Source organism: Trachinotus anak, unplaced genomic scaffold, assembly GCF_046630095.1.
Source record: "Trachinotus anak isolate AG129_WGS33_773 ecotype Australia unplaced genomic scaffold, CSIRO_AGI_Tana_v1 ptg000016l, whole genome shotgun sequence".
NCBI lineage: Eukaryota > Metazoa > Chordata > Actinopteri > Carangiformes > Carangidae > Trachinotus > Trachinotus anak.
In genome coordinates this window covers 7,847,644-7,973,979 of record NW_027273867.1, presented here as the reverse complement: position 1 = coordinate 7,973,979, position 126,336 = coordinate 7,847,644, and the positions used below count along the sequence as shown (strand labels likewise).

Here is a 126,336-nt window from a genome sequence, read left to right as displayed (position 1 = left end):
GTAAACAGAGAAAAAGAAAACAATCGAGACAAAGAAATATGTGAAACTGGAAGAAGTCAGCTTCTCATATTTGATCAAAAAAACACACTTCTTTGGCTGTGGCAAGTTCAGGAAACATCCTCATCCACCTTCTGCTCTGAATGCCATAGAAATGTTCCTGAAAATAAAAAGAGAATTTCTGGTTGAAATGTACACGATAACAGTCTATGTATGCTGCTTATACACACAAAAATAAATAAATAAACCACAAAGTAACCACCATCACTATTTCACACAATGGCTGCAATGCAAACTCACATATCCCTTTTTTGAATATGGGTCCTTCAAAGATGGGAAGAGTCACACAATCCTGAGGGAATGAGACTCCTCTGTTGCTTTACTTACAGCTCTCCTGCAAAAGAAGTATTGTTTGTGATAAGATTCTTCAACCCCATACAAATGAGAATCTTATGTTGTTAACATCAAGCCTCTTACCTTTTTCACACATGTGAGCTACAATGATGTTCACCATTAATCACCTGGTGGAATCTTTCAAACTCCCAGTATCTTCATATTCTTTAGTCACAGTCATCCTGCTGGCTAGGATGTGAGAATCTGCGCCACTGTCTACATTTGGTATAAAATAAAAAACATCAATGTACAACAAATACATCATTTTTTAACCCAAACAACTAGTCCAATCTATTGATCATACAAATGATAAATTACAATACTTTTTCAATTCCTTCATTTGTTGGGCCTGAGGTCTGGTAAACTAAAGAGCAAGATGTATAAGAATGAAAGTAATAAAATGACATTTCTTGCATGGGCGCTGTCCATGAAAGCTTGGATAGTCTGACATCCAGGATCACTTGTGTCACTGCTTAAAGTTGAGACGTAGAATGAATCTGTTAGACTGGGGAAGCAAGGCCCTTCACCGTCTTGCTGCTGCACAGTCAAATCTGAGGATCACAGATAACAAAATCAGGATACAGGGCACATACAATCAAAACCAACCACCACAAAAATACCATATATGCTAGGATGCCACTGAGGGCCAACAAATGTCACATTTTCATTCCAATCATTCACCTCAGCCGGTGATTTTACGAGCAAGTTCCTGCAAACTTCTGGAGGGACTGCTAATCAGTGAAATCATTTGATGCAGTCTTTAGTGAGAATGAAAGCCTGCAGACCCATCCAAGACACATGCTGTCTCATCACTTATGTATACTGACAACAATTCAACATTTTCTCCTGTCAAGCATTAGAAATTTTATGATAACTTATGATAACTATGTGCTTGATACTCTGACACTCTCATGGGGTCAGCTGTGATCACACAACAGTATACATTTGGTAACAGTGTAAATTCAGGTTGGGAAAATAACCTTTCTTCAGTCTGTGCTCTTCTAACATCTACAGTACTGCTATGGAGAAATAAAACTAACTTCAACTGTAGTTTGCATTTTAAAATATTTTATGTGTTGTTTGTGTTTAAGGGTCATTGACAAATAAAGCTTTTAAAAATGTTTTTTTTAAATGAATATTATGCATATTTTTGAAATTAGAATAATGTGTTTCAACAAGCCTTATTTGTGTTACAACATTTCAAAGTTTTAAATTCATTTTTTGACAGTATTTTTAACTTCACCACCTGAAAAATGTCAGGTGGCGCAACCAAATTTATATACTTTCCTTCTGTTTATTCTAAGTGAAATTTCTGGCAAGTATACCTGAGTGTGTCTATAGTGGCTAACACATTGTTATTTTGTGGTTAAGTTTTTTGTTAACTATAATTTAAGATTCTTGCATTTCAGTGGCCAGGTATTTAATATTTTTAATATCCAATTTTACATTTAAAGACAGAACAACCTGTATATAAATATACAAATGAATCTATTTAATACAATAGCTATATACCTCATAGTTTCCAACCATTTGTTCACTTTAACCTATTATTTATTGGTTTAAACAAATATTTTACCTGGTCGCACCACCTGACGATTCAGTTGTGTCACCTGACTTTTGCAGCTAATTTCGCCTTTAGCCTTTGATAGCAAGTCCATACATATAGTTTTTTAATAAAATGAAGAGTCTTATAATAAAATAACACCTGACATGAAAAGTGTACCAGCCCAACTATGAGTTGAAAGTATCAATAGTTATCAATATTTGAGAGAGCTCTACAAACCTTTTCACTCATCAATAAAGATCACTTGGGGACCTCTGGCTGATGGAATATCGTGTTTGATGTTGTAATTTTTCACGTCAGAATAAAAGATGCATGTATACAGTTGCACCACCCTGACATTTGACAATACACAAATTCCCAGACAAAAGTTTGTGAATTATCTTAACACCTTTAAAACTATTAATATTTGTGAATTGAGTTTATTTGAAAGGTCTCAAACATGAAATCATGCCACAGTATTTATTTTGAATTTATTATTATTAGAATATCATATTTAATACTTTTCTCAGGCTGTTCATTAACTTGGACGGTTGCGCCACCTGACATTTTGGTGGTTTGAGATGCCAAAATATAAAATATATACATTATTATAATGTACTGAAAACATGTTCAAACTACAGCAGTTTTATGGAATAAAATGATGCATGTCATGAATTAATTAAAATTTTTTTAAAGGAAAGTAATACACTCGGACACAAAAATATGCATGTCATGTCAATGACCCTTAAGCAGAAGCTCTACCTGGTGAAACTATATTTTATAAAATCACTCATGATGAAAGATTTTTATGCGTCAGCAGAATGTAGCAAAACTTTAATTTACCCCAAAATCACAACTTGCCTCCAAAAAAATCATATGGATATGTTATATTTCATTATACCATTTACTATAAACAGACTTACCAGGAGGTGTGAGTGTCACAAATCCTGTCAGGTCTGAGCAGCACAGCTGTGTTCTTGTGTAATTCTGCTAGTTGAGGGTCTGAAATTCACATGATACATACAATTTATTGTGGAGAGATTATTTTTAATCATATTTTTTAATATATTTTTTATTCTGGTAGCGCAGAATATCAGACAAATATTAGCACTGTTTCTTTCACAGTTAAGATACAAATCTCTCATAAACATCCACAAAACAACACACAGAACAAAACAGAAAGTTATTATCAACTTACCATCATCAGTGAGATGATACAACACACTTCTCTGGCTGTGGCAAGTTCAGGAAACACATCCTCATCCACCTCTACGCTCGTCATTCTCTGGCATGAGGAACTTGTGCTGCACTGAAGCATAAAAATCAAAACTTCATTCACAAGATTTTCATCACTTCCCCTTTAATGACTTCGTACTAAACATACTTAACTTACCTGCACTGATAAAATATGAGAAGCTGACTTCTTCCAGTTTCACATATTTCTTTGTCTCTCCATGTTTCACCTTCATCAACATCTTGACCACTGAAGGATAAACAACATTTACCAAGAATAAAAGCAGCACTTGAACTGTCAGTGTAACAAGTGTCTTTATGGGAGCTGTTCATAGCGTATTAATCCATTCACATGTTCACGCCTTGTGTTAGCATGACTTCATCCTCCACCTCCACTGTTTGCTTGTTAGCTAGGCTAGGTTTAGCGACTGAGGCAAGTGTCCCCAACACTTACTTGATGAACTGTCTCTCCAACACTGGAGACAATGTGGTGTTGCTGGCTGAGATGTTGTCTTCACCAGGACTGCAGGACAGTTTTTGTGGCGGGACCTTGTCGACCTCCCTCCTCTGCAGGTCCGCCTGAAAGCAAACAAGTGATGTTCAGTCAATGTGTGGACAGAAACAGAAACACTGTGAGCTAACGTCGACTCATTCAAAATACACACAAAAACAATCAATGATTACAGCGTTAATTCCACAAATCATGAAGTAAAATGTGCGAAGCCATCGAGTGACTTCTACAGTTTAGGTCCGAGCATTAAAATATACAAATATATGACAGTGAAAGATGAACCTCCACCCAAATATGACTCCGTCAAAGAGGATCTCTGAACACCAGCTGGAGGAGAAATGACAGAAGAAACTCCAAAATCTAACTCTCACACACATTTTTGTCTAACTCCAGAAATTTGCTGTGTATGTTGTGATCATATATGTTTTTTGGAGTTTTTTACGTATATGTTAACAATATAAAATTATCTGTGCAAGTAATTAAAACATTATATGTAAAAAGCTATATTTGTTAATATGTATATTTTCTTATTAATTTCTATTTAATTTTAATGTCTATATTCCCATTGTGGTGGTCTATTGGACCCATATAGACTAATATGAATCTATGGATACAGACTGTGTGTATATATACTACAGACATTCACTTTTAATACACGACAATGCACAATCATTGTATAATGGAGATAATTTGGCAAGAGCAGAAAAGTAAACAACGTACAGCCACTAACTTTTACCTTAGGAGATGTAGGTTTTATTTCATCTTGGTCCTGCCCTCTCTCTCTCAGTGAAATTACCACCCGGCCAGCCTCGGTGTGAGTCTCCGGTTGATCCCGTGCGTCCTGAGCGCACAGGTGGTCCGTGGACTCTCCTGACTCCATATGAAGAAAAAACTGTGCTGACTTCCCTTCATGTGGTGGGTGAATGAAAGACACATTTACCTCAGTTAACGAATGGAGGCATCTTTAGATACTGACGTGACAGCACCGCCCAACTGTTTCATCCATATCATCAACAACACAGGCTGTACCGTCGGCTTGTGAGGAGGCAGCGCTGATGTTTCCTACAGGTAACACCTTAATTCACACTTTATTTGGGGAAATTGATATGGATGATAATAATTCAATTCAATTCAATTCAATTTTATTTGTATAGCGCCAAATCATAATATACATTATCTCAAGGCACTTTACAGGGTAAGGTCAAGACCTTACTTTGTTACAGAGAAAAACCCAACAGTTCCCACAACGAGCAAGCGCTTGGCGACAGGGGGGAGGAAAAACTCCCTTTTAACAGGAAGAAACCTCCAACAGAACCGGGCTCAGGGTGGGCGGCCGTCTGCCTCGACCGGTTGGGTTTAGGGGAAGATAGAAAGAGGGGGAGGGGGAGGAGAGGGGAGAGAAGAGAGAGAGACCAGGAACAGCTGTGTCGGTAATGGCGTTATTAATAATAAAGACAGGTAATAGTAATAGTAAAGATGAGTAGTGGTGGATCTGGATCCTGCTGTTCCCGAGGCAGAGATACCTGCAGAATGAGGACAGAGAGAGGGAGAGAGAGGAGAAGCACAAAACTACGGGAGAGAAAAAAAAAAAAACAAAGTTAATGGCATGAAGTCATTGAGAGAGAGCGGGGGAGAGAGACAGAAATAGGGAGAGAGCGCCCAGTGAATCATGGGAATCCCCCAGCAGTTTAGCTCTATAGCAGCATAGCTAAGGGATGGGTCAGGACATACCCGAGCCAGCCCTAACTATAAGCTTTACTAAACAGGACAGTTTTAAGCCTGATCTTAAAGGTAGAGAGGGTGTCTGCCTCCCGAACCCACACTGGGAGCTGGTTCCACAGGAGAGGAGCCTGATAGCTGAAGGCTCTGCCCCCCATTCTACTCTTACTAACTCTGGGAACCACAAGTTGACCTGCATTTAGAGAGCGAAGTGTCCTATTGGGAAAATAGGGAACTATAAGCTCTCCAAGGTACGATGGTGCTTGACCATTAATGGCTTTGTAGGTGAGGAGGAGGATTTTAAATTCGATTCTGGATTTTACAGGGAGCCAATGCAGAGAGGCTAACACAGGAGAGACGTGATCTCGTTTCCTAGTTCCTGTCAGTACTCGTGCTGCCGCATTCTGGATCAATTGGAGGCTTTTTACTGAATTTTTGGGACATCCTGACAATAAAGAGTTACAGTAGTCCAGTCTTGAGGTAACAAATGCATGAACTAGTTTTTCAGCATCCTTTAGACATAGAATGGGTCTGATTTTAGCAATATTGCGCAGGTGGAAGAAGGCTGTCCTAGAGACTTGCTTTATATGTGAAGTAAAGGACAAGTCCTGGTCAAAAATGACACCAAGGTTTCTGACTGTAGCACTGGAGGCCAAGGTGATGTCATCCAGAGTCAGTATATTATCACATAGTGTATCTCTGAGGTGTTTTGGGCCAATTACAATAACTTCAGTTTTGTCTGAATTTAAGAGTAAGAAATTACTGGTCATCCAGATTTTTATGTCCTTAAGACACACCTGAAGCTTGGCTACCTGGTTTGTCTCACCTGGCTTCATGGATAAGTACAGCTGGGTGTCATCTGCGTAACAATGGAAATTCATCTGGTGCCTCCTAATAATGTTTCCCAGAGGAAGCATATATAGACTGAAGAGCATTGGTCCTAGCACAGAACCTTGTGGAACTCCATGACTGACTTCTGTGATGATAGAGGAGTCATTGTTAACATGAACAAACTGGAGTCTATCTGACAGATATGACTTAAACCAGCTTAGTGCGGTTCCTTTGATGCCGACCATATGTTCTAGTCTCTGTAATAAAATCTTATGATCGATGGTGTCAAATGCGGCACTAAGATCTAGTAGGACAAGTATAGAGACAAGTCCATTGTCTGAGGCTATGAGGAGATCATTGGTAACCTTAACCAGAGCTGTTTCTGTGCTATGATGGACTCTAAAACCTGACTGAAAGTCTTCAAACAAACCATTCCTGTGCAAGTAATCACATAACTGGCTTGCAACGACCCTCTCAAGGATTTTGGAGATAAAGGGGAGGTTGGATATAGGTCTATAATTGGCTAAAACGTCAGGATCAAGAGTAGGCTTTTTAAGTAGAGGTTTAATTACTGCAACTTTAAAAGCCTGCGGTACATAACCAGTTGATAAAGATAAGTTAATCAGACTTAATATAGAGGTGTCAAGTAAAGGAAAAACCTCTTTGAACAACCTTGTTGGAACGGGGTCTAGAAGACAGGATGATGGTTTAGATAAATAAACTGTTGAAGTGAGCTCAGGGAGATGTACAGGAGAGAAACAGTCAAAATATAAGCCAGTTACAGTTGACTCTGAGGCTGCTGAACTGGACAATACATCTGAACCAGCTGTGGGGAGGAGATGGTGAATTTTTTCTCTAACAGAGACAATTTTATCTGTAAAGAAGCTCATGAAGTCATTACAACTGAGGGCTAATAATACTATTAATAATAATAGTACATATAATAAAGATATAATTTCAATTTAATTAAAAAAATAATTCCACTTATTTAAAACAAAAAAAAAAACTAGATTTGTACTTGATTGTCGTGTTTAATTAATTAATGATGAGTTGTGGAGCGTCTGTGTGCGCATGCGCGCCTCTGTTTGTGCACGCATGCGTGAATGTGTGTGTGAGAGAGACGTAATTGCCTTTGTGACGTAGATATGGAAGGAAATGCCTTTGATCCACGTCATGACGTCATATAGTGGAAAGTCTCCATGGTAAACTGGCTTTTAAAATCTGCATTTTCATTTTCACTCCAGACAAGTGACTTCAAGCACACACTCTGAAAGAACAGTGAAAATTCAAACACTGCTGAACATTTACAGTAAGTTTGTAACAAAGCGAAGCTACAGCAGCGTAGTGACACAAGAATTGTCTGCGATGGACCGATCCGGATCCCAGATGGACAACCCAACCGTCATCACACCCGAGGCTCTTTTGCCCGTAGTCAACAAATATTTTGAACGATTCTCTGCAGTACAGTGGAACATGTTAGCTGAAGGGATTCCCGACTCAGCCACAACTGCTATGCTGGCTGACTTGTGTACAGAAGTGGTACAGACACTCTGTACAATCATTTTGAGAATGATCAAACCCATGATTGAGGAGTTTTCACAGGAAGGAAACTCAGGCTGATTTAACCACATCTCTGCAGAACCTCAACACAAAAGTGGGAGACTCTCTCTCTGGTAGCTTTGCTGTCGCTCTTCATGTCCCACAGGAGAAATGTGAGAGTGCTGAACAGCTGACAGCACTAGTGGAGAGGGAAGTTACAGAAAAAGTCAACTCCATTGTGTCTGTGGCCATCAGCAGCCCTGTCTGGCCTTCACAGCCTGCTGTTTTTGTCAGTGGCTCCATGTCCAACATTACGTCTCTTGCTCAAATGGTGTCTCATGCTGCCAAATGTCTGACAAGATATTTGAAGAACCTGAAATTCCAGTGCCTGGGAGAGTGCTGGCATCCAGAAATCATCGAGTCTGCCCCACACAAAAGCTCAGAGTCCACATCAGAGATCCTTGAAATAGAGGAACCAGAGAAATGTGAAACACCTCTGAGCATAAAGTCCAAGATCTCTGTCCCCTTAGCAACGAAAGCTGTGACTGACATTTTCATGAAATGGTCCAGCGAGACACCAGACGTGACAGAAGAAGATTCTTCCCTGTCTGTCATGTCTCTGGATGTTCTGGATGTTCAGGAGGCAGCATCTGATATCGTCAAAGTTATACTGGAGGATCTGCATTATGACAACTTTGAATATGTTGCTGGATGCAGCGAGAAAAGCAGCTCACCGACACCTCATTTTAATATGAGTTTAATTTTTAACAAGGTGAGAGAGTTCTTTGCTGCACAGGCCAGACCTTCAGACAGAACCACTGATGCCAACCAAAAATATCGCAAACACAGCTTTTCCAGGTTTGCCCAGGAACAGTTTGACAAAATGATGGCAGAGCTGAAGAGCAAGTTGAAGACACAAGACTCAGAGTTCCTGGTGAGTCTCAAGAAGAGCTCAGTGTCCCCTCAGCCGAGACTCACCGAAGACGAATACCTGCTACCAGGAGCTGTTCAAGAGTCTCCAGTGACTACACCTGAAGCTCCCAGTCCAACCAGCATGACGAGCGAGATCGGCCTGGAGACAAAGAAGTCCACAGTTAGTCTGGAGACCTTAAAAACTGATGTGGACAGCTTGTTTGACAAGCTTCTCCAGCCGGAGGATTCTACAGGACATGCCAGCAAAACACCAGAGAACATGGAGGCCAGTGACAAGATCAACAAGTTTTCAAAGGAACTGATCGACAAAGTGTACGGGCATCTGATGGCTGGTCGGACGTATCAGGTTCCCACATTTTCAATGGACAGATTATTTTCTAACTCTGTCATCTCTGAACTCAAGAGGAAGGTGGGCACCATTCGGTTAAAGTTTTCTCCTGAAGTTCTTTACGCCATGACAGAGGACGCTGTGGCAAAGTTCCTGCAGAAGTTGCAACTCTGGTTGGACAAAGAGCCTTCAGAGACAACTAGTTACAGTGAGGAAGTGTCTGGTGCACTCAGTGACATCCAAGAGGTTATCTCAAACATGCTGTCCACACCAGAAACAAATGACACCATCGCGCCAGAGTCCCCTGAAGTCAGCGACAAGCAGGCTACACCTTATTCAGGTCAGACACCACCTCCATGTGAAGCTGCAGTATCTGAATCCTTCAATGATGAAGGTGTGAATGTCAGGGACCATGTCGATAGTCGTGACTTGGCACCGCGAGAATCTCCTGAGAAATATTCTGAGCCTCCACCAGTTTCTCACCCCAGTCCTGAAGGATGTCAACCCAGTCAGGTGCCAACCCCTGAGGAGCCAGGTAAGGGGCTCTTAGCAGGGTCATCTGATAGCTCCTCTTCTATAACAGACGAGATGACCAACGACCTCATGACTGCTCTTCTCCTGAGGCTCATCACAAAAGTCCCGAGCACAACTGCAGGATCCCCACAGGCGGTAGACATCAACGCCATCACCAAGCGTCTGACAGATGTGGCGCACGATCAGATCAATATACGCAACTCTGATTTCAGAAAGACCAAGGACAAGATGAAGAAAATCAACAAGGCCATGACTAAGGATCTTCACAAGGAGTTTGTCTGCCCAGAGCAACTACTGGAGGCTGCAACAGCATCAGATGATCCATCTTTTGACGATGCTCTTGTGAAGTATCTTGAAATCCATGTGAATGCCCTCCCCAGTCCACCCAAGAAGAAGAAGTCCAAGGTCGCCAGGTTCTTCACAGCTATGGGGAAAGCTCTGACCAAGCCCTTCAGGTGGTGCATCAAGGGCAACCGTGATGACTAAATCATCACCATCACCCCACCCTCCTCCCCCTCCACACCTGCCCCCGCCCCCACCCCCGCCTCCACCCCTTCATCCCCGCCCCCTTCCCCAATACGGCATTCATCTTGAAGGAAACCACAATCAGGTTCTCAAATCCTCACACTCGCCCTCCACCTCACCTGACTTGTAGTAGGTCAGATGAGATGGAGGGTAGTCGAGAACCTAGAGAACTGCTTTCCTTCAAGATGAATGCCACCAACAGACCTTTCTCACAGCAGACATTTTGACACATGATGCAGTTGATACACCTTGATGGAGGCACTCTTGTGGTTTCCAAGTCAAAATGTCTGCTGTGAGAAACGTCCAGGCCAGCACGGTGGCTCAGTTAACCACTGAACCACCGTGCTGGTGTGGGTTTACTCCGGGTGCTCCGGTTCCTCCCACATTTTACATTCAAAAAAATAAAAATTATAACTACAATTTCATTTTAGTTGTGTTTTTCTCTTTAAAGGTAGACATATTAAAGTCAGTCTAAAAAAGACAGACTAAAAATGAATAATAAAAAAATTACTGTATCGATGCATGAAGTGCGTGTTTAATGTTCACATCATTACAATAAGATGAGCTTCACAGTTGAAGAGGTGTGGAATTACAAAGAAGACATGAAGTGCATTTGCTTCTGCTGAAACCTAAACACACAAGGGAAAAAAGTGCAGTAGGTCTCTCTTCTCTGTCTGTGCCTAAAAAGGCTTAAGTGTGACTGCACTGTTTGCTTTATTGTGTTGTGCAACTAAATGTTACACTACACAACAAAATGAATGTAAATCTGCTTGTCACAGACCCTGTGCTCTTAAATTTGCCTCCATCACCGTCTAAAACATTCACAAAGCTGGTTCATAAAATGTCAGCAAACTGAGAAGCTTCAGAGAATCGTTTCACACAGTTATAATTATAATGAAAAGATGATGTCGGCTAAACATCAGAGTTCCAGGTGGGATATTTTTATGAGAACATAATTAATAAGAGAAAGAAAAAAAAAAGCTACCAAAAGTGTTTTAGGTCAGCCTCTGTTTTAATATGTTAATTGTTCAGTAGAGAATAGTGTTGTGAAAATGTAACTGTTGTGCAGTCAATCATGAACTGCCATGACAGTTTAACAATTGGGAAGTCTTACAATACAAATGACAAAATAAATGTGTATATTTCAACATACTGTATCTCTATGTATTGCATAATCTGAGGAAAATGCATGAAGTGCAAACATAAAAACATTGTTCACTGTACATAAATCTGATCAGATTTAAAAAAAAATCTCTGTATACTGGATTGTATTATCATGAGGTAGACTGTTGACTTTAAACATCTAATTAACATGCACATGAGAGTCCAATACCAAACAAAAAACATCGACATATTAAATAATACAACTCTGACAACTCTCAACATAAAAACATAAATCACACCCGCAGGACATTTTGTCATCACACCATTTGAAATGGCTATGATATATTTGAATGTTTGGCTATAATGGAAGCACAAATATCTTTGATGTGAGTGGACACTGAAGGGCCCGCTTCAATATTTGACAGTGAGATTAAGCACTGAGAATTATTTTGCTTTTCAAAAAAATCACAAAATCAATGTATCTTGATGTGTGTAGAAGAAAACTGGCCTTTGTTTGTTTATTCACTTTTCACACTAACTTGTTGTCGTCCTGACGTCACGAGCAGTAACCTAGCAACCATGTACACAGTGGTGACGTCACTCAGAGAAAAAAAAACTTTTCTGAGCTTTGAAAAACTTTTATGTGGCCAGGTCACAAGAGAGGACCAGACACAAAGAAATACTTTTCGTGGGTTCTTTTATTCCCCGACTGTACTCAGCCAGAACACACACTGTAAAAAATGCCCGTAGAAATTACGGTAAAAAACTGTCAAATAGCAACATTAAAATACCGTAAAATCAAAAATAGTATATCACTGTAGTAAATACATTGAATTACCGTAAATCAAGAAACAGTAAATAACTTTAAATTTTACGGTCTTACTAAGTAGAAAATACGGAATTTTACTGTGAATGTTATAAAAAGTTTGCAAAATTCATGGTAAAATACCGTAATGTCACAAGCGTGTAATTACCGTAAAATTGACGGTATCATTCAGGCTGAATTACAGATTTTGCTGGTGTTTACATTTAAGTTTATGATACAAAACCATTAAATCATACCATCATTTCTATAGGAAGTAGAATGTTAAAAAGTATGGTATATTTAGCTCAGAGGGGAGGGGTAGTGTGTGGGGGGGCGCTTTTTTCAAAATGTTCTCCTCGTCTTTCAAATCGTAGACCCTAGCTTTAACGGAGGCTAGAAATGTTGTATTTCAGTTCACCACCGTTTCTTCGCGCCCACAGGAGCAGTGTTTGTTGTTGTTCCATGTCAATACAGCTTTATTGAATTGAGGAGAGAGACAGAGAGAGAAACAGACAGACAGACAGACAGACAGAGAGACAGAGAGAAGACCGCGGAGTTAACAGAAGCTACAATCAGTTCACCGCCATTTCTTCGCGCCCACAGGAGCAGAGTCTCTTCTTCAGGGGAGCACGTTCGATTACCGTTAGCTAGCTAACGTTGCTAATGCTAGAAAAATGTTTAGCTGTAACTTCTGTAGCAAGTCGGTTAAGACTTTGAGGGATTATGTACTTCATTGCAAACTCCATAGAAATGAACCACGTTGTTTATTTAAGTGCACTGGCGCCGGTTGCAAGCAGACATTTTGCAGATATGGAGCTTTAAGGCGCATTTTTACCGGAGGCATAGTGCATCTGCTCCTACTCCCATTACTGTGGGGACGGCTGTTCATGATTTTAAATGCGCAATGGCGATGTGTGAGCGCCAGTGTCACATCCTCATTTACCGCGCACATGTCACGGAAACACAGAGACCTTACAGATATCAGTATCAGTGACTTCAGAGAGTCTGCTTCACAATCATCTGTTTAAACTGAGTCAGATAACTTTGGCGCTCAAGTGAATGAGACAAGTACAGGAACAGGTAAAGATGAGGGTGATATGGATATATCAGAGGATTATAGTGATGTTTTTCTCAGAAATGTCTCTTTATTCTACTTGAAATTGCAGGGTGAGTTTCTACTACCTGCTTCGACCATACAGAACATTGTTGAGGAGATACAAAACATACATGAGTTGGGTCAGACATATAGTTTGAGTAAACTTACGGCCCTGCTAAAAAATGACACATCATTAACAGATGAGGATATCACCAGAGTTTGTGAGTCTGTCAGGGGATCTGATCTGTTCTCTGCATGTCACACAGGGCCAATGAGGACAGCATACTCAAGAACTCAGACTTTCAAAAAAAAGTTCAACTATGTGGAGCCAAAGAAAATGTTTTTAGGAAGAGATGAGAACAGAATAGATAGGTTTGCCTACTATGTGCCTGTGAGAGAGACTTTGAAATGCCTGTTAGAGTCTGACCTGTGGCAGAAATCAGGGGAGCATTCAGCTGAGTCTCCCACAGATCTTCTAAGTGACATTAGTGATGGTCAGATATTCAAATCCAATGCGTTTTTTGCTCAGAATCCATCATGTCTCAAGCTAGTACTGTACCAAGATGCCTTTGAAGTCGATAACCCTTTAGGTTCTGCAAAGACAAGACATAAGGTATTAGCTGTCTATGCATCTGTTGCTAACCTGCCACTTCATGTACAGTCAAACACAGACCACGTTACTTGTTCTACTGTGCAGAGAGAAAGATTTCAAAGCATTTGGGCATGCTAAAGTAGTAACTCTGAGTTACTAGCAGACTTGAAGGAGTTGGAGGAGAATGGGATTGTACTATCAGATGAAACAGTTAAAGGAACCTTGTATTGCATTGGTGGAGATAATTTGGGCTCGCATTGCATTGGTGGCTTTACTGAAAATTTCAGTCGCTCAAAGTATTTTTGTAGGTACTGCCTAATAACCCGATCTCAATTTCAAGGTGACGATCCTAATCTGTGTGGACCAGAGCGCACCGCTGAGAATTACAACGCAGCTGTCGAGCGCCTCCAGACTGAAGACACCCCAGATGTGGAAGGAGTGAAGTGCAAGTCAGTAGTTCACAGTTTGAAATACTTTAATGTCTGTCAGCCAGGTTTGCCACCTTGCCTTGGTCATGACATCTTTGAAGGTGTTTTGTCATATGATGTAGCACTGTATCTGAAGTATTTCATCAAGAAAAAGGCATGGTTCACCTACTCCTCTCTGAATCGGCGTATTAAACAGTTCAAATACGGTCAAATTTGGTCCCTTGATCAGAGTATGGACAATGCGCTTTGAAAGTAAGCACAGTTATTTCAAGAGATGTGCAAGAAATTTGAAGAATTTCAAAAACCTCTGCCTTACACTCTCTGAAAGACACCAGATTTTCCAGTCGTATCTTTCAGCAGGACCAATGGGTCAAGCTGTCTTACAAGTCAAAGATGGTACTCCATTTTATTCAGCACTCTATAGTAAAGCCATTCAAGATGCAGCGAGACCATTTGACTTCACAGAGACCAACACAAAGGTCACATTAGAAATGCTGTATAAAGGAACGTCATACAAGAAAGGACAATTCCTCGTCACAGGGAGCATGGACGCCGTGGAGTTTGGTGAACTCGTGCTTATTTTGATCAAAAATGACACTGTTCATTTTCTGGTCTCAGTGTACGAGGCTGAATTCATTCCTCAGTACCATATGTACTCTGTAAGGAAAAACAATGAAAAGATGCAGTGTGTGAACATCACTGACTTCATTGATTACTATCCATTGTCATCTTACATTAAGCATGGATGCCAAATAGTTCCATTTAAAACAGTGTGCTGTCACACTAATGGATGTATTGCAGGGATGCTCTGATCACATTTTTTTTTTTTGCTGCCAAGCACCGATTGTGAATGAGTAGAGCCGGACGATATGGCAAAACATTTATCACTATAATCTTTTTCATATCAATCGATAAATATACATTACATTATGAATCAAGTCAATATTTGAACATCAAAGTTTCCTTGAACGTTAAATTTCATCAGGACTTCCTTGGGCAAAAGAAAACACAGTATTTTTGACCAAAATACCTCTCAATGTTGTGACAATATTGTAGGGATGACTGGAGTTCCCCCTCACAAAAAATGTACATAATAAGATTATTGATAAATAATAATCAGTAATGTGGATGTAATGACCAAGTGGCAAGTGGGAAATTTTTGAATAGCTAGAACAGTCTGGTAAGTTCAGAATATTACATCACTTTACTGTAATACAGCCTTTAAAACCAGGAAAACGATATTACGATATCCAAAATCTAACGATATGATGATTTCTAGTCTCATATCATATATCTGTATTGTCTAGCTCTATTAATGACAAATATCGGCTGATCCAATTTTTTTACTGATCTTTTTTGAATAGTCTTTGGCCTTAGAAAGTGGTGCAAAATGCTGGTCACTGCAGGTTTACATGAGCAGCTAACATGTAGTTCAGCTTATGTTAGGAATAAACACATTTAACGCATGTGTTTGTGCTAACCTGGTCCGCCTGCTATAGCTGTCCAGGTGGAAACTCAGTGTTGCGCAGCATACAAACACCAACTCTGCTGAGAAATGGCTCAAGTGTTGAGCAGTCGATAACAATAAAGCTATAATATGGCTTTATTGTGATCCTGATATCATATCAGGATTTGCTGATCTGATATTGATTACTGAAGATCGGCTAATTTCAGTCGGAGCATCCCTAATGTCTTGGGCTGTCATTCTGGTGTTAAAACTTTATTATTATCTCTCTTTTATATTCAGAAATGGATGATGCACACCAAAGCAACATACGGAGCGCCATTACAAAGGTGATGCCAGACCTCCCAGCTTCAATGCTAGATATTTTAGAGGAGACACTACAATCTTTGGGGGTGGAGACCACAGAGGATTTCCAGTTCATCCAGGAAGCTGATCTGCTTTCAGTACTGAGACCAATCCAAGCAAGAAAACTGGTGGCTGCCTGGAAACAAACCAGTAAGTACATTTCAACAAAATTTATTTTCAAGTATTACCAAGGATAAAACAGCATTCCATACATTTTTATAATTTCATTTAGGGCTGTGCGATATGACCAAAATCTCATATCCCGATATATTATATCCAGATATTATATATTATATCCAGATTATATCTGCAGTATAGTGGAACATGTTAGCTGAAGGGATTCCCGACTCAGCCACAACTGCTATGCTGGCTGACTTGTGTACAGAAGTGGTACAGACACTCAATCTACTACAATCATTTTGAGAATGATCAAACCCATGATTGAGGAGAGTTTTCACAGGAAGGAAACTCAGGCTGATTTAACCACATCTCTGCAGAACCTCAACACAAAAGTGGGAGACTCTCTCTCTGATAGCTTTGCTGTCGCTCTTCATGTCCCACAGGAGAAATGTGAGAGTGCTGAACAGCTGACAGCACTAGTGGAGAGGGAAGTTTCACAAAAAGTCCACTCTATTGTGTCTGTGGCCATCAGCAGCCCTGTCTGGCCTTCACAGCCTGCTGTTTTTGTCAGTGGCTCCATGTCCAACATTACGTCTCTTGCTCAAATGGTGTCTCATGCTGCCAAATGTCTGACAAGATATTTGAAGAACCTGAAATTCCAGTGCCTGGGAGAGTGCTGGCATCCAGAAATCATCGAGTCTGCCCCACACAAAAGCTCAGAGTCCACATCAGAGATCCTTGAAATAGAGGAACCAGAGAAATGTGAAACACCTCTGAGCATAAAGTCCAAGATCTCTGTCCCCTTAGCAACGAAAGCTGTGACTGACATTTTCATGAAAGGGTCCAGCGAGACACCAGACGTGACAGAAGAAGATTCTTCCCTGTCTGTCATGTCTCTGGATGTTCTGGATGTTCAGGAGGCAGCATCTGATATCGTCAAAGTTATACTGGAGGATCTGCATTATGACAACTTTGAATATGTTGCTGGATGCAGCGAGAAAAGCAGCTCACCGACACCTCATTTTAATATGAGTTTAATTTTTAACAAGGTGAGAGAGTTCTTTGCCGCGTTCTTTGCCCCTAGTGGTCAGTGTGAAGCAGCCATTTTGGCTCTTTCACACATGCCATACTAATAAACTCCACCTAAGTGGCCATAACTCAAACATGAATTGCCCAATCAGTTCCAAATTTCACAGGATTGATTAGAGTCCCGTCCTGAATACATCTATACTCAATAGTTATATGGAAGTGGCAAAATAGCTCAATAGTGCCCCCTAGAAGATTTCAAACAAGCGGCCCCTGCCGTACATTTGACCTGGATTTAGGTGCTTCTAAATAAAATTTATTATTATTATTTAGATTTATGAAATTTAATCCACGTCTAACTCATTAAGACCTACAAAAAAGCCTCTTGGTGACATGTGCTGAATTCAAAAGGAAGTCGGCAAACACCCCCAACTGCTGCGCACTGTCTCACTCTCAAAATTTCCCGCGGGGGGAATTTCCTAGTTTAATTTAAAATATTGTGAACAGTGACTCATGCAGGCCACAAGGTGGCAAAAAACAAGTGAGCTGGAAGTAAGAAGTTGTTAGCAGAGTTAGCACAAGATGATGTATGAAAACAGTGCAATGTCATGCATTTTCCTCTGTTAGTTTGGTAAAGGATGTTGAGGTACCGATCAATGGGAAATTCTAATTGAACGTTTTGAATCTGAAGTATCTTAATTTCTGTATATCATGCAACACTTTTGAATGGTAATAACTAATGTGCTGTTAATTCTTTTCTGCTTTTACAGGAACCTCTTGCTATGCTTCAAGGCAGTTCATGCTTGCCGTACCGCAAAGTCGTGAATGACCACATCCCCACCTTCATTGCTGCCGTCTGCCTCATGCTCGGAAGCTATTACTGCTTCAACATTCATTATCCCGTGGATCTGGGCTCCACACTTGAGTTCCTTCAGAGGTAAAGAAATATTTTTTTTAATTTCCTCCTTTAGAACAAATCACTGTATATATTGGTTGATTATGAATTTTTGTGTTCACAAAGGTGTTTCCTCAACATCAACCCAGAGAAGGGCACCAAGGTGGAATCAAAAAAACACAAGAAGCAGTCAGTCAACCCGAGAGTCCTCACCCTCATCGCTGATCTCTCTGATCGTGAATGGAGAGAGACATGTTAGACAAGGACTTTTCAAAGCTAACTGACAGAGTTCTGAATGTCAGTGTTAAAGTTTAAGTACAGCAAAGCACTGTTCAATATAACAAGTGCTAAAGTGTAAGTACAGCAAAGCACTGTTCAGTATAACAAGTGCTGAGTGAGATTAGTTTTAAAAGGATCAGTGGGGTTGCATGGGGTAGAAATGCCCACTGAGTATATTAGTTAGTAGTATATTCTTTTAAATTTATGTGAACATTTTGTATTCATGCATTCAATTTAATAAAACTGAAGAACATTTGAGCTTGTGTTTCAGTGCATTTGTGACACTACAGAGTAGGTTGAAGGCTGGTGACATTGTTGCTAAGATTCTCCTTTACAGTAGGTAAACTGAAGACATCCAATACATCTTTTAACATGGTAAGAGCAAATTCTCTTAATTATCTGTACACTTGTATAAATTAGCTTGTCTCTTTCACAAGTGTTAATATTTAAATATTATGCTACTGTCACCTTTCAGGCATTGCATCCAAAGTTCTATGACTGGTTATGGACTTAGAGGGAACAACTTAATGGCTTTGTGTCAGCCAGGAAAATGGTGAGTCTCTAATCCATGTAAATGCCAAAAAACTGTTTTTGTTTTTAACTTTTAAAGATATTATTTCTGCTTTACTGGACAGTGGCACTAGAGATAGACAAGAAACACAGTGGAGAGAGAGGGGATGATATGTAGCGTGGCCCAAGCCACAATTGAACCTTGGCCGCTGTGATATTAAAAATATGTGTTACATGGTCTTTGGCTGGCCCAGCTGCTCATGTTTTTGAGTCATTTGATTGTAATTTGTAATCTGTGTGTTGGAAAGAGTGAAAGAGTTGATGATTTCATATTTCACTTGAGGGGATGTATATCCTGTCTTCTTATATCTCATTACACTTTCTTTCAGGTAGTCTACTAGTGGTTGTACTTGACTTGGATGTATTACGAAGGAAACATTTATTAACACTTGATCTAGGCGAATTCAAAGATAACACAACAAGTGAGAGTGATCCCTTTAACACCTTAGCCATACCATTTTTTAACAAATAATTTCACCTTCTCCACAGCACGGTGCAGCTGGATAATGCAAGGCAGTCAACTTTGCAGGAATGCGGTATGGCCAGTACTCTGATTCGTCGTCATCATTATCAGCACTCAGCTTCAGTGAGTACATTTAAATAGATAGGCTTCTGAACTGGTGCTGCCATTAAATGTTTTTGTTTCTTCATACCTGTCAAATATTTACATGGCCACATCAATAATTATGTCTCCCATATATGTCTACTACCCTGTTATCTGGAGTTCCTTCAGGGTAAATCCTCGGAACTATCCTTAAAAAAATTTAAATCACTGAGTCGATGTCAAATCAAAAGCATGGTGTGTTTTCAGCTGTAGCCTCCACAATTTCTCCCTCACTCTCTCTCAAACTATTAGATCTGCTAAATCTGTTAACTGTTTTAAGCGCCTCCTGAAATCATATTTAAACGTTGGCCTTTTTGTGAGATTTTTTAAACCTACTCTTCATTCACCATTGAATTTTTTTTCTGTTCCAACTTCTTTAATTAATGTTTTGTTTTTTGTTGTTGTTGTTGTTGTTGTTGTGGGAAGCACTTTGCAACAGTGTAAGTGCTATATAATAATAATTATCATTATTATCATTAACAATTTTTTCTTTGTTGTCTTTCTTTGTCTGGTTGCAGAGAGATTCATGCCAGTCCACAGTAAACACCTGATTGAAGACTGCTGGTGAATTTTCAAGCAGGAATGATGACAAAACCTGCCCAAAGTTCCAGTTTCCTTAACATTGTACCATGTCTGTATGAGACTCTGTCCCACCTGTCTTCAGTCAAGTCTGGACCCAATGAGTAGATGCAAGCACAACTCAAACTTCACTCAATCGATCTCCCTCAAGTGCACAGTGCCAACAGCTTCATACAAACATACAGTAGGAAAAAAAAAATCAGTATTACGGACAGGATTCAGGATTTAGGCTGCAATTCGACAAGGGTGAAACAAATACTGATGATCACTTAGTCCTCAAAAGTGACTGTTTCTACCTTTCACACTAATACAATAAAATAAATGAAATACTCCTGATGACCTGTGTAACCTGCCTCTGCTCTAACTGCTAGTGGTAAAGACTGGGAGATACAGTTTATTTTATCAGTGCATTAATTACCTCGTGGACCAGAAAAATCAGAAGTCCAGATCGCTACAGGAGAAAGGGGTATTAGCAATGTGCATTAAATGACAGAGTAAAGAATTCACACGACCAACAGGTAAGTTTTTTTAGTGTCTTACATTGTGTTGATTTAAATAAAATAAAAAAATAAAAAATATATATAAAATAAAAAAAATAAATTCAAATCTTAAGCACACACATGAGATATCAACAACTGTTTCAATAAACCCAGTCTCTAAATAAATCAGTCTCTGTTTTGGGTGGCTTGCCACAACCACTGAGGCTCCCTTCTACCTTTACAGAATGGGAGGGATCCAAGCAGAAGTAGAAGAAGAAGTCTTCATGCAGATCTCAATCCAGGAATTCATACAAAGAAAAGAAACCCGGCCTATAAGGGCCAAAAAGAGGGTTACTGTAATATTCATGTGAACAAAATATACTTTTAAATGTAAATAAATGCATATAAACACACATATTTATAGATGTATATTGTAACATTGTTTCTTAATATTCATTTTAACTAGTCTTCACTGTCATTAAATTAACTGAACACATTTCTCAGGGTTGACATGAGACAAAATGCAAAATGGCTGAACATTTCTCTCCGTTCATCTCTTCTTTTTTTCCCCGCCACTCACTCTCAGGAAAAAAAACAAAACACGGAGTGAGAGTAATGTAGATAAAACACCGTAATATAAAACAATTTTTTAAACACAACACACATGAATTCACTGCCTGTTCATCTATATTAACATCAGCAGATGCACATTTCAACTCCGTTTACCGGACTTTTATCAATAAAGTTTACTCACCAGAGGCTCAAGCATCATATATATATATATATATATATATATATATATATATATACACATACACATATATACATACATATATATACACACACACACACTCCGGGCACAAAGCAGAGTACACGGCTCTCATCAGTCCAGGTTCCGCTTTTTAAGAGACAGGAACACAGGAGTTCAGTAATGTGTAACCTCACAAATATAATTTAGCGAAGGACATGTGGCTAATGGCTTGAGCTAGCGCCACGGATGCTAATAAACACAACTTACGTTATCCTTCGCTCTCTGCGCCGGTGATAAAAGTCACACAGACGTTGGAATATCTGGCTCTCTCACACAAAACTGTAATATCTGCAGCGAAGGGTTAGCATGCAGCCACCTCGACGAAGGCCCGGCAGAGACAGAAGCAAAAACAACAGGACTGCACGTACGCCCTGACGGTTAAGCTACGTGACTATCCCGCCAACTCCTCATGCCGCTGAATCTTGTACACTTTGAGAAAGGCACATTCGCCACACTTGAAATAAAACAAAATACTCTTTTTCAAACAGATAAATGACTTATGTATATTAATGTTTTTAATCTATTTATTGACATATTTATGATTTTAATCATAAATCCTTTTTATTCATTTTATGTAAGATAATTTTAAATCAAACTCTATTTATTTGTCACAAAAAGTATGAATTTATTTATTTATTGATCTAATCAATTAACTGGTGAACTGGACTACTAATAAGGGCCTAGTAACCTGGGTTACACCTGCAAAACTATATTCCAGAGTGATGGTTTCCTTCTATGTATAGCTCATTGGAGCTCAGTTTGACAACAGAAGGCTGAATTTATCTCTGTAGGCATCATGCTCAGGCACTGCATCAATCTAACCTTTGCTTTGTTTCTGTTTTCTGGCTGCAGAGAGGATCATGCCAGTCTACAGTGGACACCAGATGGACAACATACGAGTCTTCAAGCAGAACTGGTGACCGCTGAATGCTTTAAGTTCCAGTTTCTTGAACACCATGTCCATGTTAAGAGCCCTCGTCAGCCAAGTCTGGACTCAGTGACTCATTGGTGTTGATCAACACAGGGCAAGTGGCTCCTTTTTTCATGATGTTTATTTCTTCTATGGACTATCCTTCATATGTATGGACACACACTGTCTTTTCAAGATGTCAAAACTGCCTTGTGAGTATACTGGACAAGTTCTGTTTTTCACAGAGAATGTGTATATGCAAAGAGAGGTTCTTAAAGTTTATCAATTATAGTCTGTACTTTGGTTTACAATGGGCTTAATTGTTTATTTCCTTTATAATTTACCATTTGCATTTGCTGACTGTAAAATCAATTCCATATGTGTTGTACCATATTTTTTACGGTGAAATTCTGGCAACCACAGCTGCCAGTATTTTACCGTAAATTCTACGGATTTTTTTTTTTTACAGCATTAATTTTATAATTTTGAGGGTGGTATGAAACACATTCAAATAAAAAAAAAATAAACCAAAACACTGCTTTCCCTCTCAGCAAAGTTGATTTTGTGAACTTTAACCTTCACTAAACACAGACAAACAACAGTAGTGTCTGCTTTCCTACATAAACAGAAAATAAGACACTCAGCCACATCACTACCACCATCATTTACAGTGAAATAACGTAAATAAGCAGAAAGATATATTTTCAGCATTCAAACATGTTATTACAACGGATCCTGCATGAACTTAAATAACTTCTTTTTAACATGTAAATCATAAACTCACTCACGTCCAGTGGATAGTCTACAGCCTCGATTCACACCTGGACACAGCATACAAACACTCCTCTTTCTCCCCTCTGTAATGTGCATCAATATACAAAATCACACTTTTTCGTAAAATAAACAATATATGACGCCATAACAAGGACTTTTATCATTCATTGTGTCACTTACGCCGATCCGCCGCTCAGCTCCGTCCTCAGCAGAGTGGAGACAGCCTCACACGCACCTGACGATATGCTCCCACTGACAAAGTGCGTTTACTCGTCACACACCAGCTTGTTAGCTCTGTAACACTCATCTACTGACTCTGCTAACTGTTCACTCTGTGATTTACCGTTCTTCAGTATGTTTATATCCTCACAGTTGACAATTACACACCATAGCAGTCGCTAGCTTCACGGTCGGCAATATTTCGCGGGTCTGTCAGGTATCATGGGACTTCCGAGTTCTCGCGAGATTTGCAGTCGCTGGTGTTAAAGTGACAGTAACCTATTTTACTCCCTTATCACCCAACAAATACACAAAAAGCACTGTAACCCCAGTTCACCCGGCTACATTTACAAAGATTAAAACCCCATGGCTTAAAAATATATATTAGAAAGATTGATATTTGGCTGTGTGCACAGCTGGAGGTGTCCTCTTAAAAGTTTTACAGGCCTCTCTTTTACTATTGTGGTCTATGGGAAAAATGCTTTTTGGGCCGCAGGGGGATTTTTCGCTGCAATACCACGAGTGGCCACTGGAAAAAAATTGGCTGCAAGGCCGCTCAGTTCGCTGAGTGTTCCCCCGGGAACCTTAGTGGAACGTTTCCGGGGGAACGTTTCCGGGTGGGAACCTTCAGAGTATAGATGCCACAGAAAAAAAAACCTCATGACTATAAATTGTGAACCATTCTGATTTATCCCAGGGCACAGTTACAAATTTGGTCACACTTGCATTTGCCTTTTATTTCTAAAAATAAAAGTAAAAGTCTGTTTTGGGCTTCTCCAACAGGGGATAAAATGTACAATATGACCAAATCAACATGGATCATTTAAAAACTCTTGATTGAAAACATGCTTTGTCAGCTGAGGCCTCACTCAAGATCAAATTTATATTTTCCCCTCCCTGTTCAGCAAGACAAATAGAAATTCTTTGTTAAAAAAAAAAACAAAAAAACAAAACAAAACATGCATTTCATTTATTTATTTATTTATTTAAACAAATTGAACTATTTTAAAAACACTGGCAGAGACGTCAACCTGAAGTTAGCATAACATCCGGTAACAAGATGGGTTGAGGTGCTTTTTACATCGCAGAACCTTCGGAGGATCCCAACCATAGACTGTATATAAATCCCAACCATAGATGTATTATAAGATTATAAGAAGGTCTGATAATACATCCATGGTCCATCCATCATCCAAAAACTGTCCTGCAGTCCTGGTGAAGACAACATCTTAGCCAGCAACACCACATTGTCTCCAGTGTTGGAGAGACAGTTCATCAAGTAAGTGTTGGGGACACTTGCCTCAGTGGCTAAACCTAGCCTAGCTAACAAGCAAACAGTGGAGGTGGAGGATGAAGTCATGCTAACACAAGGCGTGAACATGTGAATGGATTAATACGCTATGAACAGCTCCCATAAAGACACTTGTTACACTGACAGTTCAAGTGCTGCTTTTATTCTTGGTAAATGTTGTCTTGTTTATCCTTCAGTGGTCAAGATGTTGATGAAGGTGAAACATGGAGAGACAAAGAAATATGTGAAACTGGAAGAAGTCAGCTTCTCATATTTTATCAGTGCAGGTAAGTTAAGTATGTTTAGTACGAAGTCATTAAAGGGGAAGTGATGAAAATCTTGTGAATGAAGTTTTGATTTTTATGCTTCAGTGCAGCACAAGTTCCTCATGCCAGAAAATGACGAGCAGGGCATAGAGGTGGATGAGGACGTGTTTCCTGAACTTGCCACAGCCAGAGAAGTGTGTTGTATCATCTCACTGATGATGGTAAGTTGATAATAACTTTCTGTTTTGTTCTGTGTGTTGTTTTGTGGATGTTTATGAGAGATTTGTATCTTAACTGTGAAAGAAACAGTGCTAATATTTGTCTGATATTCTGCGCTACCACAATAAAAAATATATTAAAAAATATGATTAAAAATAATCTCTCCACAATAAATTGTATGTATCATGTGAATTTCAGACCCTCAACTAGCAGAATTACACAAGAACACAGCTGTGCTGCTCAGACCTGACAGGATTTGTGACACTCACACCTCCTGGTAAGTCTGTTTATAGTAAATGTTATAATGAAATATAACATGTCCATGTGATTTTTTTGGAGGCAAGTTGTGATTTTGGGGTAAATTAAAGTTTTGCTACATTGTGGTAACACATAAAAATCTTTCATCATGAGTGATTTTATAAAATATAAACACATAAAATATTCTAAAATGCAAACTACAGTTGAAGTTAGTTTTATTTTATTTCTCCATAGCAGTACTGTAGATGTTAGACGAGCACAGATTGAAGAAAGGTTATTTTCCCCAACCAGAATTTACACTGTTACCAAATGTATACTGTTGTGTGATCACAGCTGACCCCATGAGAGTGTCAGAGTATCAAGCACATAGTTATCATTAGTTATCATAAAATTTCTAATGCTTAACAGGAGAAAATGTTGAATTGTTGTCAGTATACATAAGTGATGAGACAGCATGTGTCTTGGATGGGTCTGCAGGCTTTCATTCTCACTAAAGACTGCATCAAATGATTTCACTGATTAGCAGTCCCTCCAGAAGTTTGCAGGAACTTGCTCGTAAAATCACCGGCTGAGGTGAATGATTGGAATGAAAATGTGACATTTGTTGGCACTCAGTGGCATCCTAGCATATATGGTATTTTTGTGGTGGTTGGTTTTGATTGTATGTGCCCTGTATCCTGATTTTGTTATCTGTGATCCTCAGAGTTGACTGTGCAGCAGCAAGACGGTGAAGGGCCTTGCTTCCCCAATCTAACAGATTCGTTCTACGTCTCAACTTTAAGCAGTGACACAAGTGATCCTGGATGTCAGACTATCCAAGCTTTCATGGACAGCGCCCATGCAAGAAATGTCATTGTATTACTTTCATTCTTATACATCTTGCTCTTTAGTTTACCAGACCTCAGGCCCAACAAATGAAGGAATTGAAAAAATATTGTAATTTATCATTTGTATGATCAATAGATTGGACTAGTTGTTTGGGTTAAAAAATGATGTATTTGTTGTACATTGATGTTTTTTATTTTATACCAAATGTAGACAGTGGCGCAGATTCTCACGTCCTAGCCAGCAGGATGACTGTGACTAAAGAATATGAAGATACTGGGAGTTTGAAAGATTCCACCAGGTGATTAATGGTGAACATCATTGTAGCTCACATGTGTGAAAAGGTAAGAGGCTTGATGTTAACAACATAAGATTCTCATTTGTATGGGGTTGAAGAATCTTATCACAAACAATACTGCTTTTGCAGGAGAGCTGTAAGTAAAGCAACAGAGGAGTCTCATTCCCTCAGGATTGTGTGACTCTTCCCATCTTTGAAGAACCCAGATTCAAAAAAGGGATATGTGAGTTAAGCTAGAAAGGAAGTGGCATTCTACTAACCTGGAAGAATCTCTAAAGGCTTGGAAAGACAGCCTATTGGCGTATAAAAAAAGTCTCAGTAAAGCCAGAGCATCCGATTATTCATCATTGATAGAAGAAAACAAGAATAATCCCAGGTTTCTGTTCAGCACTGTAGCCAGGCTGACAGACAGCCACAGCTCTGTTGACCCATCTATACCTTTAGCCCTCAGTTGTAATGACTTTATGAGCTTCTTTACAAATAAAATTGTCTCTGTTAGAGAAAAAATTCACCATCTCCTCCCCACAGCTGGCTCAGATGTACTGTCCAGTTCAGCAGCCTCAGAGTCCACTGTAACTGGTTTATATTTTGACTGTTTCTCTCCTGTAGATCTCTCTGAGCTCGCTTCAACAGTTTCTTCATCTAAACCATCGACTTGTCTTCTAGACCCCGTTCCAACAAGGCTGTTCAAATAAGTTTTTCCTTTAATCGACACCTCTATATCAAGTCTGATTAACTTATCTTTATCAACAGGTTATGTACCGCAGGCTTTTAAAGTTGCAGTAATTAAACCTCTACTTAAAAAGCCTACTCTTGATCCAGATGTTTAAGCCAATTATAGACCTATATCCAACCTCCCCTTTATCTCCAAAATCCTTGAGAAGGTCATTGCAAACCAGTTATGTGATTATTTGCACAGGAATGGTTTGTTAGAAGATATTCAGTCAGGTTTTGGAGTCCATCACAGTACAGAAACAGCTCTGGTTAAGGTTACCAATGATCTCCTCATAGCCTCAGACAATGGACTTGTTTCTATACTTGTCCTTCTAGATTTAGTGCTGCATTTGACACCATCGATCATAAGATTTTATCACAGAGACTAGAGCATATGGTCGGCATTAAAGGAACCGCACTAAGCTGGTTTAAGTCATATTTGTCAGACAGACTCCAGTTTGTTCATGTTAATAATGACTCTTCTGTCATTACTAAAGTCAGTCATGGAGTTCCACAAGGTTCTGTGCTAGGACCAATATTTTTCAGTCTAGATATGCTTCCTCTGGGAAACATTATCAGGAGGCATCAGATACATTTCCATTGTTACGCAGATGACACCCAGCTGTACTTATCCTTGAAGCCAGGTGAGACTAACCAGGTAGTCAAGCTTCAGGTGTGTCTTAAGGACATAAAAACCTGGATAATTTCTTACTCTTAAATTCAGACAAGACTGAAGTTATTGTAATTGGCCCAAAACACCTCAGAGATACACTATGTGATTATATACTGACTGTGGATGACATCACCTTGGCCTCCAGTGCTACAGTCAGAAACCTTGGTGTCATTTTTGACCAGGACTTGTCCTTTACTTCACATATAAAGCAAGTCTCTAGGACAGCCTTCTTCCACCTGCGCAATATTGCAAAAATCAGATCCATTCTGTGTCTAAAGGATGCTGAAAAACTAGTTCATGCATTTGTTACCTCAAGACTGGACTACTGTAACTCTTTATTGTCAGGATGTCCCAGAAATTCAGTAAAAAGCCTCCAATTGATCCAAAATGCGGCAGCACGAGTACTGACAGGAACTAGGAAACGAGATCACATCTCTCCTGTGTTAGCTTCTCTGCATTGGCTCCCTGTAAAATCCAGGATAGAATTTAAAATCCTCCTCCTCACCTACAAAGCCATTAATGGTCAGGCACCATCGTATCTTAAAGAGCTCATAGTTCCCTATTCCCCCAATAGGACACTTCGCTCTCTAAATGCAGGTCTACTTGTGGTTCCCAGAGTTTGTAAGAGTAGAATGGGGGGCAGAGCCTTCAGCTATCAGGCTCCTCTCCTGTGGAACCAGCTCCCAGTGTGGGTTCGGGAGGCAGACACCCTCTCTACCTTTAAGATCAGGCTTAAAACTGTCCTGTTTAGTAAAGCTTAGCACAGCTTAGCACAGCTGTTCCTGGTCTCTCTCTCTCTATTCTCCTCTCTCCTCCCCCCACCCCCCCTTTTTCTCCTCCTAAACCCCCAACCGGTCGAGGCAGACGGCCGCCCACCCTGAGCCCGGTTCTGTTGGAGGTTTCTTCCTGTTAAAAGGGAGATTTTCCTCCCCCCTGTCGCCAAGCGCTTGCTCTTTGTGGGAACTGTTGGGTTTTTCTCTGTAACAAAGTAAGGTCTTGATCTTACCCTGTAAAGTGCCTCGAGATAATGTATATTATGATTTGGCGCTATACAAATAAAATTGAATTGAGTTTGCATTGTAGCCATTGTGTGAAATAGTGATGGTGGTTACTTTGTGGTTTATTGATTTTTTTTTTTGTGTGTGTGTGTATAAGCAGCACATATAGACTGTTACTGTGTACATTTCAAACAGAAATTCCCTTTTTATTTTCAGGAACATTTCTATGACATTCAGAGCAACACAGGCTTTCTTGAGTGGTGTGTCAAGACTCTGCAACGTCAATCCAGAACCACATCTACATCCCATAACAGAGCAGTGCTCAGAGGAGGTCCCACATCATCGAGAATATTTGGTTCCATAGATGACCAGAAAATCCAAGATGAATGCATGGAGGCCAGGTCTCTTCTTCACCACACCACTGACCGTGACTTTGTCTTCCAAAAGACGAGAGAAACCTTTCACTATTGTCAGCAGATGCTCCGTGATCCACAGCGATCAGTAGACATACTTCAAATGTTTTCCCGTTTCTTGGACACCAAGGGATTGGTAGGTAACAAATTTTAAGTGAATCTGAAAAACATTTGAAAAAAATACTCAGTTTATATTCAGTGATTCGAATGGTAGTCCTTCCCTTTATTAGATTTAGCAAGATTTCATACTGATGTTTGGAGCAGAGACCTCTTCCCGGTTCCTGGAAAAATGCAACATCAGTTTTAAAGATGAGATCTTCCAAGAGGCTCGGGCCCTCAGAGAGACGCCTCTCTTGAAGAAACAGCTGAAATCTGCCCTGAATGAAGAATCTGACACTGCTGATGAGCCAGGTAGTACTACAACAGTCATACTTCATTAGGGCAGTAATGAGTTGTCAAAAAATCTTGACTGCTTGCAGAAGAAAGGAGAATTTGATGTTTACTAAAAAACAATACATTTAAATAACATGTTGACATTATTTTTGACTACAGAAAGGGATGACGAAAATGATTTCAGCTGGACTTTAGTCTATAGTTTGACAGTCTTGTCTGACAGTATCATCTACATCCTGTATGCTGTTTATCAGTGAAGCTCTATGATGTTTCTACTCTGAAATATTCAAACTCAAGACTCCGTGTTTTTATGGCTCCACAATTCCCCACCTTGATCAAACCTGAATCTGTCTATTAAGATAAAGTTTGTGGAATTGACCAATGCACAGCACAAGTTTGTAATGACTTGCCCACTCAGAGTAGTGAGGTTTAAAATGTTAGATGAATAAGAGAAGACAGAAGTAACCTTGTCCTCCTCAAGGTAGAAATGTGAAGACAGATATTCTTAAGTAAATTGTGTTATTTACACTGTGTGCAGAGTGGGACAGCGACATGGCGTCTCTTCTTGTTTTGCTGCACTTTCTCACTTCACAAGCAGCTGGGAGGAAGCGGCCAAAGAAGATCAGAGGCAGAGAGGCAGCTGATCATCTGCTGAGATTTCACAAGGTTTGTCAAGACAATACAATCCAGTTCCAAATATTGTGGTTCATGCATAATTTTTAAACTAATGGCTTTTATTTAAATGTTTTTCTTTGTGTTTCAGTCCTGCCAGAGCCTGGAGGATCACCTCATTATAATTGAAGGAAACCCCCAGCCCTATTTTCTGGCCATAGGGACTTTGAAAGCAGAGGTTTTCAGTTTCTCCATAGTCTTCAGTAGAAAGCTTCTCCCATGTCAGTCATGTACATCCTTGGGAACATTTGATGAGTTGTTCAAGTCACATTTTGTTTTCTTTGTGAAATATGACGATGCTCTGTCCAGCCTGTACACATTTTTGTAGACTCCTCTGTACAACATTGATATGGACACAACAGAAGAAACTCCAAAAGTAAAAGAGTTGAGAGCAAGGCTGTTGAACAAATAGTAACAAGCAGCAGAAATGTTGAAATGTTTCCTTTGTGCTTCATCCTTTGGTACAGTTTTACTGTTGTTCAGGCACCTTAGACTAATTCATGGTGTGTATCCTGGGAAAAGACTGAGACTAAAATATGTTCAAAAAGGATGTTGCTTGCAATTCTCTAGTTATTCAGGATTTAGAAGACATCTGATTAAGATACATGCTCATACTGACATCATTGCCTCATTAGACCCCTTCTGACCATGACACTGAAAAGCACAATAAAGCCAAAATATTGAAGCAGGCCCTTCAGTGTCCACTCACATCAAAGATATGTGTGCTTCCATTATAGCCAAACTTTTGGGAGGCAGTGTACCAAATACTATACTTCTTTTCACAATTGAGAATTTAGAGGAGTTTATGGGAGGTGTGCAGCCTAATAATAAGGACCAAGTATTGAACTTTATGCCAGCCGATAGTGCCTCCAGAACTCCTATAGAAGAGTTATTCAGAAGTATGGACAAGCCTCGGAAGATACTGGTTCTAGAAAGAGTGAGACTAAGGCATTTCAAATGGTGTGATGCCAAAATGTCCTGTGGGTGTGATTCATGTTTTTATATTGTCAGAGTTGTATTATTTAATATGTCGATGTTTTTTGTTTGGTATTGGACTCTCATGTGCATGTTAATTAGATGTTTAAAGTCAACAGTCTAACTCATGATAACACAATCCAGTATACAGAGATTTAAAAAAAAAAAATCTTATCAGACTTATGTACAGTGAACAATGTTTTTATGGTTGCACTTCATGCATTTTCCTCAGATTATGCAATACATAGAGATACAGTATGTTGAAATATACACATTTATTTTGTCATTTGTATTGTAAGACTTCCCAATTGTTAAACTGTCATGGCAGTTTGTTTTAAATGTGATTTTATGTATGCTTTAATGTGTTAGCACTGTTAAGAAAATAACTTGTAACCTCCAAAATGTAACCTGTGACACATGTGTCCATACAGCATAGACTCTTGAACACTGTATGGATTTGTTAAATAAATGGAAGGCAGGTACTAATCAATATGGTGTTTTTTGTTGTCATTTTCATCAAAAACATTTAAGTGTTTTGGAATATTAACTCCATTAAGTGTAAAATTAAATATATTTTAAGTGTTGACTTTAACACTATGAAAGAGTTCACATTGAAATTAACTCACGAGTTCAGTTTTAACTCCTGAAAAGGTTTAAATACTTTAACTCTGCCCTAGAGTGTTTTTGATGGTCTCACATATACACTCACACTGAGTTGATTTTAACTCTCAGAGAGTTTATTCCAAAGGCCAGAATTTGCTGTGTACCACACAAAAAATTCAGCATCTGCATTTTTTACTCAGTTCATTTCAGGAAAAAAATTGCCTTAAACCTTTTTAGTTGCAGGGAAACAAACCATCAAACATGTCTGAAACCACTTGTACAGTTTCTTTAGTTGAATGATGAACAGGCTCATAATTGACTGCACAACAGTTACATTACAACACTATTCTCAACTTAACAACATATTAAAACAAAGGCTGACCTAAAACACCTTTGCTAACTTCCTTTTTTTCCTTTTTATTAAAGATGTTTTAATAAAATAATCCCACTTTGACCTCTGATGTTTAGCCAACATCATCTTTTCATTATAATTATAACTGTGTGAAACGATTCTCTGAAGCGTCTCAGTTTGCTAACATTTTATGAACCAGCTTTGTGAATGTTTTAGACGGTGATGGAGGCAAATTTAAGAGCACAGGGTCTGTGACAAGCAGATTTACATTCATTTTGTTGTGTAGTGTAACATTTACTTGCACAACACAATAAAGCAAACAGCACAGTCACACTTAAGCCTTTTTAGGCACAGACAGAGACGAGAGACCTACTGCACTTTTTTCCCTTGTGTGTTTAGGTTTCAGCAGAAGCAAATGCAATTCCACACCTCTTCAACTGTGAAGCTCATCTTATTGTAATGATGTGAACATTAAACATGCACTTGATGCATAGACACTGTAATTTTATTATTATTCATTTTTAGTCTGTCTTTTTTAGACTGAATTTAATATTTCTACCTTTAAAGAGAAAAACACAACTAAAATGAAATTGTAGTTATAATTTTTATTTTTTTTGAATGTAAAATGTGGGAGGAACCGGAGCACCCGGAGTAAACCCACACCAGCACGGTGGTTCAGTGGTTAACTGAGCCACCGTGCTGGCCTGGACGTTTCTCACAGCAGACATTTTGACTTGGAAACCACAAGAGTGCCTCCATCAAGGTGTATCAACTGCATCATGTGTCAAAATGTCTGCTGTGAGAAAGGTCTGTTGGTGGCATTCATCTTGAAGGAAAGCAGTTCTCTAGGTTCTCCACTACCCTCCATCTCATCTGACCTACTACAAGTCAGGTGAGGTGGAGGGTGAGTGTGAGGATTTGAGAACCTGATTGTGGTTTCCTTCAAGATGAATGCCGTATTGGGGAAGGGGACGGGGGTGGGGGTGGGGGCGGGGGCGGGGGCAGGTGTGGAGGGGGAGGGGGGTGGGGTGATGGTGATGATTTAGTCATCACGGTTGCCCTTGATGCACCACCTGAAGGGCTTGGTCAGAGCTTTCCCCATAGCTGTGAAAAACCTGGCGACCTTGGACTTCTTCTTCTTCTTGGGTGGACTGGGGAGGGCATTCACATGGATTTCAAGATACTTCACAAGAGCATCGTCAAAAGATGGATCATCTGATGCTGTTGCAGCCTCCAGTAGTTGCTCTGGGCAGACAAACTCCTTGTGAAGATCCTTAGTCATGGCCTTGTTGATTTTCTTCATCTTGTCCTTGGTCTTTCTGAAATCAGAGTTGCGTATATTGATCTGATCGTGCGCCACATCTGTCAGACGCTTGGTGATGGCGTTGATGTCTACCGCCTGTGGGGATCCTGCAGTTGTGCTCGGGACTTTTGTGATGAGCCTCAGGAGAAGAGCAGTCATGAGGTCGTTGGTCATCTCGTCTGTTATAGAAGAGGAGCTATCAGATGACCCTGCTAAGAGCCCCTTACCTGGCTCCTCAGGGGTTGGCACCTGACTGGGTTGACATCCTTCAGGACTGGGGTGAGAAACTGGTGGAGGCTCAGAATATTTCTCAGGAGATTCTCGCGGTGCCAAGTCACGACTATCGACATGGTCCCTGACATTCACACCTTCATCATTGAAGGATTCAGATGCTGCAGCTTCACATGGAGGTGGTGTCTGACCTGAATAAGGTGTAGCCTGCTTGTCGCTGACTTCAGGGGACTCTGGCGTGATGGTGTCATTGGTTTCTGGTGTGGACAGCATGTTTGAGATAACCTCTTGGATGTCACTGAGTGCACCAGACACTTCCTCACTGTAACTAGTTGTCTCTGAAGGCTCTTTGTTCAACCAGAGTTGCAACTTCTGCAGGAACTTTCCCACAGCGTCCTCTGTCATGGCGTAAAGAACTTCAGGAGAAAACTTTAACCGAATGGTGCCCACCTTCCTCTTGAGTTCAGAGATGACAGAGTTAGAAAGAAATCTGTCCATTGAAAATGTGGGAACCTGATACGTCCGACCAGCCATCAGATGCCCGTACACTTTGTCGATCAGTTCCTTTGAAAACTTCTTGATCTTGTCACTGGCCTCCATGTTCTCTGGTGTTTTGCTGGCATGTCCTGTAGAATCCTCCGGCTGGAGAAGCTTGTCAAACAAGCTGTCCACATCAGTTTTTAAGGTCTCCAGACTAACTGTGGATTTCTTTGTCTCCAGGCTGATCTCGCTCGTCATGCTGGTTGGACTGGGAGCTTCAGGTGTAGTCACTGGAGACTCTTGAACAGCTCCTGGTAGCAGGTATTCGTCTTCGGTGAGTCTCGGCTGAGGGGACACTGAGCTCTTCTTGAGACTCACCAGGAACTCTGAGTCTTGTGTCTTCAACTTGCTCTTCAGCTCTGCCATCATTTTGTCAAACTGTTCCTGGGCAAACCTGGAAAAGCTGTGTTTGCGATATTTTTGGTTGGCATCAGTGGTTCTGTCTGAAGGTCTGGCCTGTGCAGCAAAGAACTCTCTCACCTTGTTAAAAATTAAACTCATATTAAAATGAGGTGTCGGTGAGCTGCTTTTCTCACTGCATCCAGCAACATATTCAAAGTTGTCATAATGCAGATCCTCCAGTATAACTTTGATGATATCAGATGCTGCCTCCTGAACATCCAGAACATCCAGAGACATGACAGACAGGGAAGAATCTTCTTCTGTCACGTCTGGTGTCTCGCTGGACCATTTCATGAAAATGTCAGTCACAGCTTTCGTTGCTAAGGGGACAGAAATCTTGGACTTTACGCTCAGAGGTGTTTCACATTTCTCTGGTTCCTCTATTTCAAGGATCTCTGATGTGGACTCTGAGCTTTCGTGTGGGGCAGACTCGATGATTTCTGGATGCCAGCACTCTCCCAGGCACTGGAATTTCAGGTTCTTCAAATATCTTGTCAGACATTTGGCAGCATGAGACACCATTTGAGCAAGAGACGTAATGTTGGACATGGAGCCACTGACAAAAACAGCAGGCTGTGAAGGCCAGACAGGGCTGCTGCTGGCCACAGACACAATGGAGTTGACTTTTTCTGTAACTTCCCTCTCCACTAGTGCTGTCAGCTGTTCAGCACTCTCACATTTCTCCTGTGGGACATGAAGAGCGACAGCAAAGCTACCAGAGAGAGAGTCTCCCACTTTTGTGTTGAGGTTCTGCAGAGATGTGGTTAAATCAGCCTGAGATTCCCTCCTGTGAAAACTCTCCTCAATCATGGGTTTGATCATTCTCAAAATGATTGTACAGAGTGTCTGTACCACTTCTGTACACAAGTCAGCCAGCATAGCAGTTGTGGCTGAGTCGGGAATCCCTTCAGCTAACATGTTCCACTGTACTGCAGAGAATCGTTCAAAATATTTGTTGACTACGGGCAAAAGAGCCTCGGGTGTGATGACGGTTGGGTTGTCCATCTGGGATCCGGATCGGTCCATCGCAGACAATTCTTGTGTCACTACGCTGCTGTAGCTTCGCTTTGTTACAAACTTACTGTAAATGTTCAGCAGTGTTTGAATTTTCACTGTTCTTTCAGAGTGTGTGCTTGAAGTCACTTGTCTGGAGTGAAAATGAAAATGCAGATTTTAAAAGCCAGTTTACCATGGAGACTTTCCACTATATGACGTCATGACGTGGATCAAAGGCATTTCCTTCCATATCCACGTCACAAAGGCAATTACGTCTCTCTCTCACACACATTCACGCATGCGCGCACAAACAGAGGCGCGCATGCGCACACAGACGCTCCACAACTCATCATTTATTATTGAATGAAACACGACAATCAAGTACAAATCTAGTTTGTTTTTTTTAATAAGTGGAATTTTTTTTAATTAAATTGAAATTGTATCATTATTATATGTACTATTATTATTATCATCCATATCAATCTCCCCAAATAAAGAGTGAATGAAGGTGTTACCTGTAGGAAACATCAGCGCTGCCTCCTCACAAGCCGACGGTACAGCCTGTGTTGTTGATGATATGGATGAAACAGTTGGGCGGTGCTGTCACGTCAGGATCTAAAGATGCCTTCATTCATGAACTGAGGTAAATGTGTCTTTCATTCACCCCCCACATGAAGGGAAGTCAGCACAGTTTTTTCTTCACATGGAGTCAGGAGAGTCCACGGACCACCTGTGCGCTCAGGACGCACGCCAAATCATTCCCATTATACCGTTATTGTGCATTGTAGTGTATTAAAAATGTGTTTTTTAAGGGGAAAAGTTCAAAATCTTTTAATATTTCAAAAAATCGTTCAGTCTTTCAAAAGCGGTACAGTGTGCAATGTCCTGTAAGCCTCCTTCAGTCGCCTGCGTACTAGTTCAGCACAGAAAGCGGAAGCGGTCAAAACGTCGTCAGGGAGCGGGCGTGAAAACAGTCCTCCTCTCTGAGGTCGTCAGGCAGCTCTGTGTCAGAGAGCACACCCTGGTTTCACCTTAGTTTCACTTTGACTTCTGTGAAGAAACTGAAGGCGGCAGATCCTCAGCAATGGTAAATACCTTTTTTAAACTTGTATATGTTTGATAAACATTAATGATCGTGGATTGTTTTAAATCACACTTTCGATTGATTTATTTCAGATTTAAATTTAGTAACATTAACAGCGACCATGGAAAACATGGGTTATGTGCATAGTTCGCCTTTTATGTTGTTTACTGTGTAGGAAAACATCGTTGTCAAGTGTGTGAATATAGTTTTCACATTTGAGATGATCAGCCTCACGAAAGAACAATGGCTGAAGCCTGAAGCCTCGACTCTGGTTGTGTGCGGGGGAACACATGAGGAAGTATCATCCTGCTGACTGTTGTACCACCTATGAGTAATGAAGCTGAAAAGCTCATTTTTAAACTGTAATTTGAAAAGGATTCAGATTTATGAAACTTAATTCTATACATGACTATTTATATATTGTGTGTATGTATGTGTGTGTTTGTGTGTGTACATATGATATTTTATGTACCTCATTTAACTCAGTGTACAATTTGTTATTCATATAAAAGAGGTACAATTTATCTATGTCATTGCTTGTGATGAAAAAAAATGGCAAATATGTTATCAGACCATGAGAGGCTATTGAAAAACAAAATATCAATGATAAAAAAATTTAAAAATGAAAATGAACAATTATGATTACAATTGTTGTGTTATGGGTCAAAATTAACCACATATACTTTCCTATGAAAAAAGTATAGGTCTCCCTGTATATTTTTGTATATTCTATGCAAAGCTGTTCCATGCATCACAAGCTGCCCAGACACTGATGCCATATCTTACAAGTTTATTGGCAATGTATTGCAAAAATGGACAGCATCCTTTGAACAGGACCAGCCATTCATCTACCGTGAAGGCCTGTGGCAAGCATCCCACCCATTTGTTCCTAACATCTTATATGAGAGAGACTGAGAGTGAAATAAATTCTAAAACGTGTAATACAATTATTAGTGGTTGGTTTTTGTTTTTGTTATATTGCAAATGTGTTCCAACCTCTCCCTCAAATAAATAATTTGAATACTATGAATTTTTCTTTTTGTCTTTTTTTTGTTTGTTTTGTTTTTACCAAAGCCTCGGTCTCAAATGTTTTATGTTTTGTCTCATAATCTTTTTCTATAATTATCTCTTGAGCTAATCATCAAGGTGAGGTGTCACGAATAGTTGCATGATTGCAACGTCCCATGGGTGTCTTGCATTGTTTCCCAAATTGAAAACACTATTTGTGATTGTTCAAATTTCAGAGTAAGATCCAGGGACTGGTGGAACAATGTTGCTTCCATCCTTTGAAAGACACGGTGGCACAGGATTTTTATACTCATATATCGTCATCATTCCACACAGTTTGAGGCTCTTATAACAGTTTCCTGAGTTGCTGCAGAAGTTAGGGTTGCAGAAGTTATTGCTTTAAATCATTTACTCCTTATACTGTCAGATCAAGAATGTTCATTCTTGGCTTAATATCGAGCTTTTTTAGTATGAGGTGTAGACTTATACAATGCACATATACAATGGATGTAGCCCCTGTAATGTCACCCAAGAAGTCTAATCCAAAAATGGGCAAAGAGGTGTGTGGAGCCGAGACACTGGTGAATGTCGGTTTTATCAACTGTGGCAAGCATATGATCCCGTTAGCATCCTTAGCACAGCTCGGCGTCTGGGCCTCTTGCTGGAAGGCTAACCCAAGGCTAATTCATTTGCTGACTAATTAGCTAGTTTACCAGCTAAGCTAATAAGCTAGGTATGGTGAGCACAGACACCAATACCTGCTAATTAGTCCTTATATATTTAATACTAGAATTTCACTCACCTCAAAAAGCAGGAGTTCCTCACATGCTGTTAGTCAATTAACCACACAACAAGCCATATTATTTGTCCAATATTTGCATGAAAAATCCACAAAAAGGCACCAACACTACAGACACAGCTGATTTGAATTAGCTGCGGTGACACCTAGGAAAAAGCAAGGTACCCACTCATTTAGAGCAGCCACATCCTCAATTATGCATACATTTAAGCCAAAATAAAATTTAAATGGGTGAGATGTATAAAGATTCACCCTCCACACAGTTTTCATGAAGGGACAAGTTAGCTATAGAGACCAAAACCGTTTTTTGTACCGGGCTGTAAACATGTTTATTTCTGCTGTAGCTAAAGCAGAAAGTAAAGGATGTGGGGTGGCTGTAATAACTGCATCAAACACCACAAGTTCATTGAGACTTAAGGAGAAAACTAGGAAGCAATGAAACATAAAGTATAAAGATGAAGAGATGAGGTGATGAGGAGAGGAGATGCTAGAGACTTGGTTTGGGACACAGACTTAACCAGACTTGGAAAATAATCCATAAATAAGATAAATAAATAAATAAAACAAACTGAGCACACAAAATAATTTTTGAAAACATTTGTCTCTTTCAGCTTTGTCTGTTGATGTCAGGTTTCTTATTATACAGACCAGATCTATAAATAGGCTGAATCCTTTTTTTTATTTTGAATTTTGTTTTATTTACATTTATTTACATTTACATTACATTTACATTTACTCATGTGGCAGGCACTTTTATCCAAAGTGAGTTACAAGTGAAGAAACGACTTACAAGTGAACGCCGTTGTGGTGTGAGGATCCTCGGTGGAGGGTTTGATGTTTATATAATATTGTGTGAAACATTCAGAAAACATACTGTGAAATGTATTACAGAGTGAGGACTCATGTTTGATAAGTCCTGTCGAATAGCGCATTTTAACCCTTGTGACTTGTGACGTCACTGTACTTGTAACAAACACACGTCGAAAGCGAAAACACTGTCACCTCCCTCCGTGAAGAAGCGTGTGGGCGAAAGGCACCTGAATCAGCTCGGTCCTTTATTTGTCTTCATCAAAACAAGATGAAAAAGTTATTTTTGTTGCTTCTTTTCTGTCACGTCTCATCAGCAGGTTGGATCACATTTCTTTTTTTTATTTAACTCCATGTCATTACTCGGCTCTGCATTTTGCTCCTGCGTCATACATTTAGTTTCGCTTTTACTTGATAAGACAAAAGGTTTAAACTTCTACTGAATACTTAATATTTAGCTATAATGAATGTATATTAATTATGAAAACCTTGTTTGTCCCACAGTGAAACACTCCCTGAAGTATTTCTTCACTACATCTTCTGGAGTCCCAAACTTCTCAGAGGTTGTGGGTGTTGGACAGGTTAATGACATTGAGACAGGTTACTGTGACAGCGACAAAAAGATAATTGAACCAAAACAGCCCTGGACACAAAAAATGTTCGATGACAACCCTGAGCACCTGGAGTGGTACGCTGGAGAGTGTTTCGAGTTTCAGCCTAACTTCTTAAAAGCCAGTATCTATAGTTTGAAGCAGCGCTTCAACCAAAGTGGAGGTAGGTAAAGTTTGTGATGTCACATTTCACCTTTTACTGCTAAACTATTCTGGAGCAAAGCAATGTGACTCTCTACAGGGCAGCAATATAATAATTAGTAAACATTAAAGTAGGAGAAGGCAGAGATAATTGGTAAGGGTTAGGTTCAGGTTGAGGTTATCATAACCAATTGAATCCATGTCAACAGTCATCAAAATCAAACACAATTTAAAATAGAGCTTAGTCTTTATTATTTGTGTCATTTGGTGTCATGCTTTATTTTTGCATTTTCCCAGACCCACATTAAATGTGTGACAGTTCTTGGTTAATAGCTGGTAGCAGGGCTGGAGACATATTGTTTTGGTTTGTTTAAAGGTTGAAAGGCAAAATCAGTGTGATAAACAGGGATATAATCTCTATCTATCTATCTATCTATCACACTTTTCATGCGAGAAACCCATAGTAAACCAAATATTAATCATAGCAGAGTATTTTTACATAGTTTAAAATGTGTCTGGAGGGGAACTTGAATGTATTAATTATGGGCCCAGGATACAAACTCTACTCGAGATGCATCATAGACTCTGCTCCCCTCCTCCTTCCTTCAGCTTCTTACACCAAACTGCAATGAGTACAAGGTCACAGCTCTTCTCTGAATATCTCTGATTAACACATAACAACTTAAACACAGTTTACAGTAAGCCTCTGAGAGACTACAGTGTTCATGACTGGACAGTCTGGTGTCAAAGGTTCACACGAGTTATTACAAAAGTCAGTTTTAAAAGTGATTCAGCAATTTACAAATAAATACTACCACAGCTGCCATTGTTACTGTTAAACTGTGGAAATATAAACTGGGTTTCATCACTCATATAAAGAAGTAAGTTCACAGATTATCTTCTCTTTAATTATGAGTGCCACAAGACTGTGAGAATAACCTACAACTGTGTATAATACAATTAAAAATATTTTTAGGGTCATTTTTGAGATATCATCTGAACATTGTTGTTTATTGTTAATTGTCTATGTTGTATCTCTGTCTCAGGTATCCACATTTTACAGAGGATGAGTGGCTGCGTATGGGACAATGAGACTGGAGAGGTTATTGGTTTTCATCAGTTTGGTTATGATGGAGAAGATTTCCTATCATTGGACATGAAGACACACACATGGACGGCTCCGAAACCACAGGCCGTCATGATCAAACTGAAGTGGGATGCTGAGAAAGAGAGAATAAAAGGCAATGTGAACTTCTTCACTCAGAATTGTCATGCATTGCTGAAGGACTATTTGAACTATGCGAAGAGCACTCTGCTGAGAACAGGTACAAACAAAGGACCTGATCTAGTTACATGAACACAACAATTCATATAGACTACTCAGACTAAATTACCATTGCATCATCACTCCTCAGTCTGACATTACCTTCTTTTTGGTTATTTTCTGTCAGATTTGAGCCCTAACTATGGTGGCCCTGAGAGCTCAATGCACTGCAACTTAAGAAAACATATGCAACAAAACACAGGCAAATTCAGAAAATACTTTCATCAATTTGTGATGCTCACAACACAACCAAGTACTGACAACATTACAAAAGTGTTTCCAGGTGACACTAAAAAGTGATGAACCCAGCTGGGACACACTTGCATGGATGTCTATTGTTTATATCCTTCTCTTTCCCACCTTCTCTCTCTCTCTCTCTCTCTCTCTCTCTCTCTCTCCAGAGCTTCCCTCAGTGTCTCTCCTCCAGAAGTCTCCCTCCTCTCCAGTCAGCTGCCACGCTACAGGTTTCTACCCTGACAGAGCGCTGATGTTCTGGAGGAAAGATGGAGAGGATCTTCATGAGGATGTGGACCAAGGAGAGATCCTCCCCAACCATGATGGCACCTTCCAGATGAGTGTAGACCTGAAAATTTCATCAGTCAAACCTGAAGACTGGGGGAGGTACGACTGTGTGTTTCATCTCTCTGGTGTTGAGGACGACATTGTCACCAAACTAGACGAAGCAGAGATCAGAACCAACTGCGGTAAGAGTGAGATCATCAGTTGCTGAATGTGGCTGCATTTCTGTGGTTTGTTTGGTAGTATTAGCTTTTGTTCTCCACTTAAGGTTTTAATATATTTTCACAGACTCACCATTTTAGGATAATAGTCAAATAGGATGTATTCATTTGTCTATACAGGTCTTTTTTATATTACTTTATTTTTTTCCACCAGGGAAGCCCACTGCACCTATCATCGCTGCAGTGGTTGTTGCTGCTCTCGTCCTCTTTGCTGTCACTGGATTCATGGTTTACAAGAAGAAGAAAGGTGAGACAGAAAAATAGAAAGATTACCTGCTTTAAAGACTGTTAAAATACTTTGATTTTAGTCTTTGAGTTGGTGCTTTTATTCAGATTGTAAAATTGAAAAAAAAAAAAAAATCACCACACAATTTGAAGCAACCAGCAGTGTAAGGCTTAGAGGCTCCTGTCATTTACAACTGTAACTGAAATGATTTTTTTGACTTTTTTTTAATTTTAGCCAAACGCCCCCCCTCTCGTAAGTAAAACTTATTTTATTGTATTTCAAATGATTTAACACACTATTTGTGCTTTAGATTAAAATGTTTTTTTATTATTGTGTAGATGAACTTTTTAAAGACAGTTTCCTGCATTTACTATTCATAAAAGTTCACAGTTGTATGAGTGGACTTTACACAGTTTCACACAAACCATGTGTTTATGATCTTACAGGTCCTGAGAACGGCTCTGACCTCTCTGAGACATTGAATCCAGAAACCTGACTGACAAACACACTTATTGAGTGCCCTTGTATGGGATGAAAAAGAGTCTCAAGGATAGCCTCCTGTAACAAAAGTTAAGTAGTTTTATAATCACACGCGTGGGATTTTGGAAACCAAATTTGTGTGATTTGTAAATGCTAAATATTATAGATCCCTTTCTGTCAATTACCTAAGTAGTTACATCACATAAAGTATGGGATATCACACCCCTACGTAGATCAACTTCAAAGACCTTTATTCACGCCTTTAAGGCAGATGACCCCTGACTGTGTATGTGAGGCTCCATCTGCACATATGTACACTGGTCAACACAGTTATCCTTCAGTTCTTACGTTCTTCACCTCACTAAGAACCTCCACCAATTTGGACTAGCTAGCCACTGCTAGTTAGGTCTGTTTTCTTGAGGCTGCTGCCAGGTCAAAGTTAGCTTAACTGCCCCTGTTGGTGTTAGCCTTCACTGCCTTAATTTGTGAGTGTGGCTCCTGCAGAGTGCAAATTTTTCAACCACGAGTTTTGTGTGATGGAATGAGCAGCCAGGAGCAAAGCTGTGTCTAGACAGTGGCTTTCTTATAGGATTGTCAAGGCTCTCTCCTGGCTTACAACAGCAGAGGTTGAAGGAGTGTGAGCGCATTCAACAAGGGGCATGGTAACGTCATGGGGGTTCATTAAACGGGTATTTGTGAGCAATATTTTGCTGCAGGTAGTTGGTCATCACCATACATTTTTGTTTGGTGTAACATTTGACAGCCCCTTCGGTTGCTCACACTGGCCTTTTTCTTTCTGCTGGGTCAAAAATTCACTAGAGTGCTGGAGGTTTGACCCAACTTTGGTGGCTGCTCCGCAGGGCTTGTATACATGTCCCATACTTTGTGGTGTACCTTGTTCCTCTCCTTAAGGGATCAGAAGTGATTGTCATAACATTGTGTTTTATTTACAAAATAATAATAATAATAATAATAATAATAATAGTATTTCAAAATGTATAATTTACATTTTGAAATATGTTTTAATTAAAACATTCTTGTCAGATGTTTTTTTTCCAAGTTTTGAAGCATATTTTATGATTTTAGAATAACGCCATAAATCACGTTTCACATGTAGTTGTTAAATACAGTGTTAAAAAATAAAACACCCGTCAAGATCATTGAAACTATGTTCTTGTTAAGGCAGACACCAACTGCAGAGTCTAATGATTTTTTCTTAAGTCCACATGTTGACTGCAGTTGCATTCATTATTCTCACAGAGGAGTTGGATGAGAGGGTCAATATTAGTGTAAACACAGGAAGCTGTGGGTGCTTCCGGGCCCGAGCACCAATGTGCAGGAGCATGCAGTCAGGACCAAATGTATATTGGTTTGATAACAAACTCCAAGTTGGTGCTCGGTTAGATCAGCTGTACATACTAAGCTGCTGCATTTGTTTAACTCTCAGGCCCCTGCCCCCAGCTGTAACCACCATTATTGAACACCTCTCACACTGATCCAATCTAGCACTTACCCCACTCCACCTGGCATGAGGAAGAAAACAGCAAAAATGTTAAAGCCATTAAAGGTATGTTTTTTTGCACTAAGCACATGATCACACAGGTTTCTTTTGACTGATTATGTTAATACAGATGATTTTTCCAACAATGCACCGCTACGTGCAGCAACTGCTTTTTCCTGTCAGTACAAGCTCGTAGATATTTCATCTTAAAGCTGATAGGTCAGTTGATGTGAACTCTGTGGCTCCTCCTTAACCATGAAGAAATAGCCTGTGTTTTCCTTATGTGATGTGATGTGTGGTCAAAGTGGTGAAGATATTTACTTAACCTACAGTGTGTTCAGCTCCCTGAGGTTCCATACAAATGGGCCCAAGTGGATTGTGATCTGGAGCTCAGGCTTGGGACAATTACGGTTTAAATCAGGTTTGCTCCTAATCCCAGGGTCTTTTCCAAGGATTCCAAGAAGGGGTCCAGGTGAGCAGAGATAAGCTGTAAATGCAGTAGGTTTGGAAGGAAGTTCATTTTCAATGATCTTGAACTCTGCAGTGGCAAAGACTGACAGTGAAATTCATGGTAAACTTGCTTATTCGTTTACACAGTACTTGTTTTTGTCATACTGCACATGTGTTCTAAGCTTAAGCCCAAATAAACAATTTGAATGCCATGAATTTTTCTTCTTGTGTTTTTGTTTTAATCACAGTCTCTTTCTCACATGTTTGGCTCATAATCTTTTGAACTAATTATCAGGGTGAAGAGTCATGAATGGATGAAATTATCTGAAGTATGTGAGTTTTTCCATATTGGATTTTATGGTTGCATGCATCTTCGACATCCCATGGGTGTGCTTGATCAGTATGGAGACATGGGGCAGGGGCCACACACTGGCCCCTGATGTTCACTGGAGCATTTTTATGGTGAGTCTGATACAGCCAGGACAAAGATCAGCTCCTCCTTTAAACATCTTCTCACTGCACTTGATATAAACTCACTCATTCATTCGATTGGCCAATAATGTGAAAGTCAGAACATCAGTGCCTCTCTTCTTCTATGATTACAATGTAAATACAAGTACATTAAAGGATGTACGGTAGCTGTAACTGAATTAAACACGTGATGGTCATCTTAAGGAGAACAATAGTAGGTGAAAACCTAGTATGTAGCTGGACCGCCTATGGTCAAATCCTGATCTTATAACCACAGCATCATCTGACAAAATCACCTAACACAAATTAAAGACAAAGACTGTGTATTGATTTCAGCTGTATTCACTTAAATAATCACTCAGAGAGAAATTATTAGTGACGTTTTGGCTGGACTGCAGTAGTGGAGCCAGTCCTTTAACCTCCCTGACTGACTGAGTGAGTGATCATATTTCCACCACTAGCCACCTAAGTGCCTTGTCACTGAGTTGGAGTTTCTTGTGCAAACAGGTTCTATCGAGGGGTGTTTACTCTCTGCAGCTTTGCCTACTTAGCACATTGTCACTAGATTTAGAGATTTTTTTTTCAAACAAACTGGTATAAATCTGGTATATGACTGGACTGTGCATTGATACTGACCGGGGGCTCAGAGCTACACCTTTTGTTACAGGCAGTCTACAGAGCCACTCTGGTTTCCTGGCTGCTTGGGAACTGCAGGAAAGTGGAGGAGCACTTTCACTTCACTGCTCCCTGCCTCCATTACAGCAAATGAACTACTTTTATTACATGTATCATTATTACTAAAGGAGGATAACTAAACCTCTGACACACCGAGCAGAGAGAGCAGAGAGAGACGTCATTGGTCACGAGGCTTTGTTCTAACTGCTTTGACCAATTCTACATATAAAACTCAACTCCAGAACGTAACAGACTTTTATTAGACACCAGTCTATTTCTGGCTCCCTCTGTTTGATATGTAGAATTGGTCCTAGTTGTATCTTAGTATTTAGCCTGAATATCAGTCTTTCCCCTTTGCAGTGTTTGAGTTACTGCATTATGTGTTAATACAAACTCAACACTTCCTGTAAGTGTTTCAAAATCAATGCCCTGTAGCGTTTTAGAGGACAGATACCCTCTATTTCTTAACAAGGCTTTTATTGCTGTGCTACAACAAGTGCATTGTGTCATTTCTGGTTTCTGGCAATTCTGTTGTTCACATACTGTTCAGATCTGCTACTTCTTTTAGCTCAGCAGCTACCGATGGCTTCTCTCTCTCTCTCTCCCTCCCTCTCTCTCTCCTGCTCTCTCTGCATGGTGTGTCTTATGTTTAGTTATTCCTCTGCCTCCTTTAGTAATAACGATGCATGGGTGGCGTGCAGTGACTTTTATAGATAGGCAAGCAAAAAAAACCTAACACCAATGATTCTAACCACAAAAATATGGACCATAGAAAAACAAAAATACGGACCAGACTAAAACATACCTTTTCATGACAGTAGGAAATAAAATATCCCACAAATTCATTGCCTGTCCAGTCTCATGATTTTGTGCTGCCTGTCTTCCCTTTGCAGAACGTCTCTCTCCTACGTCTTCCTGCTCTCCATCTGGACATCTTCACCATTGTCCTTCCTGTCTGAAGAAGGTTTAGGATCATTCTTCTGAACTGGCAGTAAACATATAAGAGGAAAAATGTCTAGAAATCACTTGTATGGTAATCAACATATTTACTATTAAATGACAATGACATACTCCACTGACAATGTAGAATCCTGTAGCCTATTTTCCAGCCTCAGTGTTAATTTTCCTGTGCTGTGATGTCTCAAGGACATCACCAGTCAAACAACCCAGGATTATCCTCACTGTGCATGTCCAAACCTCCAAATTAAGCTGCTGTCTTCTCTGTTTGCCAAGCTCCAGTCTTTGTTAACAGGACATGGTCACACCGTGGTTGTATTATCCATGGGTCACACTCACAAAAATGACGGCAACAATGGGACCAACGGCTGGAAGGCAACCTAGCTTGCAGGAACAGTACCCTGCTGCCAACACAAGTGGGCAGTAACTTACATGATGAATGCAAACAGGCATTGGATCCTTTATGGGACAGAGAACTGTTCTGAGATCAGATGTAAGGAGAGATATCGCTTCCACTTCAGTATCGTTCTCATTGATGTGTATTTTTAGCTTTAATCGGGCAGCCGGGAAACCAGAGTGGCTCAGCAGACTGCCTGTAACAGAAGGTGTAGCTCTAAGTTCCTGGTTGGCCTCCATATGGTCCAGCCATGTATCAGGTTTATACCCAGTCTTGTTTTAAACAAAACTGGGTATAGACATCCCCCTCCCCCTCAACATGTTTGCGTCAGAAATTCCAACTCAGGAATGAGGCACTCGGCTGACCAGTTGGTCAGTCAGGGACATTCCAGATTATAGGGCTGGTCCCACTGTTGTGGTCCATCCAAAAATTCAAAAGTGAACATCAATCATAGAACACTGAGCATCAAACAGGTTTTAAAAAAAATACATATATTAGAAATCTGTTAATTACTATTTGAGACCAGATTACACATAGAAAATGTGAGTTTTTTTAGGTGAGGGTGAAGGTCCAAAATCACATGCTTACTGCATGTATACATTCTTAGTCACAATCAAACTGAATTTAATATTTATACCTCTGAACTTCTGAGCAGAGGAAAACACTTTACATGGAGCTCCAAAACACCTACATACAACCTTTCACATTGGAAAAAAAAATCCTGTTTGTCTGTGGAGTTATCCTACAGAACAAAAGTTTTTTTCATTGGGTGTTTTGTATTTTATGGAGAATATTGTGCTTACACAATGGTAATGTATGATGGTGACATAACATTGCACCACAAAGAAAGAGTTGGTTCTCCTGAATCAAATGATGTTCAACATTGGCTGTCAGAATACACTGAGTACTAGCAGAAATATGATAATGTGCCCAAGAGTTTCTTTGCTGTAGTCTTTTAAAGGGAAAAAAAGACATGTAAATGAGAAATCTGGTTAAAATTACAGTTTGAAACCAGATTAAACAGAGATAAGGTGTTTTTTTGGGGTGTGCAGCCAGTATCTGGGCAGGCCCCTTCTGGTGGCACCAGGAGACAGGTGAGGTCACCAGGAGACCTCACCTGAGTTCTAGTTCAGCACATCTTCTACTGTCAAGCTCATGTTGTTGTAATGCTGTAAAAATTAAATATGCACTTAAAGTGTACACGCAGTAGCATTTTTAGTCATAATCAACCTGAGTTAAATATTAAATGTATTTCAGACATGTTATGAACTTATATCTTAATATATCCAGAGGTTGTATCTATATGATAATAATATTTCCTTATAGGTGACATATATGTCATACCTCACTCTTGATGTTGGGACATATATGTCACTTGAGTCAGAATAAAAAACAAGGGCCATCATGTTGCCAGAGGGTGAAAAGAAAACAAATCTGAAGGATTACTGAAGAATGAACTATAAGAGCATGCCTTCTTTTAAATAACCATCTCCTGAACTAAACTGCTTTACAGCTTTCTTGCAGGGAATGAAAACTACAGTGTTGGTGCCCATATGTAACAATGAGCTGCCAGAGGGAGGAGCACTGCATAAAGTCGAAAACGCATCTTTTTACTGTTGAACAGATGAGTGTTTACTGCCACCATTTGGTCACAGTGAGGAGCTGCAACTAAACGACATGATGATATGAAAACAATTAAGTAAAATAACATCTAAAATAGCATCTTCATTACACAAATTCTATCTTAAGTTTTATTTACTGTTTTATTTATCACTAAATCCAGGTTGTGACAACTTTGAACTTGACCACATTGTAATGTGGGCAAAGTCAATTCTTAAACTTAACTTAGTTGTGTTTACGCAGTTCATTTCAGGAAACTAATTGCCTTAAACCTTTTTAGTTGCAGGGACACAAACAAACAAACATGTCTGAAACTACTTGAACAGTTTATTTAGTTGAATGGTGAACAGGCTCATAACTGACTGCACAACAGTTACATTTTTCACAACACTATTTTCCACTTAACAATTAACATATTAAAACAAAGGCTGACCTAAAACACTTTTGGTAGCTTTTTTTTCTTTCTCTTATTGATGATATTTTCATAAAATGATCCCACTTGGACCTCTGATGTTTAGTCGACATCATCTTTTCATTATAATTACAACTGTGTGAAGCGATTCTCTCAGAGTTGCAACTTCTGCAGGAACTTTCCCACAGCGTCCTCCGTCATGGCGTAAAGAACTTCAGGAGAAAACTTTAACCGAATGGTGCCCACCTTCCTCTTGAGTTCAGAGATGACAGAGTTAGAAAGAAATCTGTTCATTGAAAATGTGGGAATCTGATACGTCCGACCAGCCATCAGACGCTCGTACACTTTGTCGATCAGTTCCTTTGAAAACTTCTTGATCTTGTCACTGGCCTCCATGTTCTCTGGTGTTTTGCTGGCATGTCCTGTAGAATCCTCCGGCTGGAGAAGCTTGTCAAACAAGCTGTCCACATCAGTTTTTATGGTCTCCAGACTAACTGTGGATTTCTTTGTCTCCAGGCCGATCTCGCTCGTCATGCTGGTTGGACTGGGAGCTTCAGGTGTAGTCACTGGAGACTCTTGAACAGCTCCTGGTAGCAGGTATTCGTCTTCGGTGAGTCTCGGCTGAGGGGACACTGAGCTCTTCTTGAGACTCACCAGGAACTCTGAGTCTTGTGTCTTCAACTTGCTCTTCAGCTCTGCCATCATTTTGTCAAACTGTTCCTGGGCAAACCTGGAAAAGCTGTGTTTGCGATATTTTTGGTTGGCATCAGTGGTTCTGTCTGAAGGTCTGGCCTGTGCAGCAAAGAACTCTCTCACCTTGTTAAAAATTAAACTCATATTAAAATGAGGTGTCGGTGAGCTGCTTTTCTCGCTGCATCCAGCAACATATTCAAAGTTGTCATAATGCAGATCCTCTAGTATAACTTTGATGATATCAGATGCTGCCTCCTGAACATCCAGAACATCCAGAGACATGACAGACAGGGAAGAATCTTCGTCCTCTTCTGTCACGTCTGGTGTCTCGCTGGACCATTTCATGAAAATGTCAGTCACAGCTTTCGTTGCTAAGGGGACAGAGATCTTGGACTTTACGCTCAGAGGTGTTTCACATTTCTCTGGTTCCTCTATTTCAAGGATCTCTGATGTGGACTCTGAGCTTTTGTGTGGGGCAGACTCGATGATTTCTGGATGCCAGCACTCTCCCAGGCACTGGAATTTCAGGTTCTTCAAATATCTTGTCAGACATTTGGCAGCATGAGACACCATTTGAGCAAGAGACGTAATGTTGGACATGGAGCCACTGACAAAAACAGCAGGCTGTGAAGGCCAGACAGGGCTGCTGATGGCCACAGACACAATGGAGTTGACTTTTTCTGTAACTTCCCTCTCCACTAGTGCTGTCAGCTGTTCAGCACTCTCACATTTCTCCTGTGGGACATGAAGAGCGACAGCAAAGCTACCAGAGAGAGATTCTCCCACTTTTGTGTTGAGGTTCTGCAGAGATGTGGTTAAATCAGCCTGAGTTTCCTTCCTGTGAAAACTCTCCTCAATCATTGGTTTGATCATTCTCAAAATGATTGTACAGAGTGTCTGTACCACTTCTGTACACAAGTCAGCCAGCATAGCAGTTGTGGCTGAGTCGGGAATCCCTTCAGCTAACATGTTCCACTGTACTGCAGAGAATCGTTCAAAATATTTGTTGACTACGGGCAAAAGAGCCTCGGGTGTGATGACGGTTGGGTTGTCCATCTGGGATCCGGATCGGTCCATCGCAGACAATTCTTGTGTCACTACGCTGCTGTAGCTTCGCTTTGTTACAAACTTACTGTAAATGTTCAGCAGTGTTTGAATTTTCACTGTTCTTTCAGAGTGTGTGCTTGAAGTCACTTGTCTGGAGTGAAAATGAAAATGCAGATTTTAAAAGCCAGTTTACCATGGCTCACAGAGGCGCGCATGCGCACACAGACGCTCCACAACTCATCATTTATTATTGAAACACGACAATCAAGTACAAATCTGTTTTTTTGTTTTGTTTTTAATAAGTGGAATTCTTTTTTTTAATTAAATTGAAATTATATCTTTATTATATGTACTATTATTATTATCATCCATATCAATCTCCCCAAATAAAGAGTGAATGAAGGTGTTACCTGTAGGAAACATCAGCGCTGCCTCCTCACAAGCCGACGGTACAGCCTGTGTTGTTGATGATATGGATGAAACAGTTGGGCGGTGCTGTCACGTCAGGATCTAAAGATGCCTTCATTCATGAACTGAGGTAAATGTGTCTTTCATTCACCCCCCACATGAAGGGAAGTCAGCACAGTTTTTTCTTCATATGGAGTCAGGAGAGTCCACGGACCACCTGTGCGCTCAGGACGCACGGGATCAACCGGAGACTCACACCGAGGCTGGCCGGGTGGTAGTTTCACTGAGAGAGAGAGGGCAGGACCAAGATGAAATAAAAACCTACACCTAAGATGAAATAAAACCTACATCTCCTAAGGTAAAAGTTAGCGGCTGTACGTTGTTTACTTTTCTGCCCTGCTGCGCGTTCATGAGTGCTCTGCCCCGGACTTGATGATGTGTAATCAGATTTCTACAGGACTGTCCCGGGGCTTTAAACCACGGATTTAAGACACAACAACATTCAGTTTGAAGCTTTAGAGCCTAAAGTCACATTGGAATCAACATTTTAAAAAATCATAACCAGGCAAAAATATGGTCTTTTAGGCATTTTCAAGATATGGATGCTGAATGTGAAAGATAACTATAACTCATTACATTTATTAAAGTTATTACATTTAGTTTCTCTCACTGAGTAGCATATTTATATGGCATGTCTTCTTTAAAAAAAACAACCAAAACTGTGCAGGGCTGTAGTTAAGCTTTATGTCCCGTCATTGCTCTTTCTATTTTTCACTGTTCTGTTTCACAGATAATTGATTTGAAAAAGAAAAATATATCAAAATTATTTTTTATAAAGATTTAATTTAAATGAAGAATGCCACTGAACATTTAGCTACTGTATACTGAGCACACACTGAGGACGTGGGGAGTTAGAGACGATGATGAGGGCGGCCAGGACCAGGGGCGTGTCTACAGGTGGGCTGGGGTGCCCAGCCAGAGGAATCATCTGCCCATCCAATGAAAACTCTGAAAAAAATCTATTTTTTGAGTGTTAATAGTTAATTTTGTCATTGTTCATCATTGTCTGTGTGCACAGCTGGAGGTGTCCTGTTAAAAGTTTTACAGGCCTCTCTTTTACTATTGCGGTCTATGGAAAAATGCTTTTTGGGCCGCAGGGGGATTTTTAAGATAAGATAAGATTATATTACTTTATTTAGAACGATAAATAATAACAATATAATAATGTACTAAATATATAGATACAACAACAACAACAGTAGCTGATGCATGAGGTTGTCATGGTGGTGAGTTGTCTGTTTCTGGTGTGTGTGTGGTTACTGAGCACAGTGTTTGTTGTAAAGTCTGACAGCAGCTGGAAGGAAAGACCTGCGGTATCTCTCCTTCACACACCGTGGGTGCAGCAGCCTGTCACTGAAGGAGCTGCTCAGTGCTGTCAGTGTCCTGCATGGGGTGGGAGGTGTTCTCCAACAGGGATGATAGCTTCGCCGCCATTCTCCTGTCGCCCACTACCTCCACTGAGTCCAAGGGGCATCCCAGGACAGAGCTGGCCTTCCTGATCAGCCTGTTCAGTCTCCTCCTGGCAGCAGTGGAGATGCTGCTGCCCCAGCAGACCACACCGTAAAAGATGGCTGATGCCACCACAGAGTCGTAAAAGGTCTTCAGGAGTGCCCCCTGCAGTGCCATGAGCTGTTCCCTGGTGTAAACAATGGAGCCATGGCTGCACGCCGGGTCTCCAGACACAGACGTAAACAGAGAAAAAGAAAACAATCGAGACAAAGAAATATGTGAAACTGGAAGAAGTCAGCTTCTCATATTTGATCAAAAAAACACACTTCTTTGGCTGTGGCAAGTTCAGGAAACATCCTCATCCACCTTCTGCTCTGAATGCCATAGAAATGTTCCTGAAAATAAAAAGAGAATTTCTGGTTGAAATGTACACGATAACAGTCTATGTATGCTGCTTATACACACAAAAATAAATAAATAAACCACAAAGTAACCACCATCACTATTTCACACAATGGCTGCAATGCAAACTCACATATCCCTTTTTTGAATATGGGTCCTTCAAAGATGGGAAGAGTCACACAATCCTGAGGGAATGAGACTCCTCTGTTGCTTTACTTACAGCTCTCCTGCAAAAGAAGTATTGTTTGTGATAAGATTCTTCAACCCCATACAAATGAGAATCTTATGTTGTTAACATCAAGCCTCTTACCTTTTTCACACATGTGAGCTACAATGATGTTCACCATTAATCACCTGGTGGAATCTTTCAAACTCCCAGTATCTTCATATTCTTTAGTCACAGTCATCCTGCTGGCTAGGATGTGAGAATCTGCGCCACTGTCTACATTTGGTATAAAATAAAAAACATCAATGTACAACAAATACATCATTTTTTAACCCAAACAACTAGTCCAATCTATTGATCATACAAATGATAAATTACAATACTTTTTCAATTCCTTCATTTGTTGGGCCTGAGGTCTGGTAAACTAAAGAGCAAGATGTATAAGAATGAAAGTAATAAAATGACATTTCTTGCATGGGCGCTGTCCATGAAAGCTTGGATAGTCTGACATCCAGGATCACTTGTGTCACTGCTTAAAGTTGAGACGTAGAATGAATCTGTTAGACTGGGGAAGCAAGGCCCTTCACCGTCTTGCTGCTGCACAGTCAAATCTGAGGATCACAGATAACAAAATCAGGATACAGGGCACATACAATCAAAACCAACCACCACAAAAATACCATATATGCTAGGATGCCACTGAGGGCCAACAAATGTCACATTTTCATTCCAATCATTCACCTCAGCCGGTGATTTTACGAGCAAGTTCCTGCAAACTTCTGGAGGGACTGCTAATCAGTGAAATCATTTGATGCAGTCTTTAGTGAGAATGAAAGCCTGCAGACCCATCCAAGACACATGCTGTCTCATCACTTATGTATACTGACAACAATTCAACATTTTCTCCTGTCAAGCATTAGAAATTTTATGATAACTTATGATAACTATGTGCTTGATACTCTGACACTCTCATGGGGTCAGCTGTGATCACACAACAGTATACATTTGGTAACAGTGTAAATTCAGGTTGGGAAAATAACCTTTCTTCAGTCTGTGCTCTTCTAACATCTACAGTACTGCTATGGAGAAATAAAACTAACTTCAACTGTAGTTTGCATTTTAAAATATTTTATGTGTTGTTTGTGTTTAAGGGTCATTGACAAATAAAGCTTTTAAAAATGTTTTTTTTAAATGAATATTATGCATATTTTTGAAATTAGAATAATGTGTTTCAACAAGCCTTATTTGTGTTACAACATTTCAAAGTTTTAAATTCATTTTTTGACAGTATTTTTAACTTCACCACCTGAAAAATGTCAGGTGGCGCAACCAAATTTATATACTTTCCTTCTGTTTATTCTAAGTGAAATTTCTGGCAAGTATACCTGAGTGTGTCTATAGTGGCTAACACATTGTTATTTTGTGGTTAAGTTTTTTGTTAACTATAATTTAAGATTCTTGCATTTCAGTGGCCAGGTATTTAATATTTTTAATATCCAATTTTACATTTAAAGACAGAACAACCTGTATATAAATATACAAATGAATCTATTTAATACAATAGCTATATACCTCATAGTTTCCAACCATTTGTTCACTTTAACCTATTATTTATTGGTTTAAACAAATATTTTACCTGGTCGCACCACCTGACGATTCAGTTGTGTCACCTGACTTTTGCAGCTAATTTCGCCTTTAGCCTTTGATAGCAAGTCCATACATATAGTTTTTTAATAAAATGAAGAGTCTTATAATAAAATAACACCTGACATGAAAAGTGTACCAGCCCAACTATGAGTTGAAAGTATCAATAGTTATCAATATTTGAGAGAGCTCTACAAACCTTTTCACTCATCAATAAAGATCACTTGGGGACCTCTGGCTGATGGAATATCGTGTTTGATGTTGTAATTTTTCACGTCAGAATAAAAGATGCATGTATACAGTTGCACCACCCTGACATTTGACAATACACAAATTCCCAGACAAAAGTTTGTGAATTATCTTAACACCTTTAAAACTATTAATATTTGTGAATTGAGTTTATTTGAAAGGTCTCAAACATGAAATCATGCCACAGTATTTATTTTGAATTTATTATTATTAGAATATCATATTTAATACTTTTCTCAGGCTGTTCATTAACTTGGACGGTTGCGCCACCTGACATTTTGGTGGTTTGAGATGCCAAAATATAAAATATATACATTATTATAATGTACTGAAAACATGTTCAAACTACAGCAGTTTTATGGAATAAAATGATGCATGTCATGAATTAATTAAAATTTTTTTAAAGGAAAGTAATACACTCGGACACAAAAATATGCATGTCATGTCAATGACCCTTAAGCAGAAGCTCTACCTGGTGAAACTATATTTTATAAAATCACTCATGATGAAAGATTTTTATGCGTCAGCAGAATGTAGCAAAACTTTAATTTACCCCAAAATCACAACTTGCCTCCAAAAAAATCATATGGATATGTTATATTTCATTATACCATTTACTATAAACAGACTTACCAGGAGGTGTGAGTGTCACAAATCCTGTCAGGTCTGAGCAGCACAGCTGTGTTCTTGTGTAATTCTGCTAGTTGAGGGTCTGAAATTCACATGATACATACAATTTATTGTGGAGAGATTATTTTTAATCATATTTTTTAATATATTTTTTATTCTGGTAGCGCAGAATATCAGACAAATATTAGCACTGTTTCTTTCACAGTTAAGATACAAATCTCTCATAAACATCCACAAAACAACACACAGAACAAAACAGAAAGTTATTATCAACTTACCATCATCAGTGAGATGATACAACACACTTCTCTGGCTGTGGCAAGTTCAGGAAACACATCCTCATCCACCTCTACGCTCGTCATTCTCTGGCATGAGGAACTTGTGCTGCACTGAAGCATAAAAATCAAAACTTCATTCACAAGATTTTCATCACTTCCCCTTTAATGACTTCGTACTAAACATACTTAACTTACCTGCACTGATAAAATATGAGAAGCTGACTTCTTCCAGTTTCACATATTTCTTTGTCTCTCCATGTTTCACCTTCATCAACATCTTGACCACTGAAGGATAAACAACATTTACCAAGAATAAAAGCAGCACTTGAACTGTCAGTGTAACAAGTGTCTTTATGGGAGCTGTTCATAGCGTATTAATCCATTCACATGTTCACGCCTTGTGTTAGCATGACTTCATCCTCCACCTCCACTGTTTGCTTGTTAGCTAGGCTAGGTTTAGCGACTGAGGCAAGTGTCCCCAACACTTACTTGATGAACTGTCTCTCCAACACTGGAGACAATGTGGTGTTGCTGGCTGAGATGTTGTCTTCACCAGGACTGCAGGACAGTTTTTGTGGCGGGACCTTGTCGACCTCCCTCCTCTGCAGGTCCGCCTGAAAGCAAACAAGTGATGTTCAGTCAATGTGTGGACAGAAACAGAAACACTGTGAGCTAACGTCGACTCATTCAAAATACACACAAAAACAATCAATGATTACAGCGTTAATTCCACAAATCATGAAGTAAAATGTGCGAAGCCATCGAGTGACTTCTACAGTTTAGGTCCGAGCATTAAAATATACAAATATATGACAGTGAAAGATGAACCTCCACCCAAATATGACTCCGTCAAAGAGGATCTCTGAACACCAGCTGGAGGAGAAATGACAGAAGAAACTCCAAAATCTAACTCTCACACACATTTTTGTCTAACTCCAGAAATTTGCTGTGTATGTTGTGATCATATATGTTTTTTGGAGTTTTTTACGTATATGTTAACAATATAAAATTATCTGTGCAAGTAATTAAAACATTATATGTAAAAAGCTATATTTGTTAATATGTATATTTTCTTATTAATTTCTATTTAATTTTAATGTCTATATTCCCATTGTGGTGGTCTATTGGACCCATATAGACTAATATGAATCTATGGATACAGACTGTGTGTATATATACTACAGACATTCACTTTTAATACACGACAATGCACAATCATTGTATAATGGAGATAATTTGGCAAGAGCAGAAAAGTAAACAACGTACAGCCACTAACTTTTACCTTAGGAGATGTAGGTTTTATTTCATCTTGGTCCTGCCCTCTCTCTCTCAGTGAAATTACCACCCGGCCAGCCTCGGTGTGAGTCTCCGGTTGATCCCGTGCGTCCTGAGCGCACAGGTGGTCCGTGGACTCTCCTGACTCCATATGAAGAAAAAACTGTGCTGACTTCCCTTCATGTGGTGGGTGAATGAAAGACACATTTACCTCAGTTAACGAATGGAGGCATCTTTAGATACTGACGTGACAGCACCGCCCAACTGTTTCATCCATATCATCAACAACACAGGCTGTACCGTCGGCTTGTGAGGAGGCAGCGCTGATGTTTCCTACAGGTAACACCTTAATTCACACTTTATTTGGGGAAATTGATATGGATGATAATAATTCAATTCAATTCAATTCAATTTTATTTGTATAGCGCCAAATCATAATATACATTATCTCAAGGCACTTTACAGGGTAAGGTCAAGACCTTACTTTGTTACAGAGAAAAACCCAACAGTTCCCACAACGAGCAAGCGCTTGGCGACAGGGGGGAGGAAAAACTCCCTTTTAACAGGAAGAAACCTCCAACAGAACCGGGCTCAGGGTGGGCGGCCGTCTGCCTCGACCGGTTGGGTTTAGGGGAAGATAGAAAGAGGGGGAGGGGGAGGAGAGGGGAGAGAAGAGAGAGAGACCAGGAACAGCTGTGTCGGTAATGGCGTTATTAATAATAAAGACAGGTAATAGTAATAGTAAAGATGAGTAGTGGTGGATCTGGATCCTGCTGTTCCCGAGGCAGAGATACCTGCAGAATGAGGACAGAGAGAGGGAGAGAGAGGAGAAGCACAAAACTACGGGAGAGAAAAAAAAAAAAACAAAGTTAATGGCATGAAGTCATTGAGAGAGAGCGGGGGAGAGAGACAGAAATAGGGAGAGAGCGCCCAGTGAATCATGGGAATCCCCCAGCAGTTTAGCTCTATAGCAGCATAGCTAAGGGATGGGTCAGGACATACCCGAGCCAGCCCTAACTATAAGCTTTACTAAACAGGACAGTTTTAAGCCTGATCTTAAAGGTAGAGAGGGTGTCTGCCTCCCGAACCCACACTGGGAGCTGGTTCCACAGGAGAGGAGCCTGATAGCTGAAGGCTCTGCCCCCCATTCTACTCTTACTAACTCTGGGAACCACAAGTTGACCTGCATTTAGAGAGCGAAGTGTCCTATTGGGAAAATAGGGAACTATAAGCTCTCCAAGGTACGATGGTGCTTGACCATTAATGGCTTTGTAGGTGAGGAGGAGGATTTTAAATTCGATTCTGGATTTTACAGGGAGCCAATGCAGAGAGGCTAACACAGGAGAGACGTGATCTCGTTTCCTAGTTCCTGTCAGTACTCGTGCTGCCGCATTCTGGATCAATTGGAGGCTTTTTACTGAATTTTTGGGACATCCTGACAATAAAGAGTTACAGTAGTCCAGTCTTGAGGTAACAAATGCATGAACTAGTTTTTCAGCATCCTTTAGACATAGAATGGGTCTGATTTTAGCAATATTGCGCAGGTGGAAGAAGGCTGTCCTAGAGACTTGCTTTATATGTGAAGTAAAGGACAAGTCCTGGTCAAAAATGACACCAAGGTTTCTGACTGTAGCACTGGAGGCCAAGGTGATGTCATCCAGAGTCAGTATATTATCACATAGTGTATCTCTGAGGTGTTTTGGGCCAATTACAATAACTTCAGTTTTGTCTGAATTTAAGAGTAAGAAATTACTGGTCATCCAGATTTTTATGTCCTTAAGACACACCTGAAGCTTGGCTACCTGGTTTGTCTCACCTGGCTTCATGGATAAGTACAGCTGGGTGTCATCTGCGTAACAATGGAAATTCATCTGGTGCCTCCTAATAATGTTTCCCAGAGGAAGCATATATAGACTGAAGAGCATTGGTCCTAGCACAGAACCTTGTGGAACTCCATGACTGACTTCTGTGATGATAGAGGAGTCATTGTTAACATGAACAAACTGGAGTCTATCTGACAGATATGACTTAAACCAGCTTAGTGCGGTTCCTTTGATGCCGACCATATGTTCTAGTCTCTGTAATAAAATCTTATGATCGATGGTGTCAAATGCGGCACTAAGATCTAGTAGGACAAGTATAGAGACAAGTCCATTGTCTGAGGCTATGAGGAGATCATTGGTAACCTTAACCAGAGCTGTTTCTGTGCTATGATGGACTCTAAAACCTGACTGAAAGTCTTCAAACAAACCATTCCTGTGCAAGTAATCACATAACTGGCTTGCAACGACCCTCTCAAGGATTTTGGAGATAAAGGGGAGGTTGGATATAGGTCTATAATTGGCTAAAACGTCAGGATCAAGAGTAGGCTTTTTAAGTAGAGGTTTAATTACTGCAACTTTAAAAGCCTGCGGTACATAACCAGTTGATAAAGATAAGTTAATCAGACTTAATATAGAGGTGTCAAGTAAAGGAAAAACCTCTTTGAACAACCTTGTTGGAACGGGGTCTAGAAGACAGGATGATGGTTTAGATAAATAAACTGTTGAAGTGAGCTCAGGGAGATGTACAGGAGAGAAACAGTCAAAATATAAGCCAGTTACAGTTGACTCTGAGGCTGCTGAACTGGACAATACATCTGAACCAGCTGTGGGGAGGAGATGGTGAATTTTTTCTCTAACAGAGACAATTTTATCTGTAAAGAAGCTCATGAAGTCATTACAACTGAGGGCTAATAATACTATTAATAATAATAGTACATATAATAAAGATATAATTTCAATTTAATTAAAAAAATAATTCCACTTATTTAAAACAAAAAAAAAAACTAGATTTGTACTTGATTGTCGTGTTTAATTAATTAATGATGAGTTGTGGAGCGTCTGTGTGCGCATGCGCGCCTCTGTTTGTGCACGCATGCGTGAATGTGTGTGTGAGAGAGACGTAATTGCCTTTGTGACGTAGATATGGAAGGAAATGCCTTTGATCCACGTCATGACGTCATATAGTGGAAAGTCTCCATGGTAAACTGGCTTTTAAAATCTGCATTTTCATTTTCACTCCAGACAAGTGACTTCAAGCACACACTCTGAAAGAACAGTGAAAATTCAAACACTGCTGAACATTTACAGTAAGTTTGTAACAAAGCGAAGCTACAGCAGCGTAGTGACACAAGAATTGTCTGCGATGGACCGATCCGGATCCCAGATGGACAACCCAACCGTCATCACACCCGAGGCTCTTTTGCCCGTAGTCAACAAATATTTTGAACGATTCTCTGCAGTACAGTGGAACATGTTAGCTGAAGGGATTCCCGACTCAGCCACAACTGCTATGCTGGCTGACTTGTGTACAGAAGTGGTACAGACACTCTGTACAATCATTTTGAGAATGATCAAACCCATGATTGAGGAGTTTTCACAGGAAGGAAACTCAGGCTGATTTAACCACATCTCTGCAGAACCTCAACACAAAAGTGGGAGACTCTCTCTCTGGTAGCTTTGCTGTCGCTCTTCATGTCCCACAGGAGAAATGTGAGAGTGCTGAACAGCTGACAGCACTAGTGGAGAGGGAAGTTACAGAAAAAGTCAACTCCATTGTGTCTGTGGCCATCAGCAGCCCTGTCTGGCCTTCACAGCCTGCTGTTTTTGTCAGTGGCTCCATGTCCAACATTACGTCTCTTGCTCAAATGGTGTCTCATGCTGCCAAATGTCTGACAAGATATTTGAAGAACCTGAAATTCCAGTGCCTGGGAGAGTGCTGGCATCCAGAAATCATCGAGTCTGCCCCACACAAAAGCTCAGAGTCCACATCAGAGATCCTTGAAATAGAGGAACCAGAGAAATGTGAAACACCTCTGAGCATAAAGTCCAAGATCTCTGTCCCCTTAGCAACGAAAGCTGTGACTGACATTTTCATGAAATGGTCCAGCGAGACACCAGACGTGACAGAAGAAGATTCTTCCCTGTCTGTCATGTCTCTGGATGTTCTGGATGTTCAGGAGGCAGCATCTGATATCGTCAAAGTTATACTGGAGGATCTGCATTATGACAACTTTGAATATGTTGCTGGATGCAGCGAGAAAAGCAGCTCACCGACACCTCATTTTAATATGAGTTTAATTTTTAACAAGGTGAGAGAGTTCTTTGCTGCACAGGCCAGACCTTCAGACAGAACCACTGATGCCAACCAAAAATATCGCAAACACAGCTTTTCCAGGTTTGCCCAGGAACAGTTTGACAAAATGATGGCAGAGCTGAAGAGCAAGTTGAAGACACAAGACTCAGAGTTCCTGGTGAGTCTCAAGAAGAGCTCAGTGTCCCCTCAGCCGAGACTCACCGAAGACGAATACCTGCTACCAGGAGCTGTTCAAGAGTCTCCAGTGACTACACCTGAAGCTCCCAGTCCAACCAGCATGACGAGCGAGATCGGCCTGGAGACAAAGAAGTCCACAGTTAGTCTGGAGACCTTAAAAACTGATGTGGACAGCTTGTTTGACAAGCTTCTCCAGCCGGAGGATTCTACAGGACATGCCAGCAAAACACCAGAGAACATGGAGGCCAGTGACAAGATCAACAAGTTTTCAAAGGAACTGATCGACAAAGTGTACGGGCATCTGATGGCTGGTCGGACGTATCAGGTTCCCACATTTTCAATGGACAGATTATTTTCTAACTCTGTCATCTCTGAACTCAAGAGGAAGGTGGGCACCATTCGGTTAAAGTTTTCTCCTGAAGTTCTTTACGCCATGACAGAGGACGCTGTGGCAAAGTTCCTGCAGAAGTTGCAACTCTGGTTGGACAAAGAGCCTTCAGAGACAACTAGTTACAGTGAGGAAGTGTCTGGTGCACTCAGTGACATCCAAGAGGTTATCTCAAACATGCTGTCCACACCAGAAACAAATGACACCATCGCGCCAGAGTCCCCTGAAGTCAGCGACAAGCAGGCTACACCTTATTCAGGTCAGACACCACCTCCATGTGAAGCTGCAGTATCTGAATCCTTCAATGATGAAGGTGTGAATGTCAGGGACCATGTCGATAGTCGTGACTTGGCACCGCGAGAATCTCCTGAGAAATATTCTGAGCCTCCACCAGTTTCTCACCCCAGTCCTGAAGGATGTCAACCCAGTCAGGTGCCAACCCCTGAGGAGCCAGGTAAGGGGCTCTTAGCAGGGTCATCTGATAGCTCCTCTTCTATAACAGACGAGATGACCAACGACCTCATGACTGCTCTTCTCCTGAGGCTCATCACAAAAGTCCCGAGCACAACTGCAGGATCCCCACAGGCGGTAGACATCAACGCCATCACCAAGCGTCTGACAGATGTGGCGCACGATCAGATCAATATACGCAACTCTGATTTCAGAAAGACCAAGGACAAGATGAAGAAAATCAACAAGGCCATGACTAAGGATCTTCACAAGGAGTTTGTCTGCCCAGAGCAACTACTGGAGGCTGCAACAGCATCAGATGATCCATCTTTTGACGATGCTCTTGTGAAGTATCTTGAAATCCATGTGAATGCCCTCCCCAGTCCACCCAAGAAGAAGAAGTCCAAGGTCGCCAGGTTCTTCACAGCTATGGGGAAAGCTCTGACCAAGCCCTTCAGGTGGTGCATCAAGGGCAACCGTGATGACTAAATCATCACCATCACCCCACCCTCCTCCCCCTCCACACCTGCCCCCGCCCCCACCCCCGCCTCCACCCCTTCATCCCCGCCCCCTTCCCCAATACGGCATTCATCTTGAAGGAAACCACAATCAGGTTCTCAAATCCTCACACTCGCCCTCCACCTCACCTGACTTGTAGTAGGTCAGATGAGATGGAGGGTAGTCGAGAACCTAGAGAACTGCTTTCCTTCAAGATGAATGCCACCAACAGACCTTTCTCACAGCAGACATTTTGACACATGATGCAGTTGATACACCTTGATGGAGGCACTCTTGTGGTTTCCAAGTCAAAATGTCTGCTGTGAGAAACGTCCAGGCCAGCACGGTGGCTCAGTTAACCACTGAACCACCGTGCTGGTGTGGGTTTACTCCGGGTGCTCCGGTTCCTCCCACATTTTACATTCAAAAAAATAAAAATTATAACTACAATTTCATTTTAGTTGTGTTTTTCTCTTTAAAGGTAGACATATTAAAGTCAGTCTAAAAAAGACAGACTAAAAATGAATAATAAAAAAATTACTGTATCGATGCATGAAGTGCGTGTTTAATGTTCACATCATTACAATAAGATGAGCTTCACAGTTGAAGAGGTGTGGAATTACAAAGAAGACATGAAGTGCATTTGCTTCTGCTGAAACCTAAACACACAAGGGAAAAAAGTGCAGTAGGTCTCTCTTCTCTGTCTGTGCCTAAAAAGGCTTAAGTGTGACTGCACTGTTTGCTTTATTGTGTTGTGCAACTAAATGTTACACTACACAACAAAATGAATGTAAATCTGCTTGTCACAGACCCTGTGCTCTTAAATTTGCCTCCATCACCGTCTAAAACATTCACAAAGCTGGTTCATAAAATGTCAGCAAACTGAGAAGCTTCAGAGAATCGTTTCACACAGTTATAATTATAATGAAAAGATGATGTCGGCTAAACATCAGAGTTCCAGGTGGGATATTTTTATGAGAACATAATTAATGAGAGAAAGAAAAAAAAAGGCTACCAAAAGTGTTTTAGGTCAGCCTCTGTTTTAATATGTTAATTGTTCAGTAGAGAATAGTGTTGTGAAAATGTAACTGTTGTGCAGTCAATCATGAACTGCCATGACAGTTTAACAATTGGGAAGTCTTACAATACAAATGACAAAATAAATGTGTATATTTCAACATACTGTATCTCTATGTATTGCATAATCTGAGGAAAATGCATGAAGTGCAAACATAAAAACATTGTTCACTGTACATAAATCTGATCAGATTTAAAAAAAAATCTCTGTATACTGGATTGTATTATCATGAGGTAGACTGTTGACTTTAAACATCTAATTAACATGCACATGAGAGTCCAATACCAAACAAAAAACATCGACATATTAAATAATACAACTCTGACAACTCTCAACATAAAAACATAAATCACACCCGCAGGACATTTTGTCATCACACCATTTGAAATGGCTATGATATATTTGAATGTTTGGCTATAATGGAAGCACAAATATCTTTGATGTGAGTGGACACTGAAGGGCCCGCTTCAATATTTGACAGTGAGATTAAGCACTGAGAATTATTTTGCTTTTCAAAAAAATCACAAAATCAATGTATCTTGATGTGTGTAGAAGAAAACTGGCCTTTGTTTGTTTATTCACTTTTCACACTAACTTGTTGTCGTCCTGACGTCACGAGCAGTAACCTAGCAACCATGTACACAGTGGTGACGTCACTCAGAGAAAAAAAAACTTTTCTGAGCTTTGAAAAACTTTTATGTGGCCAGGTCACAAGAGAGGACCAGACACAAAGAAATACTTTTCGTGGGTTCTTTTATTCCCCGACTGTACTCAGCCAGAACACACACTGTAAAAAATGCCCGTAGAAATTACGGTAAAAAACTGTCAAATAGCAACATTAAAATACCGTAAAATCAAAAATAGTATATCACTGTAGTAAATACATTGAATTACCGTAAATCAAGAAACAGTAAATAACTTTAAATTTTACGGTCTTACTAAGTAGAAAATACGGAATTTTACTGTGAATGTTATAAAAAGTTTGCAAAATTCATGGTAAAATACCGTAATGTCACAAGCGTGTAATTACCGTAAAATTGACGGTATCATTCAGGCTGAATTACAGATTTTGCTGGTGTTTACATTTAAGTTTATGATACAAAACCATTAAATCATACCATCATTTCTATAGGAAGTAGAATGTTAAAAAGTATGGTATATTTAGCTCAGAGGGGAGGGGTAGTGTGTGGGGGGGCGCTTTTTTCAAAATGTTCTCCTCGTCTTTCAAATCGTAGACCCTAGCTTTAACGGAGGCTAGAAATGTTGTATTTCAGTTCACCACCGTTTCTTCGCGCCCACAGGAGCAGTGTTTGTTGTTGTTCCATGTCAATACAGCTTTATTGAATTGAGGAGAGAGACAGAGAGAGAAACAGACAGACAGACAGACAGACAGAGAGACAGAGAGAAGACCGCGGAGTTAACAGAAGCTACAATCAGTTCACCGCCATTTCTTCGCGCCCACAGGAGCAGAGTCTCTTCTTCAGGGGAGCACGTTCGATTACCGTTAGCTAGCTAACGTTGCTAATGCTAGAAAAATGTTTAGCTGTAACTTCTGTAGCAAGTCGGTTAAGACTTTGAGGGATTATGTACTTCATTGCAAACTCCATAGAAATGAACCACGTTGTTTATTTAAGTGCACTGGCGCCGGTTGCAAGCAGACATTTTGCAGATATGGAGCTTTAAGGCGCATTTTTACCGGAGGCATAGTGCATCTGCTCCTACTCCCATTACTGTGGGGACGGCTGTTCATGATTTTAAATGCGCAATGGCGATGTGTGAGCGCCAGTGTCACATCCTCATTTACCGCGCACATGTCACGGAAACACAGAGACCTTACAGATATCAGTATCAGTGACTTCAGAGAGTCTGCTTCACAATCATCTGTTTAAACTGAGTCAGATAACTTTGGCGCTCAAGTGAATGAGACAAGTACAGGAACAGGTAAAGATGAGGGTGATATGGATATATCAGAGGATTATAGTGATGTTTTTCTCAGAAATGTCTCTTTATTCTACTTGAAATTGCAGGGTGAGTTTTTACTACCTGCTTCGACCATACAGAACATTGTTGAGGAGATACAAAACATACATGAGTTGGGTCAGACATATAGTTTGAGTAAACTTACGGCCCTGCTAAAAAATGACACATCATTAACAGATGAGGATATCACCAGAGTTTGTGAGTCTGTCAGGGGATCTGATCTGTTCTCTGCATGTCACACAGGGCCAATGAGGACAGCATACTCAAGAACTCAGACTTTCAAAAAAAAGTTCAACTATGTGGAGCCAAAGAAAATGTTTTTAGGAAGAGATGAGAACAGAATAGATAGGTTTGCCTACTATGTGCCTGTGAGAGAGACTTTGAAATGCCTGTTAGAGTCTGACCTGTGGCAGAAATCAGGGGAGCATTCAGCTGAGTCTCCCACAGATCTTCTAAGTGACATTAGTGATGGTCAGATATTCAAATCCAATGCGTTTTTTGCTCAGAATCCATCATGTCTCAAGCTAGTACTGTACCAAGATGCCTTTGAAGTCGATAACCCTTTAGGTTCTGCAAAGACAAGACATAAGGTATTAGCTGTCTATGCATCTGTTGCTAACCTGCCACTTCATGTACAGTCAAACACAGACCACGTTACTTGTTCTACTGTGCAGAGAGAAAGATTTCAAAGCATTTGGGCATGCTAAAGTAGTAACTCTGAGTTACTAGCAGACTTGAAGGAGTTGGAGGAGAATGGGATTGTACTATCAGATGAAACAGTTAAAGGAACCTTGTATTGCATTGGTGGAGATAATTTGGGCTCGCATTGCATTGGTGGCTTTACTGAAAATTTCAGTCGCTCAAAGTATTTTTGTAGGTACTGCCTAATAACCCGATCTCAATTTCAAGGTGACGATCCTAATCTGTGTGGACCAGAGCGCACCGCTGAGAATTACAACGCAGCTGTCGAGCGCCTCCAGACTGAAGACACCCCAGATGTGGAAGGAGTGAAGTGCAAGTCAGTAGTTCACAGTTTGAAATACTTTAATGTCTGTCAGCCAGGTTTGCCACCTTGCCTTGGTCATGACATCTTTGAAGGTGTTTTGTCATATGATGTAGCACTGTATCTGAAGTATTTCATCAAGAAAAAGGCATGGTTCACCTACTCCTCTCTGAATCGGCGTATTAAACAGTTCAAATACGGTCAAATTTGGTCCCTTGATCAGAGTATGGACAATGCGCTTTGAAAGTAAGCACAGTTATTTCAAGAGATGTGCAAGAAATTTGAAGAATTTCAAAAACCTCTGCCTTACACTCTCTGAAAGACACCAGATTTTCCAGTCGTATCTTTCAGCAGGACCAATGGGTCAAGCTGTCTTACAAGTCAAAGATGGTACTCCATTTTATTCAGCACTCTATAGTAAAGCCATTCAAGATGCAGCGAGACCATTTGACTTCACAGAGACCAACACAAAGGTCACATTAGAAATGCTGTATAAAGGAACGTCATACAAGAAAGGACAATTCCTCGTCACAGGGAGCATGGACGCCGTGGAGTTTGGTGAACTCGTGCTTATTTTGATCAAAAATGACACTGTTCATTTTCTGGTCTCAGTGTACGAGGCTGAATTCATTCCTCAGTACCATATGTACTCTGTAAGGAAAAACAATGAAAAGATGCAGTGTGTGAACATCACTGACTTCATTGATTACTATCCATTGTCATCTTACATTAAGCATGGATGCCAAATAGTTCCATTTAAAACAGTGTGCTGTCACACTAATGGATGTATTGCAGGGATGCTCTGATCACATTTTTTTTTTTTGCTGCCAAGCACCGATTGTGAATGAGTAGAGCCGGACGATATGGCAAAACATTTATCACTATAATCTTTTTCATATCAATCGATAAATATACATTACATTATGAATCAAGTCAATATTTGAACATCAAAGTTTCCTTGAACGTTAAATTTCATCAGGACTTCCTTGGGCAAAAGAAAACACAGTATTTTTGACCAAAATACCTCTCAATGTTGTGACAATATTGTAGGGATGACTGGAGTTCCCCCTCACAAAAAATGTACATAATAAGATTATTGATAAATAATAATCAGTAATGTGGATGTAATGACCAAGTGGCAAGTGGGAAATTTTTGAATAGCTAGAACAGTCTGGTAAGTTCAGAATATTACATCACTTTACTGTAATACAGCCTTTAAAACCAGGAAAACGATATTACGATATCCAAAATCTAACGATATGATGATTTCTAGTCTCATATCATATATCTGTATTGTCTAGCTCTATTAATGACAAATATCGGCTGATCCAATTTTTTTACTGATCTTTTTTGAATAGTCTTTGGCCTTAGAAAGTGGTGCAAAATGCTGGTCACTGCAGGTTTACATGAGCAGCTAACATGTAGTTCAGCTTATGTTAGGAATAAACACATTTAACGCATGTGTTTGTGCTAACCTGGTCCGCCTGCTATAGCTGTCCAGGTGGAAACTCAGTGTTGCGCAGCATACAAACACCAACTCTGCTGAGAAATGGCTCAAGTGTTGAGCAGTCGATAACAATAAAGCTATAATATGGCTTTATTGTGATCCTGATATCATATCAGGATTTGCTGATCTGATATTGATTACTGAAGATCGGCTAATTTCAGTCGGAGCATCCCTAATGTCTTGGGCTGTCATTCTGGTGTTAAAACTTTATTATTATCTCTCTTTTATATTCAGAAATGGATGATGCACACCAAAGCAACATACGGAGCGCCATTACAAAGGTGATGCCAGACCTCCCAGCTTCAATGCTAGATATTTTAGAGGAGACACTACAATCTTTGGGGGTGGAGACCACAGAGGATTTCCAGTTCATCCAGGAAGCTGATCTGCTTTCAGTACTGAGACCAATCCAAGCAAGAAAACTGGTGGCTGCCTGGAAACAAACCAGTAAGTACATTTCAACAAAATTTATTTTCAAGTATTACCAAGGATAAAACAGCATTCCATACATTTTTATAATTTCATTTAGGGCTGTGCGATATGACCAAAATCTCATATCCCGATATATTATATCCAGATATTATATATTATATCCAGATTATATCTGCAGTATAGTGGAACATGTTAGCTGAAGGGATTCCCGACTCAGCCACAACTGCTATGCTGGCTGACTTGTGTACAGAAGTGGTACAGACACTCAATCTACTACAATCATTTTGAGAATGATCAAACCCATGATTGAGGAGAGTTTTCACAGGAAGGAAACTCAGGCTGATTTAACCACATCTCTGCAGAACCTCAACACAAAAGTGGGAGACTCTCTCTCTGATAGCTTTGCTGTCGCTCTTCATGTCCCACAGGAGAAATGTGAGAGTGCTGAACAGCTGACAGCACTAGTGGAGAGGGAAGTTTCACAAAAAGTCCACTCTATTGTGTCTGTGGCCATCAGCAGCCCTGTCTGGCCTTCACAGCCTGCTGTTTTTGTCAGTGGCTCCATGTCCAACATTACGTCTCTTGCTCAAATGGTGTCTCATGCTGCCAAATGTCTGACAAGATATTTGAAGAACCTGAAATTCCAGTGCCTGGGAGAGTGCTGGCATCCAGAAATCATCGAGTCTGCCCCACACAAAAGCTCAGAGTCCACATCAGAGATCCTTGAAATAGAGGAACCAGAGAAATGTGAAACACCTCTGAGCATAAAGTCCAAGATCTCTGTCCCCTTAGCAACGAAAGCTGTGACTGACATTTTCATGAAAGGGTCCAGCGAGACACCAGACGTGACAGAAGAAGATTCTTCCCTGTCTGTCATGTCTCTGGATGTTCTGGATGTTCAGGAGGCAGCATCTGATATCGTCAAAGTTATACTGGAGGATCTGCATTATGACAACTTTGAATATGTTGCTGGATGCAGCGAGAAAAGCAGCTCACCGACACCTCATTTTAATATGAGTTTAATTTTTAACAAGGTGAGAGAGTTCTTTGCCGCGTTCTTTGCCCCTAGTGGTCAGTGTGAAGCAGCCATTTTGGCTCTTTCACACATGCCATACTAATAAACTCCACCTAAGTGGCCATAACTCAAACATGAATTGCCCAATCAGTTCCAAATTTCACAGGATTGATTAGAGTCCCGTCCTGAATACATCTATACTCAATAGTTATATGGAAGTGGCAAAATAGCTCAATAGTGCCCCCTAGAAGATTTCAAACAAGCGGCCCCTGCCGTACATTTGACCTGGATTTAGGTGCTTCTAAATAAAATTTATTATTATTATTTAGATTTATGAAATTTAATCCACGTCTAACTCATTAAGACCTACAAAAAAGCCTCTTGGTGACATGTGCTGAATTCAAAAGGAAGTCGGCAAACACCCCCAACTGCTGCGCACTGTCTCACTCTCAAAATTTCCCGCGGGGGGAATTTCCTAGTTTAATTTAAAATATTGTGAACAGTGACTCATGCAGGCCACAAGGTGGCAAAAAACAAGTGAGCTGGAAGTAAGAAGTTGTTAGCAGAGTTAGCACAAGATGATGTATGAAAACAGTGCAATGTCATGCATTTTCCTCTGTTAGTTTGGTAAAGGATGTTGAGGTACCGATCAATGGGAAATTCTAATTGAACGTTTTGAATCTGAAGTATCTTAATTTCTGTATATCATGCAACACTTTTGAATGGTAATAACTAATGTGCTGTTAATTCTTTTCTGCTTTTACAGGAACCTCTTGCTATGCTTCAAGGCAGTTCATGCTTGCCGTACCGCAAAGTCGTGAATGACCACATCCCCACCTTCATTGCTGCCGTCTGCCTCATGCTCGGAAGCTATTACTGCTTCAACATTCATTATCCCGTGGATCTGGGCTCCACACTTGAGTTCCTTCAGAGGTAAAGAAATATTTTTTTTAATTTCCTCCTTTAGAACAAATCACTGTATATATTGGTTGATTATGAATTTTTGTGTTCACAAAGGTGTTTCCTCAACATCAACCCAGAGAAGGGCACCAAGGTGGAATCAAAAAAACACAAGAAGCAGTCAGTCAACCCGAGAGTCCTCACCCTCATCGCTGATCTCTCTGATCGTGAATGGAGAGAGACATGTTAGACAAGGACTTTTCAAAGCTAACTGACAGAGTTCTGAATGTCAGTGTTAAAGTTTAAGTACAGCAAAGCACTGTTCAATATAACAAGTGCTAAAGTGTAAGTACAGCAAAGCACTGTTCAGTATAACAAGTGCTGAGTGAGATTAGTTTTAAAAGGATCAGTGGGGTTGCATGGGGTAGAAATGCCCACTGAGTATATTAGTTAGTAGTATATTCTTTTAAATTTATGTGAACATTTTGTATTCATGCATTCAATTTAATAAAACTGAAGAACATTTGAGCTTGTGTTTCAGTGCATTTGTGACACTACAGAGTAGGTTGAAGGCTGGTGACATTGTTGCTAAGATTCTCCTTTACAGTAGGTAAACTGAAGACATCCAATACATCTTTTAACATGGTAAGAGCAAATTCTCTTAATTATCTGTACACTTGTATAAATTAGCTTGTCTCTTTCACAAGTGTTAATATTTAAATATTATGCTACTGTCACCTTTCAGGCATTGCATCCAAAGTTCTATGACTGGTTATGGACTTAGAGGGAACAACTTAATGGCTTTGTGTCAGCCAGGAAAATGGTGAGTCTCTAATCCATGTAAATGCCAAAAAACTGTTTTTGTTTTTAACTTTTAAAGATATTATTTCTGCTTTACTGGACAGTGGCACTAGAGATAGACAAGAAACACAGTGGAGAGAGAGGGGATGATATGTAGCGTGGCCCAAGCCACAATTGAACCTTGGCCGCTGTGATATTAAAAATATGTGTTACATGGTCTTTGGCTGGCCCAGCTGCTCATGTTTTTGAGTCATTTGATTGTAATTTGTAATCTGTGTGTTGGAAAGAGTGAAAGAGTTGATGATTTCATATTTCACTTGAGGGGATGTATATCCTGTCTTCTTATATCTCATTACACTTTCTTTCAGGTAGTCTACTAGTGGTTGTACTTGACTTGGATGTATTACGAAGGAAACATTTATTAACACTTGATCTAGGCGAATTCAAAGATAACACAACAAGTGAGAGTGATCCCTTTAACACCTTAGCCATACCATTTTTTAACAAATAATTTCACCTTCTCCACAGCACGGTGCAGCTGGATAATGCAAGGCAGTCAACTTTGCAGGAATGCGGTATGGCCAGTACTCTGATTCGTCGTCATCATTATCAGCACTCAGCTTCAGTGAGTACATTTAAATAGATAGGCTTCTGAACTGGTGCTGCCATTAAATGTTTTTGTTTCTTCATACCTGTCAAATATTTACATGGCCACATCAATAATTATGTCTCCCATATATGTCTACTACCCTGTTATCTGGAGTTCCTTCAGGGTAAATCCTCGGAACTATCCTTAAAAAAATTTAAATCACTGAGTCGATGTCAAATCAAAAGCATGGTGTGTTTTCAGCTGTAGCCTCCACAATTTCTCCCTCACTCTCTCTCAAACTATTAGATCTGCTAAATCTGTTAACTGTTTTAAGCGCCTCCTGAAATCATATTTAAACGTTGGCCTTTTTGTGAGATTTTTTAAACCTACTCTTCATTCACCATTGAATTTTTTTTCTGTTCCAACTTCTTTAATTAATGTTTTGTTTTTTGTTGTTGTTGTTGTTGTTGTTGTGGGAAGCACTTTGCAACAGTGTAAGTGCTATATAATAATAATTATCATTATTATCATTAACAATTTTTTCTTTGTTGTCTTTCTTTGTCTGGTTGCAGAGAGATTCATGCCAGTCCACAGTAAACACCTGATTGAAGACTGCTGGTGAATTTTCAAGCAGGAATGATGACAAAACCTGCCCAAAGTTCCAGTTTCCTTAACATTGTACCATGTCTGTATGAGACTCTGTCCCACCTGTCTTCAGTCAAGTCTGGACCCAATGAGTAGATGCAAGCACAACTCAAACTTCACTCAATCGATCTCCCTCAAGTGCACAGTGCCAACAGCTTCATACAAACATACAGTAGGAAAAAAAAAATCAGTATTACGGACAGGATTCAGGATTTAGGCTGCAATTCGACAAGGGTGAAACAAATACTGATGATCACTTAGTCCTCAAAAGTGACTGTTTCTACCTTTCACACTAATACAATAAAATAAATGAAATACTCCTGATGACCTGTGTAACCTGCCTCTGCTCTAACTGCTAGTGGTAAAGACTGGGAGATACAGTTTATTTTATCAGTGCATTAATTACCTCGTGGACCAGAAAAATCAGAAGTCCAGATCGCTACAGGAGAAAGGGGTATTAGCAATGTGCATTAAATGACAGAGTAAAGAATTCACACGACCAACAGGTAAGTTTTTTTAGTGTCTTACATTGTGTTGATTTAAATAAAATAAAAAAATAAAAAATATATATAAAATAAAAAAAATAAATTCAAATCTTAAGCACACACATGAGATATCAACAACTGTTTCAATAAACCCAGTCTCTAAATAAATCAGTCTCTGTTTTGGGTGGCTTGCCACAACCACTGAGGCTCCCTTCTACCTTTACAGAATGGGAGGGATCCAAGCAGAAGTAGAAGAAGAAGTCTTCATGCAGATCTCAATCCAGGAATTCATACAAAGAAAAGAAACCCGGCCTATAAGGGCCAAAAAGAGGGTTACTGTAATATTCATGTGAACAAAATATACTTTTAAATGTAAATAAATGCATATAAACACACATATTTATAGATGTATATTGTAACATTGTTTCTTAATATTCATTTTAACTAGTCTTCACTGTCATTAAATTAACTGAACACATTTCTCAGGGTTGACATGAGACAAAATGCAAAATGGCTGAACATTTCTCTCCGTTCATCTCTTCTTTTTTTCCCCGCCACTCACTCTCAGGAAAAAAAACAAAACACGGAGTGAGAGTAATGTAGATAAAACACCGTAATATAAAACAATTTTTTAAACACAACACACATGAATTCACTGCCTGTTCATCTATATTAACATCAGCAGATGCACATTTCAACTCCGTTTACCGGACTTTTATCAATAAAGTTTACTCACCAGAGGCTCAAGCATCATATATATATATATATATATATATATATATATATATATATATACACATACACATATATACATACATATATATACACACACACACACTCCGGGCACAAAGCAGAGTACACGGCTCTCATCAGTCCAGGTTCCGCTTTTTAAGAGACAGGAACACAGGAGTTCAGTAATGTGTAACCTCACAAATATAATTTAGCGAAGGACATGTGGCTAATGGCTTGAGCTAGCGCCACGGATGCTAATAAACACAACTTACGTTATCCTTCGCTCTCTGCGCCGGTGATAAAAGTCACACAGACGTTGGAATATCTGGCTCTCTCACACAAAACTGTAATATCTGCAGCGAAGGGTTAGCATGCAGCCACCTCGACGAAGGCCCGGCAGAGACAGAAGCAAAAACAACAGGACTGCACGTACGCCCTGACGGTTAAGCTACGTGACTATCCCGCCAACTCCTCATGCCGCTGAATCTTGTACACTTTGAGAAAGGCACATTCGCCACACTTGAAATAAAACAAAATACTCTTTTTCAAACAGATAAATGACTTATGTATATTAATGTTTTTAATCTATTTATTGACATATTTATGATTTTAATCATAAATCCTTTTTATTCATTTTATGTAAGATAATTTTAAATCAAACTCTATTTATTTGTCACAAAAAGTATGAATTTATTTATTTATTGATCTAATCAATTAACTGGTGAACTGGACTACTAATAAGGGCCTAGTAACCTGGGTTACACCTGCAAAACTATATTCCAGAGTGATGGTTTCCTTCTATGTATAGCTCATTGGAGCTCAGTTTGACAACAGAAGGCTGAATTTATCTCTGTAGGCATCATGCTCAGGCACTGCATCAATCTAACCTTTGCTTTGTTTCTGTTTTCTGGCTGCAGAGAGGATCATGCCAGTCTACAGTGGACACCAGATGGACAACATACGAGTCTTCAAGCAGAACTGGTGACCGCTGAATGCTTTAAGTTCCAGTTTCTTGAACACCATGTCCATGTTAAGAGCCCTCGTCAGCCAAGTCTGGACTCAGTGACTCATTGGTGTTGATCAACACAGGGCAAGTGGCTCCTTTTTTCATGATGTTTATTTCTTCTATGGACTATCCTTCATATGTATGGACACACACTGTCTTTTCAAGATGTCAAAACTGCCTTGTGAGTATACTGGACAAGTTCTGTTTTTCACAGAGAATGTGTATATGCAAAGAGAGGTTCTTAAAGTTTATCAATTATAGTCTGTACTTTGGTTTACAATGGGCTTAATTGTTTATTTCCTTTATAATTTACCATTTGCATTTGCTGACTGTAAAATCAATTCCATATGTGTTGTACCATATTTTTTACGGTGAAATTCTGGCAACCACAGCTGCCAGTATTTTACCGTAAATTCTACGGATTTTTTTTTTTTACAGCATTAATTTTATAATTTTGAGGGTGGTATGAAACACATTCAAATAAAAAAAAAATAAACCAAAACACTGCTTTCCCTCTCAGCAAAGTTGATTTTGTGAACTTTAACCTTCACTAAACACAGACAAACAACAGTAGTGTCTGCTTTCCTACATAAACAGAAAATAAGACACTCAGCCACATCACTACCACCATCATTTACAGTGAAATAACGTAAATAAGCAGAAAGATATATTTTCAGCATTCAAACATGTTATTACAACGGATCCTGCATGAACTTAAATAACTTCTTTTTAACATGTAAATCATAAACTCACTCACGTCCAGTGGATAGTCTACAGCCTCGATTCACACCTGGACACAGCATACAAACACTCCTCTTTCTCCCCTCTGTAATGTGCATCAATATACAAAATCACACTTTTTCGTAAAATAAACAATATATGACGCCATAACAAGGACTTTTATCATTCATTGTGTCACTTACGCCGATCCGCCGCTCAGCTCCGTCCTCAGCAGAGTGGAGACAGCCTCACACGCACCTGACGATATGCTCCCACTGACAAAGTGCGTTTACTCGTCACACACCAGCTTGTTAGCTCTGTAACACTCATCTACTGACTCTGCTAACTGTTCACTCTGTGATTTACCGTTCTTCAGTATGTTTATATCCTCACAGTTGACAATTACACACCATAGCAGTCGCTAGCTTCACGGTCGGCAATATTTCGCGGGTCTGTCAGGTATCATGGGACTTCCGAGTTCTCGCGAGATTTGCAGTCGCTGGTGTTAAAGTGACAGTAACCTATTTTACTCCCTTATCACCCAACAAATACACAAAAAGCACTGTAACCCCAGTTCACCCGGCTACATTTACAAAGATTAAAACCCCATGGCTTAAAAATATATATTAGAAAGATTGATATTTGGCTGTGTGCACAGCTGGAGGTGTCCTGTTAAAAGTTTTACAGGCCTCTCTTTTACTATTGTGGTCTATGGGAAAAATGCTTTTTGGGCCGCAGGGGGATTTTTCGCTGCAATACCACGAGTGGCCACTGGAAAAAAATTGGCTGCAAGGCCGCTCAGTTCGCTGAGTGTTCCCCCGGGAACCTTAGTGGAACGTTTCCGGGGGAACGTTTCCGGGTGGGAACCTTCAGAGTATAGATGCCACAGAAAAAAAAACCTCATGACTATAAATTGTGAACCATTCTGATTTATCCCAGGGCACAGTTACAAATTTGGTCACACTTGCATTTGCCTTTTATTTCTAAAAATAAAAGTAAAAGTCTGTTTTGGGCTTCTCCAACAGGGGATAAAATGTACAATATGACCAAATCAACATGGATCATTTAAAAACTCTTGATTGAAAACATGCTTTGTCAGCTGAGGCCTCACTCAAGATCAAATTTATATTTTCCCCTCCCTGTTCAGCAAGACAAATAGAAATTCTTTGTTAAAAAAAAAAACAAAAAAACAAAACAAAACATGCATTTCATTTATTTATTTATTTATTTAAACAAATTGAACTATTTTAAAAACACTGGCAGAGACGTCAACCTGAAGTTAGCATAACATCCGGTAACAAGATGGGTTGAGGTGCTTTTTACATCGCAGAACCTTCGGAGGATCCCAACCATAGACTGTATATAAATCCCAACCATAGATGTATTATAAGATTATAAGAAGGTCTGATAATACATCCATGGTCCATCCATCATCCAAAAACTGTCCTGCAGTCCTGGTGAAGACAACATCTTAGCCAGCAACACCACATTGTCTCCAGTGTTGGAGAGACAGTTCATCAAGTAAGTGTTGGGGACACTTGCCTCAGTGGCTAAACCTAGCCTAGCTAACAAGCAAACAGTGGAGGTGGAGGATGAAGTCATGCTAACACAAGGCGTGAACATGTGAATGGATTAATACGCTATGAACAGCTCCCATAAAGACACTTGTTACACTGACAGTTCAAGTGCTGCTTTTATTCTTGGTAAATGTTGTCTTGTTTATCCTTCAGTGGTCAAGATGTTGATGAAGGTGAAACATGGAGAGACAAAGAAATATGTGAAACTGGAAGAAGTCAGCTTCTCATATTTTATCAGTGCAGGTAAGTTAAGTATGTTTAGTACGAAGTCATTAAAGGGGAAGTGATGAAAATCTTGTGAATGAAGTTTTGATTTTTATGCTTCAGTGCAGCACAAGTTCCTCATGCCAGAAAATGACGAGCAGGGCATAGAGGTGGATGAGGACGTGTTTCCTGAACTTGCCACAGCCAGAGAAGTGTGTTGTATCATCTCACTGATGACGGTAAGTTGATAATAACTTTCTGTTTTGTTCTGTGTGTTGTTTTGTGGATGTTTATGAGAGATTTGTATCTTAACTGTGAAAGAAACAGTGCTAATATTTGTCTGATATTCTGCGCTACCACAATAAAAAATATATTAAAAAATATGATTAAAAATAATCTCTCCACAATAAATTGTATGTATCATGTGAATTTCAGACCCTCAACTAGCAGAATTACACAAGAACACAGCTGTGCTGCTCAGACCTGACAGGATTTGTGACACTCACACCTCCTGGTAAGTCTGTTTATAGTAAATGTTATAATGAAATATAACATGTCCATGTGATTTTTTTGGAGGCAAGTTGTGATTTTGGGGTAAATTAAAGTTTTGCTACATTGTGGTAACACATAAAAATCTTTCATCATGAGTGATTTTATAAAATATAAACACATAAAATATTCTAAAATGCAAACTACAGTTGAAGTTAGTTTTATTTTATTTCTCCATAGCAGTACTGTAGATGTTAGACGAGCACAGATTGAAGAAAGGTTATTTTCCCCAACCAGAATTTACACTGTTACCAAATGTATACTGTTGTGTGATCACAGCTGACCCCATGAGAGTGTCAGAGTATCAAGCACATAGTTATCATTAGTTATCATAAAATTTCTAATGCTTAACAGGAGAAAATGTTGAATTGTTGTCAGTATACATAAGTGATGAGACAGCATGTGTCTTGGATGGGTCTGCAGGCTTTCATTCTCACTAAAGACTGCATCAAATGATTTCACTGATTAGCAGTCCCTCCAGAAGTTTGCAGGAACTTGCTCGTAAAATCACCGGCTGAGGTGAATGATTGGAATGAAAATGTGACATTTGTTGGCACTCAGTGGCATCCTAGCATATATGGTATTTTTGTGGTGGTTGGTTTTGATTGTATGTGCCCTGTATCCTGATTTTGTTATCTGTGATCCTCAGAGTTGACTGTGCAGCAGCAAGACGGTGAAGGGCCTTGCTTCCCCAATCTAACAGATTCGTTCTACGTCTCAACTTTAAGCAGTGACACAAGTGATCCTGGATGTCAGACTATCCAAGCTTTCATGGACAGCGCCCATGCAAGAAATGTCATTGTATTACTTTCATTCTTATACATCTTGCTCTTTAGTTTACCAGACCTCAGGCCCAACAAATGAAGGAATTGAAAAAATATTGTAATTTATCATTTGTATGATCAATAGATTGGACTAGTTGTTTGGGTTAAAAAATGATGTATTTGTTGTACATTGATGTTTTTTATTTTATACCAAATGTAGACAGTGGCGCAGATTCTCACGTCCTAGCCAGCAGGATGACTGTGACTAAAGAATATGAAGATACTGGGAGTTTGAAAGATTCCACCAGGTGATTAATGGTGAACATCATTGTAGCTCACATGTGTGAAAAGGTAAGAGGCTTGATGTTAACAACATAAGATTCTCATTTGTATGGGGTTGAAGAATCTTATCACAAACAATACTGCTTTTGCAGGAGAGCTGTAAGTAAAGCAACAGAGGAGTCTCATTCCCTCAGGATTGTGTGACTCTTCCCATCTTTGAAGAACCCAGATTCAAAAAAGGGATATGTGAGTTAAGCTAGAAAGGAAGTGGCATTCTACTAACCTGGAAGAATCTCTAAAGGCTTGGAAAGACAGCCTATTGGCGTATAAAAAAAGTCTCAGTAAAGCCAGAGCATCCGATTATTCATCATTGATAGAAGAAAACAAGAATAATCCCAGGTTTCTGTTCAGCACTGTAGCCAGGCTGACAGACAGCCACAGCTCTGTTGACCCATCTATACCTTTAGCCCTCAGTTGTAATGACTTTATGAGCTTCTTTACAAATAAAATTGTCTCTGTTAGAGAAAAAATTCACCATCTCCTCCCCACAGCTGGCTCAGATGTACTGTCCAGTTCAGCAGCCTCAGAGTCAACTGTAACTGGCTTATATTTTGACTGTTTCTCTCCTGTAGATCTCTCTGAGCTCGCTTCAACAGTTTCTTCATCTAAACCATCGACTTGTCTTCTAGACCCCGTTCCAACAAGGCTGTTCAAATAAGTTTTTCCTTTAATCGACACCTCTATATCAAGTCTGATTAACTTATCTTTATCAACAGGTTATGTACCGCAGGCTTTTAAAGTTGCAGTAATTAAACCTCTACTTAAAAAGCCTACTCTTGATCCAGATGTTTAAGCCAATTATAGACCTATATCCAACCTCCCCTTTATCTCCAAAATCCTTGAGAAGGTCATTGCAAACCAGTTATGTGATTATTTGCACAGGAATGGTTTGTTAGAAGATATTCAGTCAGGTTTTAGAGTCCATCACAGTACAGAAACAGCTCTGGTTAAGGTTACCAATGATCTCCTCATAGCCTCAGACAATGGACTTGTTTCTATACTTGTCCTTCTAGATTTAGTGCTGCATTTGACACCATCGATCATAAGATTTTATCACAGAGACTAGAGCATATGGTCGGCATTAAAGGAACCGCACTAAGCTGGTTTAAGTCATATTTGTCAGATAGACTCCAGTTTGTTCATGTTAATAATGACTCTTCTGTCATTACTAAAGTCAGTCATGGAGTTCCACAAGGTTCTGTGCTAGGACCAATATTTTTCAGTCTAGATATGCTTCCTCTGGGAAACATTATCAGGAGGCATCAGATACATTTCCATTGTTACGCAGATGACACCCAGCTGTACTTATCCTTGAAGCCAGGTGAGACTAACCAGGTAGTCAAGCTTCAGGTGTGTCTTAAGGACATAAAAACCTGGATAATTTCTTACTCTTAAATTCAGACAAGACTGAAGTTATTGTAATTGGCCCAAAACACCTCAGAGATACACTATGTGATTATATACTGACTGTGGATGACATCACCTTGGCCTCCAGTGCTACAGTCAGAAACCTTGGTGTCATTTTTGACCAGGACTTGTCCTTTACTTCACATATAAAGCAAGTCTCTAGGACAGCCTTCTTCCACCTGCGCAATATTGCAAAAATCAGATCCATTCTGTGTCTAAAGGATGCTGAAAAACTAGTTCATGCATTTGTTACCTCAAGACTGGACGACTGTAACTCTTTATTGTCAGGATGTCCCAGAAATTCAGTAAAAAGCCTCCAACTGATCCAGAATGCGGCAGCACGAGTACTGACAGGAACTAGGAAACGAGATCACATCTCTCCTGTGTTAGCCTCTCTGCATTGGCTCCCTGTAAAATCCAGGATAGAATTTAAAATCCTCCTCCTCACCTACAAAGCCATTAATGGTCAGGCACCATCGTATCTTAAAGAGCTCATAGTTCCCTATTTTCCCAATAGGACACTTCGCTCTCTAAATGCAGGTCTACTTGTGGTTCCCAGAGTTTGTGAGAGCAGAAGGGGGGGCAGAGCCTTCAGCTATCAGGCTCCTCTCCTGTGGAACCAGCTCCCAGTGTGGGTTCGGGAGGCAGACACCCTCTCTACCTTTAAGATCAGGCTTAAAACTGTCCTGTTTAGTAAAGCTTAGCACAGCTTAGCACAGCTGTTCCTGGTCTCTCTCTCTCTATTCTCCTCTCTCCTCCCCCCACCCCCCCTTTTTCTCCTCCTAAACCCCCAACCGGTCGAGGCAGACGGCCGCCCACCCTGAGCCCGGTTCTGTTGGAGGTTTCTTCCTGTTAAAAGGGAGATTTTCCTCCCCCCTGTCGCCAAGCGCTTGCTCTTTGTGGGAACTGTTGGGTTTTTCTCTGTAACAAAGTAAGGTCTTGATCTTACCCTGTAAAGTGCCTCGAGATAATGTATATTATGATTTGGCGCTATACAAATAAAATTGAATTGAGTTTGCATTGTAGCCATTGTGTGAAATAGTGATGGTGGTTACTTTGTGGTTTATTGATTTTTTTTTTTGTGTGTGTGTGTATAAGCAGCACATATAGACTGTTACTGTGTACATTTCAAACAGAAATTCCCTTTTTATTTTCAGGAACATTTCTATGACATTCAGAGCAACACAGGCTTTCTTGAGTGGTGTGTCAAGACTCTGCAACGTCAATCCAGAACCACATCTACATCCCATAACAGAGCAGTGCTCAGAGGAGGTCCCACATCATCGAGAATATTTGGTTCCATAGATGACCAGAAAATCCAAGATGAATGCATGGAGGCCAGGTCTCTTCTTCACCACACCACTGACCGTGACTTTGTCTTCCAAAAGACGAGAGAAACCTTTCACTATTGTCAGCAGATGCTCCGTGATCCACAGCGATCAGTAGACATACTTCAAATGTTTTCCCGTTTCTTGGACACCAAGGGATTGGTAGGTAACAAATTTTAAGTGAATCTGAAAAACATTTGAAAAAAATACTCAGTTTATATTCAGTGATTCGAATGGTAGTCCTTCCCTTTATTAGATTTAGCAAGATTTCATACTGATGTTTGGAGCAGAGACCTCTTCCCGGTTCCTGGAAAAATGCAACATCAGTTTTAAAGATGAGATCTTCCAAGAGGCTCGGGCCCTCAGAGAGACGCCTCTCTTGAAGAAACAGCTGAAATCTGCCCTGAATGAAGAATCTGACACTGCTGATGAGCCAGGTAGTACTACAACAGTCATACTTCATTAGGGCAGTAATGAGTTGTCAAAAAATCTTGACTGCTTGCAGAAGAAAGGAGAATTTGATGTTTACTAAAAAACAATACATTTAAATAACATGTTGACATTATTTTTGACTACAGAAAGGGATGACGAAAATGATTTCAGCTGGACTTTAGTCTATAGTTTGACAGTCTTGTCTGACAGTATCATCTACATCCTGTATGCTGTTTATCAGTGAAGCTCTATGATGTTTCTACTCTGAAATATTCAAACTCAAGACTCCGTGTTTTTATGGCTCCACAATTCCCCACCTTGATCAAACCTGAATCTGTCTATTAAGATAAAGTTTGTGGAATTGACCAATGCACAGCACAAGTTTGTAATGACTTGCCCACTCAGAGTAGTGAGGTTTAAAATGTTAGATGAATAAGAGAAGACAGAAGTAACCTTGTCCTCCTCAAGGTAGAAATGTGAAGACAGATATTCTTAAGTAAATTGTGTTATTTACACTGTGTGCAGAGTGGGACAGCGACATGGCGTCTCTTCTTGTTTTGCTGCACTTTCTCACTTCACAAGCAGCTGGGAGGAAGCGGCCAAAGAAGATCAGAGGCAGAGAGGCAGCTGATCATCTGCTGAGATTTCACAAGGTTTGTCAAGACAATACAATCCAGTTCCAAATATTGTGGTTCATGCATAATTTTTAAACTAATGGCTTTTATTTAAATGTTTTTCTTTGTGTTTCAGTCCTGCCAGAGCCTGGAGGATCACCTCATTATAATTGAAGGAAACCCCCAGCCCTATTTTCTGGCCATAGGGACTTTGAAAGCAGAGGTTTTCAGTTTCTCCATAGTCTTCAGTAGAAAGCTTCTCCCATGTCAGTCATGTACATCCTTGGGAACATTTGATGAGTTGTTCAAGTCACATTTTGTTTTCTTTGTGAAATATGACGATGCTCTGTCCAGCCTGTACACATTTTTGTAGACTCCTCTGTACAACATTGATATGGACACAACAGAAGAAACTCCAAAAGTAAAAGAGTTGAGAGCAAGGCTGTTGAACAAATAGTAACAAGCAGCAGAAATGTTGAAATGTTTCCTTTGTGCTTCATCCTTTGGTACAGTTTTACTGTTGTTCAGGCACCTTAGACTAATTCATGGTGTGTATCCTGGGAAAAGACTGAGACTAAAATATGTTCAAAAAGGATGTTGCTTGCAATTCTCTAGTTATTCAGGATTTAGAAGACATCTGATTAAGATACATGCTCATACTGACATCATTGCCTCATTAGACCCCTTCTGACCATGACACTGAAAAGCACAATAAAGCCAAAATATTGAAGCAGGCCCTTCAGTGTCCACTCACATCAAAGATATGTGTGCTTCCATTATAGCCAAACTTTTGGGAGGCAGTGTACCAAATACTATACTTCTTTTCACAATTGAGAATTTAGAGGAGTTTATGGGAGGTGTGCAGCCTAATAATAAGGACCAAGTATTGAACTTTATGCCAGCCGATAGTGCCTCCAGAACTCCTATAGAAGAGTTATTCAGAAGTATGGACAAGCCTCGGAAGATACTGGTTCTAGAAAGAGTGAGACTAAGGCATTTCAAATGGTGTGATGACAAAATGTCCTGTGGGTGTGATTCATGTTTTTATATTGTCAGAGTTGTATTATTTAATATGTCGATGTTTTTTGTTTGGTATTGGACTCTCATGTGCATGTTAATTAGATGTTTAAAGTCAACAGTCTAACTCATGATAACACAATCCAGTATACAGAGATTTAAAAAAAAAAAATCTTATCAGACTTATGTACAGTGAACAATGTTTTTATGTTTGCACTTCATGCATTTTCCTCAGATTATGCAATACATAGAGATACAGTATGTTGAAATATACACATTTATTTGTCATTTGTATTGTAAGACTTCCCAATTGTTAAACTGTCATGGCAGTTTGTTTTAAATGTGATTTTATGTATGCTTTAATGTGTTAGCACTGTTAAGAAAATAACTTGTAACCTCCAAAATGTAACCTGTGACACATGTGTCCATACAGCATAGACTCTTGAACACTGTATGGATTTGTTAAATAAATGGAAGGCAGGTACTAATCAATATGGTGTTTTTGGTTTTCATTTTCATCAAAAACATTTAAGTGTTTTGGAATATTAACTCCATTAAGTGTAAAATTAAATATATTTTAAGTGTTGACTTTAACAGTATGAAAGAGTTCACATTTAAATTAACTAATGAGTTCAGTTTTAACTCCTGAAAAGGTTTAAATACTTTAACTCTGCCCTAGAGTGTTTTCGATGGTCTCACATATACACTCACACTGAGTTGATTTTAACTCTCAGAGAGTTTATTCCAAAGGCCAGAATTTGCTGTGTACCACACAAAAAATTCAGCACCTGCATTTTTTACTCAGTTCATTTCAGCAAACTAATTGCCTTAAACCTTTTTAGTTGCAGGGAAACAAACCATCAAACATGTCTGAAACTACTTGTACAGTTTCTTTAGTTGAATGATGAACAGGCTCATAATTGACTGCACAACAGTTACATCACAACACTATTCTCAACTTAACAACATATTAAAACAAAGGCTGACCTAAAACACCTTTGCTAACTTCCTTTTTTTTCCTTTTATTAAAGATGTTTTAATAAAATACTCCCACTTTGACCTCTGATGTTTAGCCAACATCATCTTTTCATTATAATTATAACTGTGTGAAGCGATTCTCTGAAGCTTCTCAGTTTGCTAACATTTTATGAACCAGCTTTGTGAATGTTTTAGACGGTGATGGAGGCAAATTTGCACAACACAAAAAGCAAATAGCACAGTCACACTTAAGCCTTTTTAGGCACAGACAGAGACAAGAGACCTACTGCACTTTTTTCCCTTGTGTGTTTAGGTTTCAGCAGAAGCAAATGCACTTCATGTCTTCTTTGTAATTCCACACCTCTTCAACTGTGAAGCTCATCTTATTGTAATGATGTGAACATTAAACACGCACTTCATGCATCGATACAGTAATTTTTTTGTCTGTCTTTTTTAGACTGAATTTAATATTTCTACCTTTAAAGAGAAAAACACAACTAAAATGAAATTGTAGTTATAATTTTTATTTTTTTGAATGTAAAATGTGGGAGGAACCGGAGCACCCGGAGTAAACCCACACCAGCACGGTGGTTCAGTGGTTAACTGAGCCACCGTGCTGGCCTGGACGTTTCTCACAGCAGACATTTTGACTTGGAAACCACAAGAGTGCCTCCATCAAGGTGTATCAACTGCATCATGTGTCAAAATGTCTACTGTGAGAAAGGTCTATTGGTGGCATTCATCTTGAAGGAAAGCAGTTCTCTAGGTTCTCGACTACCCTCCATCTCATCTGACCTACTACAAGTCAGGTGAGGTGGAGGGCGAGTGTGAGGATTTGAGAACCTGATTGTGGTTTCCTTCAAGATGAATGCCGTATTGGGGAAGGGGGTGGGGGTAAGGGGGTGGGGGCGGGGGCGGGGGCAGGTGTGGAGGGGGAGGGGGGTGGGGTGATGGTGATGATTTAGTCATCACGGTTGCCCTTGATGCACCACCTGAAGGGCTTGGTCAGAGCTTTCCCCATAGCTGTGAAAAACCTGGCGACCTTGGACTTCTTCTTCTTCTTGGGTGGACTGGGGAGGGCATTCACATGGATTTCAAGATACTTCACAAGAGCATCGTCAAAAGATGGATCATCTGATGCTGTTGCAGCCTCCAGTAGTTCCTCTGGGCAGACAAACTCCTTGTGAAGATCCTTAGTCATGGCCTTGTTGATTTTCTTCATCTTGTCCTTGGTCTTTCTGAAATCAGAGTTGCGTATATTGATCTGATCGTGCGCCACATCTGTCAGACGCTTGGTGATGGCGTTGATGTCTACCGCCTGTGGGGATCCTGCAGTTGTGCTCGGGACTTTTGTGATGAGCCTCAGGAGAAGAGCAGTCATGAGGTCGTTGGTCATCTCGTCTGTTATAGAAGAGGAGCTATCAGATGACCCTGCTAAGAGCCCCTTACCTGGCTCCTCAGGGGTTGGCACCTGACTGGGTTGACATCCTTCAGGACTGGGGTGAGAAACTGGTGGAGGCTCAGAATATTTCTCAGGAGATTCTCGCGGTGCCAAGTCACGACTATCGACAAGGTCCCTGACATTCACACCTTCATCATTGAAGGATTCAGATACTGCAGCTTCACATGGAGGTGGTGTCTGACCTGAATAAGGTGTAGCCTGCTTGTCGCTGACTTCAGGGGACTCTGGCGCGATGGTGTCATTTGTTTCTGGTGTGGACAGCATGTTTGAGATAACCTCTTGGATGTCACTGAGTGCACCAGACACTTCCTCACTGTAACTAGTTGTCTCTGAAGGCTCTTTGTTCAACCAGAGTTGCAACTTCTGCAGGAACTTTGCCACAGCGTCCTCCGTCATGGCGTAAAGAACTTCAGGAGAAAACTTTAACCGAATGGTGCCCACCTTCCTCTTGAGTTCAGAGATGACAGAGTTAGAAAGAAATCTGTCCATTGAAAATGTGGGAACCTGATACGTCCGACCAGCCATCAGATGCCCGTACACTTTGTCGATCAGTTCCTTTGAAAACTTCTTGATCTTGTCACTGGCCTCCATGTTCTCTGGTGTTTTGCTGGCATGTCCTGTAGAATCCTCCGGCTGGAGAAGCTTGTCAAACAAGCTGTCCACATCAGTTTTTAAGGTCTCCAGACTAACTGTGGACTTCTTTGTCTCCAGGCCGATCTCGCTCATCATGCTGGTTGGACTGGGAGCTTCAGGTGTAGTCACTGGAGACTCTTGAACAGCTCCTGGTAGCAGGTATTCGTCTTCGGTGAGTCTCGGCTGAGGGGACACTGAGCTCTTCTTGAGACTCACCAGGAACTCTGAGTCTTGTGTCTTCAACTTGCTCTTCAGCTCTGCCATCATTTTGTCAAACTGTTCCTGGGCAAACCTGGAAAAGCTGTGTTTGCGATATTTTTGGTTGGCATCAGTGGTTCTGTCTGAAGGTCTGGCCTGTGCAGCAAAGAACTCTCTCACCTTGTTAAAAATTAAACTCATATTAAAATGAGGTGTCGGTGAGCTGCTTTTCTCGCTGCATCCAGCAACATATTCAAAATTGTCATAATGCAGATCCTCTAGTATAACTTTGATGATATCAGATGCTGCCTCCTGAACATCCAGAACATCCAGAGACATGACAGACAGGGAAGAATCTTCTTCTGTCACGTCTGGTGTCTCGCTGGACCATTTCATGAAAATGTCAGTCACAGCTTTCGTTGCTAAGGGGACAGAGATCTTGGACTTTATGCTCAGAGGTGTTTCACATTTCTCTGGTTCCTCTATTTCAAGGATCTCTGATGTGGACTCTGAGCTTTCGTGTGGGGCAGACTCGATGATTTCTGGATGCCAGCACTCTCCCAGGCACTGGAATTTCAGGTTCTTCAAATATCTTGTCAGACATTTGGCAGCATGAGACACCATTTGAGCAAGAGACGTAATGTTGGACATGGAGCCACTGACAAAAACAGCAGGCTGTGAAGGCCAGACAGGGCTGCTGATGGCCACAGACACAATGGAGTTGACTTTTTCTGTAACTTCCCTCTCCACTAGTGCTGTCAGCTGTTCAGCACTCTCACATTTCTCCTGTGGGACATGAAGAGCGACAGCAAAGCTACCAGAGAGAGAGTCTCCCACTTTTGTGTTGAGGTTCTGCAGAGATGTGGTTAAATCAGCCTGAGATTCCCTCCTGTGAAAACTCTCCTCAATCATTGGTTTGATCATTCTCAAAATGATTGTACAGAGTGTCTGTACCACTTCTGTACACAAGTCAGCCAGCATAGCAGTTGTGGCCGAGTCGGGAATCCCTTCAGCTAACATGTTCCACTGTACTGCAGAGAATCGTTCAAAATATTTGTTGACTACGGGCAAAAGAGCCTCGGGTGTGATGACGGTTGGGTTGTCCATCTGGGATCCGGATCGGTCCATCGCAGACAATTCTTGTGTCACTACGCTGCTGTAGCTTCGCTTTGTTACAAACTTACTGTAAATGTTCAGCAGTGTTTGAATTTTCACTGTTCTTTCAGAGTGTGTGCTTGAAGTCACTTGTCTGGAGTGAAAATGAAAATGCAGATTTTAAAAGCCAGTTTACCATGGAGACTTTCCACTATATGACGTCATGACGTGGATCAAAGGCATTTCCTTCCATATCTACGTCACAAAGGCAATTACGTCTCTCTCACACACACAATCACGCATGCGCGCACAAACAGAGGCGCGCATGCGCACACAGACGCTCCACAACTCATTCATTATTGAATGAAACACGACAATCAAGTACAAATCTAGTTTTTTTTTAAATAAGCAGAATTATTTTTTAAATTAAATTGAAATTATATTTTTATTATATGTACTATTATTATTATCATCCATATCAATTTCCCCAAATAAAGTGTGAATTAAGGTGTTACCTGTGGGAAACATCAGCGCTGCCTCCTCACAAGCCGACGGTACAGCCTGTGTTGTTGATGATATGGATGAAACAGTTGGGCGGTGCTGTCACGTCAGTATCTAAAGATGCCTCCATTCATTAACTGAGGTAAATGTGTCTTTCATTCACCCCCCACATGAAGGGAAGTCAGCACAGTTTTTTCTTCATATGGAGTCAGGAGCGTCCACGGACCACCTGTGCGCTCAGGACGCACGGGATCAACCGGAGACTCACACCGAGCTGGCCGGGTGGTAATTTCACTGACAGAGAGGGCAGGACCAAGATGAAATAAAAACCTACACCTACAAGATGAAATAAAAACCTACATCTCGACATGTAGATGAAATAAAAACCTACACCTCCTTGGTCCTGCCCTCTCTCTCAGTGAAATTACCACCCGGCCAGCCTCGGTGTGAGTCTCCGGTTGATCCCGTGCGTCCTGAGCGCACAGGTGGTCCGTGGACTCTCCTGACTCCATATGAAGAAAAAACTGTGCTGACTTCCCTTCATGTGGGGGGTGAATGAAAGACACATTTACCTCAGTTAATGAATGGAGGCATCTTTAGATACTGACGTGACAGCACCGCCCAACTGTTTCATCCATATCATCAACAACACAGGCTGTACCGTCGGCTTGTGAGGAGGCAGCGCTGATGTTTCCCACAGGTAACACCTTAATTCACACTTTATTTGGGGAAATTGATATGGATGATAATAATAATAGTACATATAATAAAGATATAATTTCAATTTAATTAAAAAAATAATTCTGCTTATTTAAAAAAAAAAAACTAGATTTGTACTTGATTGTCGTGTTTCATTCAATAATAAAAGAGTTGTGGAGCGTCTGTGTGCGCATGCGCGCCTCTGTTTGTGCGCGCATGCGTGAATCTGTGTGTGAGAGAGACGTAATTGCCTTTGTGACGTAGATATGAAGGAAATGCCTTTGTTCCACGTCATGACGTCATATAGTGGAAAGTCTCCATGGTAAACTGGCTTTTAAAATCTGCATTTTCATTTTCACTCCAGACAAGTGACTTCAAGCACACACTCTGAAAGAACAGTGAAAATTCAAACACTGCTGAACATTTACAGTAAGTTTGTAACAAACCGAAGCTACAGCAGCGTAGTGACACAAGAATTGTCTGCGATGGACCGATCCGGATCCCAGATGGACAACCCAACCGTCATCACACCCGAGGCTCTTTTGCCCGTAGTCAACAAATATTTTGAACGATTCTCTGCAGTACAGTGGAACATGTTAGCTGAAGGGATTCCCGACTCAGCCACAACTGCTATGCTGGCTGACTTGTGTACAGAAGTGGTACAGACACTCTGTACAATCATTTTGAGAATGATCAAACCAATGATTGAGGAGAGTTTTCACAGGAGGGAATCTCAGGCTGATTTAACCACATCTCTGCAGAACCTCAACACAAAAGTGGGAGACTCTCTCTCTGGTAGCTTTGCTGTCGCTCTTCATGTCCCACAGGAGAAATGTGAGAGTGCTGAACAGCTGACAGCACTAGTGGAGAGGGAAGTTACAGAAAAAGTCAACTCCATTGTGTCTGTGGCCATCAGCAGCCCTGTCTGGCCTTCACAGCCTGCTGTTTTTGTCAGTGGCTCCATGTCCAACATTACGTCTCTTGCTCAAATGGTGTCTCATGCTGCCAAATGTCTGACAAGATATTTGAAGAACCTGAAATTCCAGTGCCTGGGAGAGTGCTGGCATCCAGAAATCATCGAGTCTGCCCCACACGAAAGCTCAGAGTCCACATCAGAGATCCTTGAAATAGAGGAACCAGAGAAATGTGAAACACCTCTGAGCATAAAGTCCAAGATCTCTGTCCCCTTAGCAACGAAAGCTGTGACTGACATTTTCATGAAATGGTCCAGCGAGACACCAGACGTGACAGAAGAGGACGAAGATTCTTCCCTGTCTGTCATGTCTCTGGATGTTCTGGATGTTCAGGAGGCAGCATCTGATATCATCAAAGTTATACTAGAGGATCTGCATTATGACAATTTTGAATATGTTGCTGGATGCAGCGAGAAAAGCAGCTCACCGACACCTCATTTTAATATGAGTTTAATTTTTAACAAGGTGAGAGAGTTCTTTGCTGCACAGGCCAGACCTTCAGACAGAACCACTGATGCCAACCAAAAATATCGCAAACACAGCTTTTCCAGGTTTGCCCAGGAACAGTTTGACAAAATGATGGCAGAGCTGAAGAGCAAGTTGAAGACACAAGACTCAGAGTTCCTGGTGAGTCTCAAGAAGAGCTCAGTGTCCCCTCAGCCGAGACTCACCGAAGACGAATACCTGCTACCAGGAGCTGTTCAAGAGTCTCCAGTGACTACACCTGAAGCTCCCAGTCCAACCAGCATGATGAGCGAGATCGGCCTGGAGACAAAGAAGTCCACAGTTAGTCTGGAGACCATAAAAACTGATGTGGACAGCTTGTTTGACAAGCTTCTCCAGCCGGAGGATTCTACAGGACATGCCAGCAAAACACCAGAGAACATGGAGGCCAGTGACAAGATCAAGAAGTTTTCAAAGGAACTGATCGACAAAGTGTACGGGCATCTGATGGCTGGTCAGACGTATCAGGTTCCCACATTTTCAATGGACAGATTATTTTCTAACTCTGTCATCTCTGAACTCAAGAGGAAGGTGGGCACCATTCGGTTAAAGTTTTCTCCTGAAGTTCTTTACGCCATGACGGAGGACGCTGTGGCAAAGTTCCTGCAGAAGTTGCAACTCTGGTTGAACAAAGAGCCTTCAGAGACAACTAGTTACAGTGAGGAAGTGTCTGGTGCACTCAGTGACATCCAAGAGGTTATCTCAAACATGCTGTCCACACCAGAAACCAATGACACCATCGCGCCAGAGTCCCCTGAAGTCAGCGACAAGCAGGCTACACCTTATTCAGGTCAGACACCACCTCCATGTGAAGCTGCAGCATCTGAATCCTTCAATGATGAAGGTGTGAATGTCAGGGACCTTGTCGATAGTCGTGACTTGGCAACGAGAGAATCTCCTGAGAAATATTCTGAGCCTCCACCAGTTTCTCACCCCAGTCCTGAAGGATGTCAACCCAGTCAGGTGCCAACCCCTGAGGAGCCAGGTAAGGGGCTCTTAGCAGGGTCATCTGATAGCTCCTCTTCTATAACAGACGAGATGACCAACGACCTCATGACTGCTCTTCTCCTGAGGCTCATCACAAAAGTCCCGAGCACAACTGCAGGATCCCCACAGGCGGTAGACATCAACGCCATCACCAAGCGTCTGACAGATGTGGCACACGATCAGATCAACATGCGCAACTCTGATTTCAGAAAGACCAAGGACAAGATGAAGAAAATCAACAAGGCCATGACTAAAGATCTTCACAAGGAGTTTGTCTGCCCAGAGCAACTACTGGAGGCTGCAACAGCATCAGATGATCCATCTTTTGACGATGCTCTTGTGAAGTATCTTGAAATCCATGTGAATGCCCTCCCCAGTCCACCCAAGAAGAAGAAGAAGTCCAAGGTCGCCAGGTTCTTCACAGCTATGGGGAAAGCTCTGACCAAGCCCTTCAGGTGGTGCATCAAGGGCAACCGTGATGACTAAATCATCACCATCACCCCACCCCCCTCCCCCTCCACACCTACCCCCGCCCCCGACCCCACCCCCGCCCCCTCCCCCGCCCCCTTCCCCAATACGGCATTCATCTTGAAGGAAACCACAATCAGGTTCTCAAATCCTCACACTCGCCCTCCACCTCACCTGACTTGTAGTAGGTCAGATGAGATGGAGGGTAGTCGAGAACCTAGAGAACTGCTTTCCTTCAAGATGAATGCCACCAACAGACCTTTCTCACAGTAGACATTTTGACACATGATGCAGTTGATACACCTTGATGGAGGCACTCTTGTGGTTTCCAAGTCAAAATGTCTGCTGTGAGAAACGTCCAGGCCAGCACGGTGGCTCAGTTAACCACTGAACCACCGTGCTGGTGTGGGTTTACTCCGGGTGCTCCGGTTCCTCCCACATTTTACATTCAAAAAAATAAAAATTAGAATTACAATTTCATTTTAGTTGTGTTTTTCTCTTTAAAGGTAGCAATATTAAATTCAGTCTAAAAAAGACAGACAAAAAAATTACTGTATCGATGCACGAAGTGCGTGTTTAATGTTCACATCATTACAATAAGATGAGCTTCACAGTTGAAGAGGTGTGGAATTACAAAGAAGACATGAAGTGCATTTGCTTCTGCTGAAACCTAAACACACAAGGGAAAAAAGTGCAGTAGGTCTCTTGTCTCTGTCTGTGCCTAAAAAGGCTTAAGTGTGACTGTGCTATTTGCTTTTTGTGTTGTGCAAATTTGCCTCCATCACCGTCTAAAACATTCACAAAGCTGGTTCATAAAATGTTAGCAAACTGAGAAGCTTCAGAGAATCGCTTCACACAGTTATAATTATAATGAAAAGATGATGTTGGCTAAACATCAGAGGTCAAAGTGGGAGTATTTTATTAAAACATCTTTAATAAAAGGAAAAAAAAGGAAGTTAGCAAAGGTGTTTTAGGTCAGCCTTTGTTTTAATATGTTGTTAAGTTGAGAATAGTGTTGTGATGTAACTGTTGTGCAGTCAATTATGAGCCTGTTCATCATTCAACTAAAGAAACTGTACAAGTAGTTTCAGACATGTTTGATGGTTTGTTTCCCTGCAACTAAAAAGGTTTAAGGCAATTAGTTTGCTGAAATGAACTGAGTAAAAAATGCAGGTGCTGAATTTTTTGTGTGGTACACAGCAAATTCTGGCCTTTGGAATAAACTCTCTGAGAGTTAAAATCAACTCAGTGTGAGTGTATATGTGAGACCATCGAAAACACTCTAGGGCAGAGTTAAAGTATTTAAACCTTTTCAGGAGTTAAAACTGAACTCATGAGGGAGTTAAAACAGTCATACCATCTAGAGTAAAATGTAACTCTCACCTTGAGTTAATTTAAATGTGAACTCTTTCATAGTGTTAAAGTCAACACTTAAAAATATATGTAATTTAACACTGGAGTTAATTTAACAATGGAGTTAATATTTCAAAACACTTAAATGTTTTTGATGAAAATGACAACAAAAAACACCATATTGATTAGTACCTGCCTTCCATTTATTTAACAAATAAGACCTGGTTTCACCTTAGTTTCGCTTTGACTTCTGTGAAGAAACTGAAGGCGGCAGATCCTCAGCAGTGGTAAATACCTTTTTTAAACTTGTATATGTTTGATAAACATTAGTGATTGTGGATTGTTTTAAATCACACTTTCGATTGATATCTTTCAGATTTAAACGTACTTACATTAACAGCGACCATGGAAAACATGGGTTATGTACATAGTTCGCCTTTTATGTTGTTTACTGTGTAGGAAAACATCGTTGTCAAGTGTATGAATATAGTTTTCACATTTGAGATGATCAGCCTCACGAAAGAACAATGGCTGAAGCCTGAAGCCTCGACTCTGGTTGTGTGCGGGGGAACACATGAGGAAGTATCATCCTGCTGACTGCTGATTGTTGTACCACCTATGAGTAATGAAGCTGAAAAACTCATTTTTAAACTGTAATTTGAAAAGGATTCAGATTTATGAAACATTTATTTATTAAAACATAAAAAGTATGTCAAAATGCTTTTTTTTTAAATTTATGTGATAAAGATAACAACAACAATTTGTGCATACACGTATTTGAAAAATAAAATAGAAACAATCTTTCTGGACTAATATGTGAGTGCTTATGTGTGTCCTGTGTGAGAGACAAACTTGAGGCTGGAGTTTTATATTGAATAATAACAGACTTTTCAGAGACAGTTCGGCCTACTTAAAATGCAAGTGTTTGTTTAATTTGTTGCTTGTGTGATGCAGCCACCCTGAAAGTTAAAGGAAGCCCAAACCACAGAAAAGCAACTAACTACTGTTAGTTAGCTCCTATTTTCTAGACTGTGAACTTAACAAACATTCAGAATTCATTAATTTACTCATCACAAATAAATACTGAATCATGAAAGTGACTCTTTTCACATTAACTGATTATTTTCTTACAAATACTTTTATTTATTGCAACATTAAAATGTCTATTAAGTAAGCAAGTTGCGCAATACAATTCATGAAATGTAATGATATTAATATTTCATATGGAAACACTGACATTATTTTTCAGCTTTTATTCACACATAGCAGAGACAGTCCCAAAAAAGAGAGGGCTGTGTAATGCAGTGTTGTAGCTATATGCCTGCATTTTAACCATTAGTCCAGCAGGACACCTGTGAAATACAGTACTTGACTGTATCATTATAATTTATCAGTCACATTTAGGTGAATTGTTTTCTATTATTTCTATGATATTGCCTAGTGTTTAATAAAAACTCTGTGTGATTCTGTTGTAATATTATTATAATACTCCAATGTACTATAAGTACTTTCAGTGCTTGAGTAACGGACTTATATATTCATTCTCCACTGCTTTAACAACACATTTTTTTTCCAGGTGACACAGAGACAGAATGAAGAACGGTTCATCAAACAACTGCCTGTAAGAACCAGATTTTTATTCTGTTCAGGGAATTTTATACGAGCAATGACAAATAATATAATACCAGAGGAGCAGAGGTCTCTCAGACTCTTGGCCCCATTGTGGTCTTTTACAGTAGAAACTTTTGCACTGTAACTGAAGTAGTTACTTTGAGGACTATTTTATGTCTACTTGAGTGCTATTTTTTTTTCTTACAAAGTAACAATACTTTTACTTGAGTATAGCTTTTTACTCCTCTTCATTTAGGGATATTAGTATTTTGAATACTTGAAAGGTGTTTAATATAAAGCAAGTACAAGATGGTTGCAGTATCACAAATAATAACTAAATTTTGCCCCAAGAATTTCAGGGGAAATGTGGAAAATAAATTGATGGGTCACATCTACGTATTTTAAGATATCACTTCACACTGATCACAAAAATCCCCAGTATTTTCTCATGTCCCTCAGTGGTGCTGAGTCATAGTTTCATTGCATGGTGAGGTTGAGTCTGAGATTTATTTGTGCTGCTTGAAGCACTGAAGAAGCAAATTATAAGAAATCTAACATTTAATTTTATTTTATATAGCCCACACTGACAAATCACACATGTGCAGAGAGGTGTCAAGTCTAAATAATGTAACTTCTATAATTAGACTCTCAAGTTTTTTTTTCTTCCTACATTTCAGATCGGCAGGTCGCCAATTTGACATGTGTAATTTCCCAAGGTGCAACGGAATAAGAGGTAGACCACACACATCTTTGCCTCCCGCCATCATAAAAACCTTGCTATCATAAATATTTTCCATCTCCTCCATCAAACTCCTCTTGTCTGGCATGTGTTTCAGGTCCAGAATACCTGGCATGGGTGTCAGATCATGTTTCCAAGTGGAAACACATGAGAATAACCTTAAAGAATCCAGCTAGTGCCACGATCATAGTCGGAGACCTGGAGGACACCATTTACAAAGAGAGAAAGGATGAGGTGAACGGGTGGGGAAAATTCTACCTCCCCAAGACAGTGAAGATGCAGGTTGTAGGTGTAGCAGAGGGCACCTCATGCCCGTGTGACCAGCTCGTTCTGATGACCTGTGAGGACAAAAAGGTGTATGCCTACGATGGAGAGGAGCTGCATCTGGTGGCTTCAAGCCTGAATCAGCTGTGGGACGAGGGAATGGAGTATCCAGCATCCAAGAGCTATTACAACGGGGAGGCCTTCAAAGATATGGTGAGAAGTTAGAGTCATTTGCTGGGAACAAGCAGGGTTTATGATTCTTTATCCTGATGACTGAGCACCTGTGGGCGTTGACAACAGTGTTCTTCTATCATTTGTTGCGTGTAGACAAAGGAGGACTGGGCAGAAGTGAGGAAAGGTCCTGTGGGGAGGAGGTTGGACGAAGAGCATCATAAACTGGTGACATCAAAAAAGTCCAGATTCCTGGAGAATCTCAGAATCGCCAGACAGCGTGCAGGTGGGTGTTTTTATCTTTGGTGCAGGGATAAAACTAAGGTGGTAATTCTCAAAAAAAAGATCTTTAAAAAGCTTACACTGATTTGAAACTTTGAGTGAAGCTTTGTAAAGGCAAGATGAATTTTTTATATGCAGTGTATGTATGCGGATCTTAATAACCTGTTGAGTAACTCAGGTGCCTCTTTCAGGTGTGTCTTGTGCAGAGTAATTTATCATTCACTCAGATGTACTTGAAAAAGTGAGGGAGCGGGACATCGAGCTTCCATCTGTTCACTTTCTCCGGAACAACCTAATACAGTTGAGTTGGTGCAATGGTTGTGTGTTATGTCATGTGACAGTGAAACAACACAGTTGCTGTTGCTGAAGTTGAGAGCCTGATTGTCTTTATGGCTTCACAGAACCTGTCTCACAAAACAAGTCCAGTTTACTCAGACTCTCCTTGAAGTATGAGTTCATGCATGTGAAGAGGAGGGGTTTGTAACATCCAGTCAAAGGCTGCATTCTGTATTGAGCATTATTAATTTTCTCTCTCTCCCTCTTTCTCTCTCTCTCTCTTTCTCTCTCTGTTGCTGTCCTCTATACAGGAGTCATCAAATGACGATTATTGGATTCTCTTTTGTTAATATGAATTGTAAAAAGAGACACTATGACCACTTAGGAAAGTGTCAGGGACACTACATGTCTTGGCTACCACCTCAGAGAGGAGCCACTGGACCTGGGTTGTGATAATTCCACATGATCTTTGGGCAGGAAATAACTGAGTCAAAGGGTGAGTTAATGGCTGGAGCCATTGTAAAGTTGCCATAGAGGCTCTTTGGTGCCTTTGCTGAAGCTCAGAGCCTGATGAACTTGCTTAAAAATGTTTGCAGCATTCGCTGCTTGGATCTCCTATAATAAAAGAAATGAAGCTTAGATATTTATGTATGATAGAAAGGGAGATGCAGACAAACTTTTTATGGATTTTGGTGTGTTTGTGTGTGTGTGTGTGTGTGTGTTCCTTCCAAAAACATTTTTCATCAATCGAGTGGATGTTACTTGATTCAATTTCTTTACCGTCAATAAAGAGCTTGGCTTCATCTTTATTATACTTAATATTTCCTGCAAATATGATGAAATTTGGTGACGATTTGTTCAGGTGCAACCACTAGAAGCCCTTATTAATAAGGGTTTAGAAATGTTTGTTAGAAACAACAAGAATTTGGTTCAAGAACTGATCCTTGGGGTACTCCGCATGATCATACAGCTCTCTTGGACTTGTAACTTCTCTCTCTATGTAACTTCAAGAATAATATAAAATGATTTACACTGTTGAAAACTTCAGAAAGGTCCAGAAAAATTCCTATAGCATACTCATTATTGTCATTGTTGATTAAAATGTTATATAGTTTTTTTGGTGGTACTTGGAATCCATGTGATCAGTTTGGCCAGGCGGCCAGCGCTGAGAGTCCAGGTTGTTCCAAACTTCTTCCATTTAAGAATGATGGAGGTCACTGTGCTCTTGCAAACCTTCAATACAACAAAAATATTTTTGTAGGCTTCCCCATATCACCTGAGCTAAATCTCCAGTGTCAGGGCAAAGGGTCTGAATACTTATGTCACTGTGATATTTCAGTTTTTCATTTTTAATAAATTTTCAAAAATTTCAAAAATGCTGTTTTAACTTTGTCATTATGGGTGTTGGGTGTAAATTAATGAGGAAAAAAGGCACTAAAATTCACTGATCAGCTTGAGTAACTGAAATTAGTTCACATGGAAAACCCCCAGTAATAGCAAACAAACTTAAGGAAATAAGGAGCTTAATTTTGCAGCCACACCTACATGACTGAAACAGTCAGTTCCCAGAATAGAAAACACATCAGTGAGAAAATATGTGGTTTGATGTGGCAAAGGTTTGAAATATTAAGTCAAATAAAGTAGAATTACACAATTATACAATTAGTTGTGCAGCAATAATACACAAGATCAAAAACACACAAGGCTATTAAATATGATAATAAAATACAATAAAGTAAATAGACTTAGAAGTAAAGAAATTTTTAATTGTGTCGCTCAGTGTGTGCATGTGTGTTGTTGTTAATTCTCATTTAACATTATGAAAAAGCACAACTTAATACCTATAGTTAAATGAGTTGTTGCTGCATGACCTGTGATTTTCTTTTCTCCTTTCACTTTAGTTCAGTGACATTTTTGCAGCTTTTCAGCCACATCATGACTTTTTACGCCACACCCAGAAATACAGATAACTTATTACACAAAAGAAAAATCTAGCTATTAAAGATATATTTTGTTTTAATGTTAAAGTCTTATTGTACAACCTTGTTTCCAAAAAACTTGGGACACTTTGTAAAATGTAAATAATACAGAAGGCAATGATGTGTAAATCATGTAAACTCATATTTAATTGAAAATAGAACAAAGACAACATATCAAATGTCAAAACTGTTTTATGAAAAATATATACTCAATTTGAATTTGATGCCAGCAACACATCAACAGGAAATGAAAGGGGCAATAAAAGCCTGGAAAAGTTGTGTAATGCTAAAAAAACTAAACAAAACAAAACAAAAAACACCTGGTTGAAGATGGTGAAGATGGGGAGAGGTTCACCACTCTGTGAAAGACTGTGTGGGCAAATAGTGCAACAATTTAAGAATAATGTTCTTCAACGTAAAATTGAAAAGAATTTGGGAATTTCAGCATCTACGGTTTATAATATCATTAAAAGATTCAGAGAATTAGGAGAAATCTCTGTGTGCAAGGGACAAGGCTGAAAACCAGTCATGGATGGCTGTGATCTTCAGGTCCTCAGGCGACACTGCATTAAAAACAGATATGATTCTATAGTGGAAATCACTGCATGGGCTCAGGAACACTTCTGAAAACCACTGTCTGTGAACACAGTTTGTTCCTTCATCCACAAATGCAGGTTGAAACTCTACCATGCAAAGAAGAAACCATATCTAAACATGATCCAGAAACGTTGCTGACTTCTCTGGGCCTGAGCTCATTTAAGATGGTCTGAGGTGAAATGGAAACTGTCCTGTGGTCTCAAAATTTAGAATTCTTTTAGCTTGCACATCTGGGAAGGCTCCATTAATGCTGAATGGTATATACAGGTTTTGGAGCAACATATGCTGCCATCCACACAACGCCTTTTTCAGAGAAGGCGTCAGGAGTTTAACATCTGACGTGTGTCTGTGTGTTTTCACTGCCACTCCTTGTGCATTTACACACTCACGGAGATGTGCTGTTCTTTTCAGCTGTGAGGAAACTAGTTCTATAGCATTCCTGTAGAACAATAAATCTCATATCATCACCATTGTTTGTGGTTTCACTCAGTGTTTACTGTTCACTGTAATATTCATATCTAATAAAGGTGAATCATATTGTATATGTTTGGTTTTACGTCACAACAATGTTGAGGGAGGGACTTATCTTCTCTCTCTGTCTGAGTTTCATTTCTTCAGAACTTTCAGATGGTGAGTAGCTACTTTTGAGTGTCTTCCTTTGTCAATATGTTATATTACAATAATTAAATTATACTCTGTTAATTTAATTGATGTTGTCAGTGAAATGTGTAATTGTTGTAATGTGTCCTGTGTTTCCTCCAATTACATCAGGCTCGCAGAGGAAAAAAACAAAAAGGGTGAGTCAGCTGATTTACTGAATCACGATACAGGTGCATTCTGCCTCAATTGTCTGATGATTATTTTTTACAAAACTATTGTTTATTTTTTTAGGAAAGTAAATCTACAACGTAAAAAGCTTTTCACAAGGAATGCTCTCATGATCATTGAAGAAATGTTGAAACTGAGTGAACAGACTGAAGAAGATACTACAATATTAGTGGATGAGGTATGTCTGATGGGGACAAAGTTTCTGTTTTTGGACATAATGTAATGTCAGTGTATTTTGGAAAACATAATTCCTCTCATACAACAAAAGTCATATCTCTTTGTGTGTGACCTGTATTTTCACTTTACAGATTCTTCACAGCATCTTCTTTTTGGGAGTGATCAATAGTCCACGATGTTCCCCAAAAGATATTGTGAGAGATAAAAAGAAACTGAAAGAATTGAAAACTCTCTTCCCAAACCCTTTTAAATTCTACTCCTCTCAACTACCCAAGAGGAGTCCAATTTCATTTCTGCTAGACATGGTAAGATGATAGTTTGTCAAAAGATAATACAGTTTGTAAAATTGCATGGAGTTGCTACCGCACTTAAACCTGCACAGATATTACAGTTTATGATTAATGTACCTCAGTGAATTTCACAAACACAAAGCATGACCCAATAATACCGTATTTGTGGGGAAAACAGCAGTTTTATAATATTTGTTATTGTTTCCAGATTGTTCACCTGATTGGACAAGAGAATGAAGACAAAATAATACAAATGCTGCGAGACTTCATCAGTAAATTGTCCAGGGGTAAAGAAGGAAAGCCTCTGATCTCATTCGCCATCGGCATCTCTCAAAAGAACAAGAGCCCAGATGCAGTCAGATACTATGGAGTCTCCATGTCCACTTCTGGCCGTATTCAAGGGAAGATCATGGTCGCTGCCTCCTGTTTAAGTGCCTGGGACAGTCGAGTAGCTGATGCAATAATGACCTACATTCCAGATAAGAGCAAGAAACCATACTTTGATGGAACAATCAAACTTCCACAGAGTGTTAGGTGTGAGGTGTTTAGCCTTAGCAGAATGACTAAAATGCCTCCTTGTATAACATGTGGGAATTTATTTGGTTTACAAACAATCATGAATGAAAGAAGCAAGGGGGCTCATGGCCACTGTGCTGAAGCTGAGAGCCTGAGCAACTTGTTCAAAAACGAGGATGAAGTTAAAATGCAAGCACAGCCAGCATCTGAGACGTGTACAGATGAGAACAGGCAGAGGGCTAAAGATTATGTTTTGAAACATCTAAAGAATTTCCTGAAGACAGTGAATTTTAGATGGGATAATACTTTTTATATGCCAGATTTTTACTTTGAAAAATCTGGAGTTATTGATTATTAAAAAACTGTACATTTAAAAAAAAAATGATTTCACGGTAACCCTCACTTCTCGGAATTCATGTGATCTGAGCTGTCAATATTTTGTACTTTATGACAGCAAACAGCTGATGTTCCAGTGACTTGTGATGTGCAAAGCCAAATGTGCCTCAAAAGTTTGACTTAAACATCTATTCACAATAAAATTGCTGTGAAGTAAACTCAGTTTCATTGTTTTGATTTCATCACCTGCAGCCTCATCTAAAGAGGTGATCTCTTGTTGGTATATTTACCTGTTTGTGTCCTCATTCAAGTGGATGTTACTCTGTCAATTTCTTTACCCTCAATTAAGTTATTGAGTTACAGGGGTTGGACAATGAAACTGAAACGCCTGGTTTTAGACCACAATAATTCATTAGTATGGTGTAGGGCCTCCTTTTGCGGCCAATACAGCATCAATTCGTCTTGGGAATGACAGATACAAGTCCTGCACAGTGGCCAGAGGGATTTTGAGCCATTCTTCCTGCAGAATAGTGGCCAGGTCACTACGTGATGCTGGTGGAGGAAAACGTTTCCTGACTCGCTCCTCCAAAACACCCCAAAGTGGCACCGTCTTCAGGATACAATGTTTGAACCATTGGGTGCACATGGTCCTCCAGAATGGTTCGGTAGTCCTTGGCAGTGACGCGCCCATCTAGCACAAGTATTGGGCCAAGGGAATGCCATGATATTGCAGCCCAAACCATCACTGATCCACCCCCATGCTTCACTCTGGGCATGCAACAGTCTGGGTGGTACGCTTCTTTGGGGCTTCTCCACACCGTAACTCTCCCGGATGTGGGAAAGACAGTAAAGGTGGACTCATCAGAGAACAATACATGTTTCACATCCCAAGATTTGCGCTGCTGGCACCATTGAAACCGACGTTTGGCATTGGCACGAGTGACCAAAGGTTTGGCCATAGCAGCCTGGCCGTGTATATTGACTCTGTGGAGCTCCCGACGGACAGTTTTGGTGGAAACAGGAGAGTTGAGGTGCACATTTAATTCTGCAGTGAGTTGAGCAGCTGTGGTTTTATGTTTTTTTGGATACAATCCGGGTTATCACCCGGACATCCCTTTCAGACAGCTTCCTCTTGCGTCCACAGTTACTCCTGTTGGATGTGGTTCGTCCTTCTTGGTGGTATGCTGACATTAACCTGGATACCGTGGCTTTTGATACATCACAAAGACTTGCTGTCTTGATGCGCCAGCAAGACATGCACCAACAATTTGTCCTCTTTTGAACTCTGATATGTCACCCATAATGTTGTGTGCATTGCAATATTTTGAGCAAAACTGTGCTATTACTTTGCTAATTGAACCTTCACACTCTGCTCTTATTGGTGCAATGTGCAATCAATGAAGACTGGCCACCAGGCTGGTCAAATTTAGCCATGAAACCTCCAACACTAAATTGGCAGGTGTTTCAGTTTCATTGTCCAACCACTGTATATCCTTGTTATACCTCTTCTTTCAAATATGATGAAATAAGTTTGTTTGATATTGATAATTATGAACCACTTGGAATGGACGAGAAGACCAAGGTTTGCCTCATCAGTAAAGGGTTTTGAAATGTTTGTGGGAAACAACAAGATGTGTGTCATCTGCAAATAAAGTAGGGAATATAGTGTTTGACACAGCAGCAAGATCATTCATATGAATAAGAAATAGTGATGGTTCAAGACCTGATCGTTGGGGTACTCCAAATGATAATACAGTTCTGCGGGACTTGTAGCAAAGATATTGCTCTCTGTTGGTATGATAATATTTTAACCAGCTGAAAACTTATCCTTGGAATCCATATTCTCATTATTGATTAAAATGTTATATAGTTTTTTTGGGGTCACTTGGTCTATGTGATCAGAGCAAAACCCCCGACTGCTCAGTTTGGCCAGCTGTAAAAGTCCAGGTTGTTCCAAATTTCTTCCATTTATGAATGATGGAGGTCACTGTGCTCTTGCGAACCCTCAATACTGCAAAAATATTTTTGTAGATAATGGTGTATTCCTGGATAAGAACATGTTTTTAAAAAATGTAATAGAAGAGAATTAGAATATAATGGTGTCCACTGGAGGAGGCTTTGACTAAAAAAATAGACATGCCCGGGTATGGCGAGGCATGTCAATGTGCCTGAACATAAAAAATCGTGTGAACAACGCACAGGTGGATGTACCCGTTTCAGTAGAATATTTTCAGCACCAGTTTCGAGAGATAAGGAGTTGTTCCCCCAGCCCAGCCTGTTCTAGTGCTGATATGGGCGGGGGAATGACTCGGCACTTTTTGGAATATGAAATAAGATGCCACGTATCAGATTTTTAGATCAACTTCTGTTGTTCTCAGGCTTTGTTGTCGACAATAAATCTCAGCTGCACCGAACTCTGCCTCCCAGTGATTTTTGAAGACTTTGAAGATTTTTGAACAACTGATAAGACTCAAGACTTAGAATCTGGTCCATGACTGGGGCGTCCGTCCCACATCACTCAGAATAGAAAACACATCAGTGAGCAAATATGTGGTTTGATGTGGCAAAGGTTACAAATATCAAGTCAAGTAAAGTAGAATTTCACAATTATACAATTATACAATTAGTTGTGCAGCAATAATACACAAGATCAAAAACACACAAGGCTATTAAATACAATAATACAATATCATAAAGTAAATAAATTCAATTTAAAGTAAATTTTCATTTAACATACTGAAAAAGCACGACCTAATACCTGTAGTTAAATGAGTTGTTGCTGCATGACCTGTGATTTTCTTTTCTCCGTTCATTTTACTTCAGTGACATTTTTTCTGCTTTTCAGCCACATCATGACTTTTTACACCACACCCAGAAATACAGATACCTTGTTACACAAGAGAAAAATCATTGTCTAGCTATTAAAGCTACAAGCCTGTTTCCAAAAAAGTTGTGACAGTGGCAACAAAAGACTGGAAAAGTTGTATAATGCTAAAAAAAAACCAAAAAAAAAACCCCAAAAAAAACCACCTGGTTGAATATCTCACAACTAATTAGGTTAATTTGCAAAAGGTCAGTAGATGATTGGGTATTAAAAGAGGCTCCAGAGAGGCAGAGTCTCTGTGCAGTGAAGATGGGGAGGGGTTTGTGTGGGCAAATGGTGCAACAATTGAAGAATAATGTTCAGTCAGTCAGTTCCCAGAATAGAAAACACATCAGTGAGCAAATATGTGGTTTGATGTGGCAAAGGTTTGAAATATTAAGTCAAATAAAGTAGAATTACACAATTATACAATTAGTTGTGCAGCAATAATACACAAGATCAAAAACACACAAGGCTATTAAATATGATAATAAAATATAATAAAGTAAATAGATTTAGAAGTAAGGAAATTTTGAATTGTGTAGCTCAGTGTGTGCATGTGTGTTGTTGTTAATTCTCATTTAACATTATGAAAAAGCACAACTTAATACCTATAGTTAAATGAGTTGTTGCTGCATGACCTGTGATTTTCTTTTCTCCTTTCACTTTAGTTCAGTGACATTTTTGTGGCTTTTCAGCCACATCATGACTTTTTACACCACACCCAGAAATACAGATACCTTGTTACACAAGAGAAAAATCATTGTCTAGCTATTAAATACATATTTTGTATTAATGTTAAAGTCTTATTGTACAACCTTGTTTCCAAAAAACTTGGGACACTTTGTAAAATGTAAATAATACAGAAGGCAATGATGTGTAAATCATGTAAACTCATATTTAATTGAAAATAGAACAAAGACAACATATCAAATGTCAAAACTGTTTTATGAAAAATATATACTCAATTTGAATTTGATGCCAGCAACACATCAACAGGAAATGAAAGGGGCAATAAAAGCCTGGAAAAGTTGTGTAATGCTAAAAAAACTAAACAAAACAAAACAAAAAACACCTGGTTGAAGATGGTGAAGATGGGGAGAGGTTCACCACTCTGTGAAAGACTGTGTGGGCAAATAGTGCAACAATTTAAGAATAATGTTCTTCAACGTAAAATTGAAAAGAATTTGGGAATTTCAGCATCTACGGTTTATAATATCATTAAAAGATTCAGAGAATTAGGAGAAATCTCTGTGTGCAAGGGACAAGGCTGAAAACCAGTCATGGATGGCCGTGATCTTCAGGTCCTCAGGTGACATTGCATTAAAAACAGATATGATTCTATAGTGGAAATCACTGCATGGGCTCAGGAACACTTCTGAAAACCACTGTCTGTGAACACAGTTTGTTCCTTCATCCACAAATGCAGGTTGAAACTCTACCATGCAAAGAAGAAACCATATCTAAACATGATCCAGAAACGTTGCTGACTTCTCTGGGCCTGAGCTCATTTAAGATGGTCTGAGGTGAAATGGAAACTGTCCTGTGGTCTCAAAATTTAGAATTCTTTTAGCTTGCACATCTGGGAAGGCTCCATTAATGCTGAATGGTATATACAGGTTTTGGAGCAACATATGCTGCCATCCACACAACGCCTTTTTCAGAGAAGGCGTCAGGAGTTTAACATCTGACGTGTGTCTGTGTGTTTTCACTGCCACTCCTTGTGCATTTACACACTCACGGAGATGTGCTGTTCTTTTCAGCTGTGAGGAAACTAGTTCTATAGCATTCCTGTAGAACAATAAATCTCATATCATCACCATTGTTTGTGGTTTCACTCAGTGTTTACTGTTCACTGTAATATTCATATCTAATAAAGGTGAATCATATTGTATATGTTTGGTTTTACGTCACAACAATGTTGAGGGAGGGACTTATCTTCTCTCTCTGTCTGAGTTTCATTTCTTCAGAACTTTCAGATGGTGAGTAGCTACTTTTGAGTGTCTTCCTTTGTCAATATGTTATATTACAATAATTAAATTATACTCTGTTAATTTAATTGATGTTGTCAGTGAAATGTGTAATTGTTGTAATGTGTCCTGTGTTTCCTCCAATTACATCAGGCTCGCAGAGGAAAAAAACAAAAAGGGTGAGTCAGCTGATTTACTGAATCACGATACAGGTGCATTCTGCCTCAATTGTCTGATGATTATTTTTTACAAAACTATTGTTTATTTTTTTAGGAAAGTAAATCTACAACGTAAAAAGCTTTTCACAAGGAATGCTCTCATGATCATTGAAGAAATGTTGAAACTGAGTGAACAGACTGAAGAAGATACTACAATATTAGTGGATGAGGTATGTCTGATGGGGACAAAGTTTCTGTTTTTGGACATAATGTAATGTCAGTGTATTTTGGACATAATTCCTCTCATACAACAAAAGTCATATCTCTTTGTGTGTGACCTGTATTTTCACTTTACAGATTCTTCACAGCATCTTCTTTTTGGGAGTGATCAATAGTCCACGATGTTCCCCAGAAGATATTGTGAGAGATAAAAAGAAACTGAAAGAATTGAAAACTCTCTTCCCAAACCCTTTTAAATTCTACTCCTCTCAACTACCCAAGCGGAGTCCAATTTCATGTCTGCTAGACATGGTAAGATTATAGTTTGTCAAAAGATAATATAGTTTGTAAAATTGTATGGAGTTGCTACCGCACTTAAACCTGCACAGATATTACAGTTTATGATTAATGTACCTCAGTGAATTTCACAAACACAAAGCATGACCCAATAATACCGTATTTGTGGGGAAAACAGCAGTTTTATAATATTTGTTATTGTTTCCAGATTGTTCACCTGATTGGACAAGAGAATGAAGACAAAATAAGACAAATGCTGCGAGACTTCATCAGTAAATTGTCCAGGGGTAAAGAAGGAAAGCCTCTGATCTCATTCGCCATCGGCATCTCTCAAAAGAACAAGAGCCCAGATGCAGTCAGATACTATGGAGTCTCCATGTCCACTTCTGGCCGTATTCAAGGGAAGATCATGGTCGCTGCCTCCTGTTTAAGTGCCTGGGACAGTCGAGTAGCTGATGCAATAATGACCTACATTCCAGATAAGAGCAAGAAACCATACTTTGATGGAACAATCAAACTTCCACAGAGTGTTAGGTGTGAGGTGTGAGCAAATATGTGGTTTGATGTGGCAAAGGTTACAAATATCAAGTCAAGTAAAGTAGAATTTCACAATTATACAATTAGTTGTGCAGCAATAATACACAAGATCAAAAACACACAAGGCTATTAAATACAATAATACAATATCATAAAGTAAATAAATTCAATTTAAAGTAAATTTTCATTTAACATACTGAAAAAGCACGACCTAATACCTGTAGTTAAATGAGTTGTTGCTGCATGACCTGTGATTTTCTTTTCTCCGTTCATTTTACTTCAGTGACATTTTTTCTGCTTTTCAGCCACATCATGACTTTTTACACCACACCCAGAAATACAGATACCTTGTTACACAAGAGAAAAATCATTGTCTAGCTATTAAAGCTACAAGCCTGTTTCCAAAAAAGTTGTGACAGTGGCAACAAAAGACTGGAAAAGTTGTATAATGCTAAAAAACAAAACAAAAAACAAACAAACAAACAAACAAAAAAAAACCACCTGGTTGAATATCTCACAACTAATTAGGTTAATTTGCAAAAGGTCAGTAAATGATTGGGTATTAAAAGAGGCTCCAGAGAGGCAGAGTCTCTGTGCAGTGAAGATGGGGAGGGGTTTGTGTGGGCAAATGGTGCAACAATTGAAGAATAATGTTCCTCAACGTAAAATTGCAAAGAATTTGGGAATTTCAGCATCTACGGTTTATAATATCATTAAAAGATTCAGAGAATCATGTCTTTGGACATTATGTAATGTCACTGTATTTTGGACAACATAATTCCTCTCATACAACATAAAAAATCATATCTCTTTGTGTGTGACCTGTATTTTCACTGCCTCCTGTTTAAGTGCCTGGGACGTGTGTGTTGTGTGCAAGGCGTACAGCCTCAGCAATGGAGATGAAAAATCACCTTGCAAATCATGTGGGAATTTGTTTGGTTGGCAGACAGATGAAGGAAATGAGTGGGCCTATGGCCACTGTGCTGAAGCTGAGAGCCTGAGCAACTTGTTTAAAAATGATGAAGAGATTGAAAACCAAGCACGACCAGCATCTATACTGTGGACAGATGAGAACAGACAGGAAGCTAAAGATTGTATGATGGAACATCTTGAGAGTTTGCTGAAAGGAGTGAAATTTAAATGGGACAATAATTTCTACAGCCCACAAAAAGGATTACCTAGATATCGGTGTATTTTTTGTGCTGGATAAATAAGATTATGTTCTTCATGTTTAAATCAGTAAAATTATTTGATGCCAAATAAAATGTTGAGTGGTCTGAAAATAAGGCTGCACGACTCTTCATTGCTGTGGGATCGACACTAGGGGGCGTCATAGGATGGTTGTGTCAGTGTGGGGTCAATGTTGCAGCAGGAAGCGGCAGGAAGAAAGATTAATATCCGTCATAAAAATAAATAAAATAAAATAAAAATTCTCAATCAAATTCACTTAAATGTCTGACCTCGAAGGAAATGTGTGGGAGAAGATTAAAAATCAGTAAAGAGAGTAAATCACTGTGTGTGTTTGAACCTTGAGACCGACTGAGACCTCTAGTTTATCATCAATCACGTGATTATATGGCCATTTAAAAAAAGGACAACAGCCTGGATACGAAGCAGCGGCGGAAACTGTCGAGCGCAGCCGAAACACGGTCCGGAGCTTCGTGTCACTCCTCGCAGCGACTGGGAACCAGTTTACTCGATAACCGGGGATTGTTATGAGCGGCGTGTTCCGCCGTGGGTCCGTGAACCTCTCTCTGCTTCATAAAGGGCTCAGTGAAAACCTGCGGTAGGTGACGCCTCCAGAATAATGTCTCTGAATAATATCTCTGAATAATGTCTCTGAATAATGTCTCTGAATAATATCTCTGAATAATGTCTCTGAATAATATCTCTGAATAATGTCTCTGAATAATGTCTCTGAATAATATCTCTGAATAATGTCTCTGAATAATATCTCTGAATAATGTCTCTGAATAATGTCTCTGAATAATATCTCTGAATATCTCTGAAACAGCTGACGCAGTTAAGTAGTTCAGTGAACCCGTGTCGTTAACTGGATTTATAGAAGATACTCGTCAGTTTTTGCTCATTTGTTGTAGGCTCTGTTGATTATTTACGGTCATAATGTAAAAAAAAAAAACACTGTCACGGTGAACAGAGGTCTTTGTGACATTGGTGTTGGTTTCGTTTTCAAATATGAAGTTCGTCACTGTGCTTTCGTTTTTAAAGTAGCCTATCAGATAAATACTGACTACATTATGGTTACATGATACAAAACTCATGAAATAATGTTGAATTAAAGAGTTCTTTAATGCATATGTTAAAAATGTTATTTATCACTTTGTAATAAATTCTATTATTGTATTTAAGTAAGAGTTGGAAAATAACTGGCTACATTTTTTATTTTGAGTTGAGCAGTTTGAGTAAGTTAACGTTGATTAGGTAGGAGACAAATAATTAATACAATATATTTTGTTATCTTCTTTTCAAGAAGAATACTAGAACGACTCTTTATGCAATGCTTTTACATTCCTGCTTTATTGGCGTATTTGTACTTTTTCCATCACTGCTTTAATGACGTTTTTTTTTTTTAGGTGACAGAGAGCCAGGATGGCTGGAGTGAGGTACCTGCAAACACCATTTTCTGTTTGTTCAGAAAATGAACACATACGAAAAGATACACTTGACGGCATTTAGTGAACACAACACAGAACACAATCACTTACAGCCACGACACATAATAGAAGATTTTGAACCCAACAAGCTCAAAACTTTTTACCCCTTGCAATATCGAGCTGTGCCTATAATTTTACTATGACAGGGTGAGGTCTTTGAGATATCTCTTCTGAAGTCTCTGCCACCACCACTGTACAGTGGAAGTAAACAGAACTTTGTACGTAAAATACTAAAAACAAAACACTAAAAATAAGGAAAATTTCCACATCAAAGAAAAACTGACATTTATATGTTTGTGAAATTGACATAAAATGGACTCAGATAATCCACAACATAGCAGTCCTGTCCTTGGAAATAACAAACAGGCAAATATGTCATGAATAGCTTCGTTTGATCGTGACTTCAAAGATTTACTTTCCTTGTATAACTCGTGTGTGAATGGCTAAATTGATCCCAGTCACTATGTTTCCACCTGTAATATGTAGATATTTTGCCACGTTTCACCATGTTCATAACCTCCTTTCTTGTCTCTCTTTCAGTGTGGCCACTCAGCTTGTTATGCCTGATTTTCAGCAGTGCAACAGAGCAGAAGGTTGACTACACATCTTTCCTCTACACACCATGATAACCGTGTTGTTTAGTCCATCACATATTTATACATAGTTTTCGTCTTGTGTTGCAGGTGCAGATTACCTGTTATGGGTGTCAAACTTTGTGTCCACCCATAAACACAAGATGTTAAAATTAAAGAATCCAGGTGGTGCCTTATTGAAGGTAGCAGGGATCGAGGACACCATTTACAGAGGCAAACCTGATGAGGTGAACGGGTGGGGAAAGTTCTACCTCCCCAAGATGGTAAACATGCAGGTTGTAGGTGTAGTGGAGGGCTCCTCATGCACGTGTGACCAGCTCGTTCTGATGACCTGTGAGGACAAAAGGGTGTATGCCTACGATGGAGAGGAGCTGCATCTGGTGGCTTCAAGCCTGAATCAGTTGGGTGACAGGGGAATAGAGTATCCAGCTTCCAAGAGCTATTACAACGGGCAAGCTTTCCAAGATATGGTGAGAAGTTACAATCGTTTACACAGAAGAAGAGGTGCTAGGAGATTGGTTTTTTTTTTTTAATGTGATCTGTTGTTTCTAGACTGAGGAGGACTGGGAAGACGTGAAGATGGGCCCTGTGGGAAGGAGTTTGGAGAAAGAGCATCAAAAACTGGTGAAAGCTAATAAGTCCGCATTCTTGGCAAACCTCAAATGAACAGGACACACGTAGGTGGGTATTTGTCCTAATATGATATTGAATATTAAAGGTGAAATGTCATCATGGTTCCCAAACTACTTAAATTACTTAACCACTCACAAAGACTCAAACTAGCACAAGTAAATCGTATTAAAAGCCAGTTTCTGTCTGTATGGGGGGTCTTGACACCTCATGGAATAACTTGAGTGTAACTTTCAGTGTAAATTATTGTGTGTATGTATAAATTATCACAGTTGTCTACTATATGCTCTATAATCACTTGTTTTGTTTTATTTTGTTTTTACAGATTCTGGTGTTGCCCCCAAAGAAAGGACGAGCTTCAAAAGTCCTCAACGTTCATAATTTTAAAGGCAATCAACACAAACCATTATAATTGAAAAGAAAATCGCCCCATTCACAGCTCTGGCATGAAATGTTTACGACTGTTCCCCCTGAGACATCACATACAAAGTACTGATGTCAAAGCATGGCTGGATGCGTAATCTGATCTAGGAGTTTTCCATCCTAAATGTGCCATTTTATTTTATTAGGTGATAGAATCTGCAAAATCTAGCAGAAATTGACAAGGCTGTGATGCAGTTGTTGGATTTGTGGTCAACACAGGTGTAGCTTTAGCTGAGGATGGAGTCCAACATCAACACTAACACATTTCATGTAAGCTTGTCCCCACATGCACCAGGGAGAGGCAGTACACCCAGGCTATCACAGGACTAAACTTAGACAAACATAGTCATAAGCTTTTTTGTAATTTAGCTGATTGTGCATTTTTGTGGACTATGGGAGGGAGCCAGAGGACACTGACCACAAGAAGAGCAGGAAAACTCCACACGGAAAAGCCCTTAACCCCACCCTCATGAAAACCAAGAAAAAAACTGCTTCACAGATAATACTGGCTTTATCAGGTAGTAAAGTCTGAGTACCTGCTGTTCAGCAACTCGCCTGCTTTTTGGCTCATTTTGTGTCATCACTGAATTCTGCAGACATACAATATGTGATTAAAGTACACAATTAAGACCTGTTGGTGCTGTTGTCCTTTTCTTGTTGTACAAAGCCTTTAATTTCATTCTACTCTACAGTTTAGTATCTGACCTTTGCTCCCTCATCACCACAGACTCCCATGAATCTGTAATAACAGCAGCGAAGACCTCCTACACTAGATAGTAATGAGCATGTAATGATTTGCCACTCAGTGAATTTATATTGATCATGTTGAGGTTGATACGTCTCCGGGATGTGGTTGTGTCTGATGGAGATTTTCTTATAGAATGAATGTATAATAGGATCAATAAAGGAGGCCTGTTATCACAAATGCTGGAGTGAGATTTAAGAATTTCATTTCCGCTTTACGTGGCTCATGGAATAACTTGAGTGTAACTATATATATATATATATATATATATGTGTGTGTATCGTTATCAGTCGTGTTACGAGCCTAAATGACTTTGAAGTTAAATAAATGCTTATCGCAGGTCAGGGTCCGGGGTGTAGTGCATGGCTGAATGTGGATTTACTGGAAACCACATGATGCAGCTGTTGAAGGAACTGCTTTATAAGGAGGGACTTCACTTTGCACTTTCTGTTTCAGTCTTACGCTGCAGCAATGGTGAGTAGCAGCTTTGTACCCATGTCCTTTCTGCCACTGATACTATAACCCCCAGTCCTTATTTCTGTTATCTGTGATGTATTTAATTGTTGTCATGTGTTTTTTCCCCCCGATGACCGAAGGAAGAGCAAAGGAGGTGAGTCCGCTGATTCTGCTGATCTGCATGTTATCAGTGGTGTTGTGTTTGTTTTTTTTTTTTTTGTTTGTTTTTTAACTCTTTAAAACTGCAACTTGTTCGTTATTATTTTAGAAGAGAAGAATTTCTGAAAACTCAAGAAGGTTTCAGAAGAAATGCCTTCAAGATTATCACCAAGATGGTTGATTGGTGCAACAGGACTCAAGGAAGTAAACACTTAGTGGATGAGGTACCTTAAATTGGGCGTTTTCTGTTTTTGAACACAGTCGTGTCCTATAATCTCGTTTGTAATTTCATAATAATAAATGAATGTGCTTTACTTAACAGATACTTCACAGCATCTTCTTCTTGGGAAAAATCAACAAGGTCCCCTACAGCCCAGAAAGTATTATTGATGACGAGGAGATGATAACAAACCTGCAGGAGAAATACCCTCAGCCTTTTGAGTGCTACTTAACTCAGCTTCCCAGACGGAGTCCGTTCTCCTGTGTTATGGACATGGTAAGTGTCAGGGTTCAAGCTATGGAGAGGATTAGAGAGGTCTGGACCCCCCCCCCCATTACGATTTGGACCCATCTAAAAGGGGTTAAAAAAAACAATGCTGGGGGGGTTGAAATATGTATATGTCATTCTTAACTGTAGCTGTAAATATAACGTAGCCTATTTTCAGTATCCAGTGGACCATACCATTTCTCAACCTTAATGTTATGCTGAATGGCTGCCCCACTCCCATCGGTGACCCCTGTGCTTAAGTCCAATGTGCTCCTGTGCACCTTTAAGCAGATTGAGAGACTATAGTGATAACAGCTCACAGTTATAATTGAAATTATCCCTGGAAAGGAATGCTGCTTGTGAGCTTTTACCACTAGAGGCAACTGAGAAAACACACAGTGTGTTTTTAAAAAAAAGGAAAATGAATTACCTGATTAGCACATTAAAATAACAAGGACAAGTATTAAGTAAACATGTCTACAACCAAAATGCAAAATATATGGTCTGTATTTCCCTGCAAATGCTACTATAAAATTTCAACCTTCATTTCAGGATCATTTAATGTAATTCATTCACAAAGGCTTTTAAAACGAAAGTGAAATGCCACCTGTTGTTGCATTATACAAGTAGATCAGTGAGTCACAGTTTGCAGGTGTAACATCTTTATATTTGTAACTGCTTCCAGGTAGTCAAGCAGGAAAAACAAGAGAATGAAAACCACATAAAGGAGAGCCTGACAAATCTCATCAACAGTCTGGAAGAGAATTTCCTGGTCTCCTCCACCATCTGTGTCTCTCAGAAATCCAACAATTCAGTCAGGTACTACGGAGTCTCCATGTCCACCACTGGTCCAAATGCTGGGAATATTGTGATAGCTGCCTCCTGTTTTAGTGCCTGGGATAATTACGTAGCTGATGCAGTGATGACCTACTATCCAGAGAAGGGCCAGAAGGGAAAGGAGCACAAGAAGAAATCATACTTCGATGGAACAATCAAACTTCCAGAGAGTGTTGTGTGCAAGGCGTACAGCCTCAGCAATGGAGATGAAATACCTCCTTGCAAATCATGTGGAAATTTGTTTGGTTTTCCAACGGATCAAAAAAAGGAGTGGCCCTATGGCCACTGTGCTGAAGCTGAGAGCCTGAGCAACCTGCTTAAAAATGAGCAAGAAGTTAAAAGGGAAACAAAACAAGGATCTGACACGTGCAAACCTGAGAACAGGAAGAAAGCTAGAGAGAGTGTCCTTGACAAACTTAGGGCTGTGCTAAGTACGATTCAGTTTAACAAATGGTCACAACAAAACGGTCAGTTCTACAACCCACAGAGTTAATTGTCTTGAAGAGGGAGGAATATTGAATTAAAATGGCCTTGGTCTTTAATAAAGTTGCCTAATATATCTGTTTTTAGTCAATAAAAGATACTCAGCTGCTAAACCACGGTGATGACTTTGCTGTAATCAGAGTCAATATAACATGCTTTATCTTCTCAAATTCTTAATGCTCCAGCTACATGTGATGTGCACTCCCTTGTACTCACTAACAGTGAAAATCATGTCAATAATTGTATGTAATTATTGACATGATTTTCCAAATTCCAACACAATAATTGTGTGTGTCAACATTTTGAATCAAACAAATGAATGATACAAAAATTGTGTTGATAAGGTTGATTTCAATAAAATCATACTTAACTAAAGTTGTTGATTTATGTAGATTTTAGTAGTAGCATTGCGGATGTATATGTGGGCGAGAACAAATATGAAGCATCATGAGACAGCAGCTTGGTAAGTGGAAGTTTTCACACATCCGCTCACAGGATGGCTAATAAAAAAAAGATGAAAAAAAACTTGATAAATAAAACAAACAGGTGTTTTCTTTGGCTATTACGATCCCTGCTCACGACCTCACTCATAAACATTTAAATTTGATGATTGTAAGATATCAAAATGAGAAAACAGTGTTTGCTGTATGCTATGGAGTATTCTGGTCTATACTGAAGCTGGAGCAAATAATCTTTGTCAGCACGCAAAAAATGTCTATACAACAGAATAACTTAAAGCTGCTTATGCATTTGAAACGTTTCATAGTGATTCATATTGTTTTTTTACTTCAGTGACACAGATCCACCACTAGATGGCATCGCATTCATTCAATCAACTCATTTCAATCAGAATCAGAAAGACTTTATTGATCTCCCAAGGGGAAATTAGGTAAGAGATCTCATGTTAGAACAACCCGGTAGTTCAGACTAAACTAGTATTAAACGTGTCAAAGTTATCACTTTTGGCTCAACTCATATACATAGAAAAAAGTAGGTCTTGGGCTTGACGACAGTTGGCTTTAATGAAGTGTTGGATTTTTGGATCCAGTTTTGTCATGATTGAGTTTGTCTGACCACAGCCAAAACAATCTGTATAAACTCAACTGTTTGTCATTTTGTTTCCACAGTTCCTCAGTGTTTTGAGTAAATTCAATTAAAGCCAGAAAGTGTATTCCCCCTACCTCTGAAGAGCCGTAAGTTCATGACAGATGAATGTGATTTCTTGCGCTTCCTGTTGCACGCTCATTCTGGTCTTTAAAAATGTTAAGTTATTCTGTGGACCACAGCATGCTTCCTGTCTGGTCTGGCCTGTGAAGAGGTGGAGCTGCAAGACACTAAAGAAAAGGAACAATATGAAATCACCTGACAAATCTGACTTTAAACAACAGGTTATGTTAATGGTTTATATTAAAATATATAAAATGCAATTAGAACACACTCGTTCGGACTTTAAGTTATTCTGTTGTCTTGATGTGTTTTGTGTGCTGACAAAGATTATTTGCTCCAGCTCACACTTTAGTTTCAATATAGACCAGAATACTAGACGTGAGTGTACACTGTCTCTCATTTTTATATCTTACACACAGTCATCACATTTAAACATTAGAGCTCCTGCTTATGAATGAGGTTGTGAGCAGGGATCATAGTAGTTAAGAAAAACCTTGTTTATTTTATTATTATCCATCCTGTGAGTGGATGTGTGAACGCTTCCACTTACCAAGCTGCTGTCTCATGATGCTTCATATTTGGTCTCACCCACACATACAATCATACACACAATCATAAGTTTTAGTTAAGTATGATTTTATTGAAATCAACATGTTCAACACAAGTTTTGCATCATCCATTTGTTTGATTCAAAATGTTGACACTCACTTGGCTTACATTATATTATTGACATGATCATGAAGGAAGTGCACATCACACGTAGCTGGAGCAACAGTGGTGCAACAGCTGAGTATGTTTTATTGATTAAAAACAGATATATCAGGCCACTTTATTAAAGACCATGGCCATTTGAATTCAATATTCCTCCCTCTTCAAGACCATTAACTCTGTGGGTTGTAGAACTGACTGTCCCATGTGTTAAACTGAATCGTACGTAGCACAGCCCTAAGTTTGTCAAGGACGCTCCCTTCAGCCCTCGGCCTGTTCTCAGTCGGCTGTTTGCAGTGATAAAGCAAGATATATTGACAGTAGTGGGGTTTACTGTGAGGTTTCTACTGACAAACAATTATATCATATTTTGTTGATTTGATATTCAATCATTTCCTGTTTTTAAGAGGTAACTCTTTGTGGGGTGTAGTAATTATCATCCCATTAAGATTTTTTTGTAGGTAGCACACTCTTAAGATGTTTCAAAACATAATCTTTAGCCCTCTGGCTGTCTTCATCCATGCTTTTTAACTTCTTGCTCATTTTTAAGCAGGTTGCTCAGGCTCTCAGCTTCAGCACAGTGGCCATAGGGCCACTCCTTTTTTACATCCATCTGCAAACCAAACAAATTCCAACATGATCTGCAAGGAGGCATTTTGTCTCCATTGCTGAGGCTAAACGCCTGACAAACGACACTCTGAGGAAATTTGATTGTTCCATCTAAGTATTTCTTCTTAGTCTTCTCTGGATGGTAGGTCATCACTGCCCAGCTACATAATTATACATAATCAGCAATTCTCCTGGGATTTTTACCAGTGGTGGACATGGAGACTCCGTAGTACCTGACTGAATTGGGATTTTTGGATTTCTGAGAGACACAGATGGTGGAGGAGACCAGGAACTTCTCTTCCAGACTATTGATGAGATCTTTCAGACTCTGCTTTATTTGGTTTTCATTCTCTTGTCCTTTCTGCGTGACTATCTGGAAACAATTACAGATATTACAAGAAGATGTTACACCAGCAAACTGTCATTTATTTCATGCAACAATAGAAACTAATAATGAACTGTGGCATTTGAGGATGTGGAAGTGAGAAGGTACTTCAGTCTTTAGTTAAAAACATTTGTGAAGTAATTACTTTGAATTTCAGGTGAAAATTTTATTTAAAAAAAAACAAAGCAATGATTTCTTGATTTCAATAATTTCACTCCCCTGTTTATCCAAATGACAAAAATACATTATTATTATTATCATTATTATTATTAGTAGTAGTATTTTAGCATCTGCCCTTAGTGGTAAATGCCCGCAAGGAATATAATATAATATATAAATTAAACCCAAAACCAGCAAGCAAGAAACCTTTGACTCAGAATTTAACTTTAGCCTTATATTTCTGGCCACTAGGGGAACAAACAAGTTGTGATCACATTTACATTTCAACATGTTACTTCAAGTCACTTAGCACTGTTTTTGGTTTCTACCAACTTCTGAGTTCCTGAGGGAAATACCTGGGTCTTTTAGCTGCTAAATGTTTCCTGTGTTCACCAGATAGTCTCTAACAGCGTCTCTCTGCTGTTCGGTGCAGAGCAGATGAAGGACAGCAGCTTCCTCTCTGAAAACAGCTGCAGCAGCCAAAAGCGACACTGAGAGAGCAGTGAGAGTGAAGCAAAATGGTAAAGTTGCTGCAACACAGATAAACAATGTGCTGAAATTCAACATAAAGCTGCGGTTTCATTTGATAATTCTTCATTGGTTCATCAGTACAAGTGGCCCTCTTTCACATTATCATATTGTTTTTAAAAATATTGATTACAGCTGCTTTAAAGCTTATTTCAGGTATTTTCTATTTTTTATCATGTGAAAAACACACAAAGACACTGAAATGCACTTTTTTTTATGTCCAACCTTCGCCTGAAGAGGGAGGAATATTGAATTCAAATGGCCATGGTCTTTAATAAAGTGGCCTGATATATCTGTTTTTCATCAGTAAAACATACTCAGCTGTTACACCACTGTTGCTCCAGCTACGTGTGATGTGCACTTCCTTGTACTTACTAACAATGAAGATCATGTCAATAATATAATGTAAGCCAAGTGAGTGTCAACATTTTGAATGAAACAAATAGATGATGCAAAACTTGTGTCGAAGGTGTTGATTTCAATAAAATCATACTTAACTAAAATTGATGATTAAAGTTGTTGTAAAGTTGAAGATTTATTTTTCACTTTACATAGGAATGTATATGTGTGTGAGACCAAATATGAAGCATTGTGAGACAGCAGCTTGGTAAGCGGAAGCCTTCACAGGATGAATAATACTAAATTAAACAGGGTTTTTGACTGTCTTTAATTTCAGTATAAACCAAAATACATGTGACATGAGAATTATCAATGATCTTTGTTAGCACAAAACCTATCATCCGGACAGCAGAATAACTTAAAGCTGCTCGTGCATTTTATATATAATAATATAAAGCTGTTCACACGTCTTTTTATATATTAAATATAACCTAATGATTATAACTGAGAGTCAACTTTGTTAGGTGATTTCATATTGTTTCGTTCCTTCAGTGACACAGATCCACCACTAGATAGCAGCACAATCACGTTCAGTTAAAGGCTGATAGAGGCTCTAAATCAAAGTCAATATTTCAACAACTGTCAAACTGATCACTTTGTATTTCAAGCCAGTTACAGGAAAATTGCATTTTCTCATCAGGATTTGATTGGATTTTTGAAGTGATACATGATCCTCTTTTGTTGTGGCCTGGCAGCTCCACTTCATTGGGATCTTCTACCACCTTCACCTCGTGACAGGCCAGACCGCTTCTTTCATGCCAAACAAAGACAGGAAGCATGCTGTGGTCCAAATAATAATTTACCATCTTTTAAAGAAAGACAAGAATGAGAGTGCAACAGGAAGAGCAAATAATTCACATTCATCTGTCATGACGGATTAATTTAGGCCTCTTCAGACGTAGGGGGAATACACTTTCTGGCTTTAATTGAATTTATTAAAAACACTGAAATACTGTGGAAACAAAATATACAGATGGGTTTCTACAGATTGTTTTGGCTGTGGTCAGAGAAACTCAATCATGACAACTGGATTATATTACTACCTAAAATCCAGCACTTCATTAAAGCCAATTGTCGTCAAACTAATTTATCCTTACATAGGCCAGTCTGATCTTGTGTTTTGATTTTTCTGTTGGCAAAGAGGTCACTTCTGAATCAGAAGTCCTGAGAACCAAACCAAATGCCATTCTTCAGGAAAGCTTTTACGTCTGGTGAGTGATGGGAAATAAGATTTATTTTCAGCTGCTACGTCACAGACGCTTTGTCTTTCTTTTCCTGTGACCCTCTCCCCAATAACATGTTTGTTTTCAGGTCTATATTTGTGTAGCCAAATGCTGCCGGTGGGGGAAATCCTGTCTGACCTCTTGGCCTGTTGTGATGAAAACACTGGCACTTGGTGACGTCCAGGAGGTGGAATGTTAATTTTTCTTTAAACCTTATGTAATTCAGGGCTCTAATCTTTGTTTGAACAGGCAATCCTTGGTACCTCACAGAAATACAAGTACCTAGCCTGGAAGCACAGGCCTTGGTAGGACTCTCAAATATTCTTTACCATGAGAACACAAACACACACAATATGCACACGAACAATGAATGCTGCATCACCCTTGCGTGCTCACACACACAAACACACACAGATGGTTGCAGTTAGACTGTAATATTTTCACTCAAGTTGGCCTCGGTGTTTCATGTCTGGAAAATCTGAGTCATGCTTGTTTGACAAATCATCTCTGATCTAACGAAGGCTTTGTTTAATCACCCTATAATGCATTAAAGCATGTTTGTAAGTGAAACAGATGCTCAGATAATTAACACACATCATCATCATCACTATAATCATACATGAAGGTGCACTTACAGTATGACTAATTGTCCAGTGCCCTCTTGTTCTCTGACAAACATAACAACTTTTTCTTAAGTTGAGTCGGTGTTTTAGTGTGAGTTTCAGAGTAGATAACTCTGGAACTGCATGTGCTGCAGCAGTGTTTTTTGCAGGGCTGTTGACCGCATTAGTGTTAGTTAGGTGTATCTAAGGAACTGACAATTAAGTGTATAATACAAGTGCAAATGTATATTTCCTCTATTTTCTTTTCCTCAAAAGAGATCGGCATGGTGTGTGGGTCTACTCCACTCTCCACCATCTCTCTACCATTATTATAAATGTCACGAAAGTCGAAATGTTTAAAACAGAAATGTTTTGAGCATAAAACAAATTCTTTGACTTATTTAAGCTAGTCCTTCAATGCCTTGTGGGAGCACTCCGAGACTGTACGTGTGATGCCACCCGTGGTCATGCTTGGGATATGATATTTACATTGAACAAGAGAAAACTAATTATTCATATCCCTGTATACATGATGATTCTGATCATGTGACTGCAGTTCTGTCTTGATTTCTCACCATCTCGGCCACTACGAGATGGTTCAGAAACCTTACATGTCGGTTTCTACCAGAGTACTCCAGGTAATATCTAGGTTAACCAAAACCGGGATAAGGTTTTATCCAGGTTTCTTAAACCAAGATAAGCTGTTCACATGTGCAAAACATAACCAGGATACTAGTGTGCATAACATACTTAATAACTGATCCATGGAAATGTGGGAAGGCACAGTTGAAGTAATATACATGCCAACAAGATAAGCAGAGTAAGTTATTTAATTAGTGGCTACAGTTGCGACTTTTGGCACAAAGAATGACAGATCTTAATCACATTGCTGGCCATTTGCAAAGCACAAGGCAACATGAAGACTTACTTAGTAGACAGCTGATCTGTTTTCTATTGGCTGGTTGGTTTTTCTCTGGTTTAGCTGTGAGTGAGCAGCACTGCTAGGACTAAAGCACAGTGAGGGATCATTGACCACAAATAAAGAAAACACCCATGTGAGGCCAATGATATGTTGCTGTTATTATGATTATCACTGATCATGGCCACAAAGTTGCAAATTGTAGCTGATGTTAGCTACCAAAGCTAATATTATTTTTGCCTCACCATTTCTAACCACACAAAGAACATTAGATATTGAAAAATCACGATAAAATCACAAGAGGAGAAAACCCTGAATGAAAAAACAGACCATTCACAATTGTGTTTTGTCGACTTTTCCAAAAAAATCGCTAAAAACAAGACTCCAGGAAGTCTCTTTTCCAGCCCCTGAAATAACACATAACAAAACATGTTAACAATGAGGTGATGATAGGCAGATTTTGTTACCGCCACACTGGACAGAGCCCAGGTAGTCATTCCTCTCAGTCGTGCTAGGCTAAGCTAACTGGCTACTGGTGGTAGCTTCACATTTATCTTTAGCCATGAGAGTATGAATACACTTATAAGTATATTTGACTAAATGTTGAACTCTTTCAGTGTATTCATCATCTTGTAAGAGTGACAAACACTGAATTATCACCCTGACCATGAGCACTGTGACCTTGTTTCTGAGACGTTTGTACAATTAAATAAAACCTAAACTAAAACTCCATGAAAGTCTATTTTTAAAATGTTTTCACATCAGGTCCTAGCCCTTCAGATATGTAGCCTACTGTTTGTGGGTTGGTGTGGACTCAGACCACCACTACTCTGTGTGCACACTGCCTTATGGGGCTCTAATGCTAAGCTCTTCCTGGTATGTACCAATCCTACTGACCACCCAATCAGCACATTGTTTGTTTGGGTGTAAACACACCAGAGGAGAAGCTGAGGACTGTGTTTTGTGTGTGTTATGAGAAAAATAGTAGCAAAGTAAGTTATTTGTTGTTGGGACATGTTGAAACAGGCCAATGCTTGCTGCACACATCCAGTGTGGTTAACAATAGCTTTTGTGAATGAATATTTGTGTGTGTGTGTGTGTGTGTGTGTGTGGTGTTGTTGCGTCTGTCTGCAACCACTGATCCAGACTGCCAGGCAGTCCCAGGCCAGGCAGCGCAGCAGGGTGTTAGACTGATTTCGATGAGGCTGTTGCCACTGGACCACCACTTCCCATCATGCTGTTCAGTATGACCAGTTCTGCATAAGTGACTCAGCAAGCCCTTGACGGACATTTTTATGTCACTGGTCTTTAACAAAGAAAGAAAAGCAACACAATACTGCCCATGGTGTGTGTGTGTGTGTGTGTGTGTGTGTGTGTGCATGCATGTGTGTGTGTGGAAGAAGCCAGGCCTTCCCCACCAATCAGAGTCCAGCTGTCGCTTTTACAGTCTCTAATGAAGACTGAGTGTGTTGTGTATTTGACTGATTGTGAATGTTTTCCTGCGCTGATGTATTTGTATGTGCATGCCACCACATACCATTCTCACGCTCATTCAGTTTGGCATCACAGAGACACTGATGGAGTTTTGTTTCCTGAGCAAAATCCTTTTTCTTTTTTTTTCATGCGTCATGGTTGGTCAGGCTTCCCCTCAGGGCCAACTCCATTCTTGTCACAGAGATAAACAGAAATAAAAAGAACAACGTGAGTGTGGCTGTAGCACAGTGTAGGAGGACTTTCTCCTCTCTGGCACATAAAACCTGACATGAAATCATTTATAAAGTGTTGCTGCTTTAAAATACAGCAAACTAACCAGTGTCAGCACAGGTCTTATATAACAGGCCATATACAGAGCAAATGGGCCCCAGCCTTAGTGAAGCTGTCATCTGCTGGAGTAGTAAAACAATGGGAGTGAAGGGTGAGAGATAACAGAGCACTACCCCTGCTGTGATAATAACACTGTGTGATGGCTATATTTAGGGGCTCACTTTGACAGAATTGCTTGGTGTGTGTGTGTGTGTGTGTGTGTGTGTGTGTGTCTAAGTGGCAGTGTACACTGGGCTGCCCAGGACTCAGAGCTATGCAGCACCACAACAGCTCATAATTTAACCTTACCAGTATAATCACTTTCAAATGTACTTATGGGTGCAGTCCCTTCCTCCCCTGCAACAGAGATGTGCGCTGTCAAACAGAAAGATTGGTGTGTTTTTTTATTTTACAGCAACAAACTAACTTGTATATTTGTCGCTTTTAAAACCATCCTCTTGTGCTATTTAATAAGATGTTTGCCATGAGTTCTCCTGATAACAATTCATGTCAAATAGAGGGTGGGTACTCAGATTTGAGGTATGGTTGTGTTCAGACACACACACACAAATACACTGACAGTTTTAAATTTGACCTTTTCATAAACGGATATTGTGGCCTTTCCCCTGCATTCGCAGGCCGAAGCACACCACTCATTAAACCAGCACCAGAGCTTTCTACCAAGAGCTTATCTCCAATAAAAACAGCTCAGGCCTGGACAGCAGAATAATGACTTTTCACAAGATTTTTTACTCAGGTCTGAGGCCAGCTGATGCATTTACAGGCAGTGCAATAAGACACTAACCACTGCTGGCTACATGTACATGCATAGACGGCTCTGAGAATAGGCCTTGATCCCACAGTAGACTTTTTTTTTTACATCAGTCACAACAAATTGTTATACCTGTGTTTTTCCTTCCAGTCAAAATGTTCACTATAAAAAAGGTATGTTCACAAAACTATGTATGACTAGAAAGCAGTAAGAGAGGAGCAAACATATTTAAAGTACTGTAGGTGTTTTAGCTGATTAGACCTATTCTCAAGGGTGCGTGCGAGTGAACAAACTGTTTCATTGACTTTTCCCTCTCTCTTCTGGTAGTTTTGTTCCAACTCTATACTTCAATCAGTCTAAAACTCCACACTAGATTTTGGAAGGATGAAAAAAGTAGCTGCACAGGCCTCTATGGGTTATAATGGTATAAGCCTCTTGATACCACACCCAACATCACATCTCACAACAGTGTTATCGCGAGATACGCTGTGTCACTGCAGCACAAGGTGTGGGAAAAGCATGTTTTCAGCACTTGTAGGACAAGGAGGCTTATAAGACTGGCTGCAGTTTCTCTACAAGGTCCAATAAAAATGGCCTGGTAAAGTCACTCCTGTGGTGTGGTGAAAAGCAAGTAGGACAAGAGAGAGCTTAGGGTGGTAAGGTTGTAAACTGGTGGAGCTAACATGGCAAACAGTCTAACAGCAGCAAACCCAACATAAAATATACAGTTATTTATCACATATTTTACTGTATATTTTCATTTTTGTCATTGTCTTTGACTGCAATGAAGTATCCAACCCAAAACAGGGAGGAATAGCAGAAATAAAGCTGTCACCTCCAACTCTCACCTTAAGTAGAGAGTTTATTAAATCTGGAGAAACACTATCACTTATAATCCATCCATGCAGTATTTTGTATTTCACATCATAACATATGCATATGTTGTGATGTTGCTCAGAATAAGTGAGAACAGTGTTCGGGTGCCTCATTTAATATGGGAACCCACTGAACCTAATGAATTTCTTACTTGCTGGTTAATTAGTGATTAATGATATGGTATGATTTTAACATGTGTTATTCTAACATATGAGTGACACAGAAATGCTCCATGTTTGAATAAACAGTTTCTGAGGGCAATGTCAAGGCAAGAAGTGACGGACAGGCCATATCTACTGTACAGTAACTGAGACATCAGACTCCTCATGTGCTCGCTCCTTTCCTG

The 126,336-nt window shown here is 39.8% G+C and overlaps 5 protein-coding genes and 5 long non-coding RNA genes across 17 annotated transcripts; 8 read left to right on the top strand and 2 right to left on the bottom strand.

The window, feature by feature from the left end:
- Positions 1–19,816: 19,816 nt before the first annotated feature.
- LOC139634440 (uncharacterized) lies at positions 19,817–23,391 on the bottom strand. The gene is made up of 3 exons (XR_011693963.1): positions 23,149–23,391; positions 22,983–23,051; positions 19,817–20,803 (listed from the first exon to the last, which is right to left on the bottom strand). It is a non-coding gene; the product is annotated as an uncharacterized lncRNA (long non-coding RNA).
- Positions 23,392–25,932: 2,541 nt separating this feature from the next.
- On the top strand, positions 25,933–28,970 carry LOC139633586 (uncharacterized). The gene is made up of 4 exons (XR_011693787.1): positions 25,933–26,070; positions 26,260–26,390; positions 26,474–26,567; positions 28,946–28,970. It is a non-coding gene; the product is annotated as an uncharacterized lncRNA (long non-coding RNA).
- Positions 28,971–36,475: 7,505 nt separating this feature from the next.
- LOC139633712 (uncharacterized) lies at positions 36,476–37,719 on the top strand. Its single transcript, XR_011693806.1, has 2 exons — positions 36,476–36,696; positions 36,869–37,719. It is a non-coding gene; the product is annotated as an uncharacterized lncRNA (long non-coding RNA).
- A 1,524-nt stretch (positions 37,720–39,243) lies between these two features.
- On the top strand, positions 39,244–51,395 carry LOC139633711 (major histocompatibility complex class I-related gene protein-like). 5 transcript variants are annotated; one of them, XR_011693804.1, is made up of 9 exons: positions 39,249–39,627; positions 39,812–40,081; positions 41,106–41,384; positions 41,785–42,087; positions 42,278–42,370; positions 42,584–42,601; positions 42,796–42,918; positions 46,820–46,959; positions 49,829–51,395. XR_011693804.1 is itself a non-coding variant. In XM_071499574.1 (7 exons), the coding sequence occupies exons 1-7, from the start codon at positions 39,579–39,581 to the stop codon at positions 42,843–42,845; spliced, it is 978 nt and encodes a 325-aa protein (XP_071355675.1). In that variant the 5' UTR covers positions 39,244–39,578; the 3' UTR covers positions 42,846–43,989. The 5 variants fall into 5 exon arrangements, 2 of the variants coding, with proteins under 2 accessions (XP_071355675.1, XP_071355673.1); XR_011693805.1 differs by lacking the exon at positions 49,829–51,395 and adding an exon at positions 47,160–48,321; XR_011693803.1 differs by lacking the exon at positions 49,829–51,395 and having other exon boundaries at positions 46,820–47,008.
- Positions 51,396–68,791: 17,396 nt separating this feature from the next.
- LOC139634442 (uncharacterized) lies at positions 68,792–102,830 on the top strand. Of its 4 annotated transcripts, XM_071500897.1 has the most exons (10): positions 68,792–69,278; positions 95,819–95,863; positions 96,531–96,586; positions 96,690–97,069; positions 97,184–97,313; positions 97,897–100,791; positions 100,933–100,958; positions 101,053–101,167; positions 101,298–101,471; positions 101,665–102,830. In XM_071500897.1, the coding sequence occupies exons 2-6, from the start codon at positions 95,835–95,837 to the stop codon at positions 97,908–97,910; spliced, it is 609 nt and encodes a 202-aa protein (XP_071356998.1). In that variant the 5' UTR covers positions 68,792–69,278; positions 95,819–95,834; the 3' UTR covers positions 97,911–100,791; positions 100,933–100,958; positions 101,053–101,167; positions 101,298–101,471; positions 101,665–102,830. The 4 variants fall into 4 exon arrangements, with proteins under 4 accessions (XP_071356998.1, XP_071356997.1, XP_071356995.1 ...); XM_071500896.1 differs by lacking the exons at positions 97,897–100,791; positions 100,933–100,958; positions 101,053–101,167; positions 101,298–101,471; positions 101,665–102,830 and having other exon boundaries at positions 97,184–97,883; XM_071500894.1 differs by lacking the exons at positions 68,792–69,278; positions 95,819–95,863; positions 96,531–96,586; positions 96,690–97,069; positions 97,184–97,313 and having other exon boundaries at positions 99,471–100,791; positions 101,665–102,794.
- Positions 73,024–76,602, bottom strand: LOC139634441 (uncharacterized). Its single transcript, XR_011693964.1, has 3 exons — positions 76,360–76,602; positions 76,194–76,262; positions 73,024–74,010 (listed from the first exon to the last, which is right to left on the bottom strand). It is a non-coding gene; the product is annotated as an uncharacterized lncRNA (long non-coding RNA).
- LOC139633617 (uncharacterized) lies at positions 79,144–82,181 on the top strand. The gene is made up of 4 exons (XR_011693791.1): positions 79,144–79,281; positions 79,471–79,601; positions 79,685–79,778; positions 82,157–82,181. It is a non-coding gene; the product is annotated as an uncharacterized lncRNA (long non-coding RNA).
- Positions 89,852–92,907, top strand: LOC139634230 (uncharacterized). The gene is made up of 2 exons (XM_071500552.1): positions 89,852–89,957; positions 90,321–92,907. Exon 2 carries the CDS (start codon positions 90,442–90,444, stop codon positions 92,905–92,907), a length of 2,466 nt encoding a protein of 821 aa, XP_071356653.1. The 5' UTR covers positions 89,852–89,957; positions 90,321–90,441.
- Positions 102,831–107,037: 4,207 nt separating the features above from the next.
- On the top strand, positions 107,038–109,794 carry LOC139634038 (uncharacterized). The gene is made up of 5 exons (XM_071500263.1): positions 107,038–107,153; positions 107,295–107,320; positions 107,415–107,529; positions 107,657–107,830; positions 108,024–109,794. The coding sequence occupies exons 1-5, from the start codon at positions 107,151–107,153 to the stop codon at positions 108,360–108,362; spliced, it is 657 nt and encodes a 218-aa protein (XP_071356364.1). The 5' UTR covers positions 107,038–107,150; the 3' UTR covers positions 108,363–109,794.
- Positions 109,795–113,818: 4,024 nt separating this feature from the next.
- Positions 113,819–116,079, top strand: LOC139634037 (uncharacterized). The gene is made up of 5 exons (XM_071500262.1): positions 113,819–113,892; positions 114,015–114,028; positions 114,143–114,257; positions 114,356–114,529; positions 115,206–116,079. Exons 1-5 carry the CDS (start codon positions 113,890–113,892, stop codon positions 115,848–115,850), a joined length of 951 nt encoding a protein of 316 aa, XP_071356363.1. The 5' UTR covers positions 113,819–113,889; the 3' UTR covers positions 115,851–116,079.
- Positions 116,080–126,336: the final 10,257 nt, after the last annotated feature.

What these genes read in the sequence shown, in the direction of transcription:
- LOC139633711 (XM_071499572.1), top strand. Translation starts at nt 39,579, where the DNA reads ATGAAAAAGTTATTTTTGTTGCTTCTTTTCTGTCACGTCTCATCAGCA. An exon ending in CTGTCACGTCTCATCAGCAG is followed by an intron (nt 39,628 to 39,811) that starts GTTGGATCACAT and finishes TTTGTCCCACAG; the next exon opens with TGAAACACTCCCTGAAGTAT. An exon ending in AGAGATCAGAACCAACTGCG is followed by an intron (nt 42,088 to 42,277) that starts GTAAGAGTGAGA and finishes TTTTTCCACCAG; the next exon opens with GGAAGCCCACTGCACCTATC.
- LOC139634230 (XM_071500552.1), top strand. Translation starts at nt 90,442, where the DNA reads ATGGACCGATCCGGATCCCAGATGGACAACCCAACCGTCATCACACCC.
- LOC139634442 (XM_071500894.1), top strand. An exon ending in AGAGGAAAAAAACAAAAAGG is followed by an intron (nt 100,959 to 101,052) that starts GTGAGTCAGCTG and finishes TTATTTTTTTAG; the next exon opens with GAAAGTAAATCTACAACGTA. An exon ending in TTTCATTTCTGCTAGACATG is followed by an intron (nt 101,472 to 101,664) that starts GTAAGATGATAG and finishes TATTGTTTCCAG; the next exon opens with ATTGTTCACCTGATTGGACA.
- LOC139634038 (XM_071500263.1), top strand. An exon ending in AGAGGAAAAAAACAAAAAGG is followed by an intron (nt 107,321 to 107,414) that starts GTGAGTCAGCTG and finishes TTATTTTTTTAG; the next exon opens with GAAAGTAAATCTACAACGTA. An exon ending in TTTCATGTCTGCTAGACATG is followed by an intron (nt 107,831 to 108,023) that starts GTAAGATTATAG and finishes TATTGTTTCCAG; the next exon opens with ATTGTTCACCTGATTGGACA.
- LOC139634037 (XM_071500262.1), top strand. An exon ending in GTAAACACTTAGTGGATGAG is followed by an intron (nt 114,258 to 114,355) that starts GTACCTTAAATT and finishes TTTACTTAACAG; the next exon opens with ATACTTCACAGCATCTTCTT. An exon ending in TCTCCTGTGTTATGGACATG is followed by an intron (nt 114,530 to 115,205) that starts GTAAGTGTCAGG and finishes AACTGCTTCCAG; the next exon opens with GTAGTCAAGCAGGAAAAACA.